The sequence below is a fragment of the Mus caroli genome, unplaced genomic scaffold (genome assembly GCF_978045245.1).
Source record: "Mus caroli unplaced genomic scaffold, Mus_caroli_1 scaffold_10, whole genome shotgun sequence".
In the NCBI taxonomy this organism is placed as follows: domain Eukaryota; kingdom Metazoa; phylum Chordata; class Mammalia; order Rodentia; family Muridae; genus Mus; species Mus caroli.
Window position 1 is genome coordinate 35,395,383 of NW_028227265.1, and position 107,115 is coordinate 35,502,497.

Here is a 107,115-nt window from a genome sequence, read left to right on the forward strand (position 1 = left end):
CTGGTGCATGGATCCATATCTCTGCTTTTGACTTTGGGATGTGTGTGTGTGTGTGTGTGTGTGTGTGTGTATAACTTCTGGATCATGTGCAGTCTGTTTAAACTCTGGACAAGGATTGTACTGTTTTCTTCAGCTGCTATATCACTTTGCAGTACCATCAGCAGCGTAACCATTCTAACCTTCCTGCATCATCAGCTCTACCTTTTTACCTTTTCATTGAACACATCAAAGGATGATCCATTCAAACAGTAAATATATATATATATATATATATATATATATATATATATATATATATTTTCAGAAGGCCCTGTGTCAGAGGGGTGAGTGTGGATCAGTGACAGAAGAAAGACAATGCCCAGACACTCAGAAGCACGCCTGAGGCAAGAGAGCTGAATCTTAGTTTTACTTCGCATATTCTTCCCTGGGACTGGGTTTCTAAGGAAAGGGTTGGCTTGGGCGTCCCACAGCTTCCTTCCTGCTTTATCAGCTAGGGACCACCCCATCCAGCTGTGGACAAGATCTTATGAATACAGCTTCATCCAGGGGCCCAGTCCAAGGCCCCTAGATAGAGTTCCTTCTCTCCTTGCTTAGGCTTGGTCTGCCTGCACCTATCCTAACAAAACAGCACGCTAGCCGAGCCCCTTCAGTAACAGAGACCTACTCTCCCCAAGGTGTAGAGGCTGTAAGACCCAAATCAAAGTGTGTGTGGGGTTGGTTCCTTCTAGGGACTGTGAGAAAGAGTCTGTTCCAGGCCTCTCCCTGGCTTCCAGTGGCTCGCTGGTGGTTCTGGGTGCTCCTTGGCTTGCAGAGGCATCACTCAGATCTGCCCTCATCTTCACATGGCACTCTCCCATGTCTGTGCTTGCGTCCACGCTTCTCTCTTTTGTAAAGATGCCAGTCATGCCAGGATTTGTTTATGTCACCTAATGACTTCTGTTAATTTATCTACTCAAAGACTCTATCTGCAAATACTGGAGGAGCCTGGCGTGGGCTAAGGATGTGAGCACATCTTTTTTTGAGGTATAGAGGAGACTGCTCAGTTCATAACAAGTGGTCACAGCTTCCACTGTGGCCTCCTCTCTCTTATTGGTCTTCCAAGTCTCAGCTTTTATTTGGCTGCTCCACAATCCCAAGTGATTGTGCCCTATGAGTCCAAGAGGGATACCTACTATGTACCCACGTCTAGGTAATCCTCAACACCTCAAAACACTCACACACACACACACACACACACACACACACACACACACACAAGCATAAACTCTTGTTCCTTGGTGTTTCTATTGAGGAATTCTCGCTGCATTCTGAGTTACACCTGGAAAACTTGAGGAAGGAGTAAGGAACTTCGTGGGTCCTTGTGGTGGAGAGACACTACACGCCCAGTCTGCTTTAGAGTTCTGTTCCTAGAGAACAGAGCCTTGAAGAGAGACTGGGTGTGGAGGTTGGACTAACCCAAGGCTTTCTCTAAGCCCATGTTGTATTGGAAATTACCATAGTCCCAATTCTAAAGTTAGGAACATGTTTGGCAGAGCCAGTGAAGGACTGGGACTGGGGTCTTGGGGGAGCTTCGGATTCTGAGAACTCAACTCCTTCCACCCTAAGCAGCTATGGTTATCGGTCTCAAGGGCACTGTAGACTTGCTCAGTTTGTGACGCACTTGAGATACCCTGTGTTCTCCTTGCTTGATTAACTTCCTGTTAACTTCATCCCATTGGCTTCCGAGTACACTGTCCCATACCACTCTCACCCCCCAGCAATGCTGTAGTTCTTAATAAACCTTGCCTGTATTAGAACTTCTGAGCCCATCTTTTCTAATGTCTTCATCTTTAATACCTGAGACCTTCCTCCTCAGGACCCTGTCGTGAAGAATGATCTGCTGGTTCAGGTCAATGGGGAATGGAAGAGGTAACTCAGTGGTTAAAAGCACTTGTCCTAGGAAGAAAGGGTCCTGAGTTCCATTCCCAGAGCCTACATGGCTTCTCACAACTGTCTATAACTCCAGTAGCAGATCTGACATCTTCTTCTGGCCTCTGCAGGGACAAGACATCCATGTTGTGCTCAGATATACACTCAGACAAAACATTCATACACATAAAGTAAAATTTAAAAATGAAGAAGGAGAAAGGGGAGGAGGAGGAAGAAGAAGAAAAGAAGAGGAAGAAAGGAGGAAGAAAAAGGAAGAAGAGGAAGCAAGAAAGAGAGAAAGAAAGAGAGAAAGAGAGAAAGAAAGAAAGAAGGAAAGAAAGAAAGAAAGGAAGAAAGAAAGGAAGGAAGAAAGGAAGGAAGGAGGAAAGAGAGAAAGAAAGGAGGAAAGAGAGAAAGAAAGGAGGAAAGAGAGAAAGAAAGGAGGAAAGAGAGAAAGAAAGAAGTTGGTGCCAGTAAGGTGGCATAGCAGGTTGAGGCACCTGTTGGCAAGCTTGGCAATTTAAGTTCAAACCCTGGGACTTATGTGGTGGAAGGAATAATCGGGTTTCTGCCAGTTGTCATCTTCTAACTGCCACATATGTGCCCTGGCACATGTACACACACATGCACACACACAAATAAACCAGAACATAATCTTAAAGTTTTAAAAATGAAGTCATGGTAGCATGTGGCCACCTTAGTAAAGAAACTAGATCCCTATTTCCCTGGGACCTCTTGAAGGGGTCACTCACTGCTGTCTAGCACAGGCGATACTTAAGGTGATACAGTTTCTAATACCCAAAGGGCTGACATGGAGGAGTGCTGGAGTCAACCCTCCACTTCCATAAAGAGATCAGTATGTGGGTCACTATAAGTAGGGGCCTTAAGAACTATTTATAGTTCAAAGAACTGTGAGCTTCCATCCCTGGAAGGATTGACACAAGGCCGTGGGCAGGTAGCTTTCTGGCCCCTTCTACTTATGGATCGTGTAAGTATAGGAATGGAACTTCACATTTGTTTTATCCCCCTGTGTCTCCTGAAAATATGACACTCATATCTGCAAGGCTATATGAATTTAGACCAGTGCGTGACGACTTGGGCCTTCCTTGACAGGTGTCCAAGAGTTGGCTTCCCCCACCAAATGGGTGGTTACTGAAGCTGAGTCAGGCCTTAGCCAGCGTCTGATGCTGGTCACACCCAGGGATGGCTCCAGGGGCTCCCAGAAGCACACTCCTTGGAAACTGGACTGGATCCCAGCAGTCTACTTTGATCTGCACCTGCTGGGAAGGGGAGCCAGAAGCTAGTTCCTCGGCCTCGTGGTGCCGGACTCACAGGATCCCACCTTGCCCTTGTATAACTACAAAGTCACTCCATGCTCTTCAGCTTTTGCTTGTCCCTGCAGAGCAGATTTGTCACTGTCGGTGTGGGCATGGCCACACACTCTTGTCAGTACCACCTACTTCTGTGTTCTTGGCAGCTTTTCACTGATCCAACAAAAAGATTAAGGAGCCTGGGTTCATGGATGTTTTTAAAAAGTCTCAACTTATCAAAACTATGTATGCATTCAAAAACCAGAAACTTAGGCCAAAACCAGAGACTACTAAGGAGAATGAGAACAATGTCAATGAAAAACAAACAAACAAACAAACAAACAAACAAACAGGCTTGTGTGGGGCCAGTGAGACAGCTCAGTGAGTAGAACTATTACCAGCCTGAAAACCTAAGTTCAGTCCTAACACCCACCATGAAAAGAGAACCAACTCCCAAAAGCTGTACTCTGACCTCTATACACCTATAACACATACATTATACACATACACATGAATAATTAAGTAAAACATTTTTAAAAGGCCTCAAAAAGTGTTTTCTTTGAGTGAATTGTTTGGCAAAGACATTAAGATATTGAATCTTGGAAGGTCAGTTATTTTCTTTGACTTTTCTAAGGCGTTTTCTAAGCTCACTAGTCACTGACTAGCTGAGGACGTGTTAAATAGCATCACCTGACGTATGGCCAGATGTGGCCAGTAGCTAGAATCCCAACAATCCAGAAGCAGAGCCGGGGGCTGGAGAGATGGCTCAGTGGTTAGGACTGGCTGCTCTTCCAGAGGTTCTGAGTTCAGTTTCCAGCAATCACATGGTGGCTCACAATCTAAAATGTGATGCCCTCTTCTGGCCTACAGGTGTACATGCAGAAAGAGCACTTACATACATAAAATAAATAAATCTTAAAAACAAAAAACAAAAAACAGAGGGGGACAATTGCCGGGAGTTTGAGATCAGTCTGGGATACAGAGAGAGACCTTGACTCAAATGCCCAACCCAGCCAAGCAAAACCTCCTGGTCCTCACACACGCCCTGTACTGCACGAGGCTCTGACTTACTCTTTGTCTGGAGTTCTAAGCTTGTTCTTACCTCTTGACCTCAAAAACAAAACAGTAAAGCAAGAGGCACTACTCCTGCTGCTCAGCAGGGCAATCCATACCATCTGGTTTGTAAGTGTCAATGAAGGGTTCAGTAGGCCATGCCTCAGGCTGAGCGTGACACAGCACGAGATGGGAGAGAAAGAGCCTGGGCATACAGGCCTCTCCGCTGAAGACACCCACATGTGCCCTGACTGATATGTAAGGGCCTGGCTCACAGATAGCTGTCAGTAGAGGATTGTAGATAAAGAGAACAACAAGGTGGCATAAAAAGCCCTGCCTGGGAACTGTGGACATTTGCCACCACCCTGGGATCAGTTTAATGAATAAAGACAAATACACTCATCTATATAGCCACAACCACATTTAAAATCTGTAATCTTTCTTTCTTTTGAACATGAGCTTATATAGCCCAGACTGCTAACCTTCTATCTATCTATCTATCTATCTATCTATCTATCTATCTATCTATCTATCTATCATAACCATGAGCTCTTGCTCCTCCTCCTGCCTTCCAAGTACTGGGGTTCTTCTAGGTGTGAGCCCCCACATCTGGCTAATACTCTTTTTTATTGTGTGGTTGTGAGATATGGTCTGAAAATACAGCAGAGGCTGGCCTTGGACCACAGTACTCCCCTATTCCTGTCTTAGCCCCACAAGTGCTGGTGTTGCAGCTGTGTGCTACCAGGCCCATATGTAACATCTTCTCCTAAAAGTTCCTTCTGGAAGGTATAGTGACAGTTTTTGAATTTTAGTTTCTTAAAAACACACACACACACAGGAATATGCTTTTGTTTAATCTTGGGGTTGGGGTATGGGACTGCTTCAGGTTGTCCACAAAAGCAGACTATGATTTGCCTCGTGCTCTGGCAGGGGTGTGATTTTGCCGGCTGCAGAAAGTTTCTGATTCTGTAACATTTGGAATGTGGGGGATTTTTCTCGGAGATGGGTTGTTGGTTGCTATAGGCCACAGTTTGTTAAGTAGTTGTGGGAAAAGAAGAAACAACAAGAAGAAATTAGATATCCACACGGTGAAGATCAAACTTGCCCCAAGGAACTCAACACCTTTAATTAGCAAGAAGTTGTCAAATGATAGTATGTACCCCTTTCTGGTCTCTGACTTTATTTGGGGAGCTCTTTTCTTTCCCCTCTAGCCTTTTTTTCCCATTCATATCTAGTGTTAGGGGGTTGGAAGGCTGGAAGAAAAAGGGTGGAATAGCGTGGAAAAAAAAAGAAGAACCCACAAAGTAGCAAAAGACAGCTACAGGGTGTAGCTCCACGGTAGATGCTTGCCTACAATGGTTAAGCCTTGAGTTTGCTCTCTAGCATGACAAGAAAAGAGAGGAGGAGCTCAGATGCCTTCACACGTTTTCCCTCAGGCCTTCCTTCCCAGTTACCACACTAGTGTTTTCTAGCTGCAGGTTCCTGCAGATCGCTCACCCACCATCTTCCATATGGTCTATTTCTTGTCACTCAGAAAGTGACACTGGTACAGTGACATTGACCACATGCCAAGCTCCGCCAGAGTTCCCAGCGTTCTCACTGACCTAAGGCAACCTTGTGCCTAGAATCACGCCAAGCAGCCAAGCCTCCTGGCCTCCTTCCATCTGGGATGGTCTCTCAGGCTTTTTTTTCTTTTGTTTTTATGACCTGGGAGTCTTTGATGAGTACTGGCCAGGCATTTAGCCATGAGTCCATCTGTTTGGGTTTATGTGATATGACATGTCCTGGTTCTGGTGAGAAAAAAATCAGAGAAATGAAGTGCATTTCGCACCCCATGGCATCAAGTCTCCCATGGTCTCTCTCTTCTTTCCCTTCTGTACCGAATAAGTCTCTTGACTCATCCTGTCCGGGCAGGATCTGTTGTATCGATCATCATGTTGATCATGATGTTCACATGATTTATCCCTGGGGACATTAACCTTGATTACTTGGTTGAAATGGTGTCTGTCTATTTTCTCCCTTGGGAAGTCTGTATTTTCCATTGGGACACTCCTTGGAATCAACCCACAAAATGCAGCTGCACAATAAAAAGTGGGAAAGTTAAGCACGATCTTGTAGGGCACAGAGGGGCTGCATTTGGATCCTTCACACCATTTGCTTATTTATTTAATATACTTTTTGTGGAGACAGGATATCACTATGTAGCCCGTGCTGTCTTGGAACTTGCTGTGTCGATCAGGTTGTCTCTCATCTCTCAGAGATCATTTGTGTCTGCCTCCTGGGTTCTGGGATTAAAGATAATTTTAAGATGATTCAAATAACAATGTTCTTATGTGTTGATGTAAATGTTCAATGCAAAAATACTCTGAGAATTCATTGGTCTCTTTAGTAATTATAAACATTTATTTACTTGCACTGTGAGGATTTCTATCCTATCTTTTTCTCATTGCTTCTTTTGGTTTTTGAGGTAGGATCTCCCCTCTCTCTCCCCTCTCTCTCCTCTCTCCCTCTCCTCTCTTCCCTCTCCCCTCTCCTCCTCCTCTCTCTCCTCTCTTCCCTCTCCTCCTCCTCTTTCTCCTCTCTCTCCTCTCCCCTCTCTCTCCCCTCTCTCTCTCCTCTCTTCCCTCTCCCCTCTCCTCCTCCTCTCTCTCCTCTCTCTCCTCTCCCCTGTCTCCCCTCTCTCTCCTCTCTCTCCCCTCTCCCTTACCCTCTCCCCTCTCCCCTCTCTTCTCTCTTCTCTCTTCTCTCTTCTCTCTTCTCTCTTCTCTCTTCTCTCTTCTCTCTTCTCTCTTCTCTCCTTCCCTCACTTTTACTCCTCTTAAACTTGAGATCCTCTTGCTTTAGCTTTCCGAGTGCTGGGATCACAAGCATGGGCCACTACACATGGTTTAAATTCTTTTTCATACTACTTGTTTGAAAGCAGAGTGTTCTGGGAGTGGTAATGTCACACAAGCCTTTGATCTCAACACATGGGAGGCAGAGGCAGGCAGATCTCTATGAGTGATCTATTAGTGGTCAGACAGGTCTACATAATGAGTTCCAGGGAAGCCAGGGACCCTGTCTCAAAAATAAACAACAAGAAAAATGCAGGATTTATTTTATACTTGCAGCTGGTATAAATATGAATCACTCACATTCCAATTTTTCAACGGCTACAAGACCCATTACTGGCACGTTGGAGAGTGCACCTTTAATATTTACTTATTTTTAAAGATTTATTATTGATATTTATTTTATGTGTATGGGTGTGTTGCTTGCATATGGGTGTGTGTGTACACTATATGTTTGCCAGGCACTGCAGGAAGCCCCAGTGCATATCCCCTGCCACTAAGTCACATACTGTTGTGAGCAACCGTGTGAGTTCTGGGAATCAAAACCAGGTCCTCTGGGAGAGCAAAATGTGCTTTTAACTGCTGAGTCATCTCTTCAGCTATTATTTATTTTTAAAAATAGTGTGTGTGTGTGTGTGGCCTGCATACAGTGTGTGTCTGTGCCCCACATGCATGCAGTGCCCACAGAGGTCAGAGAAAAGCATTGAAGCATCCGTTCCTGGAGTTACAGATAGTTGTGAGCTACCATGTGGGTGTTGGGAATTGAGCCCTAGTTCTCTGGAAGAGCAGCTAGTGCTTTTTAACCAATGAGCTATCTCTTTCCAGTCCCCAGAGTGCATCTTTAAGCCTCCTAAAGCCAGTGCAGGCAGCATGCTGCCCTATAAGAATGCTTTGCTTTTCACACTCGTAACTCTAGCATCTCTCTCACAGTTCTCTGGCTGTGAGTTCTAAATGCTCATGTGGAGAAAGATGGCAGCTTCATATCTACATTCTGAAGTGCAGTTATTCTGAATAACATAACAGCTTAGTGACAGCCACGTAGCACCTGAATTGTCTCCTTCCTCCTCTGCATATTGATCTTTTTTTTTTTTTTTTTTTTTTTACTTTCCAAAAGTCTTTATTGAACCAACTGCATGTTAATTGACAGAGTATTCCACTTTTCCAAAATGAGGTTTCTCAATGTAGGCCAGGCTGGCCTTAATCTGTCTGCAGCTCTGATTCCAATGGCTGCCTGGCTATGTACTAGCCAAAAAATTCGGCTAGCTTCCGGATCCTCTTGTAGATTTTTTCCAGCAAGTGTAGACCAAATCATATATAATGGCTGTTTCACAGGTTACATGGCCCTTGGTGTTAGGAGCCTGACAGGCTGTCTTCTCAGACTCTTCCAAGAAATAAGCTCAAGTGTGACCTGCAGAAGAAATATTTGTTGTGAATACCACAGAACAATAGCCTCACAGGTAGACAGCACTCAACTCCAGGCCTGATATACATATATAGGAAAGATGAGTGGCAGCTGCAGGCACTGTGCTGACCTGGGCTGTCAAAGTGCATATTGATCTTAAAGTCATGTTCCCTCCTTAACCACCGCCATTTGTCTGTCTGTCTATCTACCTATCTATCTATCTATCTATCTATCTATCTATCTATCTATCTATCTATCTATCTATCTATCAAGACAGGGCCTAAGTCACCCCAGCTGGCCTTGAACTCACTGTATAGTTAAGTATTATCTTGAACTCCTGATCTTCTAGCATTGTAGGTGTGCACCATTCATATCTGGCCTTCTGTGTTTTCTTCTTGATGATCTTCATGCTTTTTCTCTTAAAAAAAAAAAAACACAACAAAACCCCAAACCAAACCAACAACAAAACAAACAAACAAAGAAACAAACAAACAAAAACAAGGCACTGTCTCTCTACTTAGGTCTGGAGGCCTGGCTGTCCTAGAATTCCACTATGGAGACCAGGTTTACCTAGAATGTTCTGAGATCTGCCTACCTCTGCCTGGAGAACTGAATCAAAGGCGTGTGCCATCATACTTGGTCCCCTTGTTTATTTTTACATTTGGGATGTGTAACTTTTTAGGAAGTGTCAGAGACTCTCCTATAAGAAGAGGCCACCAGGAGTGGGGACAAAGGCACTGACATCCACTCTTGTTGTCTGGGACTACTAGAGCTTGCTGGTTCTGATGGGTTTCTGAGGTGGAGGGTGGGCATACCTAATAGTGTGAGTGGTGATCCTTACCAGGTCTGCAGTGTGTCTGGGGCCAGTGAACTAGGAAGGATCTGGGGCTGACATTATTTCCTCCATCTGGAAAACTAGAGGTAATGATGTTACTTACCTCATAGGACTGAGGGTAGATAAGAAGGTTAAATAAGCACGGATGTCAGTAGTCTGGCACATGGTGACTGAGGAGTAAATTCTAGCTGTTATACTTTGTTTGTTTGTTTGTTTGTTTTTTGTTTTTTTGAGACAGGGTTTCTCTGTGTAGCCCTGGCTGTCCTGGAACTCACTCTGTAGACCAGGCTGGCCTCAAACTCAGAAATCTGCCTGCTTCTGCCTCCCAAGTGCTGGGATTAAAGGCGAGCACCACCACTGCCCAGCACTAGCTGTTATTCTTATAGGTGGTTCTTCACTGTCCACTGGCCAGAAGGTAACCATTTTTCTATGACAAGCTAGTGATATTAAACATACATGTTTCATGTCTTTTCTGATGTGTGTGTGTGTCTCTGTATGTGTGTGTGTGTGTGTGTGTGTGTGTGTGTGTGTGTGTGTGTATGAAATGAGCTAAGAGGAGATCAACAATGTCAGGCTTACCTTGTGGCTCATAGAAGCCACAGAGCCACAGAGACTTCTAGAAGAGGAGACTGGGGGCTGGGACACCAATGAGGGCTTCTCCTGAAGCGAAGATATGATAGCCCACAGCGATTGGTCCAGGGCAACCTGCTCTAGTCCAGTGGCCTCCTGGCCTCTTTCCATCCACAAGTTGTGGAGAGATCCCCTTGGCCACCCATCTCGAAGAGTTTGGGGACACCTACAGCTCTGCTTCTTTACACACAGGCTGTGTGGAGATGGGAGTGGGAAGAGGTGTGAACTATTCCCAGATAGCTTCCTTCTTTATAGTATGTTAAGGGGAGATAGAGGCAAGAAAATTGCCACGAGTTCAAGGCCAGCTGGACTATACAGTAAGATCCTATCTCAAAGACCAAAGCAAAAAAAGTCTTTGTCCAGCGGGCCTTCTTTGGAATGCACTCTGTGAGTTTCAGCATCTCTCTCTAGCCTCCAACAGGCCTTGAGAATTAAGCTTTGCTACTGTCAGATGCATCCTGCCTTGCTGGAGCTCTCACCCTGCCTCCTCTTGGCCTGAATGCCAAGGCTGTTTTTTATATACACACCCCCTCTGGTGGAGATGCTTTGAAAACTCAAGGAGAGGACCAGGAGCAGGAGCTGTCTCCTATTCTTTCCCTTTGGTCAAGAGCTAATATTTTGGTCCTAGTCTAGCTAAGTAGAATGTGACTAGATAGACTAGCTTTCCTAACCCAGTGCTGAATAGTGGTACACCACAATCTACTAGAAGGAGAAAAGAAAAAAAGATGCTGCCTTCCTCACCATGGACATTCTGACCAGCCCCAGATAGCTCAGGCTCTTAGATATTAGTAACTCCAGACATTGGCTTAAGCACTATTTTAGTTTGCTTTCTTTGCTGTGATAAAGACTATGACCAAAAAGTCTTGGGGAGGGAAGGGTCTATTTGGTTTATATGGATTCCAGGATGGTAGTCCATTGAGGAGGAACTCAAGGCAGGAACCTGGAGGCAGGCAGTGATGCAGAGGCCATGGAAGAATGCTGCTTACTGTCTTGCTCTCATGGCTTACTTGGCTTGCTTTCATATGCCGTTTAGGATCACCTGCCTGTGCTCTGATCATAGTGCACCACTGAGGGAAGTCAGGGGCAAACGCTCAAGCAGCAGCAGAGACAGAACCATAGAGGAGTGCTGCTTACTGGCTCGCTCTCTACAGCTTTTTAAAATATAACCCTGGACCACCTACCCAGGGGTGGCACCACCCACAGTAGGCTGAGTCTTCACACATCAATCATAATCAAGAAAACGCCCTGATAGGCTTTCCTACTGGCCAATTTGGTGGAGATGATTTCTCAACTGAGGTTCTGTCTTTCCAGATGAGTCTAGCTTTCGTTAAGTTGACAAAACAAACAAACAAAACTAAGCAGAACATGTTCTATTAGTTCATCTGAATCTTGTGACATCCAGTACACATGACATTGTTACCCATCTTCTTTTTTAGATGACAACACTGGTACGCAGTAAAGTTCACAGCTGGAGTCTACATGTGTGGCCCTTAGGCACTCAAAGGCTCTGGAGCCTGTCTGCCAGGGTTTGCTGTAATGGTTCTAAGCTGTGTCGCTTTTGGCTTACATCACAAAACCTCCAAGACTTGATTTCTTCCTGTGCAGCCAGAGGTGATACCAGTGCCTCCTTCAAGAGAGGCCGTGAGAGTCAGTGACTTAATAGTGTGTGCCAGCACTTGGCAAAACAGAGAAGGGCCAATAAGGCTGAGGATCAGAGCCAGCCTTGGTGGCACAGGCCTTTAATCCGAGCACTTGGGATGCAGAGGCAGGCAGGTATCTGTGAGTTTGAGGCCAGCACGATCTACGTAATGAGTTTCAGTACAGTTAGACCTACATAGTGACATTCTGTTTTTAAAAAGACAAAACAAAAGAGAGTATTAGGGCAAGATAACAGGCTCAATTCTCAGCTAGGGCTGATGGAGGAATATAAGGTGTGAAGCTGTCGAGGTTCATGGGCTGATATGCTATCTAGTGTTGCCTCCCTCACAACTTAATATCACCCTGTTTACTGTGAGGTCCTAGGACCTCAAGTCCAGGGCTGTCACTGGCCTGGGATGACAATTATCTCCTTGGAAGAGCCACTGACTCTTGAAGGAGTAACAAGAGGCCGAGAAGACTTGAGGATTGCTAGCAGGAGAGGCCACTTTCTCTGGAGGAAAGCTTCCAAGTTTACTACCTGGCTTAGTGCTTGGCAGGGAAAGTGGTATCCTGCCTATCTTCCTGGCTGATCATTGCTCATCTCAAGGAAGACTGTTCCAGAAACTCAGATACCCTCAACATGGCAAAGGGCATGACTGCTGGAGATCCAATGAAGCCACAAAGTGTGTGAGTGACAATGACCAAGGTGATTCGGATTCTCTGGTGATATTCATCTTGAGTGGCAGAAATGGGCTATGGATGAGAGGAAAGAAATTCCAGGCAGAGGTATGCTATGGGCAAAGATGCTTGAAAAAGCAAAAGATGGGATGAGGTTTGAGGCAAGAGACAAAAATTGAGGCTCAGACATTAGTGGTTCAGCTTTGAAGATCTCCTATAATCAGTCAGAGAGCCCAGACTGTGGTTGGAAATTGGGAACCAATTGAAGATGTATAAAGAGACATGGTGACAATGGAAAGATTTTTGTCATCTGTGAAACATGATAACAGGACCTACATCACTGGGATATAGTGGGATTAAGTCAAATGATCCATACAAAGTCCTTAGGATGACTCTCAGATAATGTTCAATAAATTGTTAGTGCATTTGCCGAGGATTTTAATGTCTTGTTAGGAAGAGCAATTGCAAAGTCACAGACCACCAGGGTGGTGCACAGATGAAGTTTAGCTTGGCTGAGTGGATGGAATCCAAGCCCTATCTTGCATGGGAATTTAGTAGGCATGGGCCTGTTGGAACAATAAGGAGGAAATCTCAAGCTTGGAGTAGCCCACAAATGCATCGTGGCCTGGCTGACATCTCCCAGTCTCACACAGTGGGTTCCAGTCCTATCCTTATCCTTGCCCACCATGGCCTTTTGTGTGTCCTGTCCCCTCTACCTGGAGTGACCTTCTGTTATTCTTCTTGGAGCTGTCACTTTTCCATTATAAGCTTTCAATCCTAGTGCCACTTGTTCTGAGGGGCGTTTCTCAAGTCCCAGCACATCAATCAGTCTTATGGTCAGATCAAATGACCTTATTTGTCTTCATGTTTAATGCCTGCTATTCCCCAAATCCCATAGGATATACGATTCATAGTGGACAGGTTATGCCTTCCTTGCTTGCCACTATATCCCTGTCTGGAACAAGCAGATCTTCAATAAATGTTTGCTAAAGATCCGTTCTTTTCAAATTGTTCCTGGCAGAACTGACCTATCAAACTCATGTCAGAAATTAACATGGATCAGTGACTTCAGTGACCCGGGGGCTTTGTGGAAGTACATCCCTTGAGCTAGAGAGAAAGGATTACATAGAATGAAGTAAGTTCTGATTCAAAAGAACAGATTCCGGGCACTTTCCATTAGCTGGCTAGTAAGGAAGATGCTCCTGGTCTTTGGGAGTCTGCAGGTGATCTATAGGGAGTAGGGATGGTATGGGACAGTTCTGGCGGAACTCAAAAGCATGGGCTATTAGTCTGAGAGGGCCAAGGCTTGGGTCTTGAATCCCATCAAGCTACTCAGAATGAATCTTTTGACATTATCCCCAACGGAGATTGCAATTAGCCACAGTCATATCAATAGACTTGGAAAAAAAATGATGCCCATTTGTATAACGATACAAAATGCAGACATTGAGAGGAGTGTAGGCTCATCTCCCATCACTCACTGCAGTGCTTCCCAGCTTCACTGCAGTGCTTCTTTTGCTCCTTGCAGCTGTCAATCTGTCATCTGGGCTGACATCCTTCTGATTCCCCCTCCCCTGTGCCTGCTCCCCAGTCTCCTGTGGCGGTGGCTGCTCATCTCATTTGTCACTGGTGAATAGCTATTCCAGAAGGCACTTCCACATTCTGGAACCTTCTCCCTGGTAGCTGGCTTCTTTACTTACTTTAATTCTTTGCTTGAATGTCATTTTCTCGGGAACGTATTTTCCCTACCACCTCAGTAAATATGGTTTCCTCTCATCCTCTGTCAACTCTTCTCCCGACCTTCCCTAAGGTGCTTACTCTAATAGCTGTGCATTTATTGTTCTCTCTGACTTCTGTTTGCCAGTTCTAGGAGAGAAGATATTTGTCTGTTATTGCAATCTATTCTCTGGAAGATTGTCAGGCACATAGTAGGCTCTCAAACATATGTGCAGAATGAATGGTTGGTTGCAACTTTTTAATTTTGCATGTTTGTATCTAAAAATTATATCCCTGAAGTTCACAAGCAGTTCCCCACTCTCAAACATTTATGGCTTAAAACAAGATTGTTCCCACACATATCTGTAGCCAGAAGTCTGAAGTGACGGTATTAATAGGAGACTGTCTCCTCTGAACATTCTAGGGAAGAATTCTGAGCTTCGGGAGCCTTCAGGCACTCTTCAGTTTAGAGTAGCATCTTCAATTGGTGCCTATGGCTTTTTCTGTCTTCTCTCCCTCTTAAAAGGATACATATCATTAGAATTCGGGGCCACTCTAATCCAGGATGACCTCATTTCAAGCTCTTTAACTTACATCTGTAAAGACTGTTCTCCAAATAAGGTTACCTGCTGCCACCAGCAGTGAGGTGTGTGCCAGAGATACAGCTCCACTCTGCCACCTGCAGCAGCCCAAGCACTGGGCACTCCTTTCTGAGACCTCCATCCAAGTGGCAACAGGATTCTTGGTTTCACTGCAGCAAAGAATTCCAGGACCAGACAGTTTGAAGCAGTTGAAGTTTCCTGAGATTTTGGTCACCAAGATGGCTCAGCAGGTTAAAAACAACATGGCTGATGACATGAGTTTGGTCCCTAGAACAAATGGTATTGTTTTACACACACACACACACACACACACACACACACACACACACACCATATACCATACATAATTAATGTAATATAATATAATATAAGCATAGCAGGGAGGGGGTTTGGGAAGGAGTTTAAAAGAGAGAATAGGTGCTCAGGGATAGAATAATACATAGCCAAGAGCTTGGATGTGAGGTTCAAGAGGGAAAGACTCAGTATCTTACCAGCTACATAGACTGCTTAGTAGCTCTAGTTATATCTCAATGGGCTGTTAGGAATCCCACCCCACCCCCATCTTCTTTCTCTCTTTTGTTTTACTTTGAAAATTAGCTTACAAAGTAGTAGGTCTTTATGACATTTTCATGCATACTATGGGTGGCTGATCCTTCTCACCTGCTAGTTTCTTTCTTCTACTCCCGTCCCCCACATTTACTCTTATTTCTTTCCCCTCTTTTTGATGAATGCGTTTATAAGGTGACTTCACTGGTGCTTTGAGTAGAGTTTGCAATTTGCTAAGATGAACCCACGTGTCACAAGGATGTAAAGGGTTAAGTCACATCATTTATTTAAGTAGGGTTTCTTGTGAGGTCCCTAGCAAATTCCAGATTTACAGCTGGCAAAGGAGAAAGGCCATGCCCGTTTAGTACGTAAGCAGGATTCAGTGCTTTTTCAACATTCTTAGTTGAAAGTCTCTTCATATAAAGGGCATGTTGTCTCTAGCTAAGCAACTTTCGTAGCAAATGCTAATTGTCCTGAAAATCTTGACTCAGCTGGTGGAGCGCCTTAACTGGACTTGGGAGAGAAGTACTCTTTCCCTTCCCATGCCCCTCAACTTTGCGTCGTTTTCTACTGCTCTATATTTACCGCCTAAACTATTTAAATAAACTATACTCTTTACTTTTATCTTGAGGGGATTGTTATTTTTGGGTTACTATTGTCGTTTGCCTGGGCATAACAGCTAAGCAAGGGATACACTAAGCACTTTAACGTTAGTTTTGTTTTGTTATTTTAATCGTGTGTGTGCATGTCCTTGGAGCTGGTTTTCTGCTTCCAACTCGGGTCATCAGAGTTGGGGCTTCACCCACTCAACTATCGGCCCGGTAAAGCCTTAGTTCTTGAACGAATGAGTGGGTGACATAGTGTGTGGTGTGCACGGGGTGCAGCTTGGCTGACACGCTACAGAGAATCCTGGGGAGGTACTGGCTCAGAGCCCAAGGTAGGTCTGCATCTTACACTAATTTACAGCCTCAGTCCGAGGATGGACAAAGAACGCAGGCGCAGTCGCAGGAGCTAGTTGGGACTTGCGTAGCTCTGCCGCTGGGCGGGTCCGCGCAGGCGTAGAGAGAGTTGGCGACACTGATCGCGCTCCAGTCCGCGCTTCCGGCGCCGGGCCTGTGGCGTTCCGCAGTCCTGCATGTATTTACCTCCTAATCCTCATCCGCTGCTAGGCAACCGCCGGCCAAGCTGCCTGCCTTGCGCCTGCGTCGGGCAATTGTCTTCCGCCCCTAGCTGGCGCCATCATGCTGCTACCTGTGTTCACCCTGAAACTGCGCCACAAAATCAGCCCCCGCATGGTGGCCATAGGGCGCTACGACGGGACTCACCCGTGCTTGGCGGCAGCCACCCAAGCGGGCAAGGTAACCGCTCCCACCCGGACTCCTGCCTCCTCCAGATCCCGCCCCTCACGCTGCCCCGCCCCCTGCCCGCATTGCCTGGCAACCGGTCGCCACTGTCCTTGGCTCCAGTCCTATCAAAGTGGGATTTCAAAGAACAGCTTTGTAGCAGTGACGTTTTTTATCACCAGGTTCTCAGTGTTGGACAGTATTGAGGACAGATCAGGAGCCTAGGGAAAAGAAGTCTCAAGAAGAAGGAGAGCTTGTCCAGGAGTAGCAGCGATTGCTGACTCCAGATTCATGCCCAGGGCCTCTGCTTGCCTCCTGGATTCTCTTCCACATTTGCCTCTTTACAGTGGAGGAAGCGGGTGGGGTGGGGACAACAGCCCAATGTTAAATTCAGATTGTAGTTTTGGTTCTTGGTCAAGTACATTCAGATCTTATCCCCATAACCTAAGTGTTCATTAAATGGTTAATTATGAGCCACATACTGGGAAAAGGATGTCAGGGTCACAGATTAAAAAAAAAAAAATCATTCAGATTGAGACCCAGTTTGGAAACAAAAGAAGTTGTGAAAGTGAGATTGAATTCTTGTTGTTAGACTCAGCAGGGATGCCAGGTACACAATTGCATTTGTGTAAGGAATTTTCAAGACACTTCCATGTGTGTTGTATGTTACCTTATATGCTATTTCTAGGGTTCCATAGCAGGATCATAAGGATTCGTTTAAATGGGTTATGATTTCATAAACTGGTATGGTGAAGTAAAATGCTGAACATTTGTCCTGGTATGTGATGCTACTAGTTAAGAGGCACTAGCAGTCCTGAGGTAGTGCTATGCATTTGTTATTTTATCTGTTCAAGAGATTGGGATCATAAGTTCAAAGCTAGCCTGGGCAACATAGGAAGACCCTGTCTCAAAATTAAAATTTTAGAAGAAGGGAGTTCTTTGTCCAATTGTTGCTTGGATAAAGGCACCTACTGCTAAGTTTGATGACCTGAGTTCTGTCCGAGGGACACACAACGTGGAGAGAGATCTGACTCTTGTAAGTTGTTGTCATCTGACCTTCACATGTGCTATAGAGCCTGAACATACACACATATACACACACACACACACAAATATTCAAATAGTAATATTAAAAAGGCTGATGATGTAACTCAGTGGTAGAATGCTTGCCTAACATACTCATCAGCCTGGGTAGGTTCAGCCTCCTGAGCTGCCCCTATCCCAGGCACTGACAAACATCCAAAAGAAGTTCACATCCACATATGCATATGTGCATATACATGTTCACAGAATGGAGTACTGCAATATAAGAGGCTAACGATATCCCACTGGTGTTACCTTAGCCCCTAATTTGAGGTGCAATCATGTGCTGGACACTTTTCTTAACTCTGCAGATACTGCGGTAAATGAAATTTTACCTCTAGAGCTTACATTTGAGAGAGTACCAGATAGTAAGTAGAGTATATATGTGATATGTACTTGATATATCATGTCAGAATATGTAATAGGATATGAACTGTATATGGTATAACACACTGATACATATATTTAAATTAGGCACATACGATGTATGTTCTTTTGTTTTGTTTTCGAGACAGGGTTTCTCCGTATAACCCTGGTTGTTCTGGAACTCACTCTGTAGTCCAGGCTGGCCTCGAACTCAGAAATCTACCTGCCTCTGACTCCCGAGTGCTGGGATTAAAGGTGTGTGCCACCACCGCCTGGCACTATGTATGCTCTTAAGAGAAAAGAATGGGCATGGTGGCGCACGCCTTTAATCTCAGCACTCAGGAGGCAGAGGCAGGCAGATTTCTGAGTTTAAGGCCAGCCTTGTCTACAGAGTGAGTTCCAGGACAGCCAGGGCTATACAGAGGAACCCTGTCTCGAAAAACCAAGAGAGAGAGAGAGAGAGAGAGAGAGAGAGAGAGAGAGAGAGAGAGAGAGAGAGAGAGAGAAGAATAGTATTCAGATTGGCTGGTTGAAAAGGTGATCAGAAAGGTCTCTGGTAGCATTTGTTCAGAGGTTCAAAAGAAATGAAAAACAAGCCTGTAGATATGTGGGCTTACTGTAGAAGGATCAGGAAGTGCATAGGTCTTGCTGTGATCCAGAACACAGACTGTAGGGCCAGAGTTAAAGGCTGAGGCCACAAGGCGGCCAGGAGCCTTGTTAGCTCTGTTGTTCTTGTTGTTTGTCTTGCTTTTGGTCTGTATAGCAGAGAGAATGATCTGTGATAGTGAATGTTCAGATTGAAACACGTAGCAAGTGGATAGCAGATAAGGTAGGAGCAGCAGAGAGGCAGCCAAGCATCATGGAACCAGGAAGCCACAGCATCCAGCAGCTCTGACTGGAGCCACCCGAGGAAGAGAGCAGAGGCACCACTACCAAGTGACGTTTTCGAGCTGGTGTAAAAGCATTATGCCTGGTGTGAAAGCAACTGTGTTTGCCTGATGTAATTGTCCTCTCCAAGGGCTACTGCCTCCATTTGCTAGCCCAGATCTAGTCCTGGAAGCTTCTAGCCTCTGTACAATCTTATCTAGACCTAGAATGGTTCAGCCTCTGAGACTTACTGATGGATAAACTCACCCCTTTCTAGTTCTTTCTGAATTCTTGTTGGCTGGGTCAACTCAAATGTTCTTGCTCAAACTTTCTCAAAGCTGACTGATTCAATCTGGCTTCTCTCTCTGCCGGCTTCTCTTGAATTATTTTGCTTTGCCTTATACAAACTTTGGCAGTGCGTTCTACTCTTTTGGCTCCTTCTCCTTCTCTGGCTGGTTCTTCTCTGCACGTTGTCTCTGTATCACTGTCCCAATAAAACTGAGTCTTCTTTCTCTGCACTGCTCGTAGGTAGCTTCCCTTTCCTCTCTGTTCTCTGGGTATATCCTATTATGTCAAGTCTTTCTCTGATTTGTCACTTTCTCTGCCTCTCAATCACTCTCAAACATGGCTACTTCCTTCTATAAAATACCTTTACCTTCATTGTTTGGGATTAAAGGTATATGCTATGGGCCGAGCCACACCACAACTAGAAGTAGTTTTCATTGTTGTTGTTGTTTTTGTTGTTGTTTTCCCAGTAAATAACACAACCTCAGGGTTCACAGTGTGATCAAATATCCTGCAGCAGACTGGGGAAGCCCTACTGGATCAGTCATACTGATCTTATCTGGGCAGACAAGAATCAAAAAACCAAGAAAAAAGCCTGGTTCACTGGTAAAGTGGTTCAGCAGGTAGAGCTTTGATCCCCAGAACTCACATCTCAGAATGAGAGAATGAAATCCACAGATTGTCCTTTGATCTCCATACACATGCCATGGCTCATGCACACATAAAGCTTTACAAATTGGGAACATTTTATCATCCATATAAAATGTAAACAGAGTCTTTAAAAGCACACGTTCCAGCTGGGAGTGGTGGCTTGTGCCAGTATGCTTAGAGAGGCAGAGACAGGAGGATTATCAAAAGGTGGGGGCCAATACCAAAACTAACGTACCAAACCAAAAACACAGGACAAACAAGCAAACAAACAAACAAAATCCCCCCCAAACACATTGCAGCCATGTCTGACAACGCAGGCCGGGGTTCTTAGCTACTCAGTAAGCAGAGGCGGGGCTGGGAGTTGGCTTGGCTTGGGCTGTAGAGCAAGACCCTGTCTCAAAAATGAAAAAGGTCTAGGGATGTAGCTCACTGGTAGGGTGCTTGCCTTGCATAGTCAAGGCCCCAGGTTCAATCCTCAGTACTGCAAATAGGATAAATGGGATTCGCAAGTGAAGTTAGAGCCTGCCCTGCTCACTGCTACTGCATGTGTAGAGGCAGACTTTCATCATTACATCCAGCCTGGGCCTCTGCCTGACAAAGATATTTTATTTATTGAAAAAAATTTCATAGTATATGTCTTAGTTAGGGTTTTACTGCTGTGAACAGACACCATGACCAAGGCAAGTCATAAAAAACAACATTTAATTGGGGCTGGCTTACAGGTTCAGAGGTTCAGTCCATTATCATCAAGGTGGGAGCATGGCAGTATCCAGGCAGGCATGGCACAGGAGGAGCTGAGAGTTCTATGTCTTCATCCAAAGGCTGCTAGTGGAAGACTGACATCCAGGCAACTAGGGTGAGGATCTTATACCCACACCTACAGTGACACACCCATTCCAACCAGGTCACACCTATTCCATCAAGGCCACACCTTCAGATGGTGCCACTCCCTAGTCCAAGGATATACAAACCATCACATTCCACTCCCTGGTCCCCATAGACTTGTTCAAAAACATGAGTCTATGGGGGCCATACTTAAACATAGCATAATGCAAAATGCATTTAGTGCAACTTTCAAAGTCCTCATAGTCTATAGCAGTTGCAACAATGTTAAAAGTCCAAAGTTCAAGGTCTCTTCTGAGATTCATTCAACTTAATTAACTGTAATCCCCAAAGCAAGGCAGGAAACCAGCTGGGCAAACTCCAAACTCTGCATCTCCATGGCTGATGTCAAAGTGGTCTTCAGATCTCCACTCCTTTTTCATCTTTTTTGACTGCAACAAACTGCTTCCTCCTGGGCTGGTTCCACTTCCTGTTAGCAGCTTTCTCAGCATGTATCCCATGGTTCTGGCATCTTTAACATCTTTGAGTCTCCAAGGCAATTTCAATGTTACAGCTTCTTCTTTCAGTGTCTGGGATTCCACTTGATCTTTTGGACTCCTCCTAAGGGCTGGCATCACTTCTCCATCTCTGTCCTCTGTAGCACTCTATGCTCAGGTTGATCCACTCCATTATGGCTGCTGTTCTTGGTGATCATCCCATGGTACTGACATCTCCAATACACTGGGGTGTTCCACTCCAACTAGGCTTCACCAATAGCCTCTCATAGGCTCTCTTCAGGGTGCCAAGCCTCAAATCCTTTGCATGACGCCTTCAATCCTGGGCCATCAACTATAGCTGAGGCTTCACCTTCTCCAATGGGCTTCCCTGGCCTTTCACAGTGCTAAGCCTCAGCTTCTCTCCATGATCCCTTCATTCATTCACAAGCAGTACCACCTGAGTGACTCGTACACATTATCAAGTCCAGCAGCAGCATGAGGTACAACCGTGGGTATCTCTGGAACACAGCTTCTTTGTGCTCCCAGAAAACAATTTCCAGAAGATTTCACCTCAACGATGCTGGTCTCTTCTTAATCACCACTAATTCCTTAGCCCCAGCTAACCAGCATCAATTTTCCCAGTAGTTCCTTCCATTCTTAACTCTAGAGCCAGAGGCACATGGCTGAAGCTGCCGAGTTCTGCTGCTTACAGGAACTAGAACATGATCCCCTTGTATTATTACATTATCACTAGCTTTATGTTTTCTAAATCCTTCACTGCCTAAGCTTGGCTATCCTGGTTCTTGCTCTGTAGATTGACCTTGAATGTAGAGATCAGCATGCTTGTCTCATGGGATTAAAGGTGTGTACCACCATGCCTGGATCTAATTTAGCTGGGTAGGATCTTGCCCCAAGGTCCCACTCCCTTAATCTTTATCTCCTAGAACACAAGATTTTGCTCCATTTCACTTCCTGGTACTCCTTTAATACTCAAACCATATATTTTATATTTTTCCTTTCTAAGCTTGCTATGCTTGTTCAAACTTCTCTTCATAAGACTTAACCAGAGAACAAAGTCTCTGCTGGGCTTTTTTGAAACTTCTTTTGTCAATGCAATTAATCCAAGTCTCTTCACCTTAGCCTCAGGCAAACTTTTCAGACAAGGGCAAAAAGTAGCCACATTCTTCACCAAAATACCACAAAACCAGTCTTTATGCCACATTCTGAAATTCTTCTCCTTTGAAATCTCTTGGGCCAGGTCAACACAGTTCAAATTACTCCCAGCAACAAAGTCTTCCATATTCCTACTAGGATGACCCATTAAGTCCCATTTAAAGCATTCCACTGCTTTCCAAATCCAAAGTCCCAAAATCCACATTCTTTCAAATAAAAGCATGGTCAGGCCTATCACAGCAATACCCCACTTCTGGTACCAACTTCTGTCTTAGTTAGGGTTTTACTGCTGTGAACAGACACCATGACCAAGGCAAGTCATAAAAAACAACATTTAATTGGGGCTGGCTTACAGGTTCAGAGGTTCAGTCCATTATCATCAAGGTGGGAGCATGGCAGTATCCAGGCAGGCATGGCACAGGAGGAGCTGAGAGTTCTATGTCTTCATCCAAAGGCTGCTAGTGGAAGACTGACATCCAGGCAACTAGGGTGAGGATCTTATACCCACACCTACAGTGACACACCCATTCCAACCAGGTCACACCTATTCCATCAAGGCCACACCTTCAGATGGTGCCACTCCCTAGTCCAAGGATATACAAACCATCACAGTATATTTCTGATCATGTTTTTCTTCTCCCCCAACTTCTCACAGATCCTCCCTACCTCCCCATCCAACCAAAAAACAAACAAAAGCCCAAGCATGGCCCCCAAATAAACAAGGGGGAAAGCCTAGAGAAAGCAGTATGAGAGAAAAAAAAATCAACAAAATATCTTGGTCAAAAAAATATTATTTTGTATTGGCATCTACTCCTGGACATGGGTTCTGCTCTGGGGTGTGGTAAGTATACCCAGTGAGACTCTATTGGAAAAAAAACTAACTTATTTACTTATTTATGTTTTTTGCAAGTGGGCATCCGTTGCAGATAGCTTCTTGGTTAGGGGTGGGAGCCCATGCCTACTTACCACTCTCAGCATTGAGACCCCCATCTGGTATGAATTTGTGCATGCTGCCCCAGTCTGTGAATTCATACACGCCAGCCCTGTTGTGTCTGAAGAAGTCACAATAGTACTTGATTTCCCCTTAGGCCCATGACCTATCCAGTCTCAGGCATTTGGCCACTTGAGCAGTGTCAGACGTGGGCCCCATTCCATGGAATGTTGTTGTTGTTTTTTTAATTTGTAATTATATTTATATACAGAAACTTAGTGTACTTTTAAGCCAGTTTAGTGGCAAGATCTTTAGCCTTTACCTTTTCCAGTTTGGCATTGTGAGTCACAGGCTTAGGACCCAGGACATTGCCTCCCCAGTGGTGACGGATTTTGTCATATCTGTCATTATAATTGGTCCTAATAGCTTCCACCAGCTTAGCCAGAGCACCCTTGTCTTCCGAGTTAACCTGTGTGAAGACAACAGTAGTGCAGGTCTTCTTGTGGACCAGGTGCCCCAGCCTGGCCTTCCCCTTGATGATGCAGTAGGGCACCCCCATCATTCGACACCTGGCAGGCAGGAAAAGCACCAGCTCAATGGGGTCTACATCATGGGCAATCACCACCAGCTGAGCCTTCTTGTTCTTCACCAAGGTGGTGACTGTATGACTCCTGCTCGGAGGAGAGGTGGTCTCTTTGTTGGGACGTCCCCTTTGCCAGCAGCTTTCTTCTCAGCACAGGCCAGTAGCCTTTGCTTCTTCTCTTGCTTTGTCTCTGGCCTGTGTTTGTGGGCAAGCTTAAGCAGCTGAGTAGCTGTCTGCCTGTTCAGAGCCTGGGTGAACTGGTTAATGGCAGGAGGTACTTTGAGCCACTCAAAGAGGATGGCTCTTTGCTGCTGCAGCCTGATGTAGCTGGGCCATTTGATGAAGCCTGTTAGATCTCTTTTGGGCTGGATTTCCTCCCCAATGCCAAAGTTGTTGGGCCTTTTCTCAAACAAAGGCCTGACCACCTTTTTGACTTCCTGTTTCTTGATGATGGCAGGGGCCCCAGGGCCACCTTCTTCCCCTCTTCCCCTTGGCCTTCTTTCCTTTGGGCATCTTGCTCAGCTGGAGGAGAGAGAAAGAAGAGGGAATTGTGGGTGATGAGTCCCGTGGAATGGATCTTAAATTCAGTCAGAGGTGGGTTACTCCCTCAGCGTTTGCCTCTCTATTGCACTGGCCTATGTTGCAGGCAGGTCATCTTTGTCGATCTCCGGTTTTGTGGGTAGGTTGATGGCTACCTTCTCTGGTATTGTGCAGAGGACTTTCTATCGTCATGAATGCTAGTCAGTAGGGGTGCAGCTTCTCGTTAGGCACCAGCTCAGCTCAGAGTCAAGTTGGACAACATAAGTAAGCATTGTGTTCAGTAGCAGAAGTCCCTTTGCTATATTTTTACTTTATGCATAGCAGTACAGTTTACATATGAAATAGCACTGTAATAGAATGGTCTGATATAGCTCTAACTAGAAGTAAAAAAGGAAAAATTTCAGGTTACAATGACAAAAAACCCAACCAAAACCAGACCTTTTCTAGCTGGGTCATTGTAAGAAGTGTATTCAGTGACTAGTCACATCCAGTTCCTGCTGCACTGAGGGCATAGAACTCAGGCAAGTCCCATCGTGGCCTCAAAGGATTAACATGGTGGATTCTTGGATTCTTCTCAATGTAAAAAAAATGGTTCTTGCTAATTCAGTATATAGAAAGTTGAGATTCTTCTCTCTCTCTCTCCTTTTCTCTCTCTCTCTGTCTCTCTCTCTCTCTCTCTCTCACACACACACACACACACACTTTAATGGAATTGAAACTAGGAGAAATATGCATATTCTGTTTCACGACTGTGTCTTTTTACCTGTATTCTGCTCCCTTTTAAAAAAAGATTTATTTATTTAATGTATGTGAGTACATTGTTGCTGTCTTCAGACACACCAGAAGAGGGTATCAGATCCCTTTACAGATGGTTGTGAGCCACCATGTGGTTGCTGGGAATTGAACTCTGGACCTTTGGAAGAGCAGTCAGTGCTCTTAAACACTGAGCCATCTCTCCAGTCCTATTCTGCCCTTTCTTATAGCCTAATATTATTCTCTTTTGATCTTCTTTCTAAATTTTAGACTATACCCACATATACCTGTTTGTATATATACATAATATGATCATACGCTAGGATCCACATATGAGGGAAAACATACAGTCTTTTCTTTCTTTTTTTTTTTTTTTTTTTTGGTTTTTCGAGACAGGGTTTCTCTGTGTAGCCTTGGCTGTCCTGGAACTCACTCTGTAGACCAGGCTGGCCTCGAACTCAGAAATCCGCCTGCCTCTGCCTCCCAAGTGCTGGGATTAAAGGCGTGCGTCACCACGCCAGGCTCATACAGTCTTTTCTTAAGTTTGGCTCACCTTGCTTAATATTATTCTTGAAGAAATAGAAAGTGCTTTCTTAAAAGATGAACACTGAATTTTCTCTTGGGGATGTTTTTTTCTCTACTGTAGAGCTGGGGAATCAGTGTCTTTCTTAGCTAGCACAATGCCCTGTTAACCACATCTATTCCTTTGGAAGCAATAGTCTGTTCATAGGCTTCTCTAGGGACTCTTTCCGTATGGGGACGTGGACCTGGAGCAGTCTGACCCTGGCACTCTTTGTTGCTTTTGGCATAAACTTGACTCTTCCATTCCAGACTCGGGGACACATGAGTTACTTCCCCTCCTGTTCTTCTCAGTGTCTAATTTCTAGAAGACTTTAAGAATCCCTTTGTTCAGAGCTATTACAAAATGAAGTGTGATGTGACTCCTGCCATTCATGGTCTGGTCACACCAGGCTACTTGTTTGAGCCCTGTCACTTGCAATCAGGCAGGGCTTACCTCTTCTGAGCATAAGTAAGGCCAATCAAGTTTAGTGTTTATAAGAACTTCTAAAATATCACACAGATGAGAACATTAAACAGAATTCACTTGCTGCACACATTTTCTTCATGTTTTCTGGTTAGTTCTTTTGAACATATTTTAAGATTGATTTATTTAGTACGCAGTGTTTTGTCTGCACGTATGTCTATATGCCAGAAGAGGGCACCAGATCTCATGACAGATGATTATGAGCCACCATGTGGTTGCTCGGAATTGAACTCAGGACTTCTGGAAGAGCAGTCAGTACTCTTTAACTTCTGAGCCATCTCTCCAGCATCCTTGAGTATATTATAAATTAATGAATTTGTGCATGCGACTGTGTGCACGGCGCGGTAGTGTGTGTTTGGAGCTCAGAGGAAGTCAGTTCTCTGTGAGTCAGTTCTCTTCTTCTGCTGCTCAGGTCTTTGGGATCAAATGCAGGCTTCCTGGCAAACTCTTGCTGCTTAGCTCTCTTGCTGGCCCCACCTTTTCTACAATATTATTTGTCTTAAACTAATTTGCATAGGTTATAATTTAAAATTAATACAGTATTTATCCTAAGTGAATGAAATATTTAAAATGAGGACCTAGGGATTTCCAGTTTCGTGTTTCTCATTCCTTCTTCTGTTGTGATTATCATTTAAAGGTTTTAGTTGTTTGTTTTAAGATAATGAAAACACTGGGCATAGTTGTGAACACCTTTAATCCCAGCACTTGGAAGGCAGAGGTAGTCTGATCTGAGTTCGAGGCCAGTCTATTTTGCATGAGTCCCAAGGCAGCCAGGGCTACATAGGGAAATCCTGTCTCAAGATAATAAAAGTTTTCTCACCGAGGGAGCTGGAGCGGTAACTCAGGGGTTAATAGTTTCACTGCTTTTGCAGAAAACTGGAGTTTGGTTTCAGCGCGACATCATCACCTCACAACCACCTGTGACTCTAGCTCTAGGCCACCCATGCCTTCTTTTGGCTGCTGTGGGTGCCCACACACGTGTCTACATAGAGGCGCAGAAGCAGCCACATTAGCAAAAGTAAAATCGTAAGAAGCAGTCTCTCTTCTGGAAAAGCTGTACATCCCCTTTTCCTGCAGCCCCTTAGACGCCACAGACCATTCTAATACTTAAGACCCTCCACCCCACCCCAATCCTCTATCTTGGGGGCAGTGTCACAGCACCTGGGAAGCCATTTACTGATTTAACTCCATTTCCCAGGCGAAACTCAGGGACGTTGAGTGCTGGTTGAAGTCACTCAGATGACTGTGTTAATGATACTCACAGATACTCACAACTGTTGAGTTTCTGACCTTGGGACTAATTTTAGTTCTTGGTCTTACTAGTAGAGACTAAAACAATGTTCAAGAATTTGATTTATATGACACGTTTTAAGCTTGTAAAACACATTAAACTCATAGACCATTTTAAGGGTTGGGAAGGGAATTTATTTGGGGCTGGAGTAGAAGATACTGGGGAAGCGCTTGTTCTGGCTCCTGAGATCATATGCTGTATAGCATCAGCACTGAAGCTCGGATCAGCTTCCTGTGCCTAACACTAGGAACAGGTCCACATGCTCGCTTGCACGGTTCTGGTGAGAGCACGTGTGCCTTCCCCGTAGGCAGCAGTTAGAGCTTGCTCTTCACTTCCACCACAGGGCTAAGAACCACTGGATTTCCATAATCCACAAAGGTTGAAAGTGGACTAACATAGAACTGTGTGTGCCTATCTTTTCTTAGTTTTTTGCTTTAGTTTATTTGTTTGAGACACGGTTTCTCTGTGAGTCCTGACAGTCCTGGAACTCACGTACATGATGGACCAGGCTGGCCTCAAACTCGTAGAGATCTGACTGCTCTGCCTCTCGAGTGCTGGGATCAAAGGTGCGTGCCCCCAGGTCTGCCTTGCATGGATATCTTAAGCTTTAGAGATTAAGGTGATTGCTGGTATTGTTGGTATTTTCTAACCATTTTTTAATTTTTTAAAAATGTGAAAAGTAAGGTGTGAATCTGGCATTTTTGGATGTTTTAGGGAATTAATTGTTTTGTTTTTCAGGTTTTCATTCATAACCCTCACACGCGGAGCCAGCATTTCAGTACCTCCAGAGTGTTCCAGAGCCCTCTGGAGTCTGATGTCTCTCTGCTCAACATTAACCAGACGGTCAGCTGCCTGGGCTCGGGAGTCTTGAACCCTGAGCTTGGCTATGATACTCTTTTAGTGGGGACGCAGACCAGTCTTTTGGCTTACGACATCTACAATAATTCAGATTTGTTCTACAGAGAGGCAAGTACACCCTCCTTTAGCCTTCTCGGCCCATTGCTCAGTAATGCCCACGGTCTTGTTTTTTTGCTTGTTTTTTTTGTCAGTCAAGAAGGTTTTTGTTATTGGTGGTGGCGGTGTTGGGGGTTGAACTAGAGCCTTGGGTGTGCATACAAGTTAAGTGTTCTGTCTCTGAGCTGCTGGGCCAGCCTTGTCGCTGTGTTTGAAGATGTTTGTTGGGGTGTCTTCTTTTTGTTGTTGAAGCAAGCAAGCAGTGGGGAACTCAGCTTCACTTCTGTTTTAGGGCATTTGTAGCCTATTTGTGGGGTTATGGTTGTTAAACATTTGGTGACAGCACGTGTATCTGTGACACCATCTGTCCAGATCTTTTAGGAATCCAGCAAACAGTTCTTCTGTGGTCTTGCATTAAGCCCCAAAGCTTGGTGGAAGTCCTTACTGTAGCCCATGGTCTACAAGCTGCTACAGACTTAGTGCCTGAGCTGTCTACTATAGGAAATATACGGAAGAAATCGTTTTGTAAGTCACCTATAGACAAAGAGTATTTGAATTTATTCACAAGGATTGTGTGTTTGTGTTTGTGTGTTTGTGTGTGTGTGTATGTGTGCAGTGTGTGTGTGTGGATGTGTGTGTATGTGGATGTGTGTGTGTGTGTGCAGTGTGTGTGCGTGTGTGTGTGTGTGTGTATGTGTGCATTGTGTGTTCAGATCAGGTCTCACTGTGTTGCCTAGGCTGCTCTTGAGCTTGTGACCCTCATTCTTCAGTCTCCCGAGTGCTGGGATTGTAGACATAGACCAAGTATGCCTAGCTATAGAGTTTGTTCATTTTTTAAAAGAAATATATGAGTAAAAAAAATTGAAAAAGTTCTTAAAAATATTTTTATTTTTTGAAATTTCTCTACATTTATACAGTGTATCTTGATCATATCTTCCCTTTATCCCTTCAGGCCCCCATGACACAAATCCCTACCCCTACCACCTTTATAACTCCCTTTTTTTTTTTTTTTTTTTTTGGTTGTCTATTTTTAAATGACACTCAGAGTTCAATTAATGCTTCAAATATGCACATTGGTGTGGGGCCTTCTACCAGAGCATGGCAACGTACCAGTGGCCACACCCCAAAGAAAAGGGTCTCTCCCTCTCCCACCTGCACAGCTGCCAATAGATTCTAGGCTAGGGGAAGACAAATTTTCTTACAAAATGGAATCGTGGTATATGATACCCCTCACCCCATATTAACAGTATAACTCAGACTTTGTACACTTCACCTAAGATGGTCCATTAATTAGTGTGGAACTTTGCAAGGTTTTTGGGACATTCATTACAATTAGTTTTACATTTTTTTATCACTTCCAAAAGAAACTCCATTCCCCAAAACAGGCATCTCCATTACCCCGTAAGCTTCTGGCTTCAGGCAGCCTTCATGAATATTGAGCTGTGTGTGTTTTGTGATTGACGTGTTTCCCAGGCTAGCTCATCCTGTAGCATGTGTTGGTGTCTCTACATTCCCTTTTATGGCAGATAATTTGCTGTTAGACATAGATGCCGGGTTTTTTTGTTTTTCACGAGTTAATGGACAGTCTACTTCCTGGCTATTTTGGATGACTTTTTCCGTCAGGAATAGGTACTAGAAGTTTGTAGCCCTAGCACTCAGGAGCTGAGTGAGGAGGTCTGCGAGTCTGAAGCTAGGCTGGACTACATAGTAAGTTTAATAGCATGGGCACTATTTATTGTTTACCATTTAACTTTATGTTTTGATTCGCTGATCCTTTGGCAATTTAAATTTCTTAGGAGGGCTGTCTTTATTATATATCTGTGCACACATGTAATACTTCTTTAGGGTATTTTAGGTAAGCATGCAGTGTATTGTGTTCCATCCTTCAGATGAGTGTTCTCCTTCCCATCAGCCCCTCCAGCTGCATCCCTTTGTTTCCTCAGTTCCTAGTCCCTTCTCTCTTCTTCTCATGTGTAATCTAGTGGCCATTCATGCCTATCTATTTCTTTCTTTATAACTAATCCTTTCTCTATATTTGTGTAAGTTATATATGTAACTAATGATATAGTTCTTTCCATATATATTTAATTTCCCATACTTAAAAGTATATTGGATGTGGTAGTATAAAAAACGTTTCTATCTAAAAGGGTTACAGTAAATCTTAGCATTTGGGTGTTTAAAGGTGCATGCCTTGGCCACTGGAGAATCTGCCCCCGCAGAAGTCAGAAGTCCTTGGGAGCCCTGGATTATCTAAACCAAGCGTTGTAGCAGCTTAGTGTGAGAGCTGGACTCTGCCTGTGCCCAGGCTCTGGACTTGGTCTTGTCTGGGCCACAGCGTGGGCTCTAGAGAAGCCTGGCCGCCCTTGTAGGAGGCAGGGCCGAGCCAGCTGAGTATCTGGAGGAAGCACTGGTTAGCCCAGCCCCCGAGGTGCGCCTGCACATCCCTAAGTCCTGTTTCTTTGTTCTTAGGTCGCAGATGGGGCAAATGCCATTGTGCTGGGGACCCTGGGAGACATTGCCCCACCTCTTGCAATCATCGGTGGAAACTGTGCTCTTCAGGGTTTCGATCACGAAGGAAATGATCTCTTTTGGACGGTATGAGGAAGTAAACATTTTGGTATTCAAAGCATTTCTACTTTTAATTTTTTAGATGTTTTTTTAAAGTACTGATTGCATTGAATAATTGTTAAAAACAATCAAACAAACAAACAAACAAACACCCGAATGGACTAATCGGCCTGAGGATACGGCTCCACTGTTAGAGTACTTAATCTTCAGAACATATAAAAATGTTGAGCCTGGCACCTGAGCTTGTAATTGTAGCACTGGGGGAGTGTAGACAGGGCTATTCCCAGGCTTTACTGACCATCCAGTCTAGTCCAGTCGGGAGCATCAGGCCAGTGGGAGACCCTGTCTCAAATACAGTAGACAGAGTTCCTGAGGGTGTCACCCGAGGTTGCTCTTGTCTTCCTAGGCATCTCACACATACACATGTGCACCATACCCACACAATATAGGATATGCACATATGTATATATACACATAAATAATTTTTAAAAACCAGGACAATATACTAACAATATGGGCAATATTGAGAACTCTCTGGTACTTTTTGTAAGCCTTCCATTTTTGAGGCTAATATGTGTGGGTTAAATGAAAAATGATGACTTATGAATGGCTTTCTGTTTTGTGTTCAGGTTACTGGAGACAATGTGCATTCCTTGGCTCTGTGTGACTTTGACGGTGATGGGAAGACAGAGGTGTGTGGCAAAGCAGCCATGGATGCTCTGTTCAGCTGAATAAGTTCCTTTTGACAGTGACATTGGCTTCTCGTGGCTGTTTTAGATCTGAGCTCATTGGTCCTTGCCTCTGTGTCCTCTCTCCCCTCTCTTCCTCACTTCTACGTCCCCCTCTCTTCTCTCCTTGTTCATCTCTCCCCATCTGCTTCTTCCTCCTCTTCCCCATCCTCCTGTGCTCACTGTGTGCATCTCTGAGACACTGGAGGAGGAGCCAGAAAAGGCTGACGGCACCTCAGTTCCATCTGTAATCTTATAACCCACTTCTGATGCTTCGGAGCATTAACTCATTTTCAATTTTGGCTGATAAAATGATTTCATTTGAAATTATTCTGATAATTGTAGCTATATATTAATATAAGAAATTACCCTAGAAATGAGGTCCTTAAGAAGTTGGTATAGCCGGGCGGTGGTGGCGCACGCCTTTAATCCCAGCACTTGGGAGGCAGAGGCAGGCGGATTTCTGAGTTCGAGGCCAGCCTGGTCTACAAAGTGAGTTCCAGGACAGCCAGGGCTATACAGAGAAACCCTGTCTCGAAAAACCAAAAAAAAAAGAAAAAAAAAAAAAAAAGAAGTTGGTATATATACCGTGTCTCCTGGGCCCTAGCTTAGCCTGCTTTCTGTGGACACTGGGCTTGGGCTCTGAGAGACAGGGTTTTATGAATGTACTATATTAGAAATATGGCCGACTATGTTTGTGTCTTTCCACAACTCCAGAATTTATTAAATAATAATAAGTGTACAGGGTGCCAAGGGTTTTTGTAAGCAGCAGTTTTCAGGTGACCCCGCTTTCCTTGTAGCCTTGACTGAGGCAAACTGGCCTCTTTATTCCAGTTGTACTTAATTGGTATTAGTCTTAGATCACATAGAGACAGCCCAGAGTAACTGTATGTGTCTAGTACTGTACACATACATATACTTACTGTGTATGTATAGCTGTGGGTTACAGTGTGGCTACAGAGGGTTAAAGGCCTGAGAGGCAGGGAAGCTATCAGCTTCGAATAGTCTCAGTCAGCCTCTGTGAGCAGGGGAGCTGAGGTCTGATGCAGTAGCTTCTGCTGCAGCTGCTCCCACTGTGCTGCCGACTTGTCTGTTGGCCGAGTCAGGCTGTGGAGTCAGAGAGCAGCTGTAGTGAAGTCAGGCTGTGGAGTCAGAGAGCAGCTGCAGTGGAGTCAGGCTGTGGAAGTGAAGGTCAGGACCAGGGCTTCAGCGATGGGTGGGCAGATGGCAGTCTGAGTAGACTGCATTAATGTTGAGATGTCATTAAGCTAAAGACCCTCAAACAGTCAGGAGCATGACAATGTAGAGGGCCCCCGCCATGCACCATCCTGGTGTTAAGGGCCCACTTCTCTGTGGGGTCCAGGTGAGGGGGCTGCACCCTTTCTGTAGGCTAAGATAATACCCACAGGTTAGCCTGCCTTTCCTGATAGTATCCACAGATAATAACCACAGGTTAGCCAGCCTTTCCTGATATTACAGTTATACATCCTATGCTCCCACAGTCCTGTTTGACCCCAGGAAAATGGCAGCATTTTACTCCTAGAAAGAAGCCTGTGTTGCCTGGGTGGGTGCACCTGGGAAGACTGCACATTCATGTGTTACCAAGGTGCACGGTCCCTGAAGCTTCCGTCACTCAGGGAAGGAACTTGTCCTGCCCTGCACTGTGTAGAGCCACATTTTCTTGTGTGACCAAATCCATTACAACCCCCTTGAGCGCCTGGTTTCTAGGGGACTGGAACTTGTGGGTAGCAAAGTAGGGTAGCAAAGGAGCAAAGGAGCGGCTTCCTTTTCTTTTTCTAGTCACGAAACTGCTGTGTTTCCACATTAAACTCTGAAACTGTGGTGTCCCTTCCTTTTCCAGCTTCTTGTTGGATCTGAAGATTTTGACATTCGAGTTTTTAAAGAAGATGAGATTGTGGCAGAAATGACAGAGACAGAGGTAGGAAGTGCTGCTGCAGAGTGGTGACCTTAGGCCAGCAGAGAGAGCTCGGGGACGGAGTCACAGGCCAGGGCGCCGAGTGGTGACTTTGGAGTAGGCAGGTCAGCACTGCACTCAGAGGCCCTAACTCTGCTGCTTAGTTTCAGAAGGGCTTTTAAATCTAAATACAGTTGTGGTAAAGAGGTTCTTGACTTTTCCCGGGGAGTCTGTCTATTCACCCAAGATTGAGAGGGCAATGACAGACCCAGGAAACCATGCCACTCAAATCTGGCTTGGTGAGTTTAGCTGAGTATCTCACAGCTGTTCAGATTTTAAGATAGCAATGGCCGTCATGTCCTGCCTGGAGGACCGAGTTCCTTAATACAGACGTGTGGTTTTGCAAGGTTGCAGGTGAAGTTGAGTCTTACTGAGTAGCTGTCTCCTGTGTTGCTTTTTTGCAGATAGTCACCTCTCTGTGTCCTATGTATGGCAGTCGATTTGGTTACGCCCTTTCCAATGGCACAGTTGGAGTTTATGACAAAACAGCCCGGTACTGGAGAATTAAAGTGAGTATAGCTTAGTGCCCCCCTGTTTGGGGTTGGGTATATTTCCGACACAGAGAAACTCCTTTACTGATTATTGGAATTCTTTTTCAGTCCAAAAACCATGCCATGAGCATCCATGCTTTTGACATTAATTCTGATGGAGTGTGTGAACTGATAACCGGGTGGTCTAATGGGAAGGTAAGTTTAAGTTAGGAAATGCCTGTGTAACTCAGAGTAACATCTATTTATGGTATTGGCTGCACTACTTAGATACAAACCAGGGCCAGCCTTTCCTCATTATCTCTTCTTGCTGCGAGGTGGATGTGTCCTTTCTGCCTTGCAAACAGTACTTGGGAGAAAGTCTCCAGAGACTCTTTCTCAGTCTCCTTTTTGAAGGCATGAGAATCCTTCCATCAGATTGATTGTAGATGTGTAGGTGTAGACCAGTAAAACAATTAATCCAGTAACCGGCTGTGTGAATAGCTCGTTTGTAGAGTTAACAGGAAGAATCCTGTTAGGCTGTTTCCCACCTGTAACTGCAAAGGAAAATCCTTTGGCCTTTACTCTTTCAGCTTCAGGTCCGAATCTCTTAGTGTTCTGGCAAGTCAAGGCTGTCTTGTTAGCTTTCTATCTCTATGGGCACCGTCTGTAGTAACTTCCTCCTCTGTCAGTGTTGGCCTGCCCAGGAGATCAGCTAATTCCTGCCTTTCCTTCTGCGCTCCTCTCACTTTACCTTTGGCCAGCACCTCGGCCTTCCTTTGATGCTATTTCAAAAGCCCATGCCAAACAGTCGTTAGGTTGGCTCGGACTTGTCTGTTTGGTTTTGTCCTTGGCATGGGTATTAAACGTCGTGAGAGAGGAATATGTCATCGTTACTTACTAAGAATTTCAAAGTGTATTCACTGATTAGATATGTTCAGCTAGGCTGTGGTAGCAAGTAACACAGCCTGGGTGCTTGTAACCCGGGGGAGCTGATTTCCCATTGCTCTGGGAGGCTGCTTCCTTACCGATGGCTGTCTTCCCACTGTGACCTCACATAGCAGGAGGGGCCGAGGCATCTCCCAGGGTAGGGGATGTTTTAAAAAATATTATTTATTTTTCTGTTTTGAGGTATGGTCCTGTTATTGGCTCAGGCAACTGTATAAGCCACACTCCTTCCAACCCACCTCTCAGCTTCTAGGATCCTAGGTGTGCACCACCACACCTGGCTTTGGGAGCATCTTATATGAGCACTAGTCCCACACGGGGGTACCATCCAATGGCCCGATGCTTGTGGTAGAGTTACAATGCACAGATTTCAGGGAGAGGCAAGCATTCGGCTCCTAGCAGACCACATTCTTGGGGAACAGAAATTGTTATGGTTGAGTCAAGAATTTGGAGTTACTACCAAGAGCCAGGCGTGGTGGTATATGCTTATAATTTCTGCATTTAAGAGGTAGAGGGAGGAAGATGTTGAATTCAAGGTCAGCCTGGGCTACAGACTGTCTCACAAAGGCAAGGAAGAAGAGATATCTTCAGATGACTGGACCTACAGTTCTATAGTAAACGTTTTCAAACAACGTTTTTTATTACCTAATCTGTTCAAAATTGTAGAGAAGTTAAGAAAGTCACGCAGTTATCCGTATTTAACAGAAACAGCAGAGAAAAGGGACATGCACACACTGACTGTGCATGTCCACGTGGAGTTGCTAAGTAAATGCTCCTACCCACCAGCTGTGTGGAAGTCTGTTACTCGCTGAGTTGGAGGGCCATCTACTCCTTCCTTATTGGATAAGCCAAAGTGTAGAGTGTTCACAGAAATAAGTTTACAATCCTGCTTGGTGAGCAAAGGAACAGTCTTTGTTTACCAGGCACTGTGGAAGCTCAGTATGGAGCCACATCATGGGTTTCCCTGTGAAGAAACAGGTTCAGCTTGGCCTGAGTCACAGGGGAGGGTCAGTGTTTGACCCAGCTCTGATGAGGCCCAGACATTCAGTCTCCGTAGGCTCTGCTAGTCATACTCTTCAGGTGGACAGGATGTTGTCATAAGTAACATGGTTGAATTATTGAGTGGGATGTGCCCCAGAGAGGGGTGGGCTGGGAGCCTGTGTATTTGGGTTGAAAAGATAAAGAGAATGACTTGCATTGCCTGTCAGGCCAGAGTTTCTGTAGAGGCCTTTGGGAACCACTTGTGGCCTTGTCTGCACAGTCATTCAAGGGAATGTCTTTCAGTATTGGTCTTGAGACGTCTTTGCAAGTGACCAGCCACCTGGTTATGGGAGAGCCCTAAGACGACTAAGTAGTTTTTATGAGGAGAGGACAAGGTTGTTAGGAAAGGTTGCATGGCAGCACACACTTTTAATCCCTTCACTGGAAGGCAGGAAGATCTGTGTGAGCTCACTGCCAGCCTGATCGACTTAGAGAGTTCTAGGACAGCCAGGGCCACAGTAAAATTGTCTCAAAAGAAAAATAAAGAAAAAGTTACTATATGGTAGAAGATTTGGATAATTATTTAAATGTTAGGTAAATATATTTTACACGTGTATAAATCATAATAATAATGTTTAAGAGACATTGCATGCATTTATTTATGGGGAGTGGCAAGTGTGCCCTGGTACACGCATGGAGGTCAGAGGGCAGCTTGAAGGAGTCAGTGCATGCCTACCAAGTGGGTCCTGAGGCTCAAACCTAGGCCATCAGACTAGTGCCTCCTACTGAGCCATTTTGCCTGTCCATGAAGATGTAATTATATAGCCGTGGCTTGACTCAAACCCACTGTATGGCCTTAGCTGTCCTTGAACTTAAGACAGACCTCCTGCCTTAGCTTCTTGATTGCTGGAGTTAGACATACACACACGTGTCAGAGCTGATGTCTATTGTATAGTTCTTTTTTTTTTTTAAGATTTATTTATTTCATTTTTATGAGTATACTGTAGCTCTCTTTAGACACACCAGAAGAGGGCATCAGATCCCATTACATATGGTTGTGAGCCACCTTGTGGTTGTTGGGAATTGAACTCAGGACCTCTGGAAGAGCAAGCAGCCAGTGCTCTTAACCGCTGACCCATCTCTTCAGCTCTTCTCTGTGTGTTTAAACCACTTTACGGTGTTAATACTTTCAGGACTGTAAGCCTTGTGAGCCGTGGGCACTGTTTTTGCTCTTGTTCAGGTTATTGATCTCCATATGAAACCATGAACAGAAAGTTAAAAACCGTCAGAACACACAGTGGTATGTGCAGGGTGGACTCTGGGCGGACGGGGGCTGGAGTACATTCCTGTGATCATGGCTGGGTGTGCTTTATGGGCATCTCCCAGCAGACCTAGGTTTTCACAAGGGACACTGTGGGAGGGACGGAGGGACAGCGTCTGCTGGAAAGGAGGGAGGGACATCTATTTCCAGGATCTCTAGATCCCTGTGGCCCCACAGCCACAGGCTTCATGGTGCACTCTTGAAAAGAAACTAATTATGTGTGTGCATGCCTGAGTGCAAGTGTTTCTCTGCGTGTGCGTGTGTCTGAATGTGTTGCCTTATGTAGCCCAGGCTGGCTTCAAACATAATATGTACCTGAGGATGACCCTGCACCAGTCCTCCCAAGTGCTAGGATTATAGGTGTGCGTCACTACACCTGGCTGGACGAAGTAGCTTTTTTGTTTTTGAATCAGGGTCTATGTAGCCCTTGCTGTCCTGGAACTCTTTATGTAGACCATGGTAGCCTCAACTCAGAGAGATCCTCCTGCCTCTGGAGTGCTAGGGTTAAAGCATGTACCATTTCACCTGGCTTTGGACTAATAACTTTTAAAAATTTGTGTTTATTTTATGTGCATTGGTTTTGCCTGCATGTATATCTGTGGGAGGGTGTCAGATCTCCTGGAACTGGAGTTACAGACAAGGGTGAGCTTCCATGTGGGTGCAGGGAATTGAATCTGGAAGAGCAGCCAGTGTTCTTAACTGCTGAGCCATCTCTCCAGCCCCATGGACTAAGTAACGTTTAAAGCTAATATTTATCTTAAAGCTTTTGTTGCCGTTGTTTTTAAACTGTGGTGCTTATGGCTTTTATGCTGTGGCTTCATTTTTAGGTTGATGCTCGCAGTGACCGGACTGGAGAGGTCATATTTAAAGACAACTTCTCTTCTGCTGTTGCTGGTGTGGTAGAGGGAGATTACCGGATGGATGGCCACATACAGTTAATCTGCTGCTCAGTGGATGGGGAAAGTAAATTGGGATAAGAAAAATCCTTGAAAAGTCAAAATTTCAATTTGATCAGGTTAAAAATGCCTGAAAATGAATTCTGCAGTATTTTATTAAGCTTTTCTAACAAATTCACCTTAGTTAAGAAGATAAGGGTATAGAATTTTGGTTTATCTGGCCAGGTCATTGATGGTCTGAAGTAGAAGTGACTAGCTATGCTTAGGGTCTTGTCCTTTCTTCAGTCCGAGGCTACCTGCCAGGCACAGCTGAGATGAAGGGGAACCTCCTGGACACAAGTGTGGAGCAGGACCTGATCCGAGAGCTGAGTCAAAAAAAGCAGAACCTGTTGCTAGAACTTCGCAACTATGAGGAGAGCACCAAGGTGCGATCTTGTTCTAGAGTCTAAAATGTTGGGGCCAGCTAGGATGCTCTGCATGTGTGGGATGGTGTCGGAGTGGCCAGGGCTGGGCCCTCCTGACCACCCGCAGAAATGCGGAGTCCTTCTGCTTTTTGGCCACTGCTAGAATGAAGAGCCATGAAAGTTGGATTTGGTGGGGGTAGCCAGTCATGTCAGAGGAGGGCATGAAAGCTGGGCGTGGTATACAATGTCACCTCAGAACTCAGGGGCTAAGAGGAGGCTCCTGAGTTCTAGCCCACAGTACATAGCCAGACCTCATCTCAGAAAAAGGAGAGAGAAGTGCTGGAGAGATGGCCTAGCATTTAAGAGTGTATACTGAGCTTGCAGAGGTCACACATTTGGATCCTAGCACCCACAGGTGGCTCACAGTGGCCTTTGACCTTAGGAGATTCTATACGGTCTTTGGACTCGCCAGGCATCTCACACACGCATGCATAACACATACTCAGCTAAGTAAAAATAAGTATAAAATGTTTTTAAAAGGAGAGATAAGGATGAGAAAAAGACAGACAGAAGGACAGACAGATACAAGTATTTATAAGGGGTATGAAGAGGTATGGAGGAGCACAGATGAAGAGGCAGGAGCGGGTATTGCTCACAGGATCAGATACAATAAGGAAGCACAGACAAGGTGCGTGGGAGTCAAGAGTTGTAAAGGTCGGATTAGTAAGAGGGCAGGCAGTCTGTCTGTCCTGAAGCTGCATAGCCATACTATTTAACGTGGACTTAGCTGACTGAGTGACTAAACTGAAGTTAGGAGGTGTCTTACAGGCAGAACTGAGCAGTCCCCTGAACGAGGCCGATGGGCAGAAAGGCATAATCCCAGCCAATACCAAGCTCCACACAGCGCTCTCAGTCAATATGGGGAACGACTTACAAGATGCGCATGCGGAATTAGGCATTTCCACTTCCAATGGTAAGACACTCTGTACAGCTGGTCCTGGTAGGCACCTGTGCTGTCTTGCAGTAGCCCTAAAATGTTGTTTTCCTTCTCCTTACAGATACTATCATCCGAGCAGTACTAATTTTTGCAGAGGGAATTTTTGTGGGTGAAAGCCATGTGGTCCACCCCAGCATTCACAACCTTTCCAGCTCCCTCCGGGTACCAATTACACCTCCCAAAGATGTCCCTGTGGATCTGCACCTGAAAACTTTCGTGGGTTACAGAAGCAGGTGACGCTTTCCATCCCAGTCATGTCCATGGAGACGGGTTTGCTATTACCATTGCCCTTGTCACACCAGGGAAGTCACTGAAGGATCTGCTTGCTAGTCAGGATTTTCCCATGACCTTTTCCTTCCTTAATTTAAATTCCCTCCAAAGAAAATAGAGGCATGTAAGTTTAAGATAGTTGTTTTCAATTTTTAATCAGGCGATCTGAGGGACACAAAAGACATTAACAGCATATTTGAGCTTTTGGTGAGGCTCCACGGTAAGATTTACAGTTAGCATGCTTGAGGTCTTGGATTTGAACAACTGGATAATTATTTAAAAATAGTTGGTCACTAACACTCTAAGTGGGAGGCATTTGGATGAGGTGCAGTATTGGAGCTGGCGGAAAACTCCACTACACTTGTTGAAGATAAAGGCCTTTTCCTACTGGGTGTGCTGGTGCAGGCCTGGGAACCCATCAGTCAGGCTGAAGCCGGATGATCAGAAGGTCCCAGCCAGTCTGGACTACACGACAGCTGAAGGCCTTACTGAGCAACTTAGTGAAACCCTGTTTTTGTTGTTGTTTGTTTGTTTGTTTTGGTTTTTTTCATGACAGGGTTTCTCTGGGTAGCCCTGGCTGTCCTGGAACTCACTCTGTAGACCAGGCTGGCCTCGAACTCAGAAATCCGCCTGCCTCTGCTTCCCAAGTGTTGGGATTAAAGGCGTGCGCCACCACTGCCCAGCGAAACCCTGTTTTGTAAAAACAACAAAATCTGTTGATCACTAAAAATCAAAGGCTTTTTCTCTTCTTTCAGGGCATTGTAAAGCCCTGGTGGTGAGTGTGTGTCTATGTGGGCAGCGGACATTATTTCCAGATCTCAACTCTCGAACCCTCAAACTTTCCCTCTGTCTTCAGTGTAACCTATAGACATTTGTTGGTGGTGACGCAGTAATGAGTTCTGTTTTTTTTCCCTGAGCCCTCACTGTGAAATAGCATTGTACTGAGCCAGGCAAGGTGTGCATGGAATCTTGGGAGGCAGAGGCAAGAGGACCAGGAGTTCAAGGCCAACCTGGGCTACATGAGACCCTGTTCTAAAAAGCAGGTGGTGGGGAATGCAGACTAACACTATACCAAACATTCCTCTGTGTTCATTGCTTGGCCGTAGCACCCAGTTCCATGTGTTTGAACTGACAAGACAGCTGCCCCGATTCACCATGTATGCATTGACAAGCCCAGATGCAGCTAGCGAACCTGTCAGCTACGTGAACTTCAGTGTTGCCGAGCGCACACAGAGGGTGAGTCCTGTGTTCTTTGCTCTCAGTTTATAGTTTGCACCTGAGAATCTAATGTCATGCTGGTAGCAACAAATTTTAAGAACTATGTAGTATGGAGTTTGCTTAGGAACTTTTAAGCTTTACTTAATTTTTTGTTAATGCATGCATGTGTGGGCTGCGTTTGTGTGTTTATGGTTGCATGTGTGCATGCCGTGGTGTGGGTGTGAGTGTCACAGGACAATGTTTGGTAGTTGATTCTCTTCCTCCATGTCATCAGACTGACATGGTTTGCTGACTGAGTCATCTTGCTGGCTCTGGTTAGTAACTTACAGTGAAACATACTGGTTTTAGGCGTGGTGGGCATAGGCCTGTCTGCAATTCCAGAACTTCAGAGGTGAGAGGATCATGAGTTTGAGAATAGCCTGGGTTACGTCAGAAATTCCAGGATAGCCTGGGCTACATAAGTGAGATACTATCTCATAAAACCAAAATAAATCAGAACTCAAAATTTGCTGAAATTTTTCTTCTCTGAACTTTGAAAGACACACATTTTCCTAAGTAATCCTTAGTTACAATTGAATTCTTACTATTCTTAATTCTCTTCTTTCTTTTGTTATGATATTAGTGTAGTTGTCATGCCTTAGTGTTTCAAGAGAAGGGAAGTGGAGATGTCTAGGGTAGCAGCATTCATTTATATCCTCAGTTCCTTGCAAGATGAAGGCAGAAGGATCGATCACTTGAACCCAGGAGTTCTTGACCAGCCTTGACTGCATAGTGAAAAGTCTCAAGGGGGGAAAGATAGAAAAGGTAGGATCTGGAGATGGGGGCATTTTTGTTTTTTCGTTCAAGTGCTACCTTAACTAAATTTCTAATGATTTTGAGGAGTGCCCACCTAATGGGAGGGTAGCATTGCCTACTGCATAAGGAGCCCTAGGAGATCCCATGACTGGTGTAAAATGCTTTTTATAGCTTACCACCCATGGCAGTGGACTGTACCTTTGATTGAGCTTCAGAACTCTTCTTATTAATCCACTTCTTGCTTGACTTCTCTGAGCCCTAGTTTCCCCATACTTCCAGGGAGGTTCAGGAAGAGGCACATGAGACATGGGAAAGACCTGTGGGAGCTGGAGGTGGAGACGGCTGCTTCTCACGTCGAAGATGATGAGAAAGGCCATCATTAGGCGAGGGAGCCTTGTGGTCTCTGGCAGGGCAAAGCCAAAAATCCAACAGTTGCTGCTTCAGAGAGGCTTCCTGGCATAGCCAGTGAGGATGCTTCCCATACACAGTCCCAGTCCCAGCCCCAGAGCCAGCCCAGCCTCAGTGAACTTGGCTGCTGTGCTGATGTCCCTTGAACTGATGCTGACATGGACACAGCAGCTCGGGATGAGTCAGCTCAGGAGATGTGGCACTGATGAGCAGGGCTTCCATCAGCCAGTGCTTCTGGTTGTTGATTCAACACAGCTGGGCATAGTGGTCGGCTCCTGACCCAGGAGCAGGTGGAGCAGAACTTGGAGCAGGCCTACATTTTCAGGGTGAGGAACGGCAGGGGAGCTGCTTCCAGGGCAGAGAAGACAGGGTGGGACACTGGCTTCTGAATTCTTAAGAGTTTTAACTATATAGATTCTCAGATCACTAGGCAGGCCCTTCTAGATAGATAGCCTCACGGGTGATTCTTTCTTGGGAGTAGATTGTAAACCACTGTAAAGAATTAGCATCAAAACTGCAGAAAACCTGCGTCCGAGTATGCACATGTATACTTCACTAAAAAAATGACATGGTAGTGGGTCAGCCCCATGCAGACAGTCCCGTCCAGGTACAGAAAAGCTGTGAGAGACAAGTAGCGCCCCCTTCAGTCCTTTGTGCATCACATGTAAGATAATGTCTAAGTAGGAAGGACTTGTGCCTGCTCGGGGACCCGTGGTAACTGTGAGTGTTGCTGAAGACCAGGAAGGAGGGAAAGGGGAGTGTGCCTGTGTATGTAGGGGGACTGGTGGGGTGTAATGTCTTTAAAAAAACCAAGTAGTAAGACTAGAGAAAGGATTCTTTCACAATGACAGTACTTTAAAAACTGAAGCACACTTCATTCTATTATTTTTAAGATGGTCACGTGGCTCAACCAGAACTTTCTGTTGCCGGAAGACAGTAATGTTCAGAATTCCCCGTTTCACGTCTGTTTCACATCGTTACGCAATGGTGGCCAGCTCTACATAAAAATGAAACAAAGTGGTGAGGTGATGTATGATGTATGACACTGTGGGCATAGGGTTCTACCTACCATGCTGTTTGACCATTCACATACAAAGTACAACTCACGCCGTCAAGATCACAGAAGCGAGTGTCCCAGCCCAGTGTGTTGGTGTCATGGTTGACACTGGGGTTCACTCTGGAATAGCAGTGCTGTGCCTTGTTCTTGGCTTTTATTCCTTCTATAATTTGAGGAGAGCTGGTGTCTTAGTGTCATTTCCTGTTACCATGACAAAGGACCCTGCAGAAACAGTGGAGAGGAGACAGTATGTCTGTTTGTCACAGTTGCAGCCTTAGACTGTGACAGTGGAGAGGTCTCGGTAGCAGCAGCTGCCCATGTTTCCATGCACGGTCCAGGAGCAGAGAGGAAGAACTGAGGCATGTGTCACTTGCACTCTGCTTCCTCAGTCCAGGCCCCAGCCCACGAGACGGTGCTGCCCATCAGGGTCTTCACACCTCAGTTTACCCAACTAAGAAAATCCCCTCCCAGGCATCCCACCAATCCAGACCAGTAAACTTCTTTTACAGTTGATTCTGGATTGGGTCAAGTTGACAATTAAAAATAACCATGAGGAAGCAGGCTGAGGTGGCACACACGAGGCAGCGGCAGGTAGATCTTTGGGTTCAAGCCTGGGCTATGCACCTTTTTCTCTAAAAACAAAACAAAATAAAAAGTAAAAGTGAAAATCATAATAATAAAAAGATCATGATGGTTGGGAGTCCAGAGGGCGCTGCTCTGTAAGCCTGGAGAATGATCCACTGTAGCCAAGATGGCTATAGTTTTTATTTTGAATAACTACGTTTATGAAGTCTACAGCAAGCAAAAATAAGTCAGTGGCAGGAGAGAGCGCAGCAGCCACTAGAGAACAGAATGCCACCAAACAGGATTTTACAGTGTCCAGCAGAGATAGCTGGGGAAGCCAAACAGAGAGCAAAATAAGGTACACACCGTCCAGCAGACTGGGGAAACTGAGGCAGACAGCTGGCATTCCTGACTGAGCTTTCCACCCAGGGTGGAGCTGCTCACTGTGGCACTTCCAGCTTCCCATTCCCACTGCAGGCATTTTGATATCAGGACACAGAAAAACGTCAGGAATCGCTTACTGTTTACCATGTGTTTGCTCTTGGCTGCTTGCTGTTTTTCTTTTCTCCTGGTTGCAAAGCCATGTGCAATGGCGCAACCTATAGTCCCAGCAACTTGGGAGGTTAGGTTTGAATGACACTTGGCACAAAATCATTTTAATTGTTTGACTAATACTTCATTTAGTTTATAAGGTCACAGGAGTGACCTTTAGCCACCTGCAAGCAATAACGACTGGGGTTTACATTTTCCTGAAAGCAGCCTGACCTCACACTGTCACAACCATGTTCTCTAGCATTGTGTGGAGCATGGAGACAGTCAGGGGCTGACTCTCATCCATCCGTGAGGATGCTAAACTTGCCCATTTCCCCTGGGTAGATCACTGTGAATACTGACGATATTGATCTTGCTGGTGACATCATCCAGTCGATCGCATCCTTTTTTGCTATTGAAGACCTTCAGGTAGAAGCAGATTTCCCTGTGTACTTCGAGGAACTACGGAAAGTGCTGGTGAAGGTAAGCCACTAGCGAAGATGTGTGTGTGTATGTGTGCGCACGCGCTCGCACCATGTGATAATCACGTCCTAAAGAATTTTGTAAAAATGTAGCTGACCCTCGGTGTGTGAGTTCCTTAGAGGACTTGTGTAAAGGTGAAGCCACCTCTTCATCCCTTGCTTCTGGTTCCAGAGGATGCTCTCTCATGCATGCCCCACACTGTGACTTTCTGTTTATCTAATCTGCAGTGTCCATGTTGCTCGTGAGTTCATTGCTTTCCAAAAATTCACAAAGTTGAAAAAGAAAAGTAAGGATTATGGTTGGCTGTAGTGTAAAACACCACTGTTAGGGCTAGGGTTGTAGCTGAATGGTGCTCACGGTTCACTACTCAGCCTTACACTGCTCCCTCCTAAGGAAAAGACCCGCAGAGAAACCAGAATCTCACCATTATCACTGAGAATCACTAAAACCTTAATAAGTATGTTGCTCGGATCGTTGTTGCTGACCTAGGAAGGTCTAACCTGGCGCATCATCACTGAAGGCAGTATAGACCATTTGTTAAAAGGCGATGAAGCATAGAGGTAGTTAGGATGGCATGACTGAGCGGGAGGACGAGGGCTCTGTCTGTGGCAGGCGGAGTCTTCTCAGTCTGCCTGGCTCTCGGGAGGGTGGTGAGGTCCCGCTACTATGTGTGCTCTTGGTCTCCAGGTGGACGAGTATCACTCAGTGCACCAAAAGCTCAGCGCCGACATGGCTGATAATTCTAACCTCATCCGAAGTTTGCTGGTCAGAGCGGAGGATGCTCGGCTGATGAGGGACATGTGAGTATTTACCGGAGCTGGCATAAGTGACTAGTCAAAGCGGTAAAGAGTAGGAACCCTCAGATGGTGCTTGGCGGAGTCCAAATGTATTCAGTTACCTTGGAAAATAAGTTGGCATTATCAGTGAAGCTGAAAATGTATTCTGTGACCCAGCAGTTTGCTTTTAGTGTAAGGCTTAGAGAAACTTGTACTCATTTTATGTATTTATACAATACTCATAAAGGCATTGGGTATAAAAATCCTGTAGTTGTCTGCTTCCCATTGTTACAACAAAATGCCAAAGACTGAATAATGTATAAAGAAGAATTTTCTATTTAGCTTTTGGAAGTTCAAAGTCCAAATAATGTTGCCCTAGTTCTGGTCAGGGCCTTCTCAATGGTGGGGGTCATCATGGCAGGAGCACAAGCAAGAGCAAGAAACTGCATAGCAATATAGGAAGCCAGGCAGACTTGCCTTTTCTTTTACAGCAGTTCTCTTGAGAAGACTAACTAGGATCCAATGAGATTTTTTAATCCCTTCCAAAGGCTGCACCCTTAATGACCTTGGACTACACTCTTTAAAAGGTCCTACTACTTAATATTAACACGCCGAGGACCTCTGCAGGGCACACTTAAACCATATCAAAATCAAAGCAAGTCCCCAGATGGAAACCAAAAGTAACATCAAGAGCATGACGGATGTGTTATGAGATCCATCAATAGGGCAGTGAGTCGTGGATGGCCACTACATGAAGGACACCGAGAAAGCTTATAAACACATTACAGGCTGAAAGAGTACTTAACGCCCATGTACAGACTGCTTCCACTTATTTAGTTGGAAGAGTGACAAACTGGATGGTTTATGAAGTGTACACTGGTTGAGGCAGATTGACTGCATCAACCTGGACCAGACCTCAGGGAGTCTAATGCAGGCAGTTCATTGTCAGTATATTTAAAACATAGTACAATTTAGGGAAAGGCTTCCAGTCAGTCCAATTCCAGGTGCACAATAAAGGTTAAGGTGTGACCACATAGAAACTCCTTTACAAAGTACATGTGACCATGAGGGTGGGTTTCATATCTGAAAGGTCTAGAATCTAAGTGTGGTCTCTGACCAAGACATCATAGAGGTCAGCAGGTCATAATGTACATGTGACATCTTCTGTAAGGATGGGTAATGGTCTAGGAGGGCAGAGTCTGGGATAATCATCCTGGGGAATTTGGGGGAGGTCTGCCTCTATAGCAAAAGGGGTGAGGTCTGCCTCCACAGACTGCAAAAAGGTCACCAGGTCATTAACAAAATCCACTCTCAGCTTTCTGGATTGAGGATACTCCCCTGCCTGGTTAACTTTCCTGGTTCTGTTAGTGCTTCTCTGTGAGTACAGGGTCTTCTGTGCCCCTAACAACTCCCTGCTTTCCCTTCTCCCCAGCCCCTGTCAGATACCATTCTACTTGTTGGCTATCAGTTTTGGCAGTTATAGATTCCCTATAGAAATGGCATCATGTAGTATTTTATCTGTCTTTTGGCTTCTTTCATTTTCCATTGATGCTCAAACAGTTCAACCAGGTTGCTGCACATTACAGAATGCCCTTCTGTCTGAAGGCTGAGTAGTTCATTGCCTACTAAGCTGTTTCTCCTTTATGTGCCAGGGGCTTCCTCGTGCGTGTGTGTGTGTGTGTGAGCTTTGTGAACAGTGCTGCAGTGCACATGCAGTGCTAATCTTTTAAAGCCCCTGATTTCAGTTCTCGTGGTCAGTAAGCCAGAGCAGGCTGCTGGATCATACTGTATTTCTGTTTTAGTATAGTTTTGTGAGGCTAGCCTCAAACTCACAGTCTTCTTGTGTGGGGCTACAGACAAATTCTGGAGCAAAAGTAACACTAGTTTTGTTGCCATCATGTTAAACTTGATAATTGTGGAAGAAGTGACATTAACATGGTGTCATGTTAGCCAAGAGTGCATGGTGGACGGCTTCGAACTCACTCCAGTTCTGTCTGCTTCTCAGCAGTGCTGTGAGGCTTCCTTCATCTGGGTACCAGCCACTTCAAGGGCTTATTTTTGTCCAATCTTTTTTTTTTTTTTTTTGATTTTTCGAGACAGGGTTTCTCTGTATAGTCCTGGCTGTTCTGGAACTCACTTTGTAGACCAGGTTGGCCTTGAACTCAGAAATCCACCTGCCTCTGCCTCCCAAATGCTGGGATTAAAGGCATGCACCACCATGCCCGGCTTTGTCCAGTCTTTAAAAACTGTTCTTGTGCCAGGTTGGGGTGGCGCACACCTTTGATCCCAGCATTTGGGAAGCAGAGGCGGGAGGATCTCTGTGAGTTCCAGGACAGCTAAGCTTAAAAAGAGAAACCCTGTCTCAAAAATAAACAAACCCCCCCAAAGAACAAAACAACAAAACCTGATGCAACTGTTGTCTCTGAGGCTTACTGCCTCCATCTGCTAACCTAGGCTTAATTCTGGAAGCTTCTATACAATCTTATCTAGGCCTAGAATGTTTTCATCCTCTGAGACTTACTGATGAATAAGCTCACCCTTTCTAGCTCTTTCTGAATTCTTTTTTTAAAAAATTATTTTATGTACTCTGTAGCTGTACACTATACATTCTAGCTGTCTTTGGACACAACAGAAGAGGACATCAGTTATCATTATAGATGGTTGTGAGCCACCATGTGGTTACTGGGATTTGAACTCAGGACCACTGAAGAGCAGTCAGTGCTCTTAACCACTGAGCCACTCTCCAGCCCCTCCCTAACCCTTTATGTTCTTCTCAGACTCATTTGGACTTCCCATGTAGACACATAGTTGTGAATATTTTTTTATTTGTGTAAATCTAGTTGATATATAGCTTGTAATATAGAACCGTTTTCAGAACTTCCCTGACGGTGTTGCTACTGCTACAATCAAGATGTAGGATGTTGATTCCTTTGGGCCGCTGTGTCGCTACTTCCTCATCTCCAGGGACCATCTCTTACCCTGCAGTTTCACCTTTGCCCAATACCATCATGCCACATATAAGCTTTTAAGTTGGCCTTTTTTTTCTCTTACCATCATGCCTTTGAGATTTATCCATGCTGTTGTACGGGTCAGGTTTGTTTTTGGTTTTTTTCCCCTTCTTTATTGATGGGTAGTATGCCACACAGAGAGGTCAGTTTACCCCTTCACCAGCTGGTGGCTGCCTGTGTTCCCAGATTTTGGTGGTTATATTTTTATAATGAGTTTTGTAGACATGAATTTTTACTTCTCTTGGAATTATGTAATAAAGATGTAGCATTATAGAAGAGTTTTTTCTTTTCCTTAAACAAAAGTATAGAGAAAGCTAAAGCTGCCTATGTATTAAGAAATTGCCAGGGTTTCAGAGAAACTACCATTTTGTATTCAGCATGGCATGAGTTCAGCATTTTTACTTAAATAATTTTCATTGTTGTATAGTAATATTTTGTTATGTTTTTAATTTTTTCTTTTGCATTCATTTCATTTACTTTGTATGGGCAGAGGCATGAGTGTGTGTGCATGCATGTATAGAGGTCAGAAGACAGTTTCTATCATGTGGGTTCTGGGGATTGAACTCACATTATCAGGTTTGGTAGCAAGCCCCCTTATCCACTGAGCCATCTTACAGGCCCATGTTTTATTAAAGCTTGTAAGATATGAAGATGAGTCTGTTCTCTAGAAATCTTTTACTAGTAGGCCTTTCTACTTAACGGATTACTGATTTGAAACTTGAAGGAAAGACAGCCACTGCCTTGCCGTCTTTTCCCTACAGACCAGACCAGAGCTTAAGTTTCTAAATCTAAACAAATCATGGACCAATTACTCAAAAAGATCACTTGTTTTCTATTTATCTGGGAAAAAAGAGAGGGTATGTTTAAGGAAACTTTTGGATGTTTTCAAAGCAATAATTAGTCGGTATTAGTGAGAATACAACTAAAAATGTGCCTGCCTGCCCTGCCCTGGCCCCCCCTCCCCCCTCCCTCCCTTTCTTCCATTCTTTTGAGCCCAGGCTCTCACTGGTGGCCCAGGCTGGCTTTGAACTGTGTGCCTTCATGCTTGGCTATTCTCCTTTTCAACAAGTCAGAGGCTTGTTGAGTGTGGATGCCAGGCTTCTATTGATTTACACAGGAAAACAATGAAGAGTCGTTACATGGAGCTCTATGACCTTAATAAAGATTTGCTGAATGGATACAAGATTCGCTGTAACAACCACACAGAACTGCTAGGAAACCTGAAGGCGGTGAACCAAGCAATCCAAAGAGCAGGCCGTCTGCGCGGTAAGTCTTTCCCTGGTACCTGATTTGTCTGTGGTATTTTGAAAACATGAGGGTCACGGAAGATTGTGGATATATTATAAAACTCACAATGAAGCCCAAAGCAGCCTTCCTTCAACACTCCAGAGCTGGCCCTGGCTTCTACTACTCAACCCAGGTCTTTAGTTTTCTCTAGACAGACTTTTGGTTTTTTTGTTTTGTTTTTTAAAGAAATAAAGCCTTGCAGGGCATGGTGGCATACACCTTTAACCCCAGCACTTAAGAGGTAGAAGCAGGCAGATCTCTTGTAAGTATAGGCCATCCTGGCCTACAGAATGATTCCCAGGACAGTCAAGGCTACATGAAGAAACCCTGTCTCAATAAATAAATAAATAAATAAATAAATAAATAAATAAATAGCCAGGCATGGTGGCACATGCCTTTAATCCCAGCACTTGGGAGGCAGAGGCAGGCGGATTTCTGAGTTCGAGGCCAGCCTGGTCTACAGAATGAGTTCCCGGATAGCCAGGACTACACAGAGAAATCCTGTCTCGAAAAACCAAAATCCAAAAAAAGAAAAAAAGGAATAAAACCCTAAATTCCTTTTCTAAGATCTTGCTGTAGCTGCTAAAGCAGCAATTATCGCCCTGTGGGGTGTGACCCCTCTGGAGGTCACATATCAGAAAATTATAATTTATAACAGTAGCAAAAGTGGTTATGAAGTAGCAAAGAAATAATTTTAGGGTTGGGGGTAACCACAACATGAAGAATTAAAAAGAATTAACTATATCACAGGGTTGCAGCATTAGGAAGGTTGAGAACCACTGTCCTAAAGGAAGAAAATAACTTTGTAAGTTAGGGATGAAAAAAACAAACCAACTGAAAATGACTTAGGCAAGCATCCATCTTGGAAGTGTAGAGAATTGTGGGATAGGCCACAGGAAATAGAAATGCGGCCCGGGAGCTGCTGATTCCGCTGCTTCGATCAAGTTGCCTTTGTTAGGCGTGCAAGCTGAGTCATCTCTACAAACCTACTTTGATTCTGGCTTGGGATGACCTCTAAGTTTTTTTGTAATAAATTCTGTCTTTCCTAGGAGGTAGCAAGTTAGCACAATTTGTATATGTAATTCTTTTCTACCCTGGTTTTATGCTGTCTTCAAACTGTCCTTACCCCCCACCTCTTTTCTTTCAGTCAGGGTTTCTCTGTGTAGCCTGGCTATCATGGAACTCACTCTGTAGACCAGGCTGGCCTTGAACTCAAAGATCTGCCTGCCTCTGCCTCCAGAATGCTGGGATTAAAGGCGTGCGCCACCAACCTGGCTTGGCTTTGAATCTCTAATTTCCCTTTTAATCATCTTTTGGAAAGCACCGACTTAATGTTTTTTCTCACACAGTTGGAAAGCCAAAGAACCAGGTGATCAGTGCTTGTCGGGATGCTATTCGAAGCAACAACATCAACACCCTCTTCAGAATCATGCGAGTGGGCACTGCTCCTTCATAGGAGACGGGGAAAGAGGAAGGAAGCCCCTGCAAAAGGTTTCCGTCTAGACATGGAGCCTGGCTGGCTCCTGGTCACAGCCTGGGCATCCAGCTGCTAAGGATGAAACCGTGCTAACTGATACAGTTAAGGTCAAAGCACTCCGTCTGAAAGCCTCCTTCATTGACATCAGTGGTGTTGCTGCTGATTTGTATCTTAAAATATATCACCATTTCAGAGTTTAACTGGTTTTTGTACATAAAGTTAGTATATAAATTTATTCCCCCCAAAATTGTTACTGAAATTTAAAATGGAGTATCTACTTTTTCATTAAAAATAAAAGGCACTGGTCTTCCTTGTTTATAAATTACCACCATAGCCAAAATGCACAAACACTTTTATTTTGTGGGGGAAAACAAAAAATACAGACATCCGTTTTTTTTATCACTCAAATGTATGTGTAAACATTTATATTAAGGAAAAACAAATTTAAAGGCAGTCTATCAGTTGGGGTAGCATTAGCTGGAATACAGATCTCCAAATGCATCTCTGGCTGCTCCTTTTTATTCTTAAGGAACCACTGAAAACTGTTTTCATTCTTGTCTGCAGTGGCGGCCTTAGTGGCTCCCTCTGAGCCCAGCCTGACAAAGTGCCTTACAACCTTGTATTTACCCAACAGGAGAAAGGGAAGAGAGGACAGAGAGGAGCCATGCTTCCTAATACAGTGCAGGGTGGCCATGCTGACACGCTTATGGCAGCACACAGTTGTCAAAGGGTGGTGGCAAGGGGTTTCAACTAACCTATGTGTTTTTCTACACTTTTAAATTCTCAACAATGAACATGCATTGTTTATGTATTGTTATCTTTGGAGGGAATATCACCTTTAGGAAAAGGTGTTATGAGAACTGGAAGTTCATGGCTGGACACGGTGGTACTCTAGAATCTTAGCAGTTGGAGAGCTAGGGTGTACATAGACCCTTCTCAAAAACACCAATCAATAAGAAAACAAGAAAGATTTAGAGGCTCATTATTAAGAGAGACATGCCATTGGTCACACAGAAAGCAGCATAGCTTTTACCAACAAGAGGTATTGAGAGCCCACATTTGACTCTCTTGCCCCATCCCAAAGCAGCAAGCAATCAGGATCAAGAATGAAGCAATTGCAAGCTGAGGCAAGGTCACTTGTGCAAACGTGATAGTATTCTTGGACAGACTAAGCGGAAGCTTTTCTGCCTTCCAACATGGACGACATGTTAAAAATACTCCATCTTCAATAGCCTTAGCTTACGTAATAGAACTTTATTTTAAACTTTACATTGTATAGCTGTACAAAAATATTTCTAGTTATTTTCATTTTTAACCTTTCTGAGTTTTCTGTTAATACTAACATACACACAGACACACACACAGGCCCTCACACTTATGATTGTCTTCATTCTCACTGCCTTCCACCTGTGTTGTCTGCACATGGGAGTTAGCGCCTTAACAGCGCACACTTTGAGCAGGTCATGTGAGTTGAGCACATAAGGTGGTGGCCTGCGAGCGACAGTTGTGTGCACAGCTGCCTGGGCTGCACTCTCATGCAGCGGCAGCACAGGTGGCCTGGTCTCCCTAGCCTCGCTGTGACTTTGAGTGATTTGGAATCCAGGCCTCTTTCAGCTTCAATGTAGACATACGGGCTCACTGTCATACACCATCTGTCTCACCCACACATCAACAATGCGGCACGTGGCAACTGAAAAAACGCAGCTGCTCACAAGAGCAGAAAGGCAACCTGTAGGTTCTATCATTCTTGCAGACCAGGAGGCTCTGCAAAGACAGAGGGACCCTTCAGAGATCTTCCCACTCAGGCACTTCAGTGGGGGGTGGGGAGTGGGGGTGGGGAGTGAGGGTGGGATGGGGGCGGTGCGGGGAGGGGGCCTGCCTTTAGTCTGCAGCAGTTCAGAAAAGGCAAGCTTCAAAAGTAACCATTAGCAACAAAGTATGCGTAGTCCCACTTGAGCACTACTCTGGATTAAAGTGCGGTGGAGTCTACAACAGTATGCGTGGGCAATAGCCCGTCACTGGTCACTGCCTGGCGTGGGAAGACAACTCTCAAACTAGGTCTGGAGAGTCTTTTGTTTTTGATTTTTGAATCAGGGTTTTCACTATATAGCTCTGCTGTCCTGACACTCTCTTTGTAGGCCAGGCTGGCCTTGAATTCACACATCTGCCGGCCTCTGCCTCCTGAGTGCTAGAATAAAGATGCGTGCTTCCCACTCCTGGCTCGATCTTTGTTTCTGAGACAAGGTGTACTGCTGCCCAGGCTGGCCTTGAACTCACTGTGCGGCTGAGGATAGTCTTGAACTCCTAATCCTCTTGCCTCTACCTTCCAAAAGCTGGGATTAAAGTATGCCCCCTCAGTTTAGGTCTGGATATTCTCATGTCATTATTTAAAAATTACTTTGTTTTATGATTAATACCAGAACATATAAAACTTGTAAGTATCTACTAGGATATGAATGTTAAAATGTGTTTTACTGACTGGGGTAAACAAAACAAATTGAAAGCCAATGTAAAAGACAGAATGCATTTGGATGGACTTTTAGGATGTCAGAGAAGTGTGAATAAGATACTTAACGGTCCAACGTTTTTCCTACCAATAAGTAAAGTCCACACTGAAACCTGCAAGGATAGTCAGGAACCAAGAAACCAGCAAATAGATGTGGTGTGGGGCGGTGTGAGGACATCTCTCAGCCATCATGCACACCCCCACAATGGGAAGAGCTGTACCACAGCCCCATGGAGCAGTTCAGGGGAAAGACCAGAGACAAAAGGAGGGCTTCTCCTGAACTTCTCCTGACACTGCCTTTTAGCACAGGGGTCTTTCAAAAGGAAGGGAAAGGCGGCAAGTTCCACACCCGGCCCTCCAGCATTTAGGAACGCATAGTCACTGGGAGGCTAGACTCAGAGAAGCCATGATGCCAGGTCTGGAAGGCAGTAGACGAGAGGAAATACACAGGGCAGTAAGCAGCTATGGAATTCCTGGGGCTATGTTAGTTTTCAGGCAGACCTTTTCCAAGAGAGCAACACTACGTACCCGAGGGTACCCTATCCTCAGAGTCAGGGTGGAGCTCAGCCCACAGTGGGAGCACCGTGTGTCACAGTTCTTGGGCTCAGCAAGTTTCTACAACTACTTAGGAGTGAAGAAGAAAAACACTGGAAACACTGATAGGCCCCGAGGACGCTGTGCTAAGTGAAACAAGCCAATCAGGAAGCGAGACCCACTGCACGATTCACTCATGAGGCGAACAGTCATCAAAGAAGGGCAGTAGCACTCCCTATGGGAAGACAGAAAACCATCCCCACTTCCTATGAGATCTGGGTGTTTTCCAGATGGCAGTGACGGCACTTCAATATGCTCAATTCCACGGACTGCACATGCTGCACGGACTGCACATGCAGGAACTGGTGGGCGCAGTGGCTCACGCCTGCAATTCCAGCACTTAGGAGGTTGAGGTGGCAGAATCAGTACTTCAGAGCTAGCCTGGGCTACATAGTACAACCCTGTCAAAAGAAACCAAACAAAACCAAACAACACCCTAAGCAAAAAAAAAGTGACCCTGCTAAATTTTGTATAAACACCATAAATTAAAAAAAAAAAATCACCAAAGTTAGAAAGTTGCCAAGGCAGTTACTACAGAACGAAGAGAATTGCAGTGGGGGAAAAACATTTTTTTTCCCAGGCAACCCAGGGATGAGTACATAGCTCTAGCATGAGGTCTGGATTGAGGACCCTCATGAATTTTCTGAAAGGATGACCAAGAGTTGTTTTGTTTGGGGACAGGGTCTCACCGTGTAAGCCACACTGACCTTGGAACTGAAGGTCCCCTTTCTCTGCCTCCCGAGGCTGGCATCACAGGTGTGCACCAGCACAGCCTGCAAGGACAGCCTGCTTGGAGGACGCTGTTACCCAGCATGCCCCGCTCTCCCTCACTCCACGAAGACCCCATGTTCCTGGCACTGGTGGAGTGAATGCTAGCTGGCTCTGCCCCATCTTGTTACTCGTAGTAGATGAATGCGAAGTCCCAGAAGCCGCTTCTGTTTGGGAAGGCTTTGCTCTGCTCTAGGCTGCGGTGGTTGATGTGTTTCACAAACCTCAGAGTTTCTCTGTCTCTGTAGACCAACGCCAAAGAGTTGTTTTCTGGATTCACTATGAGCAGCTGTAACAGGAAACACGAGAGACGTCAGAACCCAGAGCTCATTTTCCGCTCCGCTCGGCAGAGTCATCACAGAGCAGGTGGTTTCCATGGTGACTCTTTAGGCTGGGGAGGAGGTCCCAAAGAGTTTTTTATCAGGAGAGGAGTGTTTCTCTGTCTAACAAGTGTGTTCTCTTCCCCAACAAGCTCTGCCTCACTAGCACAAACCCGGAAAAGGTTTGGCCTAATGTGTTTGCTTCCAACTCCCTAGAAAGAGCGGTGGGCGTGAGCCTCTTAACTCAGGCTCTCAGGAAGGCACACCACTGTGTGGTGAATTTCCTTTCGCTTTACTGAGTTACTGCAAGCTCCGTATGTTCTTGTGAAATCAGAGCCACCTCGAAGCAGGCCAGCATGGATTTATCAGCTAAGAACACTGGCTGAGGTCATAAAATGTGTATTTCTTGCCGTCATGGTGGCTCACACCTGTAACATCAGCTTTTGCTTGATGGAGGCAGGAGTGTTGTGCCAAGGGTGAGGCCAGCCTGGGCCGTAGAGTGAGGTCCTGCCTCAAACAAACAAACAAACAAACAAAACAAAGAAACAAAACCAACAGGTAAATAAATTGGTGTCTGAAGAACAGAACTCTTGTCAAGAGTTAGAAAGGAGAACTTGACAGAAGGAAGCCACTTACCTCTTCATCTTCACCTTTAGCAATGTAGGAGGTAAAGCCGCCATATTCGGGCTCCCAGCCTGACGAGGGAAAGACAAAGGGCACTGAGCTCCCACTGCCAGAGTGAGTGACTGCTGAACTGGGGCTCTGGGACTTCTGTATTGGCCTTTAGCATCTGCTATCATGGATTCTCTATTAAATGGCTAATTTCCCAGACAGCTGAACGGAAACCCAGGCTTACTAATGAATATTGAAAGAGGAAATTAAAGGAATTGACCTTTCCATACCCAGATATAAATTCTGTTTGGGGAAACTGAAATTCACCGTCCCCAACCCCCTCTAGGATTCTGAGATTGTGGCCCCAGGCCAGCACTTCTGAGTTGGCTGAGCTAGAGAGAGTCGCTTCGGAGAGCCTGCATGGACTAAGGAGTCGATCCATGGCCCTGCTCCTCCCTACCTTCACAGCCACAGTACAGAAACAGGTCCAGGGCAAATTCAGTCTTGGTGTTGTCGTGGACTAATGTGTAATGGCCAGTCTTCCAACGCCTCAGCTCCCCCTGGCACATGGGAACGCTCGATTCTAAGAAAACACAAAATAATGCCCGGCCAACTTTTTACAACTTTATTACAAGTGCTAGAATACAAGGACCCACCGTAAGGTCTGTGTCGGTCAGAGAAGTTGTAGGAGTTATACGGTCTTACTATTTAGTTGGGAGAATGCCGAGTTTTAGTATCTCTCTCTTCTCCCTCCAACCCCCCAGTGTCTCACTCTGTAGACCAAGTTGGCCATAAACTCAAGAGAGCCACCTGCCTCTGCCAAATGAACGCTGTGGTTAAAGGGGCCTGCCACCACACCTGGCCGAGCTTCAGTTTCTTTACATTTTAGACGAAGTAGAGATTTAATCACAAAATGAATCAGTAAATAAACCTTGAGCATACTTTTATGTATCTTAAAGCAAGGAAGAGATTTCTTATGTCACCATCAAAGCAGGAAACATGGAAGGTAGACAGATAGACTGATTACTAAAACTTTTTGTTGTTGCTGAGGGTCAAACTGAGGGGCCAGGAATGGCAGACAGGCACTTGATCATTGAGCTGCAGTCTAGCCCTCCTTGCTGCCTATTTGGAAGAACTGGGATCTTTATAAAGCCCAGACTAGCCTTGAGGATACGGGTGTTCCATCATGCCCAGCTTTGAGCACTACAAAATTTCATTATGTCCAAGGGTCAGGGACAGAGTTCAGTGGTACAATGCTTGCCTGGCATGGCCAAATCTTGGGTTCCATTCCCAGTGCCACAAAAAGAACCACAAAATTCCAAAACATTTTATAAGGTTAAAATAAGATGGAGACCTGGGGCCTCTACTACCTCTTAGTTATAGATCCAGCTTAGCTCCTCCCTGTGGACCCTCCTAGCCCACCCCATTCCTTTGTGTCAGCTGCAGATACCTAGAAAGACTTTCTGCCTGGGATCCCCAGTGAGCACTGTGGGATGGGACTCAGGTAAGCTGGTTTTCACTCTCTTTTCTGGTCTCTCATTTGAAGCCCTGAAGCCGCACACTTGCAGGGGCCCTTCCTCTCACCCTACCTCCATTCCCTGAGGATTCCACCTCTTAGCAGGGACCTAGCCTAGCTATTTCCAGCTTTCCCTCCTAGCCTAGCTCCTATATCAGCTGCAGATACTTAGAAAGACTTTCTACCATGGGCCTCGGTGCCACAGGTGTTCTCTATCTTCCTTGTCCTCTGTTACAAGCTCTCCCCTCTCACCTCAGCCTGCAGCAGCACGCTTCAGGGGCCCCTCCTCTCACCCTACCTCCATTCCCTAACGACTCCAACTCTTGGTACAGACCCAGGGCTCCCCTAGCTCCTTCATCCTTGTCTCTGCAGACTACCTGCAAGAGCCCCTCCTTTCACCACGCCTCCAACTCCCTGGGGACTTTACTTCTAGTGTGGACAGGATGCCCTAGCTCATTCCTACAGTTCCTCAGCCTTTTTTCTTGGCCTATCTCTATTCCTCTCTGTACCCACTGACCTGTAGAAGCATTCTCTACCAAGAAACCCATGGCCACCACCACACTTTCCTAAAATCCAGAGAGGGCAATAGGAACCAAGATATCAACACCTAGACTCACTTCCATCATAACTACAGTTGCTTAGACAGAAACACAAACATGGAGAGTCAAGATAAAGTGCCTGCACCAGAACCCAGTAACTCTACTACAGTAGGGTCTGGGAAATACAAAACAGCTGAAGCACAAGACACTGACTTCAATTATGAATATGTTCAAGGACCTTAAAGAGTATGTGAATAAATCTTTTAATGATGTCTACAAAAACACAAAGAAACAGTGGGATGAAATAATGAACGGTTCAAGATATGAAAGTTGAAAGAGAATAATTAAAGAAAACCCCAATCTGAAAAACTGGAGGTGAAAAACTTAGGAAGTCAAACAAAAACCTCAGAGAGAAGCCTCACCAACAGAGTGTGAGATATGGAGGAGAGTTGTTCAGGCCTTGAGGACAAGGGACAAGAAATGTTACAGAAAATCTAAAACAAACAAACAAACCCAGACACAAAACAACCAGAAAATCTGGGGCACTAGGAAAAGACCAAACCTACACATAATAATAATAATAATAATAATAATAGAGGAAGGAGAAGAAACCCAGGTTCAAAGACACAGAGAATATTTTCAGCAAAATCATAGAAGAAAAATTTTCCACTGTAAAGAAGGATATTTATAGGCATTTACATATATGCATTTAATTGCCTACAGGAAACATATAGAGCAATAAATAAACAAGACCAGAAAAATCCCTCATGATACAAAATAACTAAAACACCAAATGTATAGAACAAAAGAAAAAAATACTAAAAACTACAAGGGAAAAAGATGAAGCAGCCAGAAGATCAAGTAAGGGCAGGCCAATCAGAATAACACTGACATATCAGTGGAGACTCTAAAAGCTAGAAAGGCCTGAATGGATGTTCTACAGACTTTTAGAGACCACAGATGCGAGCCCAGATTACTATACCCAGCAAAACTATCCATCACCATAGATGGAAAAAATAAGATATTCCAGGATAAAACTGAATTTAAGCAGCACTTATTTACATAGAAGGCACTAGAAAGAAAACTTCGGTCTGAAGAGCTTAATTACACACAAGAAAACAAGGAATAAATAATCTAAGACCAGTCAATCAGAATAGTGGGAAAAAAAACCCACACCATAAATAAATAAATAGGAAGAATCAATAAACACTGTTTGTGGATAACCCTCAACATCAATGGTCTCAATTCCTCCTAAGGAGACACAAACTAACAGAATGGATGGGAAAAGAGGATACAGCTTTCTGATGCATCCAAGAAACAGACCACACCATTAAGGATAGATATCACCTTAGAACAAAAAAGGATGAAAAAGGTATTCTGAACAAATGAACTCAAAAAGAAAGCAGGTGAAGCCATTTTAGTATCTGACAAGATATTTCAAACCAAAACTAATCAGAAGAGAAGGGAAGGACACTAAAAACTCAGAGGAAAAACCTACAAGATGATATTGGAACTTAAACATTTATACACCAAACCCAAGGTACAGAACTAAGCCAGGTAATCTCAAAGGGTCAAACACAAATGGCTGAGAAACCCTTTAAAAATATTCGACATCCGTAGTCATCAGGGAATTAAAAATAAAAGTACTTTTGAGATTCTATCTTATATCATTCAAAATGGCCATGCACGCCTTTAATCCCAGCACCTGGGAGGCAGAGGCAGGCAGATTTCTGAGTTTGAGGCCAGCCTGGTCTACAAAGTGAGTTCCAGGACAGCCAGGGCTACACAGAGAAACCCTGTCTTGAACACCCTCTCCCCCCCCCCCCAAAAAAAAAAAAAGAAAGAAAGAAAGAAAGAAAAAGAAAAGAATGATAGCTTATGTTGTCAAGGACGTGGAAAAAGGGGAACACATATTTATTGAAGGTAGGAATGCAAACTTGTACAGCCACCATGAAAATCAGTGTGGCAGTTCCTCAGGAAGCTGGGAATGGCTCTAGCTCAAGATCACTACTACTCCTGGGTGTGTACCCAGAGGACTCTACATCCTACTCAGATATATTGCTCATCTATGTTCATTGCTGCTCTGCTCCTAGTTGCCAGAAATTGGGAACAGTGTAGATGTCCATTAACCAATGACTGGATAATGAAAATGTGGTACATTTACACAATGGAATATTGTTGAGATGTTAAAAATGAAATTATGACATTTTCAGGAAAAGTAACAACTAGAAAATAAATCACCCTAGGTAAGATAACCTAGACTCCAATGGACAAATATTGTATGTTATCTCTTATAGGTGGGTATTAGTTTTTAAGCATTTGATACTACAGTCCATATAGCCACAGAGGCTAGAGCAAGGGTCTAAGGGGGAGGAAAGTATCTCCGCATGGAAATATGGGGAGGGACAACTAACACTAAGGGCCACCTGAGGGTCATATGGAAACCTACTACTGTAGAAGTTTCCTAAGATACAAGCACATGGGCAAGAAATATAAATGGAGTCAACAAAGAACGAGGAGACAAGGTCTCAACTAGCCGTCTTTTGCCATGGAGTGAACCCTCCGGTGCCAGGAATGGGTTACATTTAGTTGAGTCATTGGCCAAAGCATCTCCATGGAAACCCTCAAACATTGCTAAGGCCATTGCTAAGGTTATTGGTCATTCTCCATAAACTGATGGTAAGGCCTATTACGGAAGACAGCATTTACATATCTCACTGAACATGGAGAAATCAAGGTCCTGGAGGGTACCCTGCATGCTATCAGATGAGAAAAGGGAACCATTGACCCTGCCACAAACCCTGTGATCTACAAAGGTGAACTGCTTGAGGGATATGCTGGGGTAACAGTGGCACAAACATCATGGGGGTGACCCACCACACTGACTGGATTTAAGACCTATGTCACAAGATGGAACCCACGTCTGACACCGCATTGGTGGCCCAAACCCAAGACTGGATAGATCACAGGTCTAAGGAAAAACCAATTAATAGTGTTCTGCTAAAGGAACATAACAACGACTCTTAATGAGATTATGCTAGACCCATAGATCTTACTCAGCCATCGGAGAAGCTCCTTCTTGCAGTAGATGGAGACTAACACAGAGACCTGCAACTGGACAATATGGAGAAACAAGAGATTTTGGAATACTCAGACCTAAATGGGATGTCTTTATCAAACTCTCCCTTCAGGGCCTAGGGAGCTATGTAGAAGAGAAGACAGAAAGACTGTTAAGAGCCAAAGGGGATGGATGACTCCAAACACAAAAACAACTCCAAATGACTCCTCCACACACAACAGGACTGATGCACGTATGAATTCACAGAGACTGCGGCAGCATGGACACAGCATTGTAACGGGGTCATGTGACAAAGAATGACTATGACTGAGCAGCCTCAGTGGGAGGGTGATACGGAAAAGCGTCTCCGAGGAAGTGCCACTGCTCGGATCTGCATGAGAAGGAATGCAGGAAGAACATTTTGGGGAGGAGAAGAGCTAGTATACTTTATCAGACTGGGAACACTAGCAGCAGGCGAGGGGCGTGCTCCTGAGGGAATGACACAAGATGCCATGTAAGCCTTCAGCACTGGGTGAGCTCTCTTTGTTTTCTGAGTATAGATTTGACCTCTGCCATCTCCTAGGAGAACTCACGATCCTGGAGAGCTGGGGAAGTACTTCTTACAGGGATAAGGATAAATCATTTGAGTCGGACGCCTTAGACCACAGTCATTCTGACACCCACGGATAAATCGTGGAATGTGAAATAGTCTCAGGCAAAAATAAAGGTGGGGCCTAACACCAGCTCACCTTTCTTTGCTTCATCTTCCTGTGCTTCTGGGTCTGCCTGTTCACCGTTCTCTTGACTGTGGCTGCCAGCGGCCATCTGATTATTCTCTGGCCCCGAGGGGCGTTGGCTAGTCCCTTCTTCAGTGCCAGCAGCAGCACTGGCTGTCTCCCCCTCTCCTTTCTCCTCAATCTCATCATCTTCTGAAGGGGCCAAGAAGTGAAGCTTCAGGCCGGTGAGGTTGGAGAGCAGCAGGAAGAGCGCCTCAGAGCGGAACAGACCCATGCACTCCTTCAGCACGTCAGGGAGGTTATTTTCTTCCGCTTTCTCATAAAACCTGGAAAGCAGCGATGGCCAGCCCCTCAGCCCCACACGTCAGGTTGCCCTCGCAATTAAAGCGGGCCATTAGCTTTGAGTCCTTCTCCCTAAATGATGGCACAACTTAATGATACCAGTGAGTGTCTGCTAGGACCTGCTACAGCACGGCCTGGGGAACTAAACGTTAAGGCAAGTGTGCTACTGGGGATGAGCAACACGGATGAGAGGGAGATGCTAAATCCAGATGGAATCGCCTGTGATGGTGACCTCTACCTTTTGTTTGGGGGCCCATGGCTTTTCCATTCCACATCTCCTTTCTCCAAGGCTTCACAGACCTTTGCAAACTTCTCAGGCTGGAAAAGAAGCAAATAAAAGAAGTGAGCAAACCCTCCTACAGTCCCTCCCTATTCCAGCAGGAGAGGCAGCTCTGTAGGACATCAGCTGGCTGACTCCTAAGAGGGCCATTTGAATACTTCCTCTTTCACACAAGATCTCGGTGGCACCTGTACCTAAAAAGAGCCAAGTATTGTTAGTCTGTTTATTATTAAAGATTTTTATTTGCATATATATACGTGTGATGTATATGAATATGTACACATGAATACATGCACCCATGCATGCGTGGGTATAAGCCAGAGAAGTATTTCTTCCACTGGTCCCTCACTGAACCTGCAGCTTGTGGTTCCTTCACCTTCTCCTCACTAGATTGGTAGCCAGCAATTCCACCCTCTTGTCTCCAGTCCCAGAAGATAAGCTTGGTCTACAGAGTGAGTTCCAGGACAGCCAGGGTTACACAGAGAAACCCTGTCTCAAAAACAACAAACAAAACAAAACAAAAAAAATTATTATATGCATATGGGTATTTTGCCTGAATGTTTATGTATCTGTGCATTGCCTGTGGGTCCCCTGGAGATGGAGTTACACACAGTGGTTTAGTTACTATTATTTCTGTAACAAGATAATGCCCCTCGAATTCTGTACCATTCAATGTCAGCTGTGAAATTCTGACAGAGTCTGTTTATAGAACCCCTCCTCCTTTTTGATGGAGGAAGAGCCCTTGGGAATGTATGTCCACGTATCCACCATGGTCATGAAGTGCTCTCTCAGTATGTGTTATTTCACTCCGCTCTCACAACAGCAAGGCAAGGCAAGGTGGCTCTCATCCCATTGTAACCAGGAACACAACAGACACCTAGTGAGACCGGCTGCTCAGGTCAGGGACACCTGAGCCAGGACATGACTTCTGACTTCAGCTCTCTTCCTCCTCAAGTTGCCTTGTGATGGTCAAACATTCAGTATTAGATCAACTATCTATTAAAATCTATGAGCAATCTATTTATTAAAAATAACAAGTACCACACTAACCAAATGAAAAGAAAAATACCCAAACTAGATACCAAGTCCCTATTAGGGAAGAAATGTGTATGTGCGTGGGTGTACACTGAGCAATACAGTCCTGGACAGGAGAGAGGGTGCAGTGATTACAGTGCTGTTTACAGAGAACCCCCATCTGGAACTGACTCAGTGGCAGGGGATCTGATGCCTTCTTCTGGCATTTAAGCACCCACTTGCATGTGTGCATACATTCATGTTTTTATTTAAAAACAAAAGATAAACCTTAAAAGAAAGAGTTCATAGAATTCTGGGGATATCATGCATATACCCGACAGCAATGCCTACTATTATGATTTGGGTATTTCATTTGAAGAGAATACATAAACATCTGAACTAAGAAGGAAAATAAATCTTGGTGCAGTCAATTTTACCAAGATGAAATGTCAGACAACACATAGAAACTAGGGTATGGTGGCCTACCTTAAGAAACTCCTTCAGAAGAATTTCAGACCTTTCTTCAAATTCTTCTTGAATTTGCATTTGATAATCCATTTCCAGGTAAGCAGGGTTGATCCACTCATATAAAATTTCATGCTTACAAGAGAAGCAGCAGATAGAGGAGATGCGTTAGTCTCTACAGCTTCTGTCCTTACACCAGTCCACAGCTCTCACTTTTCATGCTTCTCCTATCAAGCAAAGAGTACTGGAAAACATTGTCAAAATCTATGTACGAAAAGTGGATGTTCCAAGTCGAGTTCCAGCACTGGCAAAACCCAATTTTAAGATCAGAAAAACATGCTGGGTACATAGTTCATTGGAAGAGTTCTTGGTTAACATATGTAAGGCCCCTGGTTTGATGTCTAACGCTGCAAAATACATGTCAGCTCTCATGGTCCTCCCAAGTAAAGACAGAAAAACAACTGATATGCTACAGTATGTACGCAAGGTAAGAACTCCCATAATTTATGCTTACATCTTGTGGGATGTGAGGGTTTCGAGGGATTGGGGGCTCAAAGTAGGTAGGAGGCCTGGTTAATGAAGGACCATAAAACCAGCCACTTATAGACAAACGTGATGTTTCTTCAGACAGGACTTCAGACACCTGCAAGAGCAAGACCGTCGGCACATCAACACAAAGGATGACAGGTGAAGGCGCTGGTCAAGGCACATTAGCTTGAGCCCATCGGGCTGGGACAGCGAGTCCAAGGGGAAGGAGACACAGTTAGATACGGGAGATCAGAGAGCCAGACCCCTGATCCCTAGTACACTGTAGGTTTCTCTTACAGTCTTTACCTGGTGAAAGGATACTGGTGACACTTCAAAGAAAACCAGCTTGTTCCAGGAAGGGATAAGAGACTTGACAATCTGCTTTGGCTGCAAGTGTTCTGCATTGGGAGAGAAGACATCCATGAATAGGTCCAGCATCATTAACACTTTCAGGCTGCCTCATCTGGTTCTCGGCAGTCTCAAACAGTCAGTCCCTCCTACCTGTCACTCAAACTTGCTCGTTCAGCTAGGTGATACTCGATTCTACCACACTGTCTACCTATTGCTGATGAGAGCCAGATTAGGTTCTTATTTTCCTGGAGTCAACCTGTGGAGAGTACCCCCTCAAAAGACCTGATTTCTTGTCAGAGTGCTGTTAGCAGACTCATACGCACATGTGCTTTTTAACCCTTCCGTGGTCAGTACACAGAAGCAAGGCCCACTTCTCATCCGGATCAGCTTTGTCTCTGGAGAACTAACTTGAAATGTAACTTCAAGAGGTGGTTGTCAGGCTCGCATTAATTCCACCTGTGGTAGTCACTGTGCTAATTCACGGTTTCGCTCTCATTTGACACATCATATGTCCGAGTGGTTGTCCTGAGGCAAATGTTTGGAATTAGGAGTAGCTACCTGGAGGTGGTCAGCGTCCATCTTACCATCAGTGTCATAAAGGTCCAGGGTGCCCCCCAAGTCCCTGTCCCAAGAAGGAACCAGGTACAGAATGAAGGCGATCCGGCGCCCTTCCAGTTCATCATCATGGCAGAGCAGAGCATCTGCAAGCACAAGCACACAGAGCATCATTTAGATCTCTGCACACACAGCAGCTGCTATCTGCTTCTGCACTCACTCAGCCCTGACACACATCTGTAAGGCCGACTCCAGCTTTAACTGGCTTGCAGTTTTAAAATGACACTTCTCCTTTGTAAAGGAAGCAACAGAGCTCAGACAGTATAGGAAGCTTTAAGTACAATGAATCCAGACAGATCTACAATACAGTTACAAATACTATTTTCCCACATACTTTTGTAGTATTTTCCCCTCAAGAATATGTATTTACTTGAAGAAATGTTAATGCTATAGTGGTGGGTTGTGGGCTGGGTTTTTCAAAATTACAAAGTGAGTCTTTCCATATCAATATACACCCCTGACATCACTTCTATTTGCTGCAGTTATTATACTATATAGAGGCACTATGTACCTTCTCTTTAATTGCATTTCTATTTGTTATTAAATTGTTTGTATTTCTTGGCTATTCCAAAGAATGCCTTAATGAATCTTAGTGTCCCTGGGTATACACGTTCCTTTGTTGTTGTTTTTTTTTTTTTTTTTTTTTTTTTTTTTTTGGTTTTTCGAGACAGGGTTTCTCTGTGTAGCCCTGGCTGTCCTGGAACTCACTTTGTAGACCAGGCTGGCCTCGAACTCAGAAATCCGCCTGCCTCTGCCTCCCGAGTGCTGGGATTAAAGGCGTGCGCCACCACGCCCGGCTCCTGTTGTTGTTTTTTTAATTTAAACACTTATTTATTTTGATATTAGTGGCAGAAGAGGGACATGTGGATTAGAGGACAACGTAGAAAGCTGGTCCTCCCCTTCCACCATGTAGGTCTCAGGAATGTAACCCAGATTGTCAGATTTAGTGGCAAGTGCCTTTAACCCACAGAACCAAGCCACCTCATGGCAACTTAACCTGCAGTAATTTAGCAATAGTAAAATTACTGTGTGAAAAGAACTGAACCAAAGTTTGGTGAAAAGCATGACAGTTACATAATCTGGAAGCAGCATGTCCAAGGTTCTTGGTTTGTCTACCATAATTCTTAAAGGCCTGGCAGCAAAGCCTTACAATTCTAGCTACTGCAGAGGTTGAGCAAGAGAATCAAGTTTAAGGCCAATCTGGGCTACAGGGTGGGCTCAAAGGCAACCTAGGTGACTTAGATGCCAATCAAAAAAAAAAAAAAAAAGGAGAGAGAGAGAGAGAGAGAGAAGAGAAGAGAAGGACTGAGGATACAGCTCAGAGTAGCATCTGCCTAGCAAGTTGAGACTCTGGGTTTAATCCTAACAGCAAAACAAACAGCAAAAGCACCTGGCACAAAGTGTGTACGGATAGGAGGAAAGCGTGGCAATCTGAGATTGGCCTCCCTGTAAGTCCTCCAAGGTCACAAGGTCCCATCACTAAGAAGATGACACATAGTCAGTTTGAATCATCCAGCAGGATTCAGAAAAGCTCAGCATTAGCTAGGACACTCCTTCCAAATGCACTTCTCAAGGAGAATCACTCAATTATAAGGAAACACCAGGTAAACCTAGGCTGAAGGAGTTGTTAACAGATAACTGTCTATAAGTCTTTAGATGCATCAAGGTCCAGGAAGTCTAGGAGCCCAGGAGGTTATTCTAGAGTGCAGGAGGCTCAGCAGACAGGACGAGTGGATGCAGTCCTTTTGCCTCAAGGATCGAATAGTAACAAGTGAACGAGGCCCATGAATTAGATGGGAACAACACGGACCTGTCAAGTTTCCGACTCTGAAACTCTCACGGAGGAAGACTGACTGCAGTGTTCAGGCCTATGGAATCTCAGGACTGCAACTGTCTTTCAAGTAAAATACCACAATTATTTGTGGTATGCTTGGCCCTTCTATTTAAGCTGGATGTGGTGTCATTCAAGAGGCAGATGGTCTCTGTTAGACTGAAGCCAGCCTGAATTACAAAAGTCAGTCCCTGTCTCAAAGGAAACAAAACGATAAAGAAGAACAAGTACTGAAGATAACACCGTGGCTTTTCACATGCATTACTAAGTTTACCTCCAAAACGCTTTACCAATTTAGACTTCCCAAAGGCCATACAGGATAGCAAACCCGCGTCAAAATTCAGTAAAACTAAGTAACCTTTCCTTCCATGTAAAAAGGCGTACATGTTCCAGTGCACATTTCTGAGCTCTGAAGGGGAACTGGAAGGCGAAAGAAAGCTCTGAGGAGGGAAGGCAGGTGACAGGACTATTACTATTTATGTGTTCATGTCCTATATCCACTCGCTAAATTCAAAATAAGAGAAGGAAAACCAGCGTTAAAGGAGATGGGAACTTTGAGAAGCCTTAGAAGAGAATTTATAACATCCCCTTTTGGGTTTTACAATACTGTGTGCAGGCTGGTATGAGAACTTTTCTGTAAATACGTTCAATAACTGTCACACACCCACAGAAAACCATTACCTTACCCTGTGTGGTGTGATGGTTATTTCTGTATGTGAGCTGAGTTCTTACAAGGAAGACCCCAAAGCTACCTGGTACCCTGATGCTACCTTCCCGTCATGGTGAAGTTAAAGCCTCAAAATCCTTAGACAGCTGGGCTTTTGCCTCCTTACCAGTGAACTCGTATTTAGCACAGGACATGTCAATGGTTGGTTCTAGATCAATGCCAGAAACCTTAGAAAGCCAGGCCCGAAAATCTTCAAACATAAGTTTCCTAGAAGGGTGAACAAAAGACAGCTCGTGAGGCCGCAGCTCTGCAGCAGTGCTATTCCTATATATCTTCTCTTAAGGTCACATTTAATTCAAGAGCCTAGTTCTCAGATTTCACTCACGAGACCCTGAGAGGTGCTCTATCTCTCTTTAAACTTGCGCAACATCAAGTTCCCAGAGAAACAGTGGAACTCTCCAGCCACCTTATTGTACTTGCTCCGAGTCTCCTCATGTATTTCATTCTCTAGCAGTTTGCCTTCATTTGAGATGTCCTCCACACCAGCACTTTGGACTCAGTTGTAAGTCCTTACATCACTTTGTCATTACAAATCACCCATTGTCAGAGAGCCTTTTCAGTAGCAAATGGGAAAACTCAATTGCTATTTTTACACATTCTGCTGCCCACATCAAATCTGTGGGCTTTCTGCTGGTACCTACCTATTTTTGGAAGTAGTTCAATTCTTACACACTATCTACGTACAGGATTAATGGCTCAGACTCACAGGACTAGTTCCATCTTCAGACTCAATCAGAAGTTCAGCTCATGAGGCCTGTTGGCTGGGTATAAACAGGAGGCCCCTACAACACCCTCCTCAAGTTGGATCCTCTGTTAGGTAATGTTTCCTTACTGTAGTTCTAGTTTATTATCAAAAGAAACAACTCAGGGGTTGAAGAGAAGGCTCAGAGGTTAACAGCACTCCCTGCTCTTGCAGAAAACCTGGGCTTAGTAGTCATGAGTGATTGAACAAACCACTAGCCACGGGTGATGGATCCAGCCTATCGTAAGCCCTTCTTCTCTTTGAAACAAGATCTTATGCTCTATAGTTCAGTCTTGGTCTACAATGTACCACGAAGCTCAGGCTAGACCCAAACTTGTGGCATCCTCCTACCTCATCCGAACATCCTCCTTGTTTTTACTGGAGGTAGAACAGTTAGGGCCGAGAGCTGTAACCCTCTTAGTTATCTTCTTGGCAACTGTTTCTCCTTCCCCAGACTTGTCCGTTACCTTTAGCTCTGGTATTTTAGAAAGGGTTTTTTCCTAACAAAAGATTCTCCCTTTGCCTTTATTAATCTCAACATTTTAAGTTTTAGGAGCCTGGTGCCAGGAATGGGGACTAAGATCAAATATGCATTTCCTGTTATAAATCTCTGTATCATAAGCACTAATACTAATGCAGTGATGTGCCCTTGAAATTAGGACTTTTTTTTCCTTTTTTTTTCAAGACAGGATTTCTCTGTGCAGTCCCAGCTGTCCTGGAACTCACTCTGTAGACCAGGCTGGTCTCAAACTCAGAAATCCACCTGCCTCTGCCTCCCGAGTGCTGGGATTAAAGGCGTGCGCCACCACTGCCTGGCTTTTTTTTTTTTAAGTAATTCTAGTTTGGGTCAAATCTACATGTACACCTTTCCTGGCTTTTAACTGTATCCTAACTGAAAACAGCTTTCTCTTCACTTTTGGGACATAACTGTCAATAAACCCATTTCTGCATTTTATGTATTTGATGCTACTTTGCTTTCACAAAGGCAAGAAGCTGGATCCAGAGTTGAGCAGTTAGTGCTACGGACTCCAGCACTTGGTGAACAGCTGCAGGAGATCATAAAATCACCTTTCTAAAATTTAAATTTTGTGTGTGTGTGTGTGTGTGTGTGTGTGTGTGTACATGTACCATGGAAGACATGTAGAGGTAAGAGGACAAGATGTAGAAATTAGTTCTCTTCTTCCACCATGTGTGTACTGGGAATTGAACTCAGGTCATCAGGCTTGGTGGCAAACACCTTTACCAGCTGAGCCAACACACTCGGCCCACAAAATGACTTTAAGTTGTAGTAACAATAAGTACTAAATTAATCACACAACAGTCAACAAAACCCACAGATGTTCTGATGCTAGCAGGGTGTAAGTAGAAAAAGATAATGAACATTTATTTCTATTATAAGCTAAGCTAGGCTTCTGGTCTTTGTGTAGAAGCCTCTTTAATACAATTTATAACTAGTTCCGTTAGTCAACTTTGAAACAATGTTAAGTTTGATAATTAAAACCCTTTAGTTGGACATGTAGTACAAAACTCTGATCCCAGTGTGGAGGAAGGTAAGGCAGGAGGATTGCCGTAAGTGCCAGGCCCCCCAGGGCGACACAGGAAAATTCCATCTGAAAACAATAATAACAAAAACAAATACAGCAACAAACAAGAAACAAAAACTCTGAATCTAAGTATTTAAAAGATTTACATGTGATCAAATTATATTAGGTACAGATATGGTATTTTTGGCTCATTCAAAAATGCACGGAACAGAAATTCCTATAAAATGCAATTGTGCTGTCAATTACTACATAGTAAGTCTCCTGGGGAAAAGTGTCCACTACCATTTTCTTATAATGTTTACATTCTATAAGATATTGTGCTTGGCTGGGAAAACCCCAGAAGTGTTCAGCAAAGTCTAAAGGCACAGGGGCCACGTAGGCAGAATGGGCCAACACAGCCAGCTGCTACCCTGGTCTTCAGACAATGGTAGGGGGAAGGCTGGGGATAAACACTTCTGAAAAGCCAACTAGTATCATCAACTTCCAAAAGGGATGCTACAGAGCGCCCTTTCCACACTCTGTGAATGCATCACAGGGACAGGCTTCTGTCTTCTTGAATTCTTGGCATCTTTAATGTGATTCATGAGGATGCCCCGAGCATACATGGCAAATAAAAGGAGCGACTTTCTGTAATGGTCAGGGACGTTCCGCACTCATGTCACTTAGCTGTGACTCTGCCGGGATGCAATGATGCTCAGCCAGAGACGACAGGTGTTTGGCACCAATAAGATGAAATATGTTAAAGTGAAATTGTTTCTCTTTAGGGGGAAAGTCTAAATTAGTATGAAATATGATTTACAGCTAACACATAAGCAATACTTCTAGATAGAAAGAAATAACCTGGGGGCTGGCGAGATGGCTCAGCGGTTGAGAGCACTGACTGCTCTTCCAAAGGACTTGAGTTCAGTTCCCGCAACCACATGGTGATTCACTACCATCTGTAATGAGACCTGACACCCTCTTCTAGTGTGTCTGAAGACAGCAACAGTGTATTTATCTATAATAATAAATAAATCTTTGGGCCGGAGTGAGCAGGGACTGGAGTGAGCAGAAGTCCTAAAATTCAATTCCCAACAACCACATGAAGGCTCACAACCATCTGTACAGCTACAGTGTACTCATATATACATAAAGTCAACACATAAAAAACATTTGCTCAGAAAAGTATCAAGCAGACATGTGCAAAAGAATATTGCAGCCGGGCGTGGTGGCACATGCCTTTAATCCCAGCACTTGGGAGGCAGAGGCAGGCGGATTTCTGAGTTTGAGGCCAGCCTGGTCTACAGAGTGAGTTCCAGGACAGCCAGGGATATACAGAGAAACCCTGTCTCGAAAAACAAAAAAACAAAAACCAAATATTTAAAAAAAAAATCTTTACAAAAAATAAGAAAGAAAGAAAAAGAAATAACCTGCACAGGCTGCTATCATATATGGGAGCGTCCCAGAGAAAAAAGAAGAAAAAAAATAACTTCCCAGCTGTCTGTTATAAAGCCCATGCTCATCACAGGAAAAAAAAAAAAAGCCCAAAGAAGTAAAAAGAAACTTTCTTTTAGTTGGTAGACATGTACAGAAGTTTATGTGTGTGGCAGTTCTTTTCTATTGAAAACTGTATTTCAGTGCGTCTGAGATGTCTTTGGTGGTAGTAACTGTTATGCATCTCTAAGGGGTGAAGAGGTTGCTAACTACAAGAGAATAAAATAGCAACTATCCTGGATACTAGATCTTAGAGATTAAAAAAAAATCAGTGTATTCACAAAGTAGAGTGTGACTATATTATGTTTATTAAAATACACACATATATTAATGGTGTCATTTCTTGTATGGAAATTTCTTTGAGCACGTCTTTCTTTTGTCGTGACCTCAGGACTACTCTATAAAATGTGCATACTTGTGCAAATAGAGACAGGAGGCTCTGATTAAGAGAACCAGCTGCTCTTGCAGAGTTCAGTTCCCAGAACCCACATGGCAGCTCACAACCATCTGGAACCCCAGTTCCAGGGGTTCCTTTATCATCTTCTGATGTCCATGGGCACTGGATACACATGGTGCATATGCATTCAAGCAGGCAAACCACTCATGAGCATAATAATTTTTAAAATACCTACTTTTAAGGGTTTCGATACACGATCTTCTAAAGTACTGTGGCAGTACGAAAATGGATCTACCTGTCAACACTGGAGTGTAACTTTTAGTACTTCCTAGCTTCATGAGCAGAAAATGCTATCGCCATTGTTACTTTGCTTCATCCATAACTAAGAAAGCCAAACATTTTATTATTAAGAATTTGGAGTCAGACATGGTGACTCATGTTTGTAATCAGCACTTGGTAACCTGAGGTAGGAGGACTTCTGTCACTTTAAGGCCAGCTTGAGCTACATACATAGACAGTGCTAGACCAGCCTGAGACCCTGTCTGAAATGAAGGGAAAAAGAAAGGAAAGAAGGGTGTGAGGATGGGAAGGAGGGAGAGAGAGAGGGTGATCAAGTGATCCAAGGCTTAAACTTGTATCTTAGCTCTCTCAAGTTCTGTTGGGTTATCTTAAAGAAGTTATCTAGTTTCTTAGGGTTTGTTACGTCCTTTACCAAACACAAAAACGTCAACATAGACTTTATGACCTAATATTTAAAACTCAGTGCTGTGCCTAACACACATTTGGCACCTAACGAGTGTAATTATTTGCTTACCTTAAAGCTGAGATATGGGGCTCTTTTCGGTTCTTCAAATCATCAGACTTGATCATAAAGGGGGAAAAAAAAGATTTCCTTGTTAAATATGCAAAGAGGACTCCAATAGTAGAACTCTGTGGCTAGGAGCCTAGGCTCTGGAGAGAACTACCTGGTCTGATATGTGACCACTCCATTTTGCAGCTCTGACATGGGCACGTGACTGTACATTACTCAATCAACAAATAGCTAAGTGGTTATTACAGAACAATTTAGGTTTGTTGAAGGAGACATAGAATAGACATAAAAAAGTGATTTATTAGCATGAAGGTGACATATGCACAGGACAACTGCAGACAGAGAGGAATGGGCTGTGTTGAGAGTGGGAAGGGTCTACAATGATAAGCAGGGTACCCAGGCTGGACCTCAATGAGGAAGAGGCAAATCGCTGCAAACAAAACAAAACAAAAAAACCCCAAGTGGCTGGGGAAATCAAATGGGAAGCAGAGGGAGATGAGGCTCAAAGGCCTAATGCAAAGCACTGTGGTGGCCTGGAGCCATGCTATGTACTTTGGCTGTCACCCGAGTCACTAGTTTTCAGGCAAAGAAGGAACATGAGGTAAAATCTTTTTTTTTTTTTTTAAATTTCTTTACTATGTATACAGTGTTCTGCCTACACACCAGATGAGGGCACCAGACCTCATGATAGATGGCTATGAGCCATCATATAGTTGCTAGGACTTGAACTCAAGACTTCTGGAAGAGCAGCCATTGAGTGTTAACTCTGAGCCATCTCTCCAGCCCCCATGAGAAAAAATCTTGAAAGGAAATCCTCATTGTATAGAATCAAATATTTTAACCTCTTGAAAGTATATAATTCCATGGGTTTCACACATTCATGATGCGGGCAACCATGTTGCATAAGCCTAGAATTTAACACTACAAAATGAAATCCTGTGTCTATTAGGCAGTCAACCTCCATTGTTTTCTACTACTAACTTGTAACAAGCACCACCCTAGTTTTTGTTTCTATGGCCAATCTGCCTATTGTGGACATTTAAAAGAAATTACATAACAATTAACATTTTGAGTCTGGCTTATTTTAACTTATTTATATTCATTATTATTAGTATGTGTATATGTGCATTAGTATGTGTAATACTAATGTGCCATGGCTGTGCCATGGTCACAGACATCAGGGTTCAGCACTTTGTTGAGGGAAGGTCTCTCTTATTTCTACTGTACTGGACTCCAGGCTAGCTGGCCCACAGGCTTCATGCTTCCACCTCCTACCTCACCAGAGGAGGCTGAGATTACAGATGCTTGACACACATCTAGCCTTTTTCTGTGGGCTCTGAATTCAGGTCTGAACTCAGTGGCAAGTGCTTCTACCTGCTGAACTATTTCACTGGTCCCAGAGTCTGGCTTCTGTCATTTACCAAAATGTTTCTAAGGTTCACTCATGTTGCAGCTCTGACTTACTCTCCACTAGCCTGGAATACTGCATTTCGTTTAGCATTACTCGTGGATAGACATCTAGTTGCTTCTACTTTACAACTACTATAAATGAATGGTACTTCTATGAACATTTGTGAGCAGGTTTTGATGTGAACATTAATTTTCCAATTCTCTTGAATCCAGTTACAGAAAGGAACTAATGGTGACAGTTATGTAGGTGGGTGAAGATAGGAGACTGCCTAATACTCCAATATATAACTATGGTGAGAGAGACAGCTTGGACAGGGTGAACTCTGTTGACAGTGGAAGTGTAGGAAGTGTTTTGGGAGGCAGGGAAGGATGCATCCATGGTGGACGGGGCATGAAGAGTGAACTGGGAGTTAAGAATGGATTCATCTTGATCTGAGACCAAGGGGAAGAACAGAATGAGCTGAAGGAGATTAGTTTAGTGTTGGTCCTAACCCAGAGACATCCAGCAAGAGACAGCAAGCTATGAGGCTCCATGGAAACCTGTGTTCGATCTTAATTCAGAGATCCAATCCTTGAGCAGTTCTGGCATTAGGAAGGACTCTGTCATTAGGACGTTGGTTATATAAGCTGGTGAGATGGCTGAGTGTGTAAAGGTGCGTGTGTGAAACCCTGCTGACCAGTGTGTGCTCCCTGGAGCCGACATAAAGGTGAAAGGAAGAGCAAGGCCCAGTTCCACAGAGCCGTCCTTTGACTCACTGTCCCACTGCGCCTCTCCCAATAATATTAAAGTTTTTAAAAACTGGTGGTTATAAGAGGAAAACTCAGCAAAGGAAACTAAGAAAAAGTGATCTACAATAAAAAAGAAAAATTAAGAGAGTATGTGTAGTAGTTTGAATGCGATTGGCTGCCACAGGCTTGTCTATTTAAATGCTTGGTTCCCAATTGGTGGACTACTGGGAAGGAACAGGAGGTGTGGTATTGTTGGAGGAGGTGTGTCACTGGGGATGGGTTTTGATGTTAAAGCTCACAAGATTTCTAGTTATAGCTCTCTGCCTTGTGCTTGTGAGTGATTTGAATTGTCAGCTACTGCTCAGGAATCGTGCTTACCTGCCTGCTGCTGCTATACTTGCTACCTCGATGGCCATGGACTCTAACCCTCTGGGACTGTAAGTGCTCACTAAATGCTTTCTTCTATAAGTTGCTATGGCCATAGTGTCTCTTCACAGTAACAGAAAAATCATTAAGTCAGTATGGTACCCCGATAGGAGAGGAGCAATGTGTCTCCAGGAGGGAGTGCAAATGCTTCTGAGAAATGGAGGACTGCCCGCCTTTGTAGCATAGTACGTACGTGTCAGTCTCATGAAAGGTCAAAGAATGCCTAGCGATGATGGGATTTACTTATGTGGAGGCTGGAGTGACTCAATAGGTATAGTTCCAGGGCAGTGATAAAGTCAAAAGCGTGATAGTGTGTGCTGACAGGAGGATGAGAAGGACTTGAAGCAGTCTGCAGTTTTAAGAACTGTGCTAGCTGGTGGGATGTCACAGGCCTGGACCCTCCCTACCCAGGAAGTACAGGCAGGAGGAGTGGCAGTTGAGGCTAGCCCTGGCTCTATCTAGACACCCAGTCTCTAAACAAACAATCAAACAAATCACACCAAGTCAAACTAACCTCAAAGCAAGCAAGCGAACAACAAACACCAGGATGGAAATAGAAGGGAAAGTTAGCTCCAGAGCTTCTAAATTTTCATTTGATTGAAAATCTTTTAATGAAAAGAAAAATCCAATAGGTTTCTGTTATTATTGTTACTTTAAAGGGACAACTCTGAACTGAAGGAAAAATGTATGTGGCTTCCTACTCGCCAAACAGGAATGGTAGTACTCTTCCTTCACAGGGCTCTGACGAGAACTTAATGACCGAGGGCTGTCATAATGTATGCATTTGGTAATGCTTAAAATAGATAGACTATTACATAAATCCTAATGACAGGTGCATTATGCCTTAGGGTTTTACTGCTGTGAACACCATGACCAAGGCAACTCTTATAAGGACAATTTAATTGGGGCTGGCTTACAGGTTCAGGGGTTCAATCCATTATCATCAAGGTAGGGACATGGCAGCATCCATGCAGGCATGGTACAGAAGAAGCTGAGAGTTTTACATCCATCTGAAGGCTGTTAGCAGAATACTGGCTTCCAGGCAGTGAGGATGAGGGTCTTAAAGCCCACACCCACAATGACAAGCCTACTCCAACATGGCCACTCCCTAGGCCAAGCATATACAAACCATCACATTCCACTCTCTGGCCCCTATAGGCTTGTTCAAACATATATGAGTCTATGCGGCCATGCTTAAACATAGCATAATGCAAAATACATTTAGTCCAACTTCCAAAGTCCCCATACTCTACAGCAGTCTCAACAATGTTAAAGGTCCAAAGTTCAAAGTCTCTTCTGAGATTCATTTAATCACTTAACTACAAACCCCAAAGCAAGATACACTCTGCATCTCCTTGTCAGTGCAGTCTTCAGATTTTCAACTCTTTTTTTTAATCTTTGTTGACTGCAACAAACTTCTTCCTCCTGGGTTGGTTCCACTCCCTGTTAGCAGCCTTCCTCAGCAGATAGCCCTGGAATCGAACATCTTGGGGTCTCCAAGGCAACTTCAACATTAACAGCTTCTGGTTTCAGTGTCTGGGATCCATACATGATCTTCTGGGCTCCCCAAAGGGCTGGCATCACTTCTCCAGCTCTGCCCTCTGTAGTACTCTTAAGCTCAGGTTGATGTTCTTGGTGATCATCCCATGGTACTGGCATCTCCAATACACTGGGGTCCTCCACTGCACCTAAGCTTCATCAATAGCCCCTCATGGGCTCTCTTCATGGCGCCGAGCCTCAACTCCTTCATAGAACCCCTTCAGTCCCGGGTCATCAACTGTAACTGAGTCTGTACCTTCACCAATGGCCTTCCATGGCCTCTCACAATGCTAAACCTCAGCCACTCTTCATGACCCCTTCATACCTTCAAAACCAGTACCACCTGGGTGACTCTTACACATTACCAAGTACAGTTGCAGTATGAGGTACAACCGTAGCTATCTCTGGAACACAGCTTCTTTGTGCTCTCAGAAAACATTTCTCAGAAGATTTCACCTCAGTGATGCTGGTCTCTTCTTAATCACCATTAATTTCTTAGCTCTAGCTAACCAGCATTAATTGTCTCAGTAGTCCCTTCTATTCTGGACTCTAAAGGTAGAGCCACGTGGCCAAAGCTGTCAAAATCTGCTGCTTGCTGGGGCTGAAACAGGGCCTCCTTGTTTTATTACATTATCACCAGCTTTCTGTTTTCCAACTCCTTCACTGTCTTAGCTTGGCTGTCCTGGAACTTGCTCTGTAGCCTGACCCTGAACTCAGCAGCAATCTGCATGCCTGTCTCCTAAACACTGGGATTAAAGGTGTGGTCCACCAAGCTTGAATTTAAGTTTTTCTTCACCTAAAACTTGCTCTGTTCTAGGCTGGCCTTGAACTCAGACATCTGCTGGCATTTGCCTCTTGGAATTAAAGGCTTGTACAACCAAGTCTGGACCTAAACTTAGGTGGGTGGGATCTTGTCACAAGGTCACTACTCCCTTAATTCAATTTAATATCTCTGAACACAGAATTCAACTCCATTTCACTTCCTAGTGCCCCATTAAAACTCAAACCATATATTTTATATTTTTCCTTTTTCAGCTTGCTATGCTTGCTTAAAATGCTCTTCATGAGACTTAACCAGAGAACAAAGTCAATGATAGGTGTTTCTGAGACTTGTCAATGCAAGTAATCTGAGTCTCTTCACTTTAGCCTCAGGCAGACTTTTCAGACAAGGGCAAAAAGCAGCCACATTCTTCACCAAAATACTACCACAACAGTCTCTAGGCCATATATTGAAATTCTCCACTGAAATCTTTTGGGCCAGATCCCCATAATTCAAATCACTCTCAGCAACAAAGTCTTCCATATTCCTACTAGGATGGCTAATTAAGTCCCATTTAAAGCATTCCAGTGCATTCCAAATCCAAAGTCCCAAAATCCACATTCTTCCAAAAAAAAAAACAAAAAACAAAAAACAAAAAAACCAAACATGGTCAGTCCTATCACAGCAATACCCCAATCCCTGGTACCAACTTCTATCTTAATTAGGGTTTTACTGCTGTAAACACAACTTTTTTTTGTTGTTTTTTGTTTTTTTGTTTTTGTTTTTTCCAGATGGGGTTTCTCTGTGTAGCCCTGGCTGTCCTGGAACTCACTCTGTAGACCAGGCTGGCCTCCAACTCAGAAATCTGCCTGCCTCTGCCTCCCAAGTGCTGGGATTAAAGGCATGCACCACCACTGCCCTGCCAAGGCAACTCTTATAAGGACAATTTAATTGGGGCTGGCTTACAGGTTCAGGGGTTCAATCCATTATCATCAAGGTAGGGACATGGCTGCATCCAGGCAGACGTGGTATAGGAGGAGCTGAGAGTTTTACATCCATCTGAAGGCTGATAGTAGAATACTGGCTTCCAGGCAGTGAGGATGAGGGTCTTAAAGCCCACAGTGACTTGCCTACTCCAAAAAGGCCACACCTACTCCAACAGGGCCACTCGCTGAGCCGAGCATATATAAACTATAACACATTAGATGGTCAGAATATGTCAGAGACCCAATTATATGCTAAATTTATAGCACATGCAAAGAAGTATACAGGTAAAGAGATCCTTCCTAAAAGTGAGCAAGGTAAAAATGATTTTACAATAGGCAATAGTTTTTCTCATTTACCACCCATAGCCATTTTTTTGTTTGTTTTGGGTTTTGTTTTGTTTTGTTTTTTTGCTCATTCTGATTTCATATTAACAAAACACTTTCTTTTGTCAAACAGCATCAAATAAAAAACATCCTGAGGTTGAGAAGAGAGCTCAGTCATTACAATGCTTGCCTGACCACACAAGGATGTAGGTTCAATCCCCGGAACCCGCAGAGAAGAAGCTGGCTGGCATGTGCTTACAATCTCAGTGCTAAGTTCGTTGGTCAGCCTGCCTGGCCTTGATGATGCACTTCAGGCCAATGAGAAACTGATTCAAAGTAAAGGTGGATAGTGCCCGAGAAAAGGCACACATGTACATCCACATTGCTGAACACACACCCCTCAACTTAGTAATTACACATTGCTTAGGGTTGAAAAGTTGATAAAATTATAACAGCAGATAACCGTGGTTTTTCATTAATCTAATAAACTTGGATAAAAGTATGATTTTTCATTAGAATCTGTGTGTCTCATCATGTGAGTATTTAGGTTGGGTAATTCAATCATATGTACAAGGTCTACAAACTAGAGTGGGGTAGGATCTGAGCAGATGATCAGCTATAGCATAAAAGAGTAAGATGTTAATCGCTCTCTTATTCCAGATAAAAATCAAGGGGGAAATGCAAAGAAAGCAGAGATAATTCTTCATCTGCTTCATCATTTTATTTTACATGTATGGGTATATATTCATGTATATCCAGTCCCTGGGATTGGAGTTATAGATGGGTGGGGGCAACCATTTAAGTGCTGTGACTGGAATGCGGGTCCTCTGAAAGAGCAGCTAGGATGCTTATCTGCTCAGCCATCTCTGCAGCCCCTTTTTGAATTTTTCAACCCTGACAAGCCTAGAGAGCTTATGAGAGAGCGATGATCCATGTGTTAAAGATGGCTTCATACCAACGACTTGTACTTCTGTGCTAGACAGGGCTGCCTTCTAAGAGTAGGAAAAGACAACTTTGATTTCAAGATAATTCCTTTTGTTAACTTCTACTGCCCACCAAAAAAGAATGGAAAATTGGGGGTGAAGCAACAGTGGAGTATGTGCTTGGTGTACTCACAGTGTTGGGATCAAAACAGCTCTGCTACTGCCCAAAGGAAAAACAATTTTCCCTTCCTCCTAGATATATTGCAATACAGAATATTGTAACTACAATATGTCAAGTCACAAAAGCCAAGACATGAACTCAAGAGTTTGAGTGGCTGTTATATTGAAATAGAAGACTCTCCACCATGCCACCGCGCAAGGATATGTCACCCCGGTGTTCATGGTCCACTCACTTACCAGCTTAAAGCATTTCTTCTTCATCTCTGTCACTATCATCTTTATTACTGTAGATGTAAGAGGGCAGAACTTTGTCAAAAAATCTCCCTCATAACTGTCACAGCAATTAATATACAGTCAACCCTCAGTAAGGTCATGTTAAAGGAATGTTTGTCAATGCCAAGGTGAAGACTGAAACAGACCTAATCTAGAACCTTGAGTCTTAATAAATAAGTAAATAGATAAGTTGCATGGATGCATGTGTATCTGGTTGTGGGTGTGCACACTGGGTGATTTTAGGGATTCGTGAATTCCCCTGAAGTCGATGCTGGGAACTGACTGGGGCTTCTGGAAGAGCGATAAGTGTTCTTAACCTCTAAGCTATCTCTGCAGCCACGATTAGTGGATGATTTTATAGCTAAGGGATTTCTGGGGAGGAAGAGCCAATGAATGTAATGAGAATTAATTACCTGTTGGAACTTATATAAATCATTGTACTTTTCATGGAAGTCCAGGCTCAAAAGTTCTTTGTGAAGTCCTTCCAGGAAGTCTTGGCTTTGGATGAAGTTTGGGATCACACAGTGGAGGAAAGGGTCCACGTCCAAGGCAATAGCTTCTGTTGGAATGAAAATAGCACCTGGTCTTTCCTCTCTTCTGTATGTCTGACCACCAAGCAGCATAATAGAATACAAGAAGAGACCATCATGAAGTTCTGGTAGTCCAATAGTTAAAGTCTAAAATTCATGAAGAACTGTGCTCATTCAAAACTACTGTTCTCAGATACTATGCTTCCCTGTTAGGCTTTAATGAGTGGAAGGGACGACACCAATGGAAGCTCTTGGTTTTTATTTTAAGTTATTTAGTTTACCGAATCTTGCATCAAATGCATTTTAGATTCTTTTTCTTTTACAACTTATTCATTTATTTGTTTTATGTACATGAGTACACTGTGCCTCTCTACAGATAGACCAGAAGAGGGCATTGGATCCCATTACAGATGTTGTGAGCCATGTGGTTACTGGGAATTGAACTCAGGACCTCTGTAAGAACAGTCAGTGTTCTTAAACACTGAACCATCTCTCTAGTCCCACATTTTAGATTCTTTTTTTTTTTTTTTTTTTTTGGTTTTTCGAGACAGGGTTTCTCTGTATAGCCCTGGCTGTCCTGGAACTCACTTTGTAGACCAGGCTGGCCTCGAACTCAGAAATCCACCTGCCTCTGCCTCCCGAGTGCTGGGATTAAAGGCGTGCGCCACCACACCCAGCTATGTTTTAGATTCTTAACTCATTCTCTCCAGAGCGAAGTAAAACAAGACTAGCAAATTAAATAAAAGTAGCAAAACTGGCTGGCTATTTCTTTAATACCACCCTTTCTTTCTCCAAATTTCTGGGTTTTTTGTTTGTTTGTTTGTTTGTTTTTTAAATCAGGTGGTTTTTAACCTCTAACTGATTTCACTTCCATTAGATTATGAGTAACAACCAATCCTGACCCAGTGGTGCCTTACAAGCATTTTTTATATTCTCTACAACTGAGGAATTGATAATAGTTATTACACCTTTGCAACAGACAAAGAAACTGAGAAGTCACTGGGCAGCCGGAGTCTGCATTTTATGTAATCATCTTCTGTCTGCGTCCTGAGCGCCCAGGGTTTCCCCTGTTTAAACACTCAAATGAAACAGACAATCGGCAAGTCTGGGAAAATTCAAGACGCACCCAGCCAGAGTCACATTGTATATAACTTGTAGCTATGTCTGGAATGATCGTTCCTTTCAAGATTATGTTGGTTTTGTGCGTCACTTAGGCCAACGACAAGGTACGTGAAAACTGGTAAATCCAGGTGCTTGCTTCTCTGGGAGCTCTCAACACCAGCGTGGGTTAGACAGTCCATTTAACAGGGGAGAGTGACCCTCGCTTACTAGCTATTTACCGGTTCTCAAGGAAACGTTTATTAATGTCTACAAACATTAGTTTGTCAATCCCATCTTTCGGAGGGGGAATACTATTAACGATTCCGTTTTATAAACGAAGAAACTGGTCCTTAAGCAAAGTTATATGCATTGCCCAATGACGTACAATCAGCAGAGGGATTCTGAGTGACCTCTGATTCTAGAATTCAACCCCCAGGCTACATGTCTCCCACTTCCCCATAGTGTCCGGAGCTTATATTTATTTTCCTCCCCAGGCTTGTCAAATCAAGCAGAATCTGGAATGAACCGAGCAGCAGTCGGCGCCCGGGTCGGAGGTGGCTGCGATCCTCCCCACACCTTTTGCTGCCGCGCCTCCCTACAGCACCCTATTACCATGGCTGAACGGTGTCCGGCAGCTCCAGGCCTCAGCCACCTGCTTCCTCAGGATTTCTTCAGTGACAGCGTCCGAAAACTCTGCCGATACCTGCTTCTTTCCCTTCTTCATTGGCCGCGCTGGGCCAGGATCCGCCGGCCGCTTACCGTTCATCTTCTCACCATGCACAGACCCACGCCAAGGAAGTCAGGACGCTACTTCCCTCCAGAAACTACAGTTCCCGAAAACCCTCTTTCCTTAGTTCACCAGCATTACCCAATGGAAAGGCAGTAAAGCACAGGGAGGCGGGATCTCCACACAAGTAACCAATGGAAAATCAACATATTGCGTCACGCCACCAGCAATTGGTCGAGTGGTCGCAGTGGCCTGCCTCCCAACTTCCTGCCTCCCGAGTGTATTCACTTCCGGCGTGTGTTCCGCGCCTCTTGATCTCGACTGTTAATGGCGGGTGGTGGCTGCTGAGCGGGACGCAGATAACCGCTGCCCGCCCCGCGGACGTCTCCCCGGGCCCCCGCTTTCTGCACGTCGCCGGCGTCGGAACTGTTCAGCATGTCTGTGGTGCCGCCCAATCGCTCGCAGACGGGCTGGCCCCGGGGGGTCAACCAGTTCGGCAATAAGTACATCCAGCAGACCAAGCCCCTCACCCTGGAGCGCACCATTAACCTGTAAGTACGGCGCGGCCTCGGCCGTTGATGCTCTCCCCGTGCGCGCTCCTCCCTCACGCCGGATGCGGGTTGTCCCTTCCGGGATGCGCGCTTTCTTTCCTAGACCTGTTTCTCGACCCCGACTTGGCAGTTTTCCTATTTTTAAAAGCGAGGTTCGTTTCCCCCTTTCCCTTCATTCAGTCATGGTTAGAACTTGCGTTTGCTTTGAATTCATAATGTGTGTATCTTTACAATCCGTTGCTGGTTGTTTCATCACACATATATTTGTGTTTATTTGAACAACTCAGTTTTGTAGGGTGTACATTTCTTCTACAGTAACTTTTCCAGATTAACCTCTGACATCCTAGGTTTTTTTTTTTTTTTTTTCTTTAAATGTTGGGTAGTGTTCCATCCAGTGGCCACATTTTATTCATTTTCGCGCTGTTTGGTCTACCTTTCTGCATTTGTGTGTCTTGTCTACCAAAGTGCCAACATACAGTATCATTGCAGACTCCCAGTAGACCTAAAATTGCGAGGACACACTCTGTTGTCTGGTTGTACTTTCAGAGGTCAGAGGTACCTTACATGGTGCCCAGACAGCCTGTTTGCAGGCTGTTTTTGTTTTCAACAAACCTTTGTCTTAAGCAGACGATTGCATTTCGGGATCACTCAAACAGAATTTTGTTGTGGCAAGAAATTGAGATTGGGATATAGCTTATAATGTTTGGTACCTCATTCCCTAGTGTGGAGCTGATTCTAATGGGAAAAAATGTCCAGTTTAGACTGGTTATTTGTTTAAAATGTGCAAGACATTGCTGAGAGTGGGGTTTGGGTAAGTCATTTTAGTGACTCACTGTTTCATATTCAAATAAATAAACAAATCTCTCATATTCAAATAAATAAACCATTCCTCCTAAAACTAAATGTGACATGAAGTTGAAAACTTCTTGAGCTCTTGAGAACTGTTCTCAAGAACAACTACTACTATTGTTTTTGACAAAACTGGCACACATACTTCGGTAATGAAATGCAAGGTCTATAAAATGTGGAAATAGTTGACAGTCGTGTCTATGCAAATTTACTTTTGTCTCACAATTCACAGTAGCACTTTAATTTCCTGTCACTTAAGTGCTTATAAGATTCCCATAAAATGGGAGAGGCGAGTGCTCCTTTAAAAAGAATGGAGGAGCACAGGAGTTGTTTGCTAACTGGCAGTGGGCTTGCCTAGTGTGTGGAATGCCCTGGATTCTATCGCCAGCACCTCAAAAAAGTGAAAAATTGGAAGCATGACTTCACTATAGGTCTTATCTAAACTCTCCTTGATTACTGTGTCTGTTCACACCAGCCTTTGGGGAGAGTTGTTGAAATAGATGTACTTTCAGCAGGCGGTTTTGCAGGTTGAGCATGTTACTTTTGCTTCCTGTGTAAATGCAGTGTTGAGAAGTAAAATTGCTGTTCTGTGAACTTGAGTTCACCTGAGGGAGTTACCCATTAAGTAGCAAGTACATCTTTTGTTTCTGCAGTCCATTCCCATTCAGGAAACACTGGATGGGTCCCCTTGTACCACCCTGTGCATGCACATGGCCCGGTGTGTAGATGCACCTCTGCTTTAAGATGCCCACAGTATGATGTGGGGGAGAATATGATCTTTGTGGGCTGCTGCTCAGATTTCACAGCTAGAAATTGGAACATTTCGTTCCGCTGAGATCCTGGGGTGTAGGAGATAGCCCTTACAATAGAAATGTGTTGTGGCTAGTCTCAGTTCTTTCTAATGTCGGTTGGGGAAACCAAACTTTAACACATGTAATGCATTGTACAGTACATAAAACTGTGTGTAGTAACTTCTTCCTAATATTGTTGGTATAAGATTCATTTTTGGATCTACCGCAAAAGTGTTGATAGTCTTTAAAGTCCCCTGAGAATTGCGTGTTTTTATTATTTTAGAGCTACTTTATGTTTAGAATTTGACTTCTGGAATTAATCTTTTCTTTTTGGCTACCTTGATTTCCCTTCTCAAGAACAACTGAAGAGAGTATGTAGTTAGTTGTCTATTACCGTCAAGAGGGTTTTTTGGTTTGGTTTGGTTTCTGTGTGTGTGTGTGCATGTTGCACATGTGTGCTATATGCATTCATGCAGATATATATATAGTTGTGTCTGTGGGGTATATGTGTGTGTGTTCACAGCATTTGTGAATGTATGCTGTGCCTGAGTCACAGCATACATGTGGAAGTCGGGACAATCTCAGGAGCCAGTCCACCTTGTTTGAGAATAGGGTCTCATTTGATCTGCACTAGGTTACCTGACTCATAAGCTTCCAGGGATTTTTCTGTCTGCCCTCCAGCTTGCTTTGGGAGTACTGGGCTTTTAGGTGTTCCGACTATAGCCATCTTTGCATGGGTTCTGGAGATTGGACCTCAGATGCAGTTTGCATGTCAGGTGCTTTACACATGAGCATCTCACCAGCCTAGTTTTGTAGTGTTTGCAGGTGTGCCTACGTATGCTATCTCTCCAGCCCCTCCCTTCCCACTTTTTTTTTTTTTTTTTTTTTTTTTTTTTTTTGAGGTGAGAGTCCCTCACTGTCCTTGCACTTGCAGAGTAAGCTAGGCTGATTGGCTGGCTAGTGAACCCCAGAAGTACATTTGTCTTCATCTCCACAGCATTGGGACTACTGTGCTCAGATTGTGTGTGTTGGTTGGTGGGTTTTATTGTTTGCTTTTGGTAGGTTGTAAATGTAGTTCTGGGGGTTTTTCTATCCTCTCCTCTCCCCTTTGCTCCCAGGTAATGACAAAACATTTCAGTGCCCTTTTTATCCTGAATAAAAGGATTTGGTATTCTTATTAACAAGCTGCAGCCACTATGTCATGCAGATTCTGAGCTCTTCTAATTCAGCTAGGCTGCCAATACCCAGCCAAATGGTCTTTTGTGTGAATCTCACCCTAGCTTAGTCTGGTCCATGTGTGTCCTCATGGCCCTGGTTGCGCTCTCCACCTTCTTCCTTCCCTCTCTCCTCTTGAGACCACAGACTGGGATCAGAAGTCCTGCCCTATTCTCTTCTGCCCAGCTGATTGGCAGATCAGCTCTTTTATTAACGCATCAGAGGTAATGGAAAACAGTTTTTACATAACATTGAGACTGAAGATGCTTGGCCATGCCATTGTCAGGACTGTAACCAGGTGTCTGGGCATAGAAATCAGCATCTGAGAAGACAGTGCACAAAACCTCCTCCCACAGTGGGAGCTGGAGATGGAATTTAGGTCCTCATGTTTGCTTGACAAGTACTTTACTGTCTTCCCAGGCCTATATCAAGGGGGTTTTGGTAGATGAAATATTTTGGGATTAGCCATGTTCAGTCAAAATATTCTTACTGGGGGAAAAACTATATTCAGGGGGTTGCAAGGTAGACTGTGTGATACAATGTAAATATGGATTTGATCTTTACTAAGCAAGATGAAGTTTAACACTTTAAGTCACAGTTTGGGTTCTCTTACACAAGGCTCAGAGGGAAAAAGAAAACAGGTCTAAGCCACTGGTAGTACCTGACCTTAATCCCAGCATTGGGGAGGAGAGGCAGGTGGGTCTCAGGGTTAAAGGCCAACCTGATAACCAAGTGAGTTCCAGGTCAGCTCTATGAAAAAACAAGCAGCCAAAAACTGAAGAAGTAAGGTTGATCTAAAAAAGGAACTAGACAATTTTGAGTATTTGTTAACTGGGAGGAAAAGAAAATAATTGGTACCACCAGTGAGGTGGCTCTGTGGATGGGGGTGCTTGCTGCTAACTAAGACTGTTGATGTGAGTTCAGTTCCCCAGAAGCCACAGGTGAAAGGAGAACACAGACACACATTGTAGAACACCATACATATATGTGTACAAACACTCATTTTTAAAGATTAAAAGGCAACTAGAGAGCTGCTGATAGACAGTGGTGGCTCAGCACGTAGGAGAAAACAGATTAGCTGTTAGTACAGGTTGGTTAATAGAAGTTGTAACTAGATTAGTCAGAGGAACCAGGCTGCTACTTCTGGCATCAGTGCCATGAAATGATCTAAAACCAGTATAGATAAACACTTGGCTAAGCATTTCAGGGACCTTAGGGCAGTGCTGTCTGTGACTGAGGAATGGAAGATCTGGGTTCAGGAATCAGGCAGCAGCAGTACTCTGCTCTCTGCTCTCTCATAGGTGCTTACGAAGCTTTGGCTGGTCTGGCACAGTGTAGTTTTGTATGTGTTTGTATGGTTTCTGTATGTGTTGTTTTGAACTGTCCTGGTAAATAAATAAGAGCATTGGTTCTCATGCTAATGTTTGTATTTGGCTCACAGGTACCCACTTACCAATTATACTTTTGGTACAAAGGAGCCCCTCTATGAGAAGGACAGCTCTGTTGCAGCCAGATTTCAGCGCATGAGGGAGGAATTTGATAAGATTGGGATGAGAAGGACTGTAGAAGGGGTTCTGATTGTGCATGAACACCGCCTGCCCCACGTGTTACTGCTACAGTTGGGGACAACTTTCTTCAAATTGTAAGTAGTGTTGGAAATAACAGCAAGACAATGTATAAAAAATGACTGTTTTAATGCAGCTTAAAATACAAGTTTAACCTTTATTTATTTAAACCAGTACCATGAATGAGTCTTTGAAGAAAAGTCATTATTTTTCTCTAGTACAATGCTTATTTCCTTTCCATAGAGCTACATTAGGCCAAACTCAATTTCTCTAAGTGATGGGAATGTTACTGAATTCAGTTGTTTTCATGTAGCTTAATCACTTGAGCTTATGACTCTAAATATTTCCTTGCCCACTGGTCAGATTGTGCCAAAAAGAAAGGCCTTGCCGGGCAGTGGTGGTGCACACCTTTAATCTCAGCACTCGGGAGGCAGAGGCAGGCGGATTTCTGAGTTCCAGGACAGCCAGGGCTACACAGAGAAACCCTGTCTCGAAAAACAAACAAACAAACAAACAAGAAAGAAAGGCCTCAAAACTAAATTGATAGTCTTGAAAAATGTCCCATTCGGGACTAGAGAGATGGCTCAGTGGTTAAGAGCACTGACTGCTCTTCCGAAGGTCCTCAGTTGAATTCCCAGCAACCACATGGTGGCTCACAACTGTATGTACAGCTACAGTGTGTGTACTCATATACATAAAATAAATAAATAATTCTTAAAAAAAATAAAAGAAAATGTCCTCATTCTTCAGATCTAAGAATGTAGTCTGTTCTCTGGGTATTTGTTTGCTAAACTCCATTAAATCTAGCTTTCCTTTGAGGAGGCTGACGTGGATTGTTGGCCAGTGATTGTGCTCATGATATATACACTAGTTTTGCTGTTTAAACTTAGGATTGTATACAGTGGTCTGGTACTTAACGTTATAGATTCAACTTCCCAGCATACCCTCCACCTTTGGCCTTGTTTTGATTGCTTATCAGATGTCCCTGGAATGTGTCTTCTCAGTTACCTGATTGAAGTGATGATTATTGTGTTCTTGCTGTTATCCCCAAATTGTATGCAATTGTAACGTGAACTTGTTAACTTTTACAGACCTGGTGGGGAACTTAACCCAGGAGAAGATGAAGTTGAAGGACTAAAACGCTTAATGACAGAGGTATTTTTCTGTTCAACCACTTTGACAGTTTTATTGCCCAGCTGAATACTACCTTCTTAATAAATAATCAAATCCTCATGTGTCTTGTAGAAATAAACTTAATTTGAGCAGTTTTTAGTCAGTAAGTAGAACTTAAATCTGAATTAGTATAAATTGTCTTCTGGAAAATAAATATGTCTGAAATCTTAAGCTAAGATCAAAGGATTCTCTTGTTCAAGACCATTTAGGTTACATAGTGAGTTCTAGGCCAGCTGGGCTACACAGAGTGAGACCCAATTGCTAAATAAACTAAAATAAAACAAAAATGTCGATGAAACAATAATGTTCAGTTGCTGTTTGGTAGAGGTTTCCGAGGAAACCTGCTCACTTTTCCTCTGGTTCTTCTGAAAACCACCAAAACGTCAGGAGAAAGGTCATTTTTTAAAAAAGGTATAAAATTCAGTAGTTTTTGGAATGCAAAATGAGACCTTAACAAAAAGATGAAGTCATAACTAAGCGAGAACCAGAAGGCTGTGGGGCACACCACAGCAGACTCAGCAGAAATGGAGCGCAGCAGGATGTCCATCAGAAATGCAGCAGAGAAGAACAGAGAGCCTGACGGATTGCCCACGCTAGCTTCCAGGGCCAGTGAGCCCATGCGTCAGCTGGATTGGTTGACTCTATAAAGGTTATATTGATCTATATTGTTTTTCCCATTCTGTCCAGTTGTGCCAGGACTGACTATTGACTGAGTCAGTGGGCACTAAGTCAGCTAACATTTAGCAGTAAAATGTTTAAGAGATGGGGAGAATATCTGAAAACTTAGATCCTGACTAGTAAGCAGTGTAGGAGTCACGCTGTGAAGTAGGACTGAGAGCAGCCGTCAGTGTGGAACAGAACAGTACTGTTCCTAGCTGAGAGCTGGTACTGGGCAGAAGACTGAAGATTTCTGCTCTGCAGAGTGACCAGTCCAAGAAAAGTAGGTGATTTTGAAGTCTTACGAGGGGGCATAGCCTTGTCAGAACTCCTGCACCTAATGAGCAGATAGAGCATTGGCTTGTGAAGAGAGCTTTTTACGAAAATACAGTCTTAAAAAATCAAAAGGAATTCAGCCAAAATGGAAGCTAAATGAGTCACAAAAATCATGATTCTCTCAGAGTAATAGCGCAAGTGCTGTATCTGTGAATGGAGGGGCCGCTTAGAAGACTTTAGCAGGGCAGGCGGGATGGCTCGGTTAATAAAGGTGCTTGTCACCAAGCTTGACGGCCTGGGCTCCATCTCCAGAGCCCGGCTGCGGGGGAGGAGCTGGAGTCCTCAGAGTTGTATGTCCTCTGATCGCTACACGCACTGTAAAGCAACTGTGGGGAAATAGTTATTTTAACTCTTGCAGAAATTTCAAAACTGTACTGTGTCTTATACCAACTCTCAGGAGACAATAGAGAAAGTTTGCTTTCCAGATGAAGGAATAAGGCAGGAATAATATAATAATGAGACCATGAATGTGCAGTGCTGTAGGAGACCGGCCAAAGAAGGCCTTGTGCTCAGCTATGAACTGGGCTTTTGCCAGAGCAGAATAGACTGATAGAGGAAAAGGAAGACGGGTAATGGTCGCTGTTTGAGCTGAAAACTGATCTGAGCTCTCAGATAGTGTGGGAATAAAAACATTACCTCAGATAAGTAATCATTGTTCATATTAGCAGTGAATCATATTGATAACATGACCCTTTCATATGATTTGGTATCCTATTAGAATGGCATTTTACTTCTATTATCTTCCATGCCAGAATCTCTGTGTCACTGAGAAATACTACTCAAAAATCCTAACTAGCATTTCTCAAATCTGTCAAGATCATCAAACTAACATAACTGTCACTGTCCAGAGCAGCCTCGGGGAAACTGATGACATAAGTATCGTATCTTAAATGGGATCCTGGGCCTGAAAAGGGACATTAGGTGCAGAAATTAAAGATTCCCAACAACTGTCTGGGTTTCTTTAGTATGGTATTGATTCATTGATTTAACAGATGTGTTATAAGATCGTCAGAGTCGGGGAAAGGTGCAGGCATCATGGCAATGCCCGGCCTGTCCTAATATTCAAAGGCAGCTGGAAAAAAGAAATACTGGTCAACATAGAGACAAATACTGGGCAAAACAACTGAACCCAGAAGGGAATTCTCAGGTGTGTGTATTCATTACTTACTATATTACTTTGCACAGATACTTGGTCGTCAAGATGGAGTCCTGCAAGACTGGGTCATTGATGACTGCATTGGGAACTGGTGGAGACCAAATTTTGAACCTCCTCAGGTCAGTCAGTATTTAGTTATGTTCACCAGGCATTTGGTAAAGCAGAAAACTCACTAATTCAAGACATTTAAAGAGTGACTAAGGGCTAGTAAGGTGGCTCAGTGGGTTTGCTACCAAGCCTCATGACCCGAGTTTGATCTCTGGAACTCACATGGTAGAAGGATAGGACACTGTTGTGGCATCTACACACACACACAAAGTGAAAACTTTTTTTAAAGATGTATTTATTTTTATGTATATGTGTGTTTTGCCTGAATGTATGTATCCTGTGGAAGCCAGAGAGGATGTCGGATCTCGAGGTTGGAGTCACATATGGTAGCAAGCTGCCATTTGGATGCTAGGAATTGAACCTGGGCCCTCTGAAAGAGCAGCCAGTGAGTGACTCTAACTGCTGAGCCATCTCTTCAATTACCCCACCACCACCTTTTTTTAAAAAGAAATATTAGAAGTCTTTTTGTTTTTGTTTGTCTTGTGGTCAGTGGTAGTTTGCCTGCATGTTTGTCTGTGTAGGTGTCAGATCCTCTGAAACTATAGTTACAGACAGTTGTGAGCTGCTTTGGGGGTGCTGGGAATTGAACCGAGGTCTTTTGGAAGAACAGCCAGTGTTCTTAACTGCTGAGCCATTTCTCCAGCTCCATAAGTGGAAATTTTTTAAATAAAAAATGAAAAGATAATCAGAGTAGACCTCAGCTTCCCATTTCTTATTCTCATTTCTTAATTTTGATTTAAAAACCATTTTTAAGACCAAACAGCTTTTTTCTTTCTTGTGTATGAGTGTGTGTCTGTATATATATATATATGTCTGATGCCTGGGGAGTCGGAAGGAGGAAGTGGGTCCCAGGAAGTATAGTTAAGATGGTTGTTAGTTACCACGGGTGCTGAAAATGGGACCCTCTCTCTCTTAAGGTTTTATTGATGTGAAGAGTCACCGTGACCAAGGCAACTCTTATAAGGACAACATTTAATTAAGGCTGGCATATAGGTTTAGAGGTTCAGTCCATTATTGCCAAGGTAGGAACATGGCAGCATCCAGGCAGGCATGGTGCAAGAGGAGCTGAGAGTTCTGCATCTTCATCTGAAGGCTGCTAGCAGAGTACTACCCAAGCATCTAGGACTAGGATATTAAAGCCCACGCCCACAGTGACACACCCACTCTTAACAAGACCATACCTCCTAATAGTGCCACTCTCTGGTCCCCATAGGTTTGTTCAAACATATGAGTCCATGGGAGCCATACCTAAACATAGCCACTCCCTGACCTAACCTAAGAATATACAAACCACCACACTTCCCCTCAAACACAAAAGAAACAAGTAGAAATGTTTAAAATTTTAAAAAGATCAAAGTGGACCTTGACTTTTAATTTTGTTTTCTTGAGTCTTTAATTTAGATTTAGAAAACATTACAAAGCCAAGCGGAGTTTCCTTCTTCTCTTCTAGTTTTGTCTTATGTATTCATGTATATGTATGTATATGTGTGTCAATGTATGTATGTATGTATGTATGTGATGTATATCGAATGTAATAGATAGCCAAGTCTGGACATGAACTATTCTTCCTCTCTCTCCAAAGCATTGGGATTATACTATGCCAAGACAGTAAACCACAGATTCAGAATGATTCTGTTGTTTTGTTTCCCTTTTGATGTGTTAACAATTGAACCACTTCTTATGTATGCAGGGCTAATTCCAGCCCACCCTGCTTCTTTCAAGAGAAAAAATTTAAAATATGTAGAAGTAGAATTTATAGTAAGTAAAATTCACCTTTAACAATAAATTCATGGTGAAGTGTTTTTTGTTGTTGTTTGTTTGTTTTTTTGAGACAGAGTTTCTCTGTAGCCCTGGCTGTCCTGGAACTCACTCTGTAGACCAGACTGTCCACTAACTCAGAAATCTGCCTATCTCTGCCTCCCAAATGCTGGGATTAGCACCAGCACTGCCTGGCTTTTATAATTAATATATATATATTTTTCTAATGTATATGAGTACTCTGTCTTCATGCACACCAGAAGAAGGCATTAGATCCCATTACAGATGGTTGTGAGCCACCATGTGGCTGCTGAGAATTGAACTCAGGACCTCTGGAAGAGCAGCCAGTAGTCTTAACCGCTGAGCCATCTCTCCAACCCAGATGAAGTATTTTTCATTCCCTCCCTCTTACTGCTGCTTCATCTTCCTGTTTTCCCCATGGACTGTTTGAAGCAAATCCTAGGTATTGTTTCAGTTGTAAATATTTTAGTGTGAATTGTAAAGGATAAAGATTTTATTTTATAAAGCATTGGCAATGGAGACTAGAAAGATGGTTTAGTAGAGGGCCAGCATTCCATTTCCAGATATATATTGGGTGGTTCATAACCACCTCTAACTCCAGCCTCAGGGATCTGATAGCTCTCCCTCTGTGGGTGCCTGCACCCATATGTTTAGACACACATGTACACACATAATTAAAGGCTGAATTAAACCCTTTCCTCCCCAACTTGCTTTCTGGTCGCAGTGTTTCGTTCCAGCAATAGAAACCCTGACTAAGACAGTTGATTTTCATAACATTAGTGTTAACAGGTAATTCATTGTTGATAACTTCCTAGAGTCATGAAGTCTCTGGAGATGTGTTTTTCTTTTTTAACACAGAAAACCTGAACCTCATCAACTACTTGGTCACTCTGGAGTATAGAGTTCTAGAGGAACTAGTAGATGCTTCTTTTCCTTTCCTACGTCTTCAGAAGAATGCATTCATCCCTCAAAGATACATGATGGAGTGAAAAAGGCAGATGTGGATACAGATTGAGAAGTGAGATAGGAAGTAGCAAAGTATAGGGAGAGGGGAACCAGAAGCAGCAGTCGCATGGTGGTGCATCCCTTTAACCTCAGTATTCTGGAGGTAGAGGCAGAAGGAGTTCCTGCCCAATCTTAGCTACATAGTGAGACCTGTCTCAACAACATCAGAGCAAAACCAACCCCCCCTCCCCCCAGAATAGTATTGACCTTACTATAACCATGAACAGCTAGAGCAATATTGCTAAGAGCTGTCAAGCAACCATAGTGAATGCCCCTCTGAATTGTCTGTCAGGAAAATGGAAACCCAGGGACTGCTGCCTCCCCTTTGGCAAGACTTGAATGAATTTCTCTACAGTTTCATGAGTTGAGAAACTTTGCAGACTCCAGAAAGGCTTGGCCTACCCTAACATCTGAGGGAGAGTGATTCTCAGGTGGGCTATGAACGCCTCATTACAATGTTAGTATGACTGTGGACTTAATACATTTAAGGTATTTAAGTCCACTATAATGACCAATAATGTTACTGATGCTCAGATATTCATATTTTGGCTAGTATCTTAACGTTGGGTCTTAAGTCTTTTGGACAGATCAAAAGCCCTATTATTGGAGAGCTTCTTTTCTTTTCATAACAGTATGTTCCAGGTCAAGTGTTACATAATATTGGCCAGGCAAAAGATGTTCTGTCCTCTCCTGACTGTCTGTGTAGCTGGGGACAAGTGCACAGGGCTCTGTGGGCACTGGTATTCCTGAGCATTGCCACAACACATCTGTGACCTGGCTTTAAGAAGCAAGGTAAGCGTACTGACTGCTCTTCTGAAGGTCCTGAGTTCAAATCCCAGCAACCACGTGGTGGCTCACACACCACCCATAATGAGATCTGATGCCCTCTTCTGGTGCATCTGAAGTCAGCTACAGTGTACTTACGTATAATAATAAATAAATCTTTGGTCTGGAGCAAGCAGGGACTGAGTGAGAGCGGAGTTGGACAGACTGGAGCGAGCAGAGGTCCTAAAAGTTCAATTCCCAACAACCACATGAAGGCTTACAACCATCTGTACAGCTACAGTGTACTCATATACATAATAAATAAATAAATCTTTGAAAAAAAAAAAAAGCAAAGTTTCTCCATACACAAAATGGTGAAGTTGTTATTTCAAAGATATGTGCAACAATTCTTCTAAACAGGCTTTGGTTTCTTGGCCATTCCTTGACCTAATTGGAAGGAAAGCGCTCAGCGATAACTCAGAAGTCTTCCAGGCTGTTTGCTGAGTACCCTCCTTTTATCTCCTTTACTATACGGCTCCGTGGTATTCCTTTTCTTCACTGAACTGTAAGATTGGCCTTGGAAGTATAGATATCAGTAAAGTGCTGTGTGTTTATTTGGCTTTAGCCAACTTGCCTGTTTTCATTGGGTGTCACCGTGAAAAGGTATATCATTACTTCCTTGTCTCTGTCTTTTCATATGAACCTCACCAGCGTAGCTGTTCAGAGCAGAACTGGAGAGTAGCCTTTTTGAAAGGGGAAGCAGCAAATGAAAGGAAATTATTCTGTGTGGCTGTGATTTGTTGAATGTGACCCACAGGTGTTTTTCAAGTGTGATTTGAACTACCTCTCGACTCCCTGTCCCTTCACTGTTAATCTGGTTTTCAGATAGACCACCAAAACCTGGGAGAATTACACGAGCTCATTTGTACTTTAGGGGTAGTGCTGGTGTGTGATTGTCCTAACGTGAGTGCGTTGGGTGCCAGTGAGGAAGAGAGAACAGGGAGTAAGTAGTAGGCTTTTGTATTGAGTAAAGATCGGATAGATGAGTTGCAGTATGGCTTCACTAAACTGAGCGGTCTTGCAAAGGTACTAGCTTCTTCTTTTGTTTTTTTAATAATTGTTTTCATTTTATGTGCATTGGTGTTTTGCCTGCAAGTATGTTTTTGTGAGGGTGTTAGATCCTGGAGTTAGAGACAATGTGTGCTGCCATGTGGATGCTGGGAACTGAACCCGGTCATGTAGAAAGAGCTCTTAACTGCTCAGCCATCTCTCCAGCCCCAGGTACTAGCTTCAAAAGTTTCTACATAAAGTGAGTCTGATAATTATACCCCATTTCCCAATATATCAGATTGCTCTCAAGCAGTAGTTTCTCTAGTTCTTTTTGTCCTTTTAATTTTTCTAAATATTTTCTCTATTTTACCCAGCAGTTATACTGCCCAGTTGCCAGATTTCCACTTGACTGTTGTACGTAAACAGCCGATGGGTTTACTATTTATTACATGTGTGTAAAGGCCCTTACTGTAGCTGTTAGGTAGGTCCATTAAAGAGAAGCAAGACAGAAGCATACCCCATACCAGCAGTGTACTAGGAAGTGTACATGTAGAGAGGCCATCAGATAAGCGTTACAGTGAGACTGGGTTAGCTTATGAGGGTAGTTGAGCTTTGTGTCTGTAATTGGAAGAACTTGATAGTTATTAACACATGAGGTGTTAAGAATAGCGATGCTTGAAACCTACAAGTTACTCTCATCTTCTGTTTTAGTATCCGTATATTCCTGCACATATAACAAAACCCAAGGAACATAAGAAGTTGTTTCTGGTTCAGCTTCAAGAGAAAGGTAAGATACTTATCTGGAAGGCAGCCGTCTAAAGGCTCTTGTAAGTGTGGTCTCTGAGGTTGTCCGCTTGTCTCCTCCAGGTTTCTTGAGTAGCTTTAGGTTCACTGTAAGACAGAAACACATCATACTTCTGCAGAAGGCCTCGAGATTGTCCTTTAAGAGTCTTTAGACCTGCTATGTTTCAACAAGTAACAGTTCTCCCAACCTCCCATTCCTATGCCCCCACCTCAAGAACAAAGAACCAAGCTCCACGATCTCATGTAACCTCCACTGGCCCCGAATGCCCCATCCTAATGCCTCTGCTTCTCAAGAGCTGGGATTCCAGGCTTTCACTATTACCCAGGCTCTTGCTCTGTAGTCCGAGCTCACCTACAAGTGTGTGTGCTCTCGTGCGTATGTGCATATGGGTGCCGGTGTGGGAACTAAACTCCAGTCCTCTGGAAGAATAGCAATTGCTCTTAGCTGCTGGGTTGTTTTCAGCCTGCTTATCCGCTTCTCCCTCCTTGGCTGTGAGTGTCCTTAGGAATGTTCTCATTCCAGCAGCTCACCAATTAGGTCACACTGGCTGGCCACCTGTCTCTGCTTTTACCAGCACCAGGATTACAAGTATACATTATATGGGTTTGGGGGCTTGAACTCTGTTCCTCGTGCTTAGAAATCTTGATCCCCCTGTTTCAGCCTCTTGAGTGCTGGAACTGCTACAATGCCTGGCTCCATTTCTTACAGAAGTTTTATAGGAGAATTAAAAATTAAGTTATAAACCCAAGGCAATTTTCAATTTGCTTTTTTAAGTTGTTTATGGTATTTCTTTCTTGAGAGGATGTTTCAAATATATGTTTAATCTCTAGCTGACACAGACAACCCAAAGTGAGTAATGAGAATTATCTTTTTCCTGAAAAGTTTTTCTCAAGCCGGGCAGTGGTGGCGCACGCCTTTAATCCCAGCACTCGGGAGGCAGAGGCAGGCAGATTTCTGAGTTCGAGGCCAGCCTGGTCTACAGAGTGAGTTCCAGGACAGCCAGGGCTACACAGAGAAACCCTGTCTCGAAAAACAAACAACAACCACAGGGCTGAGGGGATTGAGGAAAGGATCCTGCTGCTGCCCTCCAGCCTCCAGCCTCTGTCCTGCACGTGTACCTACACACAGCAAAGCTTTTCGCAAATGTAAAACTGTTGATTAATTGCAAAGTGGGAGTAAAAATTATATGAAAGATTAAGGAAATTGAATACTGTTTTTGTTTTGTAGCCTTGTTTGCAGTCCCTAAAAATTACAAGCTGGTAGCTGCACCATTGTTTGAGCTGTATGACAACGCACCGGGGTATGGACCCATCATTTCTAGTCTTCCTCAGCTGCTGAGCAGGTATGCAGAGTTGAACTATGTAAGACGTCAAATAAAGACACCTGGAGCCACTTGAGAAGTGATAGTGCACAAACTTTAAGGCTTAAGGAAAATAAAGACAGTTGATATATTTTTACATTGTATGTAATCACTAGATTAAAATATGCTTAAAAGTACCGGAAGAGTCAAATTATGGCATGATGTTCTGACATGTAACTGTTCTTTCTCAGATCCGGTGTCTTCTATAGTTTGCAGTCTATTCAAAGAAGAGATGGTACAACAGTCAATATTTAAAATACAAAGTAGTGGTCTATATAAAAGTAGGGACAATCACCAGGCATAGTAGTGCACTCCTTCAATCCCAGCACTCACTCGGGAAGCAGAGGCAGGTGCGTCTCTGAGAGTTTGAACTGGTCTGCAGAGCAAGTCCAGGATAGCCAGGGCATCTTACACAGAGAGACTCTGTCTCAAAAAAAAAAAGACGGGGTAGCAGGGGGGATACTCAGATCTTTTAGTGTAATTTATTCTTTTTCTTTTTTGGAACATACTGCACTTAGATCTGAATTGGCCAAATGGTATGTAGCCCTATAGTTTTATATGGAGTCTGAACTTTTAGGTAAATAGGATTTAAAAAAAAAACCAAAAACAAAAAACAAACAAAAAAACCATAACAGGGTCTCTCTACATAGCCCTGGCTATCCTGGAACTCATTATGTAGACCAGGCTGGCTGAGAAACCAGAGATCTTCCTGTCTCTTCTTGGGAGTGCTGAGATCAAAAGTGTACACCACATGCCCCATTTGAGTATGTATTTTCTACATTTACTTTTAGTTTAGTTTCTTAATGCCAACCATAGATAAGAACCGCAGATAAAACAGTTTATTATGAAGTCAGGCATGGTTGCTGTACTGTGAGTTCACAGCCATCCTGCTCTGCACAATAAGTTGTAGGCTAACCAGGGCTATGGCTGTGGGCTAGCCAGGGCTATGGCTGTAGGCTAACCAGGGCTATGGCTGTAGGCTAGCCAGGGTTTCCTGTGTCAAACAGCAAAAGAACAGAATATGGACTGTGTGCTGAGAGATGGTTTAGTAGCTAAGAGTGTGGGGTGCTTTTGCAGTGGATCTGAGTTTAGTTCCCAGCACTCATTGGGCAGCTTCACAGCTGCCTGATACCTCTGGCACCTGTGCTCACATGTTGTGCACATGAACACTTGCACTCCTGTGCTTGTGTTCTCTCCTTTGTGTGGGTGTGTGACTGACAAAGTCTTTTGGCTTGTGCAGTCAGTATTTGGATTTAAATCTTAATTTTTTATGATTTACTTTTATGTACATTGGTGTGTTGCTGCATGTATGTCTGCATGAGGGTGTCAAATCCCTGGAACTCGAGTTACAGAGAGTTGTGAGCTGTTTTGTGGGTGCTGAGAATGAACCTGGTCCTCTGAAGAGCAGCCCGTGCTCTTAACCCCATCCCTCTGGCTCCTTTCAGTACTTGCTAGTAGTATAACTTGTAACAAACTCTTAATACTTATTTGCCGTAAATTTCATATGCAAATGAGAATGGTAGTTTCTTCGTAGGACTCTAGTCAGAGAGCACATACAAAGTGCTTAGAACATAGTACTTCGAAGTACTTACTACATGTTAGCCATGATACTTACTGCTTCTGTGGAAGCTTGGTGACTGGCCTTTTTACTGCGTCACTAATCATCCTTCAGCTCTTGCTCTTCTACTTTGGCCTCTTGCTGTGTGAACACATGTGCACAGAGCAAAGGACATGTAAGAGCTTTTTATGCCTTCAAGGAACTTTGTAATTCATAATCAACCAAATTTTCACTCTTGATGTGCCTCAGGGTAAGTACTCAGCTGCTTCTGCAGCGGGACCAGTGAGGTCGACGTTCATTGTTGTATAGAAATGTTTAACATGTCGGAAGGGGAGAGATGGCCAGGCGAAGGTGAAAACTATAACTAATACTGTTTTTAATAAAAGTTTTCTGTTTTTTAAAATGCAGGTTCAATTTTATATACAACTGAATTCCTGTATGCAGAAGTAAAAGAAGCCGTCTCTATGAGCACAGCTTACACGTGTAGAAGAGTAACTGTAGAACAAGTTTTGGTTTTCTCTTGTTCCCTAAATAGCCACCACCTTCCTGTTTGAAGAGTAAAATGAATATGACCGTGATAGTGGTGGAAACATGTGGCAGTGTTCATTAGCTTTTGGTTCTACTCATACTTTTTTTTTGTACATTAAAGAAAGTGAATTTCTTATTTGTATTTTTTTTTTAAGTTTCTCATTAAACTCTGAAAAGTCTTAGAGCTGAGGATCCTTTTTTCCCTGCTTTAGACTGGGGAATGTTAAAACATGATCATGGATGAGATAAGGTGAGATTGTGGGCCCTTTGCTCCAGTAGTGTTGGAAGCATATGGTCCTAGGCTGTTACAGGTGTTTGTAATGAGGACTTTCCTTTACTCTGGGGAACTAAATTTATCTGATTAAGTCCAAGGTACAGTGTGTACCAAACTACACTCTGTTACAAAGAATTCCCAATATATTACCTGACGAGTATATTTTATAAAACTCTCTAGGCCTTACTTCACAAGTCAAGACATTAAACATTTGGGAGTACATTAAAAATAGGTAAGCTGAAAATCATTGGAATTGGTGTAAAAAGAAGTCCATCTAGAACTCATTGCAGTATTTTCATGTAATGGCATAGTGATTGTTTGCACTGCTGTGGATTGCTTCTTACTGAGTGAGCCATGACAAAATTACATGAGTTTTTAAACTCTCAAATTATAGAGTTACAGTGAGGTGTTGTATACATAATGATAAACATGATTTTAGTAAGCAGCAAAGCTTTTCAAAAGTATTTTAGAGTAGGCTGGGTATGGCGGTACATACGTTTAACCCCGGGACCTGGGTGCCTAATGCTGGGGGATCCAGAATCCCAGTATAGCTGAGATACTTAGCAAGTCCCTACCTCAAAAATAATAGAAACAAAGGAATAGTCTGAATCAACTGGATTCTAGAGGTCAAGAAAGGTTTTGTCAGCCCAAAGAAAACAGCAACTTTAAATTTCTAGTACACTGCCTGCATGGTTAGTATGAAATTATAGGAGTAAAGTTTCAGGACAAAGATGGTCGAGAGTGGAGGCACACATCTTTGATCACAGCACTCCAGAGGCGAAGGCAAGCAGATCTCTTGAGTTCCAGGCCAGCTATGGGGACATGGTGAGACCCCTATCTCAACAAAGTTTTAAGACTGGAGAGGCTTTTGCATGGGACTTGGACTTGGTTCTAAGCACACACTTGGTGGCTCACAGCCATCTGTAATTCCAGTTACATGGATCTGACACGGCTGACCTCGGGCACCAGACATGCATGTGGTACATACACTTACATGAAGACAAAACACTCATAAAAATAATGGGTAAAGGACTTGGCTGATTGTGTCATTGCGGCCACCATAGTTGCTTTATTGCGGACTTGTTGGCTGTAGGCTTAATGTAGTGAAGGAAAAGTTACAAAAGGTAGCCAGTTTAACATTTGTAATAGGCAGAAATTAGCTTGATTAGTTCTCACACTTTTATGCTGTCTTGACAGTTGGGCCAAGTGTGGCTGAGGAATTAAACTCATTCAAGTTTATTTAGAGTCATCTGCAATGTCTAACCATGCCCATGATTGGTAAACACTAGTCTTCGTATCCAAGAGTGACAACTGTTGTCCTCTTGAAAGCCACTAGTTCTCCTCCAGGGGCCAGCAGTTTTGCCCCAGTAGTTTATGTAACATGGGCTTATTAAGAGTCCAGCTAGCCGAGTGGTGGCGCACGCCTTTAATCCCAGCACTCAGGAGGCAGAGGCAGGCGGATTTCTGAGTTCGAGGCCATCCTGGTCTACAGAGTGAGCTCCAGGACAGCCAGGGCTACACAGAGAAACCCTGTCTCAAAAAACCAAAAAAAAAAAAAAAAAAAAAAGAAAGAAAAAAAAAAAAGAGTCCAGCTAATCCTTAAGACTTGGGAGGGTAGACATGGAGCTAGGTTGACTACGATCATCTTTTACTGTTGGGCACTGGAGAGAGATGCTACAGCACCCGGTTTCAGGTGTTAGTGTTAATGTTCTGGGAGAGTGGAGAAGTGTAAACGTCCTACCTGAGATTGAGAGTGCTGTCAGAAAGCAGTGCTTGAGTTGAAGAGTCACTTCTAATCCACTCTTGCCCTTTGTAACTTAAGCTGACTCGGATTCTTCCAACTGTAAGTGCTTGAGCCAACCATTCATATTCTGAGACCTTTAAGTTACTTGCTGTTCTAAGCATGGGATGTAAGGGGATTGGGTTTTTTTTTGGTTTTTGTTTTTTTTTGTTTTTGTTTTTGTTTTTTTGTTTTTTTTTTTTTTTTTCGAGACAGGGTTTCTCTGTGTAGCCCTGGCTGTCCTGGAATTCACTCTGTAGACCAGGTTGGCCTCAAACTCAGAAATCCGCCTGCCTCTGCCTCCCTCCCAAGTACTGGGATTAAACGCGTGCGCCACCACTGCCCAGAGGGGATTGGTTTTAAACAGAACATTCTTGTCACATAAACACAAAGTTTTAAAGCTTTTTGGTCAATTACATTTGGATCCCAATACCCTTGTTTCCTGATGAACAGAGATGAATTAGAGAGGTACAAATTTTATGTGTTCAGGCATTCAAAAGAGAGCACAGGTGTTAAGGTTTCTTTGATCTGTAACATCACCCTTAAGATGTAATAAGTCTTCGATTGTCATTCTAACCATGTATATTCTAAATATTGGAGAGTATTAAAATAAGCCCTTGAACAACTGACATTTTTTAAACTAAATGTTCTAAAATATGAAAGGCCTCTTGCATTATTTTTTTTATTAACGCTAGTAGTACATACTAGTAAAGGGAGATGATGAAAAAGTTTATTCAATTGTTTAAAGCCCTAGTTAGAACTATCTACCCTTTTGGAGAGTTGAAAAAAAAATCCCAACTGATGGACGACAACTGGGATGTCTTTTCAAAATTTTTTTAAAGAGTAGGCAACACTAATTGGTAGAAGTGCATGCAGGCTTTTAATCCCAGCATTTGGAAGGCAGAGACAGGTGGGTCTGTGAGTTAGAGGCCAGCTTGCAACCTGGTCTACAAAGGCTCAAGACAGCCACAGCTACACATAGAAACCCTGTCTCAAGACCTCCCCCTCTGCCAAAAAGAATGTGTGGGTGTGATGCCTTCAGGTGCATCTGTGTACCCTGTGTGTACAGTGTTCATGGAGGCCAGAAGAGAGTATCAGATCTCTTGGGACTGGAGTCAGACATGGCTGTGAGCTGCCAAGTGGGTGCTAGGCATCTAAATTCCTGTCCTCTGAAGAGCAGCCAGCAGTCTGTGCTCTTAATGGCTGAGCTTGGTCCATAAAATGTTAGTCTAGTGGCCATTATCTCTCAAGGGCACCTTACATGGTTCCTGCATGATGAGCTGTCCCAAGCTGTGGCTTTCATCAGCTCAGCTCTTCTCTTGGCTTATCCATTTAACTTGCTGTTCTGCAATCCAAGCTGGCTACACGTTTATGACAGTGACTTATTTTTGTGCTCTCAGCTCCCCAAACTTAAAAAGCTTTTACTGGTTCTTAGTGTTTGGGTTGCTGGCTGCTGGAGAGGATTTTCCGTTTTCTACCAAACAAGCTTAGCTTTTGTAGTTTTAAGATTAGATTTTCCAACACATTCCACTTGTTTTCTATCTCTTGCTTGGGTTAAACTGGACTCACTTGAGTTTGCCTCTGTTTAAATACAAGCTGTAATTCATGTGGAGCCATTAAATTCACCTTACTATTAACTCATATAACACACATGGCTATTTTGAGGGGGAAAAAAAACCCCAAATATATCAAGATTAAGCCAATTAAGTACACTTCATGTTTTAGTGAGGGATTAAGGCTAGAGATAAGTTGGAAGAAATGCAGGGACTATACTGTTCCATTGAGAGAAGAGCAGCATGTTGAGAAACCAAAGCTTTGGCTAGGGATGCTGTTGAGTGGGAAAGTGCTTGCCTAGAAAGCTTTGGGTTCAGTCCATGGGTCCTCCAAACAGAGAAGTTGGTAATTATGTTCATATATAGTATGCAAGCACCATTTATAGTTGTGGCTTTGAGAACTTGAACCTGGTTTGTTTATAGAAATGTATAAAGAAACTGGAGTTTTGGGTTATGTTTTTTATATTTGTAAAGCAAAAGTTTGATCAAAATGATCATTGTTCTTTTTAAAAGTTTTATTTCACTGTTATTTCAATAAAAATATTTAAAACTGAATGACTAATTGTTTGGGATATTGGTGGAGGGTTGCTCAACTTAGTATACCTAAGTAGTGATCCCACGAAGACAAGTTTCCTTGTCTGTGGTAAGGTCCATTGTGTAAGGGACCACTTTGGCATAGTGATGGTTTGGACTATCGATCAATGTTATCTGTCTCCCTCCCACCCCCGAGCCCCCTTTGAGATAGGCTCTCTATGTTACTCTGTAGACCAGGCTGACCTTGAATTCAGAGGTCTGCCTGCCTCCATCTCCCAGATGCTGCTATTAAAGGTGTGAGCCACCATTGCCTGGCTCTCTATTCAGAGGTCTGCCTGCCTCCATCTCCCAGATGCTGCTATTAAAGGTGTGAGCCACCATTGCCTGGCTCTCTCTTCCCTTTTTTTTCTGTAGCATGTGCTTAGTAGATTCGCTTATCTGCAATTGATGGAGTCATTGGATTCGGAGCCTGAAGACTGGACACTTACAGTTGCAACACAGTTGTGTTAACTGCCTGTTGTTCCTATCATTAAGGACTGTTTCTTCATCTGCAGGGTTACAAGTGGGAGCTACTTTGATCTGGCTTCTGGTTAAGACTTTAGAGGGGATGCTAGAGAGATGGCTCAGCAGTTAAAGAGCTCTGGCTACTCAGAAGACCCAGGTTTAATTCTCAGCACCCACATGGCAACGCACAATTGCCTGTGATTGCAGTTTCAGAGGATCTGAGACCTGGTAGGTACGTGTGAGACGGATACATGTAACACACATGTGGTACACATACATGTGATACACCAGGGTACATGTGATACAGAGGCACACACAAATTCACATAATCTTTAAAAGGACTGTAGAGTTTATCCTTCTTGCACTGGCCTGTGGTATGCCCCAAAGTCCTAGCTTCCTGGGAGATTGAGGCAAGCTGATTGTTTACAGCTCAGGAGTTCAAGACTATCAAGACCCTGTCTTCAAAGTAAACCTTCCAGTAGTGCAGCAGAGAGGAGAGGGAGGGAGGAGGAAAAGGGTTTGAGAAACAGACAGAAGGTGTTTGCTTGGGTGTGGTGGTTCATGCCCTCCACTCTCTAACCCTAACAGGAGTTTCAGCAGGGGAATTGCCGCGAGCTGGAGGCCAGACTCGGTTAGACTGAGAACAAGCATCTCAAACAGGTCCTCGAAGGAAGGATGACACACACAGTACTTTCTTGAGGGGTAAAGGGACAGAACAATGACTGTTCTCTTTCAAAACAGAAGCCATCCAAAATCTTGGGCATTATCTTAGAGTGTAGCTGAGCTGGGTTAATTTCATCTGTTACATATGCTGGATTTTCAGAGAGCCCACGCTTCTGAGAAGAAAGTAGGCAGCTTTGTTATCAATATCAAAGGACAAGTTTGGTATCTAGTACTGCTGTGTTGTAGCTTACATTGAGTGTGCATCACAAATGAATGGTTTAAAAATCATCGTGACTCAGATCTGACCTTGTAAAAGTCTCTCTGGAAAATTACCACCCAGGTTTTTTCAGAATAAAGATTTCCATTATTTGGACAATAGTGTTCGGGCTTGGTATTTTATTTTTACATTTAATTATGTGTGTGGGAGACACAGATATGGAAGTCCGAGGACAACTTGGGGGAGTTATGAAAATCAAACTCCTGTTTGTAGCAAATGGTTCATCTCCCGAGCCGTATTGCAAATGACTGGGGAATGAACCAAAGGGAACTATATTGTACAAAGACCCATGACGAGGTGTTTTTAAGAATTATAACAGTGGTTAATTTTCAGATTTAAAAGATCTGTAGAAATATTTGGCATGAAAAAATACTACAAAGACAATTTCTCCACATTAGAAAATTTGGAAAATTCAAAGCTGTTTACAGAGCTACATTCTGGGATAGGCACTAACACATGGCTCGGGGATATAATAATTAAAAACTGTACCCTATGTTATGTAATTCACATAGATATAACCTGCTGTTTATAGTGTACAATTCAGAGACTTTGAGTGTATTCATAGTTGTATAACAGCAATTTTAGAAATTCTCACTTAAGGAAACTAGTACCCCTACCTGACACTTCTTTAGCTGTCACCTCCAGTTCTTTCAAACTCCCCTCCTACTCTACATTGCACGCATTTGTTTTATCAGTGGGGTCACACAGAATTTAGATATCTGTGTGTATCTTGATTCAGACATCGTCAACATTCTCTGATATTGTAGCATTATCTGTACTTTATTTTCAAACACTATAATTCATTCGAGGTTTGCCTCTCTGGTTTTTAGGAGTAGTGTTACTGTCAGCCTCAGTGTAGGGACTTTGTGTGGGTGTCTGTTTTCATTTCTCTTGGATGTTTACTTAACAAGCAGTGTAACTGCCAGGACAAAGGTCACCCTTTGGTTTACCTTTTAGGAACAGGTATTTTCCAAGAAACTAAGCAGCATTTGACATTCTTACTTGTAGCTAAGAGGGAACAAATTTCTATTTCTGGTTAAGTTGGTTCCTCCGTTTTAAAAATATTCTATCTCAAGGCTTCTCTTATTTCCTAAGCATCATGTCGCTTC

The 107,115-nt window shown here is 43.8% G+C and overlaps 3 protein-coding genes across 6 annotated transcripts; 2 read left to right on the forward strand and 1 right to left on the reverse strand.

Annotated features, from left to right (window-relative positions):
- Positions 1 to 16,161: 16,161 nt before the first annotated feature.
- On the forward strand, positions 16,162 to 51,761 carry Bbs2 (Bardet-Biedl syndrome 2). Its single transcript, XM_021169818.2, has 17 exons — positions 16,162 to 16,507; positions 28,118 to 28,345; positions 30,803 to 30,928; positions 31,531 to 31,593; positions 33,491 to 33,568; positions 34,009 to 34,113; positions 34,204 to 34,290; positions 38,149 to 38,284; positions 38,503 to 38,642; positions 39,450 to 39,594; positions 39,680 to 39,851; positions 40,995 to 41,124; positions 43,203 to 43,334; positions 44,807 to 44,944; positions 45,632 to 45,744; positions 49,846 to 49,994; positions 51,365 to 51,761. The coding sequence occupies exons 1-17, from the start codon at positions 16,391 to 16,393 to the stop codon at positions 51,469 to 51,471; spliced, it is 2,166 nt and encodes a 721-aa protein (XP_021025477.1). The 5' UTR covers positions 16,162 to 16,390; the 3' UTR covers positions 51,472 to 51,761.
- Positions 51,762 to 51,827: 66 nt separating this feature from the next.
- Positions 51,828 to 83,396, reverse strand: Ogfod1 (2-oxoglutarate and iron dependent oxygenase domain containing 1). 4 transcript variants are annotated; one of them, XM_021170840.3, is made up of 13 exons: positions 83,056 to 83,396; positions 81,226 to 81,371; positions 73,266 to 73,312; positions 68,402 to 68,502; positions 65,707 to 65,823; positions 65,078 to 65,169; positions 64,758 to 64,886; positions 64,265 to 64,378; positions 62,723 to 62,802; positions 62,155 to 62,468; positions 56,753 to 56,875; positions 56,317 to 56,375; positions 51,828 to 55,649 (listed from the first exon to the last, which is right to left on the reverse strand). In XM_021170840.3, exons 1-13 carry the CDS (start codon positions 83,207 to 83,209, stop codon positions 55,488 to 55,490), a joined length of 1,638 nt encoding a protein of 545 aa, XP_021026499.1. In that variant the 5' UTR covers positions 83,210 to 83,396; the 3' UTR covers positions 51,828 to 55,487. The 4 variants fall into 4 exon arrangements, with proteins under 4 accessions (XP_021026499.1, XP_029336306.1, XP_085699824.1 ...); XM_029480446.1 differs by having other exon boundaries at positions 81,226 to 81,417; positions 83,056 to 83,144; XM_085843698.1 differs by lacking the exon at positions 83,056 to 83,396 and adding an exon at positions 80,777 to 80,823.
- A 67-nt stretch (positions 83,397 to 83,463) lies between these two features.
- Positions 83,464 to 100,559, forward strand: Nudt21 (nudix hydrolase 21). Its single transcript, XM_021169724.3, has 7 exons — positions 83,464 to 83,721; positions 88,018 to 88,218; positions 89,233 to 89,296; positions 91,493 to 91,582; positions 96,882 to 96,957; positions 98,203 to 98,317; positions 100,302 to 100,559. The coding sequence occupies exons 1-7, from the start codon at positions 83,606 to 83,608 to the stop codon at positions 100,321 to 100,323; spliced, it is 684 nt and encodes a 227-aa protein (XP_021025383.1). The 5' UTR covers positions 83,464 to 83,605; the 3' UTR covers positions 100,324 to 100,559.
- The last annotated feature ends 6,556 nt before the right edge of the window (positions 100,560 to 107,115 follow it).

Coding starts and splice junctions, on each gene's coding strand:
- Nudt21 (XM_021169724.3), top strand. CDS start 83,606: ATGTCTGTGGTGCCGCCCAATCGCTCGCAGACGGGCTGGCCCCGGGGG. Junction 88,219..89,232: donor GGGACAACTTTCTTCAAATT/GTAAGTAGTGTT, acceptor TAACTTTTACAG/ACCTGGTGGGGAACTTAACC. Junction 89,297..91,492: donor TAAAACGCTTAATGACAGAG/GTATTTTTCTGT, acceptor TACTTTGCACAG/ATACTTGGTCGTCAAGATGG.
- Ogfod1 (XM_021170840.3), bottom strand. CDS start 83,209: ATGAACGGTAAGCGGCCGGCGGATCCTGGCCCAGCGCGGCCAATGAAG. Junction 65,170..65,706: donor GGACCTTTATGACACTGATG/GTAAGATGGACG, acceptor CTCCCAATGCAG/AACACTTGCAGCCAAAGCAG. Junction 62,469..62,722: donor CATGGGCCCCCAAACAAAAG/GTAGAGGTCACC, acceptor GCTGCTTTCCAG/GTTTTATGAGAAAGCGGAAG.
- Bbs2 (XM_021169818.2), top strand. CDS start 16,391: ATGCTGCTACCTGTGTTCACCCTGAAACTGCGCCACAAAATCAGCCCC. Junction 34,114..34,203: donor CCCGGTACTGGAGAATTAAA/GTGAGTATAGCT, acceptor ATTCTTTTTCAG/TCCAAAAACCATGCCATGAG. Junction 45,745..49,845: donor GCTCGGCTGATGAGGGACAT/GTGAGTATTTAC, acceptor TGATTTACACAG/GAAAACAATGAAGAGTCGTT.